At 32.2% G+C, this 144,179-nt stretch overlaps 2 protein-coding genes and 1 long non-coding RNA gene across 6 annotated transcripts; all 3 read left to right on the forward strand.

Moving 5' to 3' along the window:
- The first annotated feature begins 14,760 nt into the window (after positions 1 to 14,760).
- LOC139495749 (neurogenic locus notch homolog protein 1-like) lies at positions 14,761 to 73,517 on the forward strand. 4 transcript variants are annotated; one of them, XR_011657445.1, is made up of 28 exons: positions 14,761 to 15,043; positions 21,738 to 21,854; positions 22,736 to 22,844; positions 24,248 to 24,327; positions 24,886 to 25,017; positions 25,599 to 25,745; positions 26,524 to 26,640; positions 27,571 to 27,687; positions 28,351 to 28,461; positions 29,841 to 29,978; positions 31,348 to 31,464; positions 31,935 to 32,051; positions 33,474 to 33,587; positions 34,428 to 34,541; positions 35,396 to 35,512; positions 37,172 to 37,291; positions 37,518 to 37,634; positions 38,430 to 38,540; positions 39,553 to 39,675; positions 41,566 to 41,688; positions 44,207 to 44,332; positions 45,911 to 46,021; positions 47,529 to 47,648; positions 48,456 to 48,575; positions 50,454 to 50,567; positions 54,197 to 54,286; positions 55,505 to 56,075; positions 73,473 to 73,517. XR_011657445.1 is itself a non-coding variant. In XM_071284119.1 (28 exons), exons 1-27 carry the CDS (start codon positions 14,986 to 14,988, stop codon positions 54,274 to 54,276), a joined length of 3,069 nt encoding a protein of 1,022 aa, XP_071140220.1. In that variant the 5' UTR covers positions 14,901 to 14,985; the 3' UTR covers positions 54,277 to 54,286; positions 55,505 to 56,116. The 4 variants fall into 4 exon arrangements, 3 of the variants coding, with proteins under 3 accessions (XP_071140222.1, XP_071140223.1, XP_071140220.1); XM_071284119.1 differs by lacking the exon at positions 73,473 to 73,517 and adding an exon at positions 16,514 to 16,612 and having other exon boundaries at positions 14,901 to 15,043; positions 55,505 to 56,116; XM_071284121.1 differs by lacking the exon at positions 73,473 to 73,517 and having other exon boundaries at positions 55,505 to 56,116.
- On the forward strand, positions 63,064 to 73,408 carry LOC139495750 (adhesive plaque matrix protein 2-like). The gene is made up of 9 exons (XM_071284123.1): positions 63,064 to 63,199; positions 63,907 to 63,942; positions 67,513 to 67,623; positions 68,603 to 68,713; positions 69,492 to 69,602; positions 70,369 to 70,479; positions 71,011 to 71,125; positions 72,026 to 72,121; positions 73,277 to 73,408. Exons 1-7 carry the CDS (start codon positions 63,136 to 63,138, stop codon positions 71,121 to 71,123), a joined length of 657 nt encoding a protein of 218 aa, XP_071140224.1. The 5' UTR covers positions 63,064 to 63,135; the 3' UTR covers positions 71,124 to 71,125; positions 72,026 to 72,121; positions 73,277 to 73,408.
- Positions 73,518 to 87,655: 14,138 nt separating the features above from the next.
- On the forward strand, positions 87,656 to 88,886 carry LOC139494871 (uncharacterized). Its single transcript, XR_011657186.1, has 3 exons — positions 87,656 to 87,749; positions 88,194 to 88,306; positions 88,790 to 88,886. It is a non-coding gene; the product is annotated as an uncharacterized lncRNA (long non-coding RNA).
- Positions 88,887 to 144,179: the final 55,293 nt, after the last annotated feature.

Genomic DNA, 144,179 nt, shown 5'->3' on the forward strand with positions numbered 1-144,179 from the left:
ATATAGTGAAGAGTAAGGATATTTCTAACTTCTTATATTTCTTCCTTAGAAGTTAGTGTACGAAATCAGACTAATAATAATACAAGAAACAAGTCCTCAAGTTCCCATTATAATGCAGACAGTAAAATATATCTCTAAAAAAATAAAAGAATAAAATATTACTAATAGTTTTTTTCTTATTTATCTCATGGCTGTCTCGTAGACCTCTATCAAACATTGCTTTTTTTCAAAAGTCGATTTTTGTTTTATATTGTCCTTTAAAACATAATTTTGCCGATTACTTTTTTACTCTTATAAATATCGGCTGAACAAATCGGCTATTATTCTCGGATCTTCTAAGAAAAAAAGGCTGCATTGTATCTCATACACTCCATTTTGAAAATATTTGTCTACCGTATTTAATTTCTGAATAGTTTTGGAGTGATTCACTGTATCATGTTTTAAAATTAATTGCTGTTGTTAATATAAGAAAGGTTAAAATGTATCTCTTTTAGGTATATACTCAGACAAGCGGTATTTTACGCAAGTTTTCACACCATATTTGATTACAAATCGATATCCTATACAATACAACGTGACATTATATAGCTAGGGTAAGCGGTAAAGAATCAATTATTCATTAATCGGGTATCGGATCGGATCTGAGATGCCCGTACTATAATTGTGTTTGTATCTACTATCTTATCCTGTACGGGATATTTTCTAAATTCTATGATTCATTGACAATGTTCTCAAAATTCCGCTCAAGCCGATGATAGTGGCCGTCTTAATATATCATCGAGTAGAGAGTTTTGTTGCTACGTATTTAAGGTCTCATTGTGACTTTGAGATAAAGAAAAGCAATACAAGCGATGTTCCTTTGCTTTTTGTGTGTTTCTTTTCTTATTGTTGTTCGTGTACTGATTTTTAGTCATGAATAGATATAAAAAAAGAAGATGTGGTATGATTGCAAATTCAGACAACTCTCCACAAGAGACCAAAATGACAACTATAGGTCACCGTATGGCCTTCAACAATTAGCTATGCCCATACCGCATAGTCAGCTATTAAAGGTCCCGAGATGACAATGTAAAAAAAATCAAACGAGAAAACTAACGGCCTTATTTAGAATATAGTTCATTATATGCTACCAATGATAAATACACCATCTTTTACAATACTTTATATTCAAAACATATATATATTTTTTATAGACAGTTTTTTATATATAGATTAGACCGTTGGTGTTCCCGTTTGAATGGTTTTAAACTAGTAATTTTGGGGCCCTTTATAGCTTGTTGTTCGGTGTGAGCCAAGGCTCCGTGTTGAAGGCCGTACATTATCCTATAATGGTTTACTTTTTTTAATTGTTATTTGGATGGAGAGTTGTCTCATTGGCACTCACACCACATCTCCCTATATCTATATTGTATTAAACGTAGATTATCTTCTTAGTTGTATGCATTTGAAATATTATCATTCAAATTGTGATTTTAGGAAATGAAGTAGTTAACGTGAAATTGTGCATCAATTGTGATTCAAAACCATACACAGGTAACAAATATGTTATATGATAGCTGTCTTCTTTTTTCAAAGTAGAAAACAAAGTACCTTAATACATCCTGTTGGATAGCTACGCGGGTCCGTCTTATTCATGTATATATCATTTTAATAATCTTGCACGTATACTTAAGTCATTAATATGTACATGTATTAATAAATAATAAACTCATCATAGATACCAGAATAAAAATTTGTATTTACGCCAGATTAAACTGCTTTTTTTTTTTTTTTTTAATCTGATATTTAATAACACGTTATAAAAAATGTATCAAAATCAATAACAATCGACAATAACCAATAAATTGCCTTATCCGAATTTGGAACTTACATAATATGGCGGTGTTAAAACATTTGTCGGTGCCAAACTGTTGGGTAATCACTACTTACGAAAGAGCCAAACTCATCAAATCGATACAAAGCACAAAACAAAAAAACAAAAAAACCCAACATACCATAAAGTACAGATTTGAGAGTTCTCACAGTGACCGAAAACTACGACAGCAATTAAACAATCACTGAATTTAGTATAAATACGCCAATAACAATTTTGTTCTTTATAATTGCTTCTTTTATGTTAACTGCGGTTTAAATCTTATTATTTTTTTATCGAAGAACGCAAAACATCGGAGTGGGCATTTAGTCAAATGAGTGTATACTAGAAAGAGAAAAAAAAAGCAAAGTATACTTTGGTATAGAATTTAAAGATATATGATTTTAATGTAAGGCGGTATTAAGATCTGAAATTTTTTGAAGCGTGTCACAGACGAATTAACACCCCTCAATATGATACCCAAAATAATATTCTTCCCCACATAAACTATCTATAGGCGTGGAGCTGCACCTGATTTTTGCTCAGAACCATCCCCCATAATTGAGTTGGATGAAAATTTGACGCATGGGAGCCACATGCCAGCCACTCCTCAGTTCCCGATTTTAACCGAAATATAAAGTAATACCCAAACCCTTTCCATGGTGAATTGAAGAATCTGATGTTAGATTGTTGAGAGCGTCAGGGAAATGTGTATCACAAAGTGCTTCAGTGTAAGGTCAATATTTAACGTATTTGCTCTCAGAGGAATGTGTATCTCAAAGTGCTATAGTGTAAGGTCAATTTTCAACGCATCTGTAACGAAATATGATGACGGCACGTACATTTCAGAGCCGGACGTCGTAAAGGACGGTCGATCCGAACTAGCTTTTTTTCTGATTTTCACCCCGAAATACCCCTTAAACGATCTTGAAATTAACACATATTAAACTACACTGGTCATTACTTCTTTGTGGTAGGAAACAATACTCGTGGATTTTTGTAAAAGAAGAAAACGCGACACCCAACGATGCTGTCAAATATGGTCAGTTTTGATTGATGCAGACACATATTTTTGTTACATGAGTCAGTCTGAGGTATGAAAACTACTGATGTTTGTTCAATTTCCAATATTGCAGTTATTTATATATACTACAGTAAAAAAAATATAACTGAAGTACTGTTCAACTATATAGACTCACATAAAAAAAAAGCAAATATGGTCAGTTTTGGTTGATGCGGTCAAAAGATTTTATTATACAACTCAGTCTGAAGTATGAAAACTACTGATAATTGTTTACGATTCAATACTTTGAATAAAAAGAGGATATACTGGCACTATAAATTCATGCGAACAAATTTTGAGGTCATTGTTATCCAATATTGCTATATTATGTATATATTACAGTCCCTCTTGACCTAAAATTATAACTGAATTACAGTAACTGTACAGCTATATAGATTTGCAGAACGAAAGAGCAAATAAGGTCAGTTTAAATTGATGCAGTCAAAAGATTTTATTACACGACTCAGTCTGAAGTATGAAAACTACTGATATTTGTTTACAATTCAATACTTTGAATAAAAAGAGGACATGCTGGTACTATAAATTCATGCGAACAAAATTTTGAGGTCATTGGTATCCAATATTGCTATACCTTGTATATATTACAGTCCTGACTTGACCTAAAATTATAACTGAATTACTGTACAGCTATATAGATTTGCAGAAAGAAAGAGCAAATAAGGTCAGTTTAGATTGATGCAGTCAAAAGATTTTATTACACGACTCAGTCTGAAGTATGAAAACTAATGATATTTGTTTACGATTCAATACTTTGAATAAAAAGAGGACATGCTGGCACTATAAATTCATGCGTACAAAATTTTGAGGTCATTGGTATCCAATATTGCTATACCTTGTATATATTACAGTCCTGACTTGACCTAAAATTATAACTGAATTACTGTACAGCTATATAGATTTGCAGAACGAAAGAGCAAATAAGGTCAGTTTAGATTGATGCGGTCAAAAGATTTTATTACACGACTATTAAAGTCTGAAGTATGAAAACTACTGATATTTGTTTACGATTCAATACTTTGAATAAAAAGAGGATATGCTGGCGCTATAAATTCATGCGAACAAAATTTTGAGGTCATTGTTATCCAATATTGCTATAACTTGTATATATTACAGTCCCTCTTGACCTAAAATTATAACTGAATTACTGTACAGCTATATAGATTTGCAGAACGAAAGAGCAAATAAGGTCAGTTTAGATTGATGCGGTCAAAAGATTTTATTACACGACTCAGTCTGAAGTATGAAAACTACTGATATTTGTTTTCGATTCAATACTTTGAATAAAAAGAGGACATGCTGGCACTATAAATTCATGCGTACAAAATTTTGAGGTCATTGTTTTCCAATATTGCTATAACTTGTATATATTACAGTCCCTCTTGACCTAAAATTATAACTGAATTACTGTACAGCTATATAGATTTGCAGAACGAAAGAGCAAATAAGGTCAGTTTAGATTGATGCGGTCAAAAGATTTTATTACACGACTCAGTCTGAAGTATGAAAACTACTGATATTTGTTTACGATTCAATACTTTGAATAAAAAGAGGATATGCTGGCGCTATAAATGCATGCGAACAAAATTTTGAGGTCATTGTTTTCCAATGTTGCTATAATATGTATATATTACAGTCCCTCTTGACCTAAAATTATAACTGAATTACTGTACAGCTATATAGATTTGCAGAAAGAAAGAGCAAATAAGGTCAGTTTAGATTGATGCGGTCAAAAGATTTTATTACACGACTCAGTCTGAAGTATGAAAACTACTGATATTTGTTTTCGATTCAATACTTTGAATAAAAAGAGGACATGCTGGCACTATAAATTCATGCGTACAAAATTTTGAGGTCATTGTTTTCCAATATTGCTATAACTTGTATATATTACAGTCCCTCTTGACCTAAAATTATAACTGAATTACTGTACAGCACCCTTTTCATGGAAGATCAATGCATTTGAATGAGGACAATAAATTTTAGTTGGACCCTCCCCCCCCCCCCTTTTTTTTAAACTGCTGGATCCGTCCGTGGTGGTTTGGGCCGGAATAACGTATTACATAAAGGTCAGATAATTTTGTTATGTAAAACGAGTCATCCTGACTCCCCAAATGACAAATGTAAAATAAATGAAATAATAATGCCCCCCCCCCCCCCCCCCCCCAATATTAACGGCTTAATATATGTTCAAAAAATGAAAGAAAAACAAATAATTTATGTAACACATCAACAAAAGAAGATCACTGAATAACAGGCTCCTGACTTGGAACAGGCACATACATGCAGAATATGGCGAGGTTAAACATGTTCTCTTGCCGATTATAAATCTGAAATAAAACCGGCAAAATAGCAAAACTCTATATAATATTAATCGCTATTTTGCCGAAGCCTTTATATTAAAACTTATAAATCAATTCTAGCCGTAGAATTTATAAATCAATTTTAGCCGTAGAATTTATAAATTAATTCTGGCCGTAGAATTTATAAATCAATTCTAGCCGTAGAATTTGAAATCAATTCTAACCGTAGGAATGTTCTAGCTAGAACTGTCTAAAACTGTTCTAGGGTAGAACTGTCAGGATCAGTTCTAGCTAGAACTGTCCAAATCAGTTCTAGGTAGAACTGACCAAATCAGTTCTAGCTAGAACAGTTCTAACCTAGAACTGACAAAAAGGTGTCAGGTTGACAGTTCTACATACTGTTCTAGAACAGTTCTCCTGACAGATTCTGACAGAATTTATGAGAGGTTAGAACTGATCTCCACTGTATCACTAGGACTGGTCTTCACTCTTTCCTATATATATCGTAAAATAACTCGAGTTTGCTTTGAACATTTTTGTTACGTTCCGCTAAGCTTTGATATCTATTTACTATATTTCAACTTCGTTTAAATTTTCGCTACGTTAGTTGTTGAATTCGAGTTTTCAACAAAGGATCAATACGGTTTTTTTTTACATTTCCACTGCGTTTCCGATACGCTTCGTTACGTATACTCTCGTTTCACATCGCTTTCAAAACGTAACGTAGTAAAACGTAGCTCTTGAATCGTGACAGTGTGACTGGGGCTTTTAAAACGGGACCTGCTCCGTATGTTTTGAAAATTCAACAACAAACGTAGCGAAAATTGAAACGAAGTAGAAACCTAGTAAATATGTATAAAAGCTTAGCGGAACGCAACAAAACGTGCTTACTTACGTCCACTTGTATTTTTGTCCATCTGATGAGTTAAGCCTTTTCCAACCGATTTTTATAGTTCGTTCTTATGTTGTACTGTTATACCACTGTCCAAGGTTAGGGGGTCCCTCTAACATGTTTAACCCCGCCACATTATTTATTTATGTGCCTGTCCCAAGTCAGGAGCCTGTAATTCAGTGGTTGTCGTTTGTTTATGTATTACATGTTAGTTTTTCGTTCATTTTTTACATAAATAAGGCCGTTAGTTTTCTCGTTTGAATTGTTTTGCATTGTCTCATCGGGGCCTTTTATAGCTATGCGGTATGGGCTTGCCCATTGTTGAAGGCCGTATGGTGACCTATAGTTGTTAATGTCTGTGTCATTTTGGTCTTTTGCGGACAGTTGTCTCATTGGAAATCATACCGCATCTTCTTTTTTATATTTACTACGTATCGAAACGTGTAAACGCGTAGTGAAAACGTGGGTCTACACGTACTACATGTAATACGTAGCCAAACGTAATAAGAACGTAGCACAAACCTAGTAAACCCTAGTTTTCAAAATAACAAACTCCCCGGTAGTTCCAGCTCCGATCCGCATACAGGTCCGCATACTACTCTACCCAAATTTGATAAAACCTTCCAATTTTCAATACCTCTTTTTGGAACATCAAACAAAGAGCGCGTTCGCCGACTTTATTTATGCCTTCCGTTTAAACAAATGAATTATCTAAATCTTATATTCTGTCTAACAATTCTATTTGTCCTATGCCTAAATGTGCCATTTTTTTTCATTAATTAATACATGTCTGCATACACTTTTGTTTCGATTTCGGTAATTATTTTTTTTATGAATAAGGCCGGTTTTTTATTCTCAATTGAATAGTTTCATATTTCTCATGTGTGGGCCTTTTGAAACCGACTATACAATACGGGCTTTTATCATTGTTGAAAGCCGTACGATTGCTTATAACTTCTAACATCCACTGTCAACATATATTTGTTCCGCCTAACAGAAGTTCCAATGGAAACTTTGTTATAAACAATGTCATTATACATATTCCTGTTGGAACAAATATTCTTTACTACTTTATATTCCGTTAGAAACAGATACTGTAATATTTATTCCTATGCAAATAATATTCCAGAATATTTGTTTTTCCTTTTGGAACTTATATTCCGTGACACCACTTCATTTGAACTTCGTGATTAGTTGTCTCATTTGCTATTTTACCATATATCTCCTATATTTTCAAATATAAGAAATATGTTCAAACATTGAATAAAAACAAAAATTGCAAAAGAAGGTGCGCCAAACTGTCACATGAAAACAAAGATAATAAAACATAATTTTGCTTTCTCTTTGTTTAACGAAATGTTTCTTTGGCACCGTCTTAAATATCACAACTCTTTCGCTATGCCCATGTCTTAATTTAAGTGACCTTTAAAATTTCAATGTTGTATGTGTGCCAATTAGCCAAATTACCTTCCAAGTCATAATTGCCGGGTTTGTAATATTAACATTAACAACACGACGAGTGTCTAATGTAGATCCGAATCTGCTTACCATTTCTGATTACCTGATATCAACCAGTTTATGTTGGGGTTCGTGTTGCTACATGCAAGTCTTTAGTTTTCTATGTTGTGTATTGTGTACTATTATTTGTATATTTGTCTTTTTTGTCTTATATAGCCAAGTCAGTTTATTTTCGATCTATCAGTGTAACCGTCCCTCTGGTATCGTTCTCCCCTCTAAAAAAAAGAGTAAAAGTAAACCAATTAATTTCGAAGTACGGCCTTTGATACGGAGTCTTGGCTCACATCGAACCACAAGATATAAAGGGCCCCTAAAATGACCAGTGTAAAACCATTCGAACGGGAAAACCAACTGTCTAATCTATATAAAAAAAAAGGAAACGAGAAATATTAATGAACCACGTTAACAATAACCCGAATAATTCAGTCGTTATATTCCACTGATCTACGAAGGCTCGTGTGGGAGAAAATCGGACACGGAAAGGGCTTGAATTATTCGAGTTACGTCAACAAACGACAAACACTAAACAACAGGTTCCTGATTAAGGACACGTCAAAACAAATGCATCGGGTTTAAGCGTTTTAACAGGCGCCAAACTTCATTCTAACCTGAAACAACAATAGTGTAAAATAACTATGTTCCTACTAATTTTAATTGTATAGATTATTATAATTATGTACTTTAAATCCACTGTTCCTGGTTATTGGAAGGTTGAGCGCTTTCAACCAAAAGTATTCGCCACAATCTGTATATATATGCCTGTTCCAAGTGCATGTAAGGGTCCTGTTCCTGTTGTTCAGTGGTTGTCGTTGTTTTGATATACATTAGTATTTGTTCATGTCGGGTCATTTCAGAGCAGACTATACTGTATGGTTTTTGACATTGATGAAGGTCGTACGATTGCCTATAATTGCATACATCCACTTCAGCCGGCAATCATACCATATTTTATTTTTATATGAAAAGTAAACTGTAACAAATATGAGTTTGGAAAATATACTGACAGTTATTCTAATGACAAACATGATGTTTCTCGGGACATTTTCCAATTTCATAGTCATGGACTTTCTTTGATCTTAAATGATCGTACGGAGCATTTCGTATTGTTCTCTTGAACGCACAAGCAAGAACATTGCAAGCACCATTTTATCAACTAAGAGAAAGAGGTGCACCTGACCATCCTTGAAGTTCCTGTTGAGTTTTAAGATACAAAAAAAAGCTATTTAACTTAAAATGTGCTAAGAATAAATATAGACAATCTTAAGTTGATTATCGTGGTTTGAGGTACTAAGTCGTTAAAACTACGGAGGGATGTGAGTGCAGCATAAATGTTAATGGCTGTTAATCATTCGAAGATTAATTCTCGATCCAATCTATGGAGATCAGATTATCGTAATATGAACTTAAGCACTAAGATTGTTTCATGATACTGACCCCTTGATTTTTATTATACTATTTTTTTCATCAACAATGACAAATAATTTTAAAAATCGAGTTATTTCCCTTTTGCCACAGAAACAAAATATGCACAGACCTCAAAATAGTTGAAATATGATAATTAACTATATTCAACAAACTATTACCAATGTAATTTCAACTTATCGGGCGGAGCTTATGTTTTAATTTGCATAAGGACAGTCTATCTGAAGATGTGTGTGATAAGGATGATTGCCGTTAAAATTATTATTGAATTCTAATCACATATATATCAGTGTCACCAAACACATATCCTCTTCTTCTTAAGCTTTTTCTTCTATACAAAATAACTGAGTGTATGATATGGGACGAGTAACTGGACACTTCATTGATGAGTTTATCCCAAAACTCCTGTCTATAGATGGACTGGTCTTAAATTAGCGAACTTCTTAGACCCCGCCCAGTCAAGTGAAATAAATCTAGTAATAATTATCAAATCAAAATTATAATTTAACTAGTAAAAGTTGTATGTTATAAGCATTAATTAAAATTGAGAATGAAAATGGGGAATGTGTCAAATAGACAACAACCCAACCAAAGAGCAGAAAACAGGCGAGAAAATCCTGCTACCGGAGGTGTGCATTAGTTTAGAAAAACACCAAATAGAAATACTTTGCAAAGTTAAACCTGGTATGTATGGCTACCACGTTGATTTGTTTTCTATTTTTTGTATGCAGCAAATAGGTAATTGGAATTCCTGTGTTACCGTAGTGACAATGTATTTCTCTAGCACTGTTGTCTAGTCTAAAAATCATTCTTTCCAACTGTAAAAATTATAAATATATATAATTTCGTTCTTATATATAAAAGTAAGAGCATTTTTTTCCGATTGTTATTGAGACAACAGTATAATAAAGACTAAATGACTATTATAATCAAGCCTTCGACGATGAACAAATAAAGCTAAACCGCATACTTGTATTACGACATCCCATTATTGTAAACGATCATTGTTTCGACAATGCGTAAGTAAATTTTATCATAAAAAACGACTCCGTTCTCGAACATATGTGTGGTTGTCCGTTTAGTTTCTGATTATTCTTCTCATACAGGCTGTTTGTCTCAGTGCCTTGTTGTTCATACAAATGATTATTGCAACTGCTCAGTACTAATTTTGTCCCGCTTTTTTTGTCAACTGCTCAGTACTAATTTTGTCCCGCTATTTTTGTCAACTGCTCAGTATTAATTTTGTCCCGCGTTTTTTGTCTCCTGTATTTTTGTTATACTATTTTTTTCGTCGACAATGACAAATGATTTGAAAAATCGAGTTATTTCCCATTTGCCACAGAAAAAAAATATGTAAAGGCCTAATAATAGTTTAAATATGATAATCAACTCAATTCAACAAACTAATCATAAAATTAAAATTGGAATTTTATTAGCAAAAATTGTATTTTATAAGCATTAATTAAAATTGAGAATGAAAATGGGGAATGTGTCAAATAGACAACAACCCAACCAAAGAGCAGAAAACAGGCGAGAAAATCCTGCTACCGGAGGTGTGCATTAGTTTAGAAAAACACCAAATAGAAATACTTTGCAAAGTTAAACCTGGTATTTATGTTTTCTATTTTTTATGCAGCAAATAAATGTAGGTAATTGCAATTCCTGCATGTGTTACCGTAATGACAATGTATTTAAAATGTATCTAGCATTGTAGTTCAGTCTAAAAGTTCATTCCTTCCAACTGTAAAAATTATAAATATAATTTCGTTCTTATATATAAAAGTAAGAGCATTTTTTTTCGATTGTTATTGAGACAACTATTATAATCAAGCCTTCAACAATGAGCAAATAAAGCTAAACCGCATACTTGTAACGATTCTGTCATGTATGTGTTGAGAATATTTTGATAAGAATATGTTTTAAAGTTCCCTGTATAACGTAATTGAAATGTATTTGCGTATGCGGTATGCAAATAGTTGTTACGTCATCATTATTATGTGTATACGGAATTCGAAGTCTATCTACAAGGAAATTGTTCTGCACATCAGTTTTTAGAATTCTATAAATACATGAACGAATGATTTCTGTATACACGAAAATGCGCAAAAATCCACATAATTGAAAAATTGAATACATGACAAACATGTATACACATTTTTTTATTGATCAGGTTGCACAATGGTAGTATAAATAATAATAATATAAAAAAGTAAATAGCAAAAGAAATAAAAAGAAATCAACAAAAATAAATAGAAATAGAAAATAATATTCCCGAGGTCATATGTTGTAGAACAAGGTGTGCTAGTGACCTTAAACGATATATATTGGGTCAGTAAATTCCTTAGGAAATGAGAGCAAGTTACTAGTACACTGTAACTAATTATATATTTTTTACATAATGTATGTATAAATCGTTTAAAAGTTTTCGTTACCGAAAGGGTAAAATTTGTTTTATAGATGTTTTCAATAATATTAAAGTAACATCATCCGCCTGCATTTCACGCTTAAATTCTTGCAAACATTACATTATATATTTCAAAAGACTGAACTTACATCTTAAAGTAGGTGAAAACAAACTAGTACCCACAGACGGATTATGTCAACCAGCCCAATATTAAAAATACCCGTAGCCAGGGGGGTTCGGGGGGTTCGGACGAACCCCCCCCCCCCCCCCCCTTGAAATCAAGTAAGCACTGTTAAAGTCAACGATTTGTTCAAAGTGGGACTGTTAAAGTCGAGTTCATGAGTCCAACGAACCCCCCCCCCCCCCCCCTTGAAAAAAATTCCTGGCGACGGGCCTGTTAAAGAAAAAATCTAACTTTAATTTAAAATGGTGTAGTGACATTATTACACAAGTTCTGTATCTAAGTGTCGATTTATTCTAAAGAGTAGACTCTATAGTTTGATTGATCTAAATGCAATCAGACGTCGGTACACAGTAAATTGCCTAAATTCTATCTTCCTTTCTTATACTTGTGACTGTATCATTCTCCGGAAGTAGACTAGCTTGTCAATACAAACAAAATTGCAACGAAATACCGATCATGAGGCACTAAGATAGTACTTCACTAAATCCTTCGAAACCAATCCATAACATGAAATAGAAAGATCTCTACTTAACCTTACAATTCATCACTCAAGTTATTTAAAAACATGATTTCATCCCGCTTCTTTATATGTCATGCATAAAATACAATCTGTTCTGATAGGGGAGTGTAGCGTATCAGAACATCGGATTTTAGTGAGATTGGCATAACATATTAGGAATTAAATTTAAAAGCATTAATATGATCAAAATGTTGCTGTCTGACTCCACAATAGCTTAATATATCAATTAAACAGTTTCTCTACAATAGATAATTTGTAATATTATATAACTAGACTTAAATTGAGAGAAAATATACAATATAATATATATGAACATACATGGCCATTAAAGACTAACAATTTTGTTACATTGTATGTTGATTTTGACTGTAACCCACATGTGCTATGGAAAATGCAAACTGACGATACAGATTTGTTTTTCGTCTTGAGGAAGGTGCATGAAATATTTAACACTGGACGCAAAAACATCGTCATATAATATTGTTATACACTAGTTATATTCAATGTTTTTTGTATCATGTTGATATGATTCGATAGCAGGATCATACTCGTTTATAGTGCGCAGCAGAAAGTACATAAAATTGAGAATGGAAATGGGAAATGTGTCAAAGCGACAACAACCCGACCATAGAGCAGACAACAGCCAAAGGCCACCAATGGGTCTTCAATGTAGCGAGAAACTCCTCAGCTGGCCCCTAAACAAATATGCATACTAGTTCAGTGCTAATGGACGTCATACTTAACTACGAATTATACACAAGAAACTAAAATTTAAAATCATACCAGACTGACAAAGGCCAGAGGCTCCTGGCTTGGGACATGCGCAAAGTTGCGACGGGATTAAACATGTTTTTTGAGATCTGAACCCTCCCCCTGTACCTCTAGCCAATGTAGAAAAACAAACGCACAATAAAACTCAGTTTAAGAGAAGTCTGAGTCCGATGTCAGAATATGAAACAAAAGAAAATAAACAAAATAATAATAGTACATAAATAACAACAGACTACTAGCAGTTACTGACATGTTTGTTCTGAAGCAAAGGTTTTGCACATTGCAGTGGAATATATGGTTACAATTGCAGTTCCAGTTGGCATTTATTGTAAGCCGTTACAGCAAATCTAAGTGCATGAAGAAGTATGAATCAGATAAGTTATGCACTGTCCTTTGCTTTTTTAAAATATAATTTAAATAAGTAGGCTAAAAAAGAAGAAGATGTGGTATGATTGGCAATCAGACAACTACTCACAAGTGACCAAATGACACAGAAATTAATAACTTTATTTCACTGCACGGCCTTCAATAGTCAACAGAGGTCATACCGCAAAGTCACCTATAGAGTCCCCGAAATGACATGCAAAACAATTCAAACGAGAAAACTTACGCATAACTTATTTACTAGATTTAGTTTGAACATATTTATTTAGAGTGGATTGGGAAACAAGTTTTGCAACTTATATAAATCACTTTCATCTTTGCGGGTGCGAGAGCTGCCTTGTAGCGGCATCAGCCTGTCTGTTGTCGAAATCTACAATTTTCGAAATCTACAAGGGTGTCTTTTAACATGCAAGAGATATGGCTCTCTCTTAACACGGGTCTGCCGTTTATTATCCCCTTACGACGGACTATCATCGTTTCCTCAAGACCATACTCGCAAATGGTGTCAAGGGAAAGCCGATAATTCAGTCCCTGAAATTTTAGTATAGAAACGGGAATCGAACCAGGAACATTTGTTTTAGTAGTCCGATGCACTAACCACTATACTACGGCTATCACCAGATTTTATTAGATAATGAACGGAAACAAATATATAACAGAGCGAGAAAGACATCGTCTTTGGTATACCAATAGATGTGTCAAAAAGTATCTACGTGACTGTGTTACAATCTCAAATCGATTGCATTCGGAAACAATTCATAATTTCAGTATTATAATGCCTTTTATGCATATTAAGTAGAGTATTGCAGGTTCGTTTCAATTCGGAACATTGCACTCATCATTTTTCATAAAATCTTTAGAAAAACGGAGTTTATGACATTGACACAAATGACTTGGACTGACTGACTACCCACAAATATTACAAAATGATTCGTTCATCTTCTACAAAAATAAATATGTTATACGTCATCACATGTATATTCGAAAAGAAAGATTTTGTTCCCGACACAGTTATCGTAAAATGTACATTCTGTATCATTCGATTGTCATCAAATATTAATTTCCCGCCCATTTTTCCATATTGTAAAAGTCTACATATCAATTTAGAAGCAATCAAAGTATAATAAATCTAACACTTCAATGCTAAACTGATCGATGACTGAACTTTTTTCATTTATAAGTTTTATTATGCATATTTGATACCATGAAAAGTGACGTTTGTTTTTCGTCTCATCTCATTTTCAATTAAAGGTGTGTTTCTTTCTTTGCTTCAAAGACCAAATGTTGCAATAATGCACCATTTAAAATTCAGTTAGAGAAAGTTTAATGCATTAAATATCTATAGATACGTACATGAAAACGTCATTTTGTTATAACAATTTGAAAATTGTATGTGTACGTGGGTAACTGAAAAAAAAGTAATTTAAAAGGGGAAAATAACTATCAAATATATAAATAGGTTTTATTCATATCACTTTCCCATTTTCCTTTTTTTAATAATTTGTTTTGGAAGAGGGAAATTGGGGATAGTGTAGAAAGGTTAATAAACTTTTTATCACTTTGTTTTCTTCGCATTATCCCTAAGATACCTTCATTTTGTTTCTATTTTAATGCGACCGAAACATTTTGAATTTCATAAGCTGTCCACAACAGAATGGGATTAAACAAACTGATATTATTATTAACATGGATTGGAGCGGTACAATCATTTTGTAAGTGTTCAATAGTGTAGAATATTTATTTGTGAAAAAACAAGATAAATTATTCAAATAATAGGAATGAATTTATATGTGTAGCGCATGTAAGTATATTAGATCTACTGGTATTTACAAGACATGATCATTTTACTTCAAAAAGGGAGGGGGGTGTATATGTTTTCGCCGTACGCGTATGGTCCGACTGTACTCGTATGGTCGGGGTAATTAACATTCTGTTACAGTTTACTTTTAATACTTCTAAACTGTTCATATGGTATGACCGTTCATTAAAAAGACGCTATCATATACTTGGTAATTTTATTATTATTTATAATAAAAAGATTAGCTAAAGAAAAATTAGAAGTTTCACAAAGTTAATTTGACTTAATTGTCAAAACTATGATAATAGATATAGGAAGATGTGGTGTAAACACATTTTATACCGATGGTCATTACCGATGGTCATTACCGATTTGTTATTACGAGTGAATACACCTTATCGCTAATCCCGGCTGACCCAGCCGCTTGAACTTTTGACGCATACAACAATCACTTTTCCATTGTGGCGTCAGATATTTTGTTTTGTGACGTCAAATTTTTACGGGAACCTGTGTAATATCCAGTATGGCGGACAAATAGCGATAAGGTGTATGGCACTATGAATATGTCGACTTAAATAATTAAATTTCAAAAATTTCTTTATGAACTGTTACACAAGAAGTCACTGGAAAGTAACATAGTTTATTTAAAATGTCTTGTGAATATGATGTATTGCAGTCATTTTTACGATATTTGAGATCTAGAACTTTTTATAAACACCATAGACATCAAAATGACCAAAGACCTCGGTATCACTTTACGCAGCTGCAAAAAGGCTAGCTTTTTACTCGCAAACAAAGGTGTACATGAAAAGGATCGTGCACAACCAAGACTTGCACATGCAAAAAAGCAATGATACCGTGTGGAAGTAAATGTCACCCAAGCCTACATGTAAGAATGTAACTAGAGATGAAAATTAACTATGGTATCAATATTTAATTTTTACGTAGCTTTTGAATTATAAAATAATCATATTGTTATGTTACCATAATTTTTTTTTAGATAAAGTTTTTGTATTATTGAAACGTTTATAATGTAATTTGAAATAAATACCTATATGGTCCAAATACTCATATGGTCCGGCCCGTTAATATTCTAACGAGTATTATATTCACATGGTCCGACCATACGCGTACGGTCGGCCCATACGCGTATACGCATATGGTCATGACCATACGCGTATGGTCCAAATACTCATATGGGCCGGAATAGGTATACATCTTTGAACGGACAATGAGAACATCGGTTACGAGAAACATAATCTCATTTCAAAACTTTAAAAATAAAATCAGCAATTAATTTTACAATACATATTCTAAAGATTCAAAATTGTATTAAAGGTAAGTTGTTTAATAAGAAGACATATAACATGTGCATGTATTACAGCGAACCCGTGGAGTATTTGTGAAAACGCGGGTATATGTGGAGATGCGAGTTGCAGTTACTGTATATGTCCTCATGGTTATACCGGAAACTACTGCGAATGTATGTAGAATTGGTGCAATCCTGCATGGATAATTTCTCCCGCAAAATTTATTCGAAGCATGACATATATTCGTTATTTTTTTTTTTTATGGAAGCACTATATATGTACGTTACTCTTTTGTTATCGAAGCTCACCATGATTACGTTATGAAGCATGACATATGTATGCTGTTTTATCTTATTATTAACTGTTGTTATAGAATAATGATGTTACAATTATATCATTTTCATGGGCGCATGTAAATTGTACATGTACAATATATTCATTTTTGTTTTATGGAATCACAAAATATTTACGTCTTTTTATATGGAAGCACGAAATATTTTCGCGAAATATCATTACGATAATGTGCATTGTTAAATGTATATGGCGAGGGCAATGGGCATAATTTTTTCGACGACTTAACAAATAAATATCGCCGGGATTGTTGCTCTGTAAGTAATTAAATTAAGATGTTTGTAAATGTTGCCAATATTTCAAACTTCACGGAATAATTTCAATGAAAACAAATTTTAGGGTTAAATTATCATAAATGTCCAAACATGATGTGCTATTAAAACACCATCACAATCGAATAATGTCATTTTGAATGTTAGATTGAGTTCAGGTGTTATTTTGATAATAAAAACTATAAAGACATTATAATGCAAGCTTGCAAAGCATTGTATATAAATGACTACAGGCGCATGGTCCATTTGCATTATTTGTCTGATTTATGCATGTGCGTTAGGTTCAGTCAAGTAATTTTTCGCATTTAAGATGTATCTTGAATGGTGTGTATTTATGGGCATTTTGTTTTCTGGTCTGTGCGTTCGTTCGTCTGTCCCGCTTTAGATTTAAGCTTTTGGTCGAGGAAGTTTTTGATGAAGTTGAAATCTAATCAACTTGAAACTTAGTACACATGTTCCCTATGATATGATCTTTTTAATTTTAATTCCGAATTAGAAATTTTACCCCATTTTCACGGTCCACTGAACATATAAAATGATAGTGCGGATAGGGCATCCGTGTACTGGGGACATATTCTTGTTATTGTATCTTTTAATGTTAAATTGACCGTATTTAAAATAAAATATTTACCTCATTTTGTTGATATTACCCTAAGCTTGTGTTAAACCATCATTGCACAGGTGTAGGGGTATTGACAACTGACAGAGACTTCCCAACACACCAGTCGTCGTGTGAATCTTACAGTGCTAGTTGTCAGCTTTTGATTTAAAACAAAATAATTGATTTTATAGTGTGTTCTTCTGTTGTACACCACGTGAAATGTACCAGGAGAGGAGAGGGTGGCTGCCTTTAAATTAAATAAACCGCCACATTCTGAATGAGCCTGTCCCAAGTCAAAAGCCTGTTTTTCGGTGGTTGTCGTTTGTTCCTGTCTAACCTTTGGTTTCATTCATTATTTTGTAAATAAATTAGGCCGTCAGTTTTCTCGTTTGAATTGTGTTGAGGCCTATCATAGGTGCCTATTTCGTATGGGCTTTGTTCGTTGTTAAAAGCCGTAATGCGACCTATAGTTCTTACATTATGTGCAAGTTGGCTTTTTGGTGGAGATTTGTCTCATTATTACATCCTTTTTTATGTACAGTGAAACCTGTTTAAACCGAACCTCTTTGAGACTTAAGATTTTGTTTGGTTTTGATCGATGTTCGGTTTTATCAGGTTCACGACGCATACAATTTGATATGACAGTGCTTAAGAACATGTTTGGTTTATACCGGTTTTCGGTTTATGCAGGATTCGGCTTTGCCAGGTTACACTGCAGTTATATATTTGAGATATGTTAACTACCCATTATTGTGTTACCTTTGCGTCTAAGGATTTCTATGATTCTCGTCAAAATAAGAATTCACGCACATTCCTTTTCAACGCTTCTCAATTTACAATTAAATGTGATCTTCCAAACATACATGTATATGCATTTACCCCCAAATAAAATAATAAGTTATGTATGTATACATGTAATTGCATCTGTTGTACATGTTAAACACATATGAATTTGATTATGTTTTTTTTTGTTTTGTTTTTTGTTTGTTGTTGTTTTTAGTTGTGTGTTTGGTTTTTTTTTGGGGGGGGAGGGGAGGGTCGTTAGAGTATCTAATCAAATGTTTGATTGCTTTGAGTACAGTGGCGAATATTTCATAGTATTGTAATTCCCTGCACAATCGAACACATTTTAATTTTTATGTTACTAGAAAGAAATATGTTATGTAATTTGAAAATTCCAATATAGTAAATAATAGATTGAATGATATTTTTATACATATTTGTATTTTAATATTTCGTCATTCACCCTGAATTTGTTACCTTTGTAAGCGGATGAGCACGCTTTAATCCGCGTTTATGATCAGAGTATCAATATTCCAGAGACACATAATAACTTAAGTAGGGATAATTATGCACAGATTTATGGAATTGGGTTAATCCTCCTTTCTAAAGCATTTAATCGGTCAATAATTTCAGTCCAACTACATGAACGAGTGCATTTGCTTCTAACATAAACGATGCAAACGGCTAAGCGCGCACATGTTTTGATCATTTTTTTCTAACATACGTTTGCAAAGTTAACGTAAACTTTGACAAACTATGCACTCGCTAAAAATGCGTCTACAGTTTGTCGTTCATCGTTTGTTAGTACAAACGCTATATTTGTTTCTAACATCAACCTAATTAAACGATGTATAAGTTTCTACGTTTGTAAAAAAGTGTGTTTACCAACAACATGTGCATGCATTATTGAAAGTTCAAACAGGGTCAGTAAAGACTTATTAAACGATGTATTTGTTTCTACATTTGTAGCGTTTAGAAAACAATGTTCAACAAACGCCACACAACGCTTACAAAATTTTCGTTAGAAATAAATGCACTCTATATACATTTGTAATCATAAAGCAAACAAGTACACTGTTTAAACCGATTCATTTAAGAATTGAATGCTTCTTTTTGTAAATTTATTGGGGTGTAAAAGCATGATTGTAAAAGCGTTGACCGAAGTACATTTTGTATGAAACGCTTTTACAACCCTATAAAGTTTCAAAAAGAAGCATTCAATACTTATAATTACATTTTTTAGCTATGATCACTAAAACACGAATTTTATATATTTTATTATTTAATTCACCTGTGCACTTTATTGTTGGAGCACGTGTTATCATGTCGAATGAAAAGTTGTATTGAGCATTACAACTGCTTACGGAATTTGTGATGTGCAGTTAGCCAATCAGAATAAAATATTATAATGTAATTATTAGGATATGTTGTGATAGTTTCATTAGGATTTTCATTTAATTCTAATGAAATTTTTGCAAATAGTAAAATGTTGATCACAATGTTATACCTTTGACTATCTGACTTGTCAAGCTTTTGAATAATGCTAACAGATATAGTCACGATTATGACACCTTTGACTATCTGACTTGTCAAGCTTTTGAATAATGCTAACAGATATAGTCACGATTATGACAAAGTTTTCTCGGCTGGTGTTCGTAGAAAACACTTGTCAGTATCATTAACTAATAATATTAAACAATCTAGGCGTTATTCTTAATATTATTAATGATACTGACGAATGTTTTCTACGAACACCAGCCTAGAAAACTTTGTCATAATCGTGATTATATCTGTTAGCTATATAATAATTGATTGTATGTAACAATGTGACCGCAAAGACATTTTCTCGTTTGAATTGTCAAACCATATTGTTATTTCGGGACTTTTGTCTTTTATAATTGAATTGACAAGAATATATAAAAAAGAAAGAAGATGTGGTATGATTACCAATGAGACAACTCTCCACAAGAGACCAACATGACACAGAAATTAACAACTATAGGTCACCGTACGCCCTACGACATCGCGGGTCCGTGACTGAATCAAAGAACCTACGCCCCATTTTAAGCCCGTTTTTTTTAAATTCGTATTGTCATTTAGCAAAAACGCGCTAGTTATAAGGTGCACAGTTATTCCTATATATGGTTTCAGAGGAGTTTCGACTCAATAAAATCGGTCTCTCCTTTCAGTAGTATAGATAATGCAGTATGGGTTTTGCTCATTGTTAAAAACAGTACAGGGACATTCCTTTGTCATTTGGTCACTGGTAAATTGCTGTCTCGTTTTGGCAATTATACTACGTTTTCAGATTTTTAAAGGCTATGTTTAAAAAAAGTCGGAAGATACAGCTAAGTCTTAAATTATAGCAATACCAGTGTTTTTTTTTATCTAGTCCGTTTAACAGAAATTAAATAAACATAAATATTTCAGATACTGCATTATAAATAATCAACCCTGATCACTTTCTATAACCTACATGTACATGTAATTCGTCTTTTTCAGAATCTAGAGGACTATTGTTTGTACAACAAAATGAAAATAACGTTAAGTCATTGGTTAAATTTCCAAATGCTTAGACCGTTTTAAACGAATCACAACGTTTTGGTGTACGTTTTTGAAAATATTACCCAGAATTCATTAGATTCGAAATAGGCGAATTGTCCACTGCTATCCTATTTCCTTAATGCTTCCGTTGAGTTCTAAGCATAGCTTATAATCTTAAATTTGTAGTTTTAACACAAACAATGCAACTATTCTTTCACCACTTATTTGATGTAAAGATGACAAAAATATTGATAATTAAATTAATAGTTTGAATTATTGTAATAGAAAAGCAAGGATATAGGGTATCAATCCATGACAATATCACTATTTACATACATGTATGTATTGCAAACTTATTTTCGCGTATACTTATTTCGCGTATAGCCCTTTCTAGTCCATTTCGCGGCGATTTAATTTCGCGATTCTCACATTGACTTGAAGTTGTTTAGTAAGAAATCATCAAATTTTTACCTATTCTCGATTATTTGTATATATATTTGCGATATTTTTCTACTCGCGAAAGTCGCGATAAAAAAAATCGCTCGCAAAAATAAGTTGGTTTACAGTATGTATTGCAGAAACACAAACAACGATTGCTTTGCTATTTGTATTGTTTTGATTGTGTTTTATGTGTCTTTTTTATAGACCAAAACAGAAATTAAAAAACGCAACAAGCAGAGAAAAGGCGATTGCATTAAAATTTGTTGTTTTTTGTTGTGTTTTTATAGTTTTTATTATGTTTTATAGACCGTAATACAGCATGTGATACAAACCCTTGCCAACATGATGGTACGTGTGTAATACAAGGGACAGATGAATTTGTGTGCCACTGTAAAGGGAACTGGCATGGACTAACTTGTGGAGGTAATATCGTTTACAGAGAGACAAAAGATAATAAAGACACATTCAAACTCATGTGTCGAAAATAAACTGACAACACCATCGAAAAATAGATGAACAACAGTTCATATCAGACAACATATGAAACTAAATACTTTGCAAGTAGAATCCCAAAAGCACATCGAGAATTATCTCATGAACCCCAGAAGATAAACAGATTATGCTCCACGTGTGGAGGCAGTATTAGTATAAATTAATCCTTAGCATTAAAATTGAGCATAGCAGTGGGGAATGTGTTAAAAAGACAACAACCCGATTATAGAAAAGACAACAGCAGAAGGCCATCAATAGCATTAACCTATTTGTAGATATCTGCGACTTAGTATTTCACCAAAAAAATCTGTACAATAAAAATACTGGCATTGAACAGATTTCATTAAAATTTCAGTATAATTAACGATCAATTTTCTGTCATAATTTTTTTTATAAAAAGAGCCCTATATCTGTAAACGTAATATTGTTATACTTTTTTTTCATAGATACTTTATTTATCATGTGATTTATTTTATCAGAGTTTCAGTGTCTATATAAAAAAGAAGATGTGGTAAGATTGCCAATGAGACAACTCTCCACAAGAGACCAAAATGACAGAGAAATTAACAACCATAGGTCACCGTACGGCCTTCAACAATGAGCAAAGCCCATACCGCATAGTCAGCTATAAAAGGCCCCGAAATGAAAATGTCAAACAATTCAAACGTGAAAACTAACGGCCTTATTTATTTTATGAAATGAACAAAAAACAAATATGTAACACATAAACTCACGACAACCACTTTATTACAGGCTCCTAGTATATACTTGTTCATAGATACTATATTGATCATATGATTTTTTTCTTACAGAGTTTCAGTGTCCTGTCTACAGTTGTTCTGCTCAACTCCCATTTACCTCGTGTTTTACAGCCCCTTGTGACGTACAGACCTGTCCAAATTACAAAAACGCATTTTGTTGGTAAGATACATTTGTAACAGAATAACATATTTATATGCTTCTTAGTCATGTATATGTTGTGTACAAGATGTAAGTTTGTACACATTATAATTTGTACAGGGTTTGTGTACAAGTTATAAGTTTTTTGACACATACCATCTTGCACCAGGTGACATAGGTTAATCTTCTAAAATGTACAAATTTAATGTCTTAATTTTAAATTTATATACTTCAACCTAACATTTAGTGTTAGTCTCTTTGTCCTTAAACTGGAAATGAGGATACCTGAATAGTTTAAATTTTAATTTTATTTTTCTCCTCATACCATATTCATACCAATAAAAAGTCTTGTTATAGTCTTATAATGTTTTTGTATCAATGTTTGGTAATAGACTGTATGATGAAGTTGTGAAAATATGACTGAAGTCTGCGAAACAAACAGACTGTATGCGTACATCATCCATTTGTATTAAGCAGTTCATAAAACACTGAGAACTTGTACACAACATATATATGATTTTGTGATTATTATCGTTTTAACAAGAAAGTCAAAAGAAAGAACAACAATTGAAAAATAAACAGCAGTGTGAGATTAATTAGGCACAGCATGCTATATCAAAAAAAAGTTGAAAACTCTATTTAAAAAGATGAGGCTCTGGATTACTTGATTCGTTATACTATTAATTGAGGCTCTTTTGCGACTGGTAAAAAAATAATTGTAGTAGTTGTCATGCTCTACGCATAATAAAGAAATCTTGAAACTACTGTTTGAGGGGTATGCATGTTTGCAAGATAAGACAACCTTAATAACATGCCCACACTGTACAATGATAGTCAAATATCTAGCCTTTCTTGCTGGCCGACTTAGTATTCAAGCGCTTGTGTCTATATAATTTATTGTCCATTGTTTCTCGTTTTTTCATGGACGCGAAATAAACTATTAGTTACTTCTTCAAACAAAAAATCGTAGAAAGATAGGAGCACAAATATCATTTTAGATTTAAATCTATAGCCATACTCTCCTTTAACCTGTCTTATCATCGGTGATTCCTTGAAAAGAAGGTTTCATGTTCATATATTAGTAACACGTACAAACAAGAAGATGTGGTATGGTTGCCAATAAGTCATCTATCTACAAGAGACCATATGACACATACATATGCAATCGAATGTTGACGTACGGCCTTCAACAACGAGTAAAACTACCGTATACTACTAGTCAACATGTTCTTTTCATAGTATAAGTCTAAAAATGGCAAGTGAACCTGCACCACCAGTATATTCCTTTTCTCTTAATCGTCTTCAGGTAAGTCAACAGGAAACTGACCTTACCTCTTTGTTGTATCCGTTTATTTATTGTGTACATGTATCTTAGATGTGGCAATATATTCCCAGACAGATTCATTGCTTATATATATTTCTAGTAACAATTATTGTGGTGGATGCAATGCCTTTTTCTATACCAGCGGAAAAGGAATAAAAATACCTTCAGCACAATGTGGATGTAAGTAAAATAAAATTATCATTTATTTCGACTGCAACACTAAAGTAGGAGCAAATGGTAAACGCAACGAGGAGGAGACACTGTGAACTCATTTGATGCACCTGAGTTCCCCCGGTTTCTCTAGGGTTTCGTGTTGCTCACTCTTAAGTTTTCTGTGTAGTGTTTTGTGAACTTTTGTATCTGTTCGTCCTTTTCTTTTTTCTGTTTTGCCATGGCTTTGTAATTTTTTTCTGCGATATATGAGATTTGTAAATTTCCTTTTTGTATTTCTGCCTCTTTACTGAAAAATATGAACCATTTGAAATCACAAACAAATATATAATAAAACCATACTAACTTTATAGCATTTAAACATTTTAAGTAACAAACATATGTTTGATGAAAATAATCTTTGTTGTTTCAATATTATTTATTGTATATTTAGACATCTTATTACTGCTAAATACTGTCTTAATTATAACCTCTGCCCAGATTTTTTGAGACTGCATTTCTTTTTAATAGTATTCGTTATTTCATGTATTTAAAAAATATTTAGTTCGATGTTTTACTATTTTCCAGCAACACAAGTAACACAAGTTTCGACAGATCCATGTAAACCTAATCCGTGTCACAACTATGGACTATGTGTCAAGAAAGATTACACTTTCGAATGTAAATGTCCAGTTGGCTGGATAGGACCAACTTGTCAAGGTATGTAATATCTCGATTTTTCAAAGGTCTCTAATTCATTTCGTGTTCAGAACCTTTTCTTTTTGGTTTCTTTCTTTGGGGGGTTTAGGGGGGTGTTGGTAGGGGCTAGAAACTGCAACCTCCGAAATAAAACAACACTCGTTTGATTAGCACCACACTTATCCAGACAGCTATTTCTAAAATTTACCAGATTCTGAAATAATCGATGCCAAATATTTAGTGCCAGTCAGCTTTAAGCTTGCAGTCACTAGACCGTGTTACACCTAGTGCAGACTTTACTGAACATAAATATAAAAAGAAGATATGTCAAACAAACGAAATTCTTACATTTTGCACGGTTTTTGGAACTTTTTACATTTTTACAATATACATATTATTTATCTGGAATAACGCCCCGTTTTATCAATCATGGACTGCCCGGGAATGCAGTACCATGTATAATTTGTTAATTTCTGAGTCATTTTGGTCTCTTGTGGAGAGTTGTCTCATTGGCAATCATACCACATCTTCTTTTTTTTATATATAATGTATGTATGTATGTATGTATGCATTGTATTATATATTATATATTCTCTTCCCAGGATTACAACCAGAAGAAAAGAATTACTGTTGGCCTAACCCATGTAAAAATGGGGGCGTGTGTTACCAACAGTTTAAAAAAGACAACTTTAAAGAGGACGGTTACAGCTGTGTGTGTATGGGTGGTTACAAAGGCATTAACTGCGATCGTATGTACTTTTTTTTAATAATAGCTATATTGTGGATTCATTATTAATTTAGTATTCGTTGGATATCAATTTTAGTGGATTTCGTGGGTACATGTGAATAACGAATTCAAATTTTCAACGAATAACATATTTTCAATTGGCTGTAAATACATATATATTCAAAACCACGAAATCAAATATCCACGAACATGCAATTTTTAAGCAATCCACGAAAAATGATACCCACGAAAATAACTGAATCCACAGTATTGTATAAGTGTCTTTGCATCCATACATGTATAATATATGGATAAAAACATATGGTGTGAAAAACAAAAAACAACATTTTTTCTTGTAAATACAGTAATTGTTATAATGCATAGACATACAATATACTTTTTCTTTTTTTTTCTTTCAAAAATTGACGTTTCTGATTACGCAAACAACCCAACATGTGTAAAACATGGTGTTAAAAGCAAAGAACCACCGTATATATAAGAAAATAACTAAAACGATCTTAACTGTCCCCAGTGTACCTAAACAGGCTACAGTCATACATGTACAATAATGGCATGCTGTCATTACGATGTCTAGAATCTAACATGGATGAGGGTAACTAATATTATGTTTTTGGAAGGTTTTTTTTCTCCATACCCATAACTTATTGATTTTAAGTAAATTAACTGTATACTGCTGTTATTCTATCAATATCATTGAGCCAAGTGCACTATGTTAAATTATGTTAATTATTTTCTACATATATGTGTCGGATTTCATCTTCAGGTAATTCCTTTTTCAGAATCTAGTAACCCATGTGATCCCAATCCTTGTAACCATGGTGGAGTATGTACTAAAACAGGTGATAGTACTTATACATGTACCTGTACGACTGGATACTGTGGTAAAACATGCAATGGTAGGTTGATTAAATTAGTTGGTGGTAGGACATTCTTTAAATTAATGCTCAAAAGTGTAAATAAGAACCATATTTCGCGTATCAAACATAAAATAAAAGAACTCGCCAAGGAATTTGTTCTTGTCCCGGCTGACAAAGCTGCCAATAATACCATTCTTGTTTGACGCAAATTTTACATTGAGTTTCTACAAATGGAAATCACGAATTCACCTATATTTCAACTGACTAAATTTTTGGAAAACGACATCTGTAACAAACATAAACGTTTAGTTACTTCTTAACTGGCTAATTAGTCTTGTATGAATTTTTATTTAAGTTTCTTGTGTATATTTGGGAGTTTAGTATGACGTACATTCTCACTTAACCAACATACATTTCGTTTAGGGGCAAGCTGAAGCACGTCTCTGGGTGCGGGAGTTTCTCGCTGCATTGAAGACCCATTGGTGGCCTTCTGCTGCTGTCTGCTCTTTGGTCGAGTTGTTGTCTCTTTGACATTTTCCCCATTTCCATTCTCAATTGTATCTGTATGTAATGTTTATTGCTACTAAATACTAGATTATTGTTATTATACAGCATTAACAATGCAATCGTTGAGGTTGCTTTAACAACATATGAACCATATTTATAAATGTTGGAGAGGTGTCAAATTGACAATCATACCACATCTTTGTTTGGTTAACGTACTTGGAGAAATAGTACATGCATAGTACATGCACAATCAAGGCGACAACTTTGAAACATACAATAATAACGAACCCTTTATCGCACAGACTGACACATTCAGAAAATACTTTCTTGCTAGCTCTCTTGTAAATAAAAACGTACAAACAAAATCGAAAACACTTCATAAAGAATCGGAGTCACAAGATTTGGTAGGATGAAAAAGTGTTACGCCATCTTATAAAATGTACATGTATTGATCATTTTCAGATATCGCAAACCCCTGTGACCCTAACCCTTGTAAACATGGTTTTTGTGTAGGATCAACTGATACCGGTGCCTATACATGTATTTGTCCAAAAGGTTATTATGGTCAACTATGCGAATGTAAGTAAAATAATATATCCAGTACTGTATGTTTTAGTTTTCGTTTAATTGTGAGCATCATCTGTACGGCCATTTATCATCTGTAACTATATATTTGTTACATGACGCAACGGTCAGTTAATCATACACTTAAGAAATATGTTAGTAGATGATGCTATTTGTGTTTTCGTCAGGACATATCTAAGCTTTCTGTTTTTTGGTCTGAATATAGCTTAAAGTTTTAACGTCTATTATTTAAACATAAGTAAAGCATGCATTTAAGGAGTAATTCATGGCGTTAGCTGGATCTTTTGATAACATCAATTTTATTCTAATACAAAAAAACTTCTTATACTATAAATATATCAAAATCATCTTTTTTTTCTGATTTGTACTTGTTATGAAATTTGCTTTAACCAAAATAATATTCTATAGAAAACAAATCTTTCGGTTGTCATAGACATACTTTTAATTCCTTAGCTACTAGTATTATATAGTTGAAATAATTAGAACGTTTCCCGTTTGTGGAAAAAGCAATGCACGTTATAAACGGAGTCGATGCCGAAGCATTTTTTTTTCTATTTCAAATGATATCAGATGTCAACTGTTCTTTGAATGCACAACCTATGATCAAAGATATATATCTCTGATGTATTAAATTAGTTGTTCTATAACGTTTTACAGGGAATCCATGCAACCCATATAACCCATGTAAAAATGGCGGGACTTGCCACACTGATGGTACAAACTGGTCCTGTAAATGCCCCAAAAGATACTACGGATCTGAATGCTCAGGTAGTGATCAAAGGATTAGTTGTAAACTTTAGAGTTTAATTTTGTATGTTAAGGAAGTTTGCTGCTCAGTTTCAAAATAAATAGCTTTCCGAAACACTAGTATAATATTATATTGATAGGGGATTAGTTGAGGAATCAAAAAAGCAAAAACAAATATAGGGGTCAATTTGCTTGCTTTCGAGATATTAGCCATTGGAAATTTGGCAGGGATTTGTTATCTCTTGACTTTTCATAGCTTTATGATTGGCCAGTTAAAGTTCTCAAAAACTATTAAAAAATAAATTAGGTTTTATAAGACTTTTACAAATGGCTTATAATTATACATGTACAAGATCTATAAAAAGAAAAATGGGGGTCAAAGGCCAAAACTGTTTTAGGCATTCAAATGGATAAAACCAGAGGATTTCTAAAATCTGACAAAGATTACAAAACATAACAAGCAAACATCCTTAAGATAAGAAGATATTGTACGATTTCCAAAGACAAAGGTCAAATGACGTGAAAACTTGTAATAGAGATGATATTGGAAATTGGAAATATGTTTAAGAGACAACAACCCGACCAAATACATGTAGCAAAAACAGCCCAAGGCCACCCAGGCGTCTTCAATACAGCAAGACAATTCCGCACCAGAATAAGCATTTATATTGATCACTTATTAACAATGTGAGGTACCAGTAAATGAATACGCAAACAAACACAAAATATTTAAAAAGGACTCGTAAATTGAATTAAATGAATACATGTACAAATGTACCTTTATTGTAAGGGGTACATGTACATAAGAAGCTCTAATATCCTAACAACAAGCACATTTGCATGCACTTTGAAGCTTTACTAACATTATAGCGGATAATTAATTTGTGTGTTACCACTTGCTTATGATGAATGTACGATTAAATGACTCGTAAAGTGAATAACATGAAAGAACATAAAAAGCTCCAATATCCTAGCAATAAGCACATTTGAATGAACTTAGGGAGCTACCATTTGATTTGTATGGGGGGGGGGGGGGGGGGGGGGGGGGGCTAGGATGACAAATTTTGTCCTGCATTTTATTTAGCTGTAATCTCTGTCCTGCCTTTTTATTTTTCACTCTGTTTGGTCCTGCTTTTATTTTTTAGTTTATCTTGACTTTTTTTACCTAAATTGTCGTCCTGACTTTTTTTTTTTGGCAATTGTCTCATCCTGCCTTTCTTTTTTACTCAAATCTCCTGTCCTGCCTATTTTTTTTCAAATTTCATCCTAGCCCCCCCCCCCCCCCCCCCTAAAACTCAAATGGTAGCTCCCTTAGAAGTTCTACTAATATAATAACAGACAATTTGTGTGTTACCACTTATTTATGGTTAATGTATTACCCATTCAATTATTGTTTTAAGAGGAAGAGAAGTGTCCAGTAATACAAAGTGGTACTGCCGGTACTTGTGACGAGAAATGTAGTAGTGACGACACGTGTCCTACGGGACAACTGTGCTGTTCTAATGGATGTGGACACCAATGTATGGGAGGAGCTTTAGGTTGGTAAAATAAAATGTTTGTTTTTGCATTTATATTTGACAATGCTTGAAAAAGTTCAATTACAAAAAAACAAAAACGTCAACAGTGGAAGTGTTGTCGGCCATGTTAGTATTTGGAGATTGATCATAGTTACGCTGTCTGTAACTGTGGCAACACCATTTGTGGTAGGCAATGAGAAGCAAAATTTGCAATTGCATACATAGTATTCTATGATAAGCTATTGTAAAAAAAATCAGAGTTTTCCAAAAAGGAATTTATGAAACATACTATACAAAATTGAGGAGATGTGATAGTTTTACTAAAGACAACTATCTACCACAAACCAACGGACAAGAATGAACAATAATATAAATTACACATTTAGCTGCCAGCCTTGTTTGAATTAAACAAAAACTTTATATTTACTAATTAAGGCATCATACTAGACTTATTTTGCGCCAGACACACATTACGCCTAGCAGTGGCGGATCCAGAATCAAAATATATGGAAGGTCTTAGAACAAACAAAAATACGAAATTGCACAGCTTTTAACAACCGAATATTCCAAAAACGATGTATATCTGAAAAGTGTCGAATTGCAGTATATTTTGATTAAAAAAGTTTACGACAATACTTATGTATTGAGAACAAGAATATTTTTTAATGGATAAAATTATACATTCATTTGTATGAAATGAACGTTATCGTCTTCTGTATTTTGACAAGCATAACAAAGGAGTAGGTCCGGTAAGGGCCGATTTTGGCCTCAAATTTCAGGTTCATCTAAAGAAAGATTTTGGACACTTTTTAAACACTAAAGTGTCTATTTCAATTGATTCGATTTGTTTATGCGAAGGATTTTAACTGATTTAGTCATTAAAAACGCTCTGATTCAAGCTTAAATATGAAAATTTCTATCAAATATGCCAAAAAAAGTCACTTTCCAGATAGTTTTTGTCAAAAATGAAAGTGGCCGCATCCGTGTTCATCCTCAACCTTTTTTATGTTTTGTATTATTATTAAATACAACTTACATTTCAATACTATGAATGAACACGAATGCGGCCACTTTCATTTTAGACGAAAACCGTCTAAAAATTAACTAAAATGCTAAAATTTTGAAGATTTCAGTAATTTAGCAAGACTTAATGATGCTAGAACGCGATATTTGTGCATTGTATTGTCAAAAACAGCTCATATTTATGTAGAAGAAGCATTTTACTTTCCAAAATATAGCTGAAAGATTACATTTTCACAATTTTCTAAAACTGCTATATTTTGGGGCCAAAAAGGGCTCTTACTGAACCTACTCCTTTACACATTATTCTAATAATATAATTGTATTTTTATACTAGCTATACCATATTATGTGTTCTGTATTCATATAGCATCACCAGGTTCCTGTGATTACAACCAATGTGCTAACGGTGGAACATGTATTTATTCTAGTGGTACCTACTCGTGTAAATGTCCACAAGGCTATTCGGGAATCCTCTGTGATATATGTATGTATTATATTTATTTTTGGTTTGTATGTATGTGGCTTGCCTAAATATACGTATGCTAATTTGGTCCAAAGATATGGAGTAAATTTACTTTCAATGTAATTAACTTTATGAGTTTTTTCGCAGAGTGACAGCTCGATCAGTTCACTTGATGATCTAGAAATGATATGGCTCGATTCGAAATAGATCAAATGTATTTACTAACTTACAGAACTGGAATGAATCAAAGTTCGACATGTTGTTTAGATAAACCTAGATATAATATATTATGTTGACCTCAGCACATTTTTTGTTAAGCTTTGTCGTGGAGTTGCTGTATTTTTTAGAAAATGTAACACAAAGTCATGATTTATAAAAACCAAATGTTCAATTATTGCTATAAATGATTTATAATTATACACACACGCTCAAACTTTGGCATAAGAACGTATTTTTCTATCGAAAATAAAGTTGTTTTGTTTTGTTTTTAGACAACAACCCATGTGATCCAAATCCATGTAAACATGGCGGGAATTGTTATACATCCGGGCAAGGAACTAGTTATTTCTGTGAATGTGCCTCAAATTACTATGGAAACAACTGTGAAAGTAAGCATTGCATTTTCGAATAATTGTATTTAGAATTAACACAGTTTGTATTGTCAAGCAATCACATCAAAACAACGTTATTGTTAATTGTACTAAACAAGACATGCACCATAATAGATCCTTTTATAATTGAATAAATTAACGGGGACCTCAAAAAAGACACTCACTGACTTGTCTTTTTGAAACAATGTCAAATATAAACAAAAAAAAACATTTTTTAATCATAATACTCGTTCATATCTTCTTAAAACACTTCATGGAACGCAAGTTGCCTCATGAATATTAGCTTTCAATTTCTAAGTAGTAACATTCCAGCAGAACCTGCATATGGTGTATATATCTCACAATTGATACGATATTCCCATGCTTGCATTTCCTATCATGATTTTTTTGATAGAGGGTTGTTGCTCACAAGGAAGCTTTTAAATCAGGAGTTCCAAATGGTGAAGTTGAAATCATCCCTTTGTAACTTTTACGGACGCCATCACGAGTTGGTTGACCGTTATGGAATAACCGTTTCCCAAATGATATCGGATATGTTCCTTATGGCGTAACTACAACCCCCTTCCCTTTCATGAATGTGACCTACCGAATTAGACTGTTTACCGGATTTGTTATCTCATAATCAACACGACGGGTGCCACATGTGAAGCAGGATCTGCTTACCCTTCCGGAGCACCTGAGATAACCCCTAGATTTTGGTGCGGTTCATGTTGCTTAATCTTTAGTTTTCTATGTTGTGTCATGTGTACTGTAAATGTTTGTCTGTTTGTCCTTTTCATTTTTAGCCATGGCGTTGTCAGTTTATTTTCGATTTATGAGTTTGACTGTCCCTCTGGTATTTTTCGTCCCTCTTTTATTGACGGCTCATGAATAATCACGCTGGCTGTTATCGACGGCTAGCTTCACACTAGTAATGAACACTTAATGATTTTTATATGATTCATTTTATAATCAGGTTTCAGAAACCATTTGAAAACAGAGATAATTGCTTACATTTTGAAAGAGAAATATTTTACCCAAAAAATCAATTACCCACATTTGCATAAAGTATAAAAGTATTTAAATTTGAAAATTTAAGTGCATATATATATTATTTTAAAAGATTTAAAATATTCAGCAGACATTCAAATCTCGAACAGTAATTGTCCATTCTAAATTTATTCAGGCAAGACTGATTATGGTTATAGACTAACTGGTACATAAATGAAGGAATGGACATGTTAAACGAATAGATTTTGTCTATGTTTGTTACATTTTAGTGTTATGTCGTTGTTCTCCGTTTATATTTAATGCGTTTCCCTCGGTTTTAGTTTGTTACCCCGATTTTGTTTTTTGTCCATGGATTTATGAGTTTTGAACAGCGGTATACTACTGTTGCCTTTATTGATAGATAATTTTTATGTTTCATTGTACTTTTAGCTTATAATGATCCATGCAGTTCAAATCCTTGCAATAATGATGGAAGCTGTCAGCGTGATGGTATCTATTACAAATGTACATGTAAAACGGGTTACACTGGTCCTAGATGTTCTGGTAAGTTGAAATCAATAGTGACGTTAGGGAGCTACCTTTTTTATGGAGGGACGGGGGCGCTATGGTGAAATATGATAAAAAAAAAAAAAGGCTAGACAGGAGTTTTGAGTTAAAAAAAATCAGGATGACAATTGTGTAAAAAAAAAAAAAAAAAAGGCAAATGAAGTGAACAATAAAAAAGCAGGACAGAGATTACAACAAAAACTCTTTTTTTTTTTAAATAAGTGATTTATCTAAAAATAAATATCTAAGGAAGCTACCTTTGATTTTAAGGGGGCCAGCCAATTCACTCTGAACAGTATAATCTTCACTTGTGTATCACAATGTAGAATCACTTGCCGACAGTCGTTTAAGTCTAGCATGAAACACATAAATTTGTAATCCCCATTGACGTTTAATACTAAACAGAGGTTTGCTAAATATATATCCCATTGACTTGACGACATATTTTACAGCAATGATTATGTGTTCCTAATCATTAATGTCAGGTAAATCTCTGTGTCTTCATTCATTTTGGAAACATTGGTTTTTACATGTTTAATCTATTCGTAATATTTGTCAATTTTAGGAACAAACTCATTTTCCTTTATTCATTATTATTTGTTTCAAAGAAGCATGATTTAACGACATTTTCTATCCTAATCAATTTGAATGTAAAAGGTCAATAATCATTTCCATTTTAATCTTGATACTTTCTTAAGTCTTTGTTAAGTTGATTTGTCTGTAATCCGTGCACGTAAATCCTAACAACCTATTATTTGATACTAGTACATGATCAATCTTAAAGACTTTGGATTTCACAAATATACTTATCTTCATTTTGTGTATTTTCTTTAATAGGAGAGATAAATTCATGCTCTTCTCAACCATGTAAAAACGGTGGTACATGTCATACAAATGGAGCATATTACTACTGTACCTGTAAAGAAGGCTATAATGGAATAACCTGTAACGGTAATATTTGTATTGGATGGACATGTTAAAAAATAATCATAGATGTAAAATTATCGAGGAAAATTCAGATGGACCCTAATAAAGATTCCAATGTGTTTTAGTAGTTTTCCTTAATGACGTTATTTTGTTTTTGAAAATTGGCGTACGGTAGTGTTCAATTTTATCTTAAATCAATTTATGCAATTAAGAATGCCTCCAATATATGCCAAAGAACAAGAACAAGGCTACCACATGTCTCGAAGACTTTAACATATATTATTTGTCAAAAGGACCAAAAGATATAGTAGTGTTAAATTTTATCTCAAATCAATTTATGCAATTAAGAATGCCTCCAATATATGCCAAAGAGCAAGAACAAGGCTACCACATGTCTCGAAGACTTTAACATATATTATTTGTCAAAAGGACCAAAAGATATAGTAGTGTTAAATTTGATCTCAAATCAATTTATGCAATTAAGAATGCCTCCAATATATGCCAAAGAACAAGAAAAGGCTACTACATGTCTCGAAGACTTTAACATATATTATTTGTCAAAAGGACCTAAAGATATAGTAGTGTTAAATTTGATCTCAAATCAATTTATGCAATTAAGAATGCCTCCAATATATGCCAAAGAACAAGAACAAGGCTACCACATGTCTCGAAGACTTTAACATATATTATTTGTCAAAAGGACCAAAAGACAAACAATTGCACACAAAACAGAAACTGTTAAACTAAAGAAAGAGCAACACAAACACCGCCAAATACTATGTCATTTTTTCTAATGCTAGTTATTACATTGGTCTAAGATATATAGAACAATAATAGTAATCTTTAGAGTAAACTTTGTATTTGTATATTATTATCAGATGTTGTCGATTCTTGCTATCCAAATCCATGTAGAAATGGCGGTACCTGTACTCGAAAGCCATTTAATGAGTTTGTATGTCAATGCAGAACTGGATATACTGGACTAGTATGTCAAAGTAAGATGCTGTTTATATACATGTTGTTTTTGTTATATAAAATGTAGCTTCATTATAGTTTTTAGTTGCACGTTTCAAAAGACTATTGCAAAACTGAACAGTATGTTAAGCTATAAGACTCATTGACAGTGGCATCACTTATAACAGTAGTTTCACGATTCGTATGTGTAGTGGAGTAGGAGAAGGGCATCTTAAAAAAATACTTATCAATGTTTTTGTCAACTAGGGTGTTTTGTAGTACATTTTTCAATATATATTATATAAACCGTGAAGTCCCTTTTTATATGGTTGGCCAAACAAGAAGAACTTGTTGAAATCCCTGTTATCTTGGCGTATTAAATTAGTACTAACGAAAATGTTATACGTTAGAACAATATTTTGGAAGCTAGTAGCTTCTACATTTTATGTAATTGTTTTGGTAAATTTCGTTCTTAAGGAATGACTGCAATGATTTATCTGTCTATGAAGAAATAACATCAACCATTCTGAACACTCTGAATAATGCGTTTACTCTGACATGACCCGTAACGGTTTATATAAAAGTCTGAACCAAATGACAACAATCATTCCTTTAAATTTTATTTTTATGCCCCATGTATGGGTATTATTTTTTCTGGTCTGTGTGTCCGTTCGCCCTATTGTTCGTTCGTTCTTCCATGCGTTAATCCGTTCGTCCCGCTTCAGGTTAAATATTTTAGTAAGGGTAGTTTTTGATGAAGTTGAAGTCCAATCAACGTGAAACTTAGTACACATGTTCCATATGACATGATCTTTCTAATTTTCATACCAAAATAGAGATTTTACCCCATTTTCACGATCCACTGAACATAGAAAATGGTAGTGCTGATGGAGCATCCGTGTACTATGTACACATTCTTGTTAATTCCATGTTTTGTTACGAAATAGAAGTTCCAAGTAGAAGAAATATTCTGTAACATTATTTCCAATGGAACAGATATTACAGTATTTGTTCCTTACAGAATAAAGGGTATATAATATTTTTTCCAACAGGAACAATACAATACATTACAAAGTTTTTTATTGTCAATTATGACACCCAATAATTTGAGCAGTACAATTAAGTTCAATTTCATACAAGTGATTACATATTAATTACATTGATTATTTAACAATTAAACAAAGTCAAGTCTTTTTCAACCAAATAAATTCTGCAGAAAAGATATATATATATATATCTAGTTTTACAATATAATATAGATTGACAAACTACCGGTGATTTAACTGTATCTAGAATTAATTTTCTCTCTTTGAATAAAGTACACAATAATAAACATGTATGTTTATTACAAAGTTTCCAATGGAACTTCTGTTAGGTGGAACAATAAACATTGGCAGTTTAAGTACCTAATCTTGAAAAAAAGGTTCGTCCCGGTCACGACAAAATTATATATAGAAGCTGATATACAAAACACTTCCTGCAAATCAGAAGACGTGTTACAGCTTAAAATACATTATTTGTGTATGCAAATTAACATATTGAGTGCTTGATTTATTCATATTTTTTTATTTATCAATTCAGCATAGCTAAATGAATTTGAATTATATATTTCTAAATCATTATGGATTGTACTGATGTAAACTGTACTGTGTCTATATTTGTAATATTAATATTCATTGTAAGTGTAACAATTTATTTAGATACTGAAGTCTCGGATCCTTGCAAGGAAAATCCCTGTCAAAATGAAGGATACTGTGTAGTTGATGGTCACAGCTATTGGTGCAGATGTAAAACTGGTTATACAGGATCCACATGTGAAGGTAATGTAGATATTGGTACATACACAGATAACAAGGGGATATAATTTACTTAATCAATTCTCGATATTTAACATTTATAACAAGTAACTTATTAAATTTGATCTGTATCTCTTTACAAATTGACTGCTCAAGTACACAGCAATCTATCTGAAAATTTCTGTAGATGTGTTACGTACACTTCAAACAAATTATGTTTGATATAACATTGTAACAATTATTTCTTCAGTCCCTCCTACCCCATGCAGAACCCAGCCATGTCAAAACGGAGGAACGTGCGAAACTAGGCAAGACGGTAGCTACAGTTGTCGATGTACGGCAGAATACTTTGGACGGACATGTACTGGTTAGTCTTGATGTAGAGCAGAGTACATTTATTTACATAATCTAAGTTTTAAACGCCCTTAGGCAAAGTTGATAATATATGACATTTTACATGAGATGTTTTAACACAATTGATCTTATTGTTATAAATGAACCATTTCCGGTAAATATAAAGCTCCATGAGCTAGCTATCGAGTTAATAAAAGTTGTCTTTGAATCGTTAACAGATTCCTAACATTTACATTTGTATCGTAGCAAAAAAGACAAGGTTCTTATCACATTAACATGGGGATTTGCATTATCGTACAGTTTTCACTCTAATTTTTTTTAGAATTTAAAAAGAAACGTTTACGTTCTGTGTATTTACATATTTTCTGGAATGCATTTTTTCTGATTGAGAAAAAAGCTGTAGATATTGATTTCATGTTTTTTTTCAAAAATGCATATATATGCCATAAGTCAAATTTGCATTCGTTTGTTAGTGTACCAACAACATCAATGAAAATTTGTACACAACGATTAATAATTGTATCCAAAGTTGACATTAGCAAAATAATGGTTTAAAAAAACATTGTTCATTAGAAATACGTGAATTAAAATGGATGAATGATACATATCAGGAAGATGGGATTTTAGGTGAATGAAAAATCAACACAACAACACCAATGCGCTAAGAAAAAAAGTTCTGTTTTATATTTAATTTCATATATTAATCTGCAACTTTCAATGGATCTTGTTCTCAGATATTTGAATCAATTGCATAAAGTTTAATTTAGTAGTAAAATAATTATAAAGTATATTTTTTCTGTAATTGTAGAACGAAATCCATGTTTTTCAAGTCCATGTAAAAATAGTGGACATTGTGCGATTCGCGGAAGCGACCCCTTCTGTGAATGTATTCCGCAGTGGACAGGACAATTTTGTGAAAGTAAGTCATTGTAAAAACCGAATACGTGGATTAATATCAATGAATGTCCAACAATTGCATAGTTTTTCTACTGGTTTATTTCCCGTTTTCATTTGAAATCAAAATCTAATTGAAATTGTGAAGATCTGTCCCTAAAAAAAAGTAATAGTAGTCACAAAAAAATAAAAAGTGTTATAACACAAAATATTCAAATATTCTCTCAATTTAGAAAGAACATTTAAGATGTTTGATAAATGTTGATATAGAGTGTGTATTTTTTTTTAATTACAAGAGTCTGAAGAACCTCTGGTATTTTTTTCAATTCAACTAATGTTATGTCCCTTTATTATTAAGGTATTTTAAGGATGTTTCTTGCAAACTGATTAATCCATATTATATTAGGGGACATTGACGTACATTATTTATTATATTTTAAAATTGATGTCAAATTGATCATTCACTATTAAATAAAAGGCAGACCATTTATTCCTAAGGACCTTTCAATAGCATTAGTTAAAAATAAACTCGCATCGTCATGGCAAAAATAGAGAAATACCATATGTCCTTAACAAATGCACTTGATCATTTCCAAGGGAATATACAAAAACTGTTTATATGCATTTATTTCTTATACAATATACATACTTTTAATCTCCATTTGCACAAAAATAAACGGCGGATTTAATCGGTCATTGAAAAAGTAAATGTATGAAATGGTTTTTGAAACATTATTTCCAGGGAGCGTTGTTGTTTCACAAAACGTTTTGTATGCATTTGTGATATCCATAAAACATTTGTTAAAGTCTTTCCTTAAATTCATCCATCAGCTCAGTGATACCTGCATACGAATATGAAAGCAAGTCGTTTAGATATGAGGATATCAACGCTGTTTGCTGGACATTGTAAACAAGTTTCTGTTAGTAGTCTCATCAATGACGTTCACATAAAAAATGTAAAAGGTAAAATAACCTACAAAAAGTCTTAGACAAATCAAAAAATGAACATCTTAAATAGAATTAAACATCCTTTTCAGCTCCGAACACGACACCTAACAGTTGTGATACTAATCCATGTCAAAATGAAGGAAAATGCAGCTTAACTGCAGGTGGATATTTGTGCACATGTCCTCCGACACATACGGGCAACCAGTGTCAATGTAAGTATACTATTTTTGAAGATTTGTTTACTTTTTTTGTACAATTAGAACTAATCATCAGCTATTTACTTGCACGAAAAGCACGAAAGGTGTCAAATGTAAAGCAGAAACTGCTAACCCTTCCTGGATATCAGGGATGGTATTCTTTTTTATTTGACTTTGTTACTCAGTTGGTGTCTCGTCTTTCTAGTTATTGCCTTTTGCCATTGAGTTTTTGGTTTGTCGTAGACCTCATAAGTGTAGAATGACACATTTGAATATATTTTTTATCATAGAAAGTGTACATTGAACAAAATATATTTTATTTACTTAAATAAATGTCGGTTTCTCACTCCCGTCAAAATTAATGTTTTCTGGATGAAATCATTGAGTATATAACTTTCAATAATTGCACCAATAGTTTTTTGTTAGTAAAAAAGACATAACAGGTGGGGAAATACTGATTTAGAAGTAATTTTCAAGGTCACTTTTATTTAACATGGATGTTTAAAGAAAAATCTTTCTGCATTAGGGCCAAAAGCTCCTTATCATATTTGTGGAACGGACGGTTAACTGATGTATGATATAGTGTTCGGGTAATGAAATGGATACACATTGATTATAAATCCGATAAATTAAATGTAAATAATAAAATGATGAACAAGAATAGAATAGAAAATAAATTGTTGAACAGCAATCCCCAAATAAAATTAAATACTTCACGGGACGAAATATATGATATCAATACACATTTTGTGCATCAATTAATCTTGAACAAAGATATTATTGAATAAACACTCTTACATTAGAGACATTACAATATAAAAGATTACTATATAGAATCGGATATGATCTAGTATCAAATTTGGCATTCGGTATCTTATTCAGTTTCTGAATTTAGTGCAAGTGTTTAAAAGTATGGTCCCTCTCTGCATTATTAAACATTTTATACTTTTTGTCGTCGTGAAAATATGATTAAATGAAATGTCTTAAAACACTTTACTTTACAGAAAAAAGTTAGAGGAGGATTTACAACGTTTTATTAAAATCAAAAAAAGATTAAGGTCATAATTGACAGTTAGACAGTTTTTTTTCAAACACCAAATGACTTTAATTTTATGTCAATTTATAAACGGATACTAATTAATAGAAAAAAGTAAAACGATTTAAACCAGAAAAAACAACGGCTCATTATTGTACAAAACAAATTTGACGGCAATCAATGACAACAACTTAATACGTTTCTCTTGACTTGGTATTTCCACACTGGCAAGATCATTTGGATATAATTTAAGTTAGATTTGTATTATTCAATATCAAATCTTTTAAATTAATGAAAGTACCTCCTGAATGCACATCTGTGAATCTTTGTTTGAACTTGGAGTAACGGTTAATTTTGTTTTGTCAGCACTTTAACTAATTTATTAGGTCATAAACTTTGAAGTATTTCACTCTGGAGTACCACTTCAGATTTAGAGACATTTAGACATTTATTGTCGAAACGCTCATATGATGCGCCATACATTTAGCTCTGCCATTGTATTAATACATTATAAAAGTATCTTTAATGCAATGGTTGAAATTGCAAGATAAAAACATATATATCTGTGAGTGAGGCTACAATGATGATATATATATATCCCTTTGTATAAATAAGTGCATATAAATAGCAACACATGACATAAAAATATAGAAGGGTGTGTCTGTAAATAATGTTATTGTGGTTTACAGTACATGTGTTTACTTAATTTACAAATGCATCTCAAATGTAATCAAAAACGTCGTTTGTCGTACACGAGTTTCTTTTTGAAATATCATGTGCGACGTTTAAATAAAATGTGAAAAGGCTAATTAATATACAAGACGTCTTAAACAAATCAAAAATTAACTTGTTAAATACCTTCTTTACAGTTCCGGTGTCGCCACCTAATGCTTGTAATCCTAACCCTTGCCAAAATCAAGGAGCATGCAGCATAACTACAGTTGGATATGTGTGCACATGTCCTCCTACACATACAGGCAACCAGTGTCAAAGTAAGTCTTTTATTCTTGACCTTGTGACTCTGTACGATTAAAACTTACATTTATCACCAGATACGTACTTGCACGAACAAAAAGACAGATGTTAAATGCAGTGCAGAAAATGTCTACTCTTCTTTGACACCAGGACATATCCATAATTGTTAGTGGGGATTGTGTTGGTTCGTTGTAGTCATCTGTCCATTATTTATAGTATTGACTATGCTGTTGTAGAAGTTTTGAATGTTTTTAGTTTTTTATGCCCCAACTACGATAGTAGAGGGGCATTATGTTTTTTTATCTGTGCGTCGGTTCGTCTGTTTGTCGTACCGTTTGTTCGTCCGTCTGTCCGTCCGTCCGTTCGTCCGTTTGTCTGTCCCGCTTGAGGTTTAAAATTTTGGTCAAGGTAGTTTTTGATGAAGCTGAAGTCCAATCAACTTTAAACTTAGTACACATGTTCCAACATTGCGATAAGACGTGTCATGGTACTTGTCTATCCCAAATTCATGTATTTGGATTTGATGTTAAATTTGTTATTCTCGTGGAATTTTGTCTGATGCTTGGTCCGTTTCTGTGTGTGTTACATTGTAGTGTTGTGTCGTTGTTCTCTTATATTTAATGCGTTTCCCTCAGTTTTAGTTTGTTACCCCGATTTTGTTTTTGTCCATTGATTTATGAGTTTGAACAGCAGTGTACTACTGTTGCCTTTATTTATGATATAATCTTTCTAATTTTAAAGTCAAATTAGTCTTCTGACCCAAATGTCAGGGTCCACTGAACATAGAAAATGAAAGTGAGAGTTTCAGGTTAAAGTTTTTGGTCAAGGTAGTTTTTGATGAAGTTTAAGTCCAATCAACTTGAAACTTAGTACACATGTTCCCTATGGTATCATCTTTCTAATTTTAATGCCAAATTTGATTTTTTTTACCGATTTTCATGATCCATTGAACACGGAAAATGATAGTTCCAGTGGGGCATCCATTTACTTTTGACACATTCTTGTTTTTGGTATTTGATAAATAAAACAAATCTGTATGTTTTTCAATCTGTTCAAATTAAAGTTTTCTGGATTACATCTTTTACAGTAACTGTGGATTTATTTATTTTCGTTGGTACCAATTTCTGTAGATTGAGGAAATTTTGCATTTTCTATATTTGATTAAGTCAATGTCTACATAAAGTACTATAGAAAATGTGTATAATGCGTTGGACATTGGAACTCGTGGTTCCTGGGTCATCACAAAACCATAAAAAGTGGTATCCATTGAATAATAATGAATCCTCAGTAGTTGCCTGGAATAGTTACAGCAGCTCATTCAGCAATAGAAAATACATACAAGGGATAAAAAGATACTGATTTGAGAATTTCAAATCACATTTATTTAAAAAGATGTCCAGTTATCCTCCTTTAATTGGAAATGGAAGTTACATGGATTTAAAGTATGGTGTAAGGGAAAGAGATATGGGAATACATTGAGTAGTACATAACCAATAATGGTAATATCAAACACGAATGTAATTAAAAATTATATACAAAAAATGGAAAAAAACATCGGTTTACCATGTTAACAGCAATTACACAAACAACATTTACTTCATCAGACGACATTGATAATTTCCCTACTGATAATGTGAATCATTCAATGGTATAGCAAGACACTTTACAGACAATGTTGAATAATGAATTATAAAGATCAATCAAAATCTAAATATGAATAACATGTGAAAGCTATTATACAGCAACGGAATGGTGCTACATGTGGAACAGGATTAGCTTACTCTTCTGGAACACCTGATATCACGTCCAAAATTTGGTGGCATTCGTGTTGTTTAGTCTTTATAGTTTTGTTTAATTTTATTTGACTGTTTGTCTTTTTCTTATTTTTAGCAATGACGTTGTTAGTTTATTTTTGATCTTTGAGTTGCAATGTTCCTCTGGTATCTTTAGCCCCTCTTTTGCCTCTGTTATCTTAGCTTGTGACATCCGCATACAATATCATTTTGTTGAATGTTAACTTACCCTAAATATGACATAGTTATCAGAACACAACATAAGAACATATTGTCAAAGTCATAAAAAAACTTGACCATACAGATCAACACCAGAGACAACAAAAAACTACACCAAAAGACTGTAGACACACAAACTGATCTAATAGTGTCTGTGTTTAAAAGACAAAAAAAATAAATCATATTAACACTACACTGTACGATAATAACACGGCCAAATACAAACTAACTGCAAAATATAAGAAAAAAACATTAGATTTGTCAGACACTGGTTTGTGTATTACAAGTCAGACAAATGGTCTGAAATATGTTGGAGAAACACATTTCTGTGTGTTTTAGTAAAATTCCCTTTGCTATAGATGATAATTGTGAACATATTTGTAAATCAATTTATAAATACTTCGAATGAATAACATAGATGTGTTTGGATTGCCATTAAACATGGTCACACAAAAGACATAGCAGAACAATTACGTCACTTACTATAATCAAAACCAATTAAACATTTTTTTTTATATTTTAGTTCCCGTTAGCATAGTTAGTCCATGTGTTCCAAATAGGTGTATGAATGGGGCGAGGTGTGAACATACAGGAGGTACGACTTTTCGTTGTACCTGTACAGCTGGTTGGATTGGCCAACTATGTGATAGTAAGTATTTTTTAGTATTTCAGTAATTATTGCATAGACTATATCAAGTGACTGTCTGACTTAATATAAGGCAGTGTTGAAAAAATAACAAACACAATCTCTTTCAAAAATGAAATTAAAATTTTCATTAAGTTAAAAAGTGTGTAATAATGTACGAATATAACATTCCTTTCCGCTTCCTCTATTTGGTATTTCAAGTTATATAATTAAGTTGAAATACACTAGCAATTTACAATTAAGGGGACTTCCGTAACTTGCTATAAATCTAACCAAAAGTTATATACAGATTAGGCGAATTACCAGACTCACTGAAACAAAAGACCTACCATTTGTAACTCAGGATTGAAAAAATGAACATTATAATCTAATTACCAATCAGCTACTGCATGATTGCATACCTCTACATAATAATCGTTTTCTTAATGAATAACATGACGGTTGTCATATAAATGTGGAACAGGATTTGCAGTCGCTTTTCGATTATCTGAGTTCACCCTCGTTTTTTAGTGGGGTCCTTGCTGTTCAGTCTTTTGTTTACTATGTTTTGTGTAGTATGAATTGTTTCTTTCTTTTATTTAGTTATTTTTTTTACATGGAGTTCTCAGTTATTTTTAACTTATGAATTTTAATGTTCTTTTGGTATCTTCCGTCTTTCTTTCCTGGACAAAACAAATATTTGCATGACTTATTTTAATATTTCACATGAAATGAAGGTGGCAATGATTTCAACCTAGTACTTTATAATGCTATTTTTACTGATATTTGAAAATACGAAATGAAAAAGTTTTAAAGTAGAATTTCAAAGATCGCTTATATCAAACATAACCTGAAAATTTCTATAAAAGTGTTACGTGCTGATACATGTATAATTCAGTGCTAAATTCCTAATTACGTCAGTCCCTCTCAATCTTTACAGTGTACATCCACATCAAGACGTAGGAACGTGCAAAACATAAACCATGTGGTAGCTACAGTTGTCGATTAATGAGTTGGAATGTCCTTTTTTAATTCTGACCCTTTTCGAGTTATCATTACACTTTACATCTATTCATTTCACACAGTTTGTCCTTTTTGTCGAAATCTAATAGCACTTCTGAAACTAGTTTATCAGACACTTTGACTGGCTGTATTTCGATTGGTGGATTTTACTTTTAATCAATTTATGGTATTTAAACATTGGTGAGATGTTGTTGGTGTATTGAATATTTAAGTATTTTTTGGATTACATGAAAAGCAAATCAGATATCGCGTTAGTTAAGATCTTTTTGAAACGTAGTTAAGTTTCAAAGTGTCATTTTTCTTGAGTCTTTGCAGATCACTTATTTACATTTTATCCCCATTTGAAATTTTTAAACTGTTAGTAAAGAGACTAAATGACAATCATACCACATTTCCTACTAAAATCTAACGTCTTTTTGTGCAGTCTATGTTCCTTCTAATATTGAATGTAAAGAAGAAAAAATGAGTGAATGTATGGGTTCTTTTTTGTTAGCATATTTATGTACACTTTAAAGAAAAGGGGAAAAAGTTAGTAAATCATCAAATCTGCTGTTAATAGAAAAAGATATATACTTTTAGGACGAAATAGATGTTTTTCGAATCCATGTGCAAATGGTGGACAATGTACCAATACTGCAACGGGATTTGTGTGTGCTTGTACTGGCCAGTGGACTGGACCTACATGCTTACGTAAGCTGTCACATTAAATAAATGTGTGTTTTTCAGTTTGTCATGCAGAACTTTTATATAACATTTTTTTGATTCAATTGAAAAGTCTTTTGTAGACGAAACGCGCGTTTGGTGCAAATACTAAAGTTCAATCTGGTACATATGATGAATTTATATTGACACTAAGATACACGATTGTATTTTATATTACATTTCTTCAATAGTTGTGTTTATGCTCGTCTCTCTAAAGAAATTATCAATGTTCGTAAAGAAAATTATGAAATACTTAAACTAATCATACCAATTGTCTTTTTTAAATGTTATAATATTATATGTATTTGTGTTTCGTTTGTTCTGTCTCGCTATGTATTATCTTATGTTTGTAATTATATTTCTTTTTTAAATACCTGTATTTTTCTGAGGTTATGACTAAAATCTTGAAATTTTTTAAAATCTATACCACTCTACTTTTTACTTACTTTTTAAAACTAAGAGAATATTTAAACGTCGACAATTATTGCTTATTGTAATGAAATTAAATCATACTGGCTGCTCAAAGCGAAATATTATTTCACTATTTTACTTACGATAATGAATGAATACAAGAAATCATATTTCAATACGTGTATATATCTCGTAGTCAGTGCTCTTTTAATGTTTTTATGGCCCCGCAACGAAGTTATCGGTGCCATATAGTTTTACCCTTGTCCGTAATCCCGTCATTTCATAATTCTGTCATTCCGTCATTCCGCAACAAACCATTGTACAGAGTTTTTTTTTCTAAACGCCGTTTTGGTATGTGAGTTACTCATGATGAGTTACAGATCAAATTTTAGTTTTGTTCTGCTCGGCTAATTTTTGCTGTAATTTCGGGCTTTGGACTTTGATAAATTTTTGAAAATCACAGTTTAACAGACCTTTTTTTAAATGCTTTCAGATATTCGGCTGATTTATGGTATGTGAGCCAACCATGATGAGTTACATGTCAAGTTTATGTTTTGTTCCCCTGCTAATTTTTTCCAGAATTAAGGGATTACAACTTTGAAAATAGTTGAATATCACAGTTATAAGGACTTTTTTTATGATTTTTGATATGTGAGACTACCATCATGTTTGTGTCCACATGTAATATTGAAATTTTCTACTTTTTGAGAAGGGGCCATTCTTGTCTTTTTGACACATCTAGTTTTACTTCCCTTCACAATTAAAAATAAAAAGTAAAAAAAATTTTCATGACTTGTCATGACTTGTCACAGACATTTCCTTATATAGAAAATAGGAATTAAATCAGTGTTGATCTCTTTTTGATAAAATGATTTTTCAATCAGTTGTAAACATGACATTATGTAAAAGCTATAGTCTGATAATCTAAGGTATATATCATATAATGGCTTTAATCATACGTTATCGTAGCATCTCTCTTAACAGCAACACATTTTGGAATTTAATCAAAATGTCTACCATGATCATGCACGATAATGTAGTAATTAAATCTGTATTAAATGATCATACAATATTCTCCTTACAGTTGCATCAACTGATATTTGTACAGCAGATTATTGTTTGAATGGTGGGCACTGTAATATCCAAGATGATTTCACACGCAGATGTAGTTGTATAACAGGGTGGACCGGCATCAGATGTCAAAGTGAGTCACTTGTTTTGATTGGAAAAAGGAAGTAACACACGCCCACTAAACGAAATGAAAAAAACAACCAAATTAATAACAACACAGTATCAAACAAAATACAAAATAAATTAATTTTCACTTGATTCACTGATTGGTGATTGATTTACGAAACATCAACACTTCAAGGCTAGAGCTATTTTAAATATAACAAAAAAAAAAATTCTTGACAACATTCTAATAAACAAAATAAGGTAAACTTAGGGATAATTAATTTTGAGTACTATATCAGAAAAAAACAGTACATACATTTATTTTTTATATCTTCAGATTGGAAGTGAGTTTTGTTATGCATTGATTTTTGTCGGTCTTCACTCCCAATTACTCAATAAGAAAAAAATGCCTGTACCACGTCATAAATATGACAACTGTTATCCATTAGTTTGATGTTTTTGAGCTTTTTATTTTGCCATTTGACAACGGTCATTCCGTTTTGTATTTTCTGCCGCGTTCTTTTTTTTTTTAATAATTTTACTGTTGATGCAATACTGTCAGACCATTCCAAAACTTATCTTAAATAGTTCTCTCCTCAAGTATTCTCAATTTTTCAAAAGTTTAAAATATAAAATAAATCTCAATGCACTCAATCATTTGCTTCTAGATGAGGTAATCTAATAATAAACTCAACTGCTCTTATCTTTAGGGGGAATACTGACGAACTAAGGTAATAATTTGTTAAATTTTAATAACATAATACAAATCATACAAATTGAATGAAGATGTTTCATATCTTGTTTTTACGACTCTTTTTTTGTTGTTGCTGTTTAGCGATAACGGCAGACAACCCGTGTATTAACAACCCATGTGGACCTGGAGGTACTTGCAGACAGGAATCCTCCGGACTTAGTTGTACCTGTCCTAGTGGAAGAACTGGGGATAGATGTCAACGTAAGTATACCTCTTCTTCTTTTCTGTACCTTCCTCCTGCTAATGAGGAGCACATCCAAACGGATTTAGTTGTACCTGTCCTAGTGGTAGAACTTGGGATAGATGTCAACGTAAGTATACAAAACTGGTTTGTAATAACACGAGCAACACGACGGGTGCCACATTTGGATCAGGATCTGCTTACCCTTCCTGAGCACCTGAGATCACTCCCAGTATTTGGTGGTTTTAATTTAAAAAACAGTAAAGTTGTTATCTTTCGCCCCTCTTTTGTGTTTCATAACTTACTTATGTTGTTTAGTCTTTAGTTTTCTTTGTTGTGTCTTTTTACTATTATTTGTCTGTTTATCTTTTTTAATATTTTTTAGCCATGGAATTATCAGTTTATTTTCGATTTAAGAGTTTGACTGTTCCTCTGATATCTTTCGCCCCTCTTTTTTGTTTCATTCTGCAATTGATTTGTTTAATAAACAAATACTGGCGTACATATTACACAAAGTGATTTTTCTTTCATTTAAAAATTTACCCTTGCCTTTTGTTCCTTTTTCTATGCTCCTTTTATAATTAGATATAGGAAGATGTCACTGTGGTGTGAGTGCCAATGAAACAACTCTCCATCCAAATAACAATTTATAAAAGTAAACCATTATAGGACAATGTACGGCCTTCAACACGAAGCCTTATCTCAAAACCGAACAAATAGCTATAAAGGGCCCCAAAATTGTTAGTGTAGAACCATTTAAACGGGAAAACCAACGGTCTAATTATACATGTATGCATTTACATAATATTTGTTATTGATATACACACATAGTGATAAGTGAAAAGGAAACCCATGGTAAATTCCCGGATATATATTTTGCAGTCGATTTGAAATAATTTATTAATGGACTTCAGCTTTAATAATAATATTATAAGGTTGACAATGAGACAAATCGACACCCGAGCAAAATTTACTTTGATCATTGTATCCTTTCCTTAGTGAAATTCAAAAAACATGCAAATAATTGGAGAAGTTGTAAATGAAATCTATTTTATTTTTACGCTAACTTTTTCGGTAAAATTTTATAAATAGCTGCTTTATAATGGGCTTATGGTTATAACTTGATTGACTAACATTTACCGTGTCTACGTTATACCGTTTAAATATACAGCGTCTACAGAAATATATGAAAGATATATTTTGATTGTTATGACGATACTCAAATTTGTATAATCTGGTTTTTTTTAACTTCATAACTGAATGTTTTTATAAAACTCTTACGGAAGTCACTTTGAATTATTAAATTTATTTTTGTTTGTGGTAAGTGGTTTGATATTGCTAAAATTCGTCACCTAAGTAATCACATGCTCGAATTTCAAGACTTTCATCACTGAAATGAAAATACGTATATTATCTTACTACAATGTGCTATTATAGAACGAAAGAAAACACCCACAACCTCAGGCTGTGCAAAAAGGGCTAGACAAAAATGTGTTCATTGTCCATCTCAATTTTTTTTAAATTCGGACCTGAACAGAAAGTGTATAAACTCAGAAATGACGATTATTATACAATATAAAAACAGATATATAAAATTTGTAAGTAAGACAATTGTGGCATAATAAACAATCAGATATCTTTTGCATCTTTAATATATATCTATCTCAAGTCAGCCATTATGAGTTTCATTGTCCATTGTTCGAATCGCAAATAGACCTAGGCCAGTGCTACAAATTCTCTATTACCTCTGTACCATATTGTCAACAATTATCAAATTAAAAACTAAAACACTTATTTAGATGCAACAGGTTCAAAGTAGTTACATAAACATCAATACATATTTACATGTAGGACCAGCTATTTATAACGGTTGTGTTAATATTGAATTACTTTTTAAGATGTAGCAAGTCTCTGTAACCCAGGTCCTTGTCAAAACGGAGCCATATGTACTGTTTTTGTCTCAACTGAGTTATGTCGCTGTCAAACTGGTTGGAAGGGAACACATTGTGAACGTAAGTATAAATATATAGATCATACATTGTTTAATCAGAATTTAACGTAAAACACTTTCTACAATTGTTTATTTAGAGCACAGGAAATAAACTGTGTATGTTAATGTCTGATAGTCGGACCAAATCTCCAAATGTTTAAAACAAATACTTATCTTATTACAAATAGAATGTAGGTGTATACTTTTACTTCTTATTATTCATGTTGTTGTTATTATAATTGAAATTTGTATAACTAATCCTGTTTAATATTCTCATTATAAATATATCCTGTAACTACTATTCTTATTCTTATATTTATAAGGTATTTCCACTTTCCGTTGAAAACCTTTAGATTTTGTTCTGAATATTTGTTTTCCTTCTGCATATTTGTTTTTCTTGCACAGTTCATTATTTGTCATGATGTCGCTTTGATATTTGGTATATGATATCGAACAGTTTATGCGCTTTTGAAACTGACCCTATTTAGCCGAACAATTTTCTTGTAAGAGTTATCTCCCCAAACACTGTTTTTTTTTGTGTCGATTACTTCTTGGCAACCGTAAATGATTGAAACAAATTTATTTTACTAAATTTTTCGCTATACCTTAAGTATGTTGAGTTTGGTTTTCACCAAAGCGTTCCGGAGACTCCATGTATTTATAACTGGAAAAACATAAGTTATAAAGACCTAGGGTCTTTTGATTTTAGGTCCTAGGTCCAAAAAGAAGGAAAATTATGTCCAGGACAAAGGTCAAGGTCATCTACGTAATTTTGATTTTTCGCCTATTTTCACATTTTGTTTTAAATTATATAAATTATCGACAGATTGTTTTTTTTCTAAATTGTTAGTTGCGACATTTTGTAACACAAACATTTTGGTTGAAAGAATATGCTATCATTGAATTGGAGTTTTCTACGCTCTGATATTTAAAATAACACTTATGGTGATATAACTCAGACGTAGACTTTTTTTTTATTTGAGGTCCTTGGTTTATGACCTTGAAATTGAGATCAATGTCATTAGTTAATTTGACGTTCTAGATTTTGACCTTTGATTTTATTTCATGTTGATACATGATAAAGCCATGGGATTTTTTGCAAAAGTTGCAAGCCGTTTGACCTTGGAAAAGCCAACCGTAAGTGACCTTGTGAAAACCGGAAGAAGCTACTTGTTGTACTTGTGCAATGTACAAGTATTCAGAACCATATATTTTTGGAATCAGGTGTCAAGTAAACTATCGAATAATACTGGAAGAAACATTTTTCAAATCACAAACAACTATTATCTCCCTTATTTAAAAAAGAATGTCTAGAAATAATATATAATACAATCATAAGGAATCATTTGACGCTGGAAATACCATTTTAAACGGAATTTTGATAAGTTTGTATCAAAATAGATCGTTCGGGTAGAAAGACCATCAATTGTTCTCTGAACAAATGTGTTTTGCAAGATGTTGCTGATATGTTTGGTATAAGATAATTCGCAACATTTATGTTACAATTCGGCTGGTGGACTATATGTTCGAGGTTTTCAACATATCAGAAGTCAGTACTTAGGTATCGATGCGATTTACAACAAACATTTCTAAAATTTCCTATTATAAGTTTTAAACTTAAAGAGACTGAGGTTTGAACTTAGAGGTAAAGTTGACCTTACATGGATTTGGCTATTTTGAGGTACATCTCTTCAAATGTTTCGGTTCTTAGACATCGTTGTCTTTCAAATATATACGGCCTTGATCCTTCATGATACAGATGTTTCCATTAAAGCGCTTAAAACGCATTACATTCATAACGTGTTCTTCTCATCTGAATACTTTTGAAGATTTGTACGAATTAAATTGCCGACCAATGTTTTTCTTGTGATTGCATTTTATCCTTTTCCAATTTCGACTTTTGCTTGTTTTATCTCTTCTGACATTTTTAAAGATATATACTAAAGAACTAGTGCAAACGGTTCTTGTCTTTATGATAAAGGTATGATTTGTTTGCTATAAAACAATAAAATGACAACTTATAGGATTTTTTTTACTTGAAATATTTAATCTAAGGCTAATTGATAAACCTTGGTACATATAAAAACCAAAGTGTCCTTTTGTAAAATGTTGGGTGACATCTGACCATGATAAAATTAAGATGGAAATGGGGAATGTGTGAAAGAGACAACAATCCGACCATAGAACAGACAACAGCAAAAGGTCACCAATAGGTCTTCAATGCAGCGAGAAACTCCCGCACCTGGAGGCGTCCTTCAGCTGGCCCATAAAAATCTATCTATACTAGTACAGTGATAAGGGACGCCATACGAAAATCCGAATTATACACAAGACTAACAAAGGCCAGAGGCTCCTGACTTAGAACAGGCACATAAAATGCGAAGGGGTTAAACATGTTTTTTGAGATCCCAACCCTCCCACTATACCGCTAGCCAATATAGAAAAGTAAATGCATAACAATACGAACAGTAACATTCAGTTCAGAAGAAGTCCGAGTCCGATATCAGAAGAGGTAACAAAAGTTACATACACGAGCGAATCGTACAAGTTGGGATATATAAACACCGTAAGATGGTGACAAGGGAACGTCACCATCTAAAAATGTATAATTAACGATAGGAAATGAAAAATCATCTCTTTTTTCTTAAATTTTTGTATTAAGCTTTCTGTTAATGATATAGATATCAAGATCGAGGAAAGGGCAGTGGTCATTGTTAGTATTAGCTTTATTTTAAGTCCGTTCAACAGGATACATTTCTTTATTATACATACTGAAGTCGTATTTATTGAGAGCCAATATATCATTCAAATATCTAAAAGTATTATTAAATTGTTGTACCAGATGTTGTTTCGATGGGTCTTTGCCGATTTCAGTCATAAATTGTAACTCATAGCAATACAAAAGCAGGTGCACAATAAGTGGTCACAGTTAGTCCCCATTGGTTTTTCGATAATCTTGCAGAAGGACAATTGGAAGTGACAGTTAGAAAATGTTATTGCAAATGCTGTATTTGCAATAGTTTTATTGGAAGATGCACCTTTTAAAAATTTAAATTGAGAATAGAAATAGGTAATGTGTCACAGAGACAACAACCCAACTAAAAGTACAGAAAACAGCCGAACGATGAAACCATATATATAATATTAAAACTTAAACCTATCATTTAACACCAGAAGTGACATAATATAAACTCCATGTAGCTAAGTATCTTTTTTATAACAGGCATAACTTATATGTAAACCAGATATGTTTCGACTAAGTGTACCAATACCAATCTTTCTAGACCAGAGGTTTCATTTTTTTAACCGGTAGTTTGCAATTGTATAGTATTACCTTATTTTACGCAAAAGTATATGGACAGTGTATAAACTAGTTCAGCGTGAAAAGAAAACCAACTTACAAAACCAATAGTAACATTTACGTATCAAGAAGTAGCAAAGTATCTCCCTTGTTTCAAACAAATCGAAATTTATGTATGAAGAAACCTATGATTGGACCTCAATGTTTACTTTGTCAAAACTTAAAGCAGCTTCTAAACACTTTTTTGATGTGGTAATTTAATCAATTTTGATTATTTTGATTATTATTATTATTAGTAGTAGTATAAGTAGTATTAAGATTATTATCATAAACATATTTTTAACACGTAGGTGTCGATCCATGCTCACCAAGCCCGTGTACTCAATCATGCAATGATGTTAATGGTCGAGCAGATTGTGTAGATAAATAGAAACATACAGGTGAGTCACCAATTCGATAAAAAGCTACGTTATATAAAATCAAAATACTGATTTTTCGTCTCAACATCGTGTACATATGAAAAAGTAATATCACAACATTAACGAACTCCGAAGATAATTCAAAACGGTTTACTATGAAACTGCAAAACCGAAAGCCTGAACACATCAAACGAATGAATAACAACTATCATATTCCTGACTTGATACAGGCATTGTCGTTCGTAAAATTGTAATGGTGAGAATGATAAGTATATGTTCTATGTTTCACAAATGTAGTTTTCTATAAAAACATTTTGAATAATAATCTTCTACATTCTTAGCCGGTTTATTTTGGGGTTCGTGTTGTTCTGACTTTTTTTAAGTTGTGTTGTGAAAATTGGTGTTTGTCTTTTGGTTTTGGTTATACTTTTGTCATGTCATTGTCAGTTGAAATAAGAAGATGTGGTATGGGTGTCAATGAGACAACTAACAATTCTAGACATGATATGCCAAAACAATTATCTCTGAAAGTACGGCCTTCAACATAGAGCATTAGCTAAGTTTTTTGTTGACTTATGAGTCAGAATAAGCGTTATATTTCGCCTCCCTTTAACTGCAATCCAGACCTCGTATGATCAAGTGGAAACAAATGTGGTTATATATTAGAATTGAATCATTCGAATTATGAAAGATGGCTGCTTTACAAATCAAAACATAAACATGTCAAAAGTAAAATAACAAAAAGTCCGAGAAAAATTCAAAACGGAAGGTCCTTAATCAAATAGCAAAATCAAGAGCTCACATGAACAAACGGATAACAACTGTTATATTTCTGACTTGGTAGTATCATTTTTTAAGAAGAAAACGGAGGATTAAACCTTGTCTTATAGCTAGTCAGAATAAGTTTTTATTTGAATGACATAGGGGATCATAATAATGTTTGCCCTCGTGTAGTCTGTTTGGTTAAATTTTACATTATTTCAATAAGGTCAGTAGAGAGCAAGGAAAGGAAAGTGTTTTCTTGTTTCTGAAGTCATTGGCCAATCAGAGATCTTCTATCTTATCGTGCAATTATGTAAGAAACACATTCATATATGTAAGCAGGCAAATATATTCCTGTAAAAAGTGAATTCACAGAATAAACACATTGTATCCAATATTCAATTTATTAATATTGCTACTGTTGTTTTGTTTTCTAAAATTGTTTTATGTTAAACACAATAAATTCTCTTTTTTCAGATCAGACCTTGTTAGGCTTTCGACGAAGATATTAACCAGCTAAACTGTGACAAACTTTTTTTCTAATTTATTAGCATATATGATGTACTTTTAATTATCAATGTATCTACAATTACTTATGAACTTTATATTCTTATGCTTTAGACATAATTTTTGCTCTCCGTGTTTGATAATATAGATGTTCGCTACTCGGTTTCAAAATAACAAGCTATCTAAAATACTGTTATAAATTGATAGTATTTAAAAAAATAAATAAATCAAGTAAAAAAAATTCAAGGTCTGTGTGCTTGTTTTCGAGATATAATCCAGTGAAAATGATTCTCTTTAGATTTTTCTTACATTTGACATAAGCACCTGTTTCATTTCAAAAACTAAGAAAAACATAACTATGATGTCATAACATTTTCAAATATGGCTGTAACAACTATATGTAATATTACTATCAAGAGAAAAGAAGAAGTTAGTGGGTAATTTGTTTTTTAATTACACTACATGCATAATATCAGAGAATTCAGACTATTTGGCATTATTCGAAAACAAGAGTAGCGAACATTCGTAAGTATATCAAGTTGTTATACCTGCTCTACTTTCAATAAAATAATAACCAATGCAGATTCTTGCTGTTCATTTACTATCATTTTGCCACTAAATTGAATTCAAGGTTGACAATGATAAAATATATGCATCAATATGGAAAAGCTGAAAAACAAATCTATTAGAAACAAAAAGATTACCTCTACCAGATTTCAACAAAATGATACACACTCTTGTGCAGCGCTCTTCGATATTTCTCTTTGTTACCCACACCGTCAAATGTATCTCTCCTCGTAAGGGTTTTAACTATCTACATAATCAATAGCGTCTACATCATATATCTTCTACAGTCACATTCGGTTTAAAATAAACCATTATATTGTATAGGTGCAGCCATTTTATAAAGATCATGGTATTCAGAACTTAGAGTATGGCTAATACTGATTGGTCGATGTGTGCACCTGTTTATTTTTTATCATTAAAGACTGCATTATACCAAAGGTCAAATAAATTATTTTCATGATCCCTAACAGAACTGTCTTTTCAACGCTAGGATGAGACTCGTGTTTAAAGAAGACTGGAGGGGACAATAAATTCACCAAAAATTTAAACATTTGGATTTTCATAACAACCTTTATTTACTACACTATAAGTTATTACTGTATGATAAATCAACCTAAACAATAAGTTCTTTTTGTTTATATCATTGCAAAAGCTCCAAATTATCTCCCTTTGGTGCAAAAATTGGTTGCATAATTTCATTCAAATAAACAATTGTCAACTATAAGCGATTTCTGTAATTTAGTCCTTTTTTATTTCGATATTACATCTACATGTATGTCTCCTATTAGTTCAACAGAAATCAAGTACCTTAACAAATATGTTTGCTGCTTTCGAAGGCAGATTGTGAGCTTAAATGAACGGTGATTCCTTTTGTAGCTAACCTGGCCCGAAGGGTCAAGTGAGATTTTCCCATCACTTTGCGTCCGTCGTCCGTCGTCGTTAACTTTCACAAAAATCTTCTCCTCTGAAACTACTGGGCCAAATTAAACCAAACTTTAATCTAGTTTAAAAAATGTGTCCGGTGACCCGGCCAACCAACCAAGATGGCCGCCATGGTTAAAAATAGAACATAGGGGTAAATTGCAGTTTTTGGCTTATGACCCTAAATTGGTAATTTTAAGGAAATTTTACTGTTTTTGGTTATTATCTTGAATATTATTATAGATAAAGATAAACTGTAAACAGCAATAATGTTCAGCAAAGTAAGATTTACAAATAAGTCAACATGACCGAAATGGTCAGTTGACCCCTTTAGGAGTGATTGCCCTTTGTAGTAAATTTTTAACCATTTTTCGTAAATCTTAGTTATCTTTTACAAAAATATTCTCCTCTGAAACTACTAGGCCAAATTAATCCAAACTTGGCCACAATCATCATAGGGATATCTAGTTTAAAAAAATGTGTGGTGGTACCCTACCAACCAACCAAGATGGCAGCCATGGCTAAAAATAGAACATTGAGGTAAAATGTAGATTTTGGTTATAACTCTAAAACCAAAGCATTTAGAGCGAATCTGACAGGAATAAATTGTTCATCAGGTCAAGATCTATCTGCCCTGATATTTTCAGACAAATCGGACAACCTGTTGTTGTGTTGATGCCCCTGAATTAGTAATTTTAAGGAATGTTTGCAGTTTTTGCTTATTATCTTGAATATTATTAGAGATAGAGATAAACTGTAAACAGCAATAATGTTCAGCAAAGTACGATCTACAAATAAGTCGATATGTCCAAAATTGTCAGTTAACCAATTAAGGAGTTATTGCCCTTTATAGTCAATTTTTAACCATTTTTTTTAAATTTTAGTATTCTTTTAAAAAATCTTCTCCTCTGAAACAACTGGGCCAAATTTACCCAAACTTGGCCACAATCATCATTTGGATATCTAGTTTTAAAAATGTGTGGCGTGACCCTGCCAACCAATCAAGATGGCCGCCATGGCTAAAAATAGTACATAGGGGCGAAATGTAGATTTTGGCTTATATCTCTGAAACCAAAGCATTTAGAGCAAATCAAACAGGGATAAATTGTTCATCAGGTCAAGATCTATCTGCCCTGAAATTTTCAGACAAAACAGACAACCTGTTGTTGGGTTGCTGCCCAGAATTAGTAATTTTAAGGAAATTTTGCAGTTTTTGATTATTATCTTGAATATTATAATAGATAAAGATAAACACTGTAAACAGCAATAATGTTCAGTAAGTAAGATCTACAAATAAGTCAACATGACCAAAATTGTCAGTTTACCCCTTAAGAAGTTATTGCCCTTTATAGTAATGTTTTAACAATTTTCATAAATTTTTGTAAACTTTTGTAAATTTTTAGAATATATTTTCCACTGTAATTACTGGGCCAAGTTCATTATAGATATAGATAATTGTAGCAACAAGAATGTACAGTAAAGTAAGATCCACAAACACATCACGATCACCAAAACACAATTTCGTCATGAATTTATCTGTGTCCATTGTTTAATATGCACCAAGGTGAGCGACACTGGCTCTTGAGAGCCTCTAGTTTATTTCTACAAACGTTTTGAGTCATGGCAAAACACGTACGTCATATAAATAAAAGCTAATTCCATGCAAAAGATAATTTCATTACTTGTTCACTTCAAATTCGAATAATATCTTATTAAAGTAGCACACTACAAAGATTTATAACTCCAATTCCCTAGTTTTAAAATGCTGCAACTTTCTTTATGATGCTTGAACATTTATAAAAGTTGAATTAATGGATAGCTATATGTTACAGATTACTCTTTCAAATAAATGCAATTTTAGTATTGAAAAATTATGTAATCATTTATAATGTTATAATTCTATTGAAATTAACAACTTCATGGATACCCCAAGAGTGTTGATTTTATTATATGTAGTTTTTAGAGCCATTATCTACAAAAGAGTGTCTGAGATTTCGGATATGTATAGAATGTATAGATCTCATTTTACACCTAATCAAACATTTTCTACTACTTTTATGTGGTAAGAATGTTTACACTAATTAAAGATTTATGAGATCAAGAAATACGATAGCGATAATTTGAGACACCTCTTTATAGCTCCTGCTGTTGTGATTAAGATTGCGTTAACTTTCCTGTATTGTTATATAGATGATAGAGCTTAATTCATTCAAGTGAACTGAATAATATTTGGCCATTAATTCCATAATAATTGATTACATAATGATTGCATAACAAACATATTGCATTCATTTGAAAAATTATTCTTGTATCTATCTATATATACCTCTTTATAAATTTATATGCATTATGATCAAGTAGTTAGCAAACAGATGTCACAATCGTAAGCTACGACAGTTTGAATATTGACTAATTTAATCATTAAAAGTACATGTATTAAGATAAAAATATAAAAATATTTCCAATTCAGTGCATTAATATATCTCCAAAGTTTGATTTAAATTTTTAAATCATCCATCCATTAACATTTTCTTCATGCATTCTTTTCTCTTCCTGCTTTTACTGATAACAAAGAAATTTAAAAAAAAATAATGAAAAACCCCACATCAAACGAACGAACGATCAGCTAAAACAAATCATATCAATCAAAATTGTACACAAAATGTAAACTTTATCATGTTCATTACAAACTTGAACAATATAACGATTTATCGTGGCAAAGAAAATAATATATTTGTGAAATCTTTCTGTAACTCAGAATACATATATATATACTAGACATGCAATTAGAAGGTGGCATGGGATTGTTATATACACATTTGAAAAGGAAAGAACCAATCACCCTTCTGTCGCACTTTTGTGATGATTGCTTTCCTCATAGTTCGTACTGATTGACTTTCTCATCAATGACGAAAAATGAAATACAAGAGTACATACTGACCAAGTTATTATATCAAACAAATGTCACAAACGTACATCTAGACAGTTTCAATACTGACTAATTAAATCATTAAGTACAAAATATAAATATACAAATATTTTCAATTCAAAGCACTAATATGTGTTCAAAGTTTGTTTTAAGTTTTAAAATCATCCAACCATTATCCATTTTTTGTTCATGCATTGTTTTCTGTACCCTCTTTTACTGATAGCAAAGGAATTGAAAAAAACATGATGAAAAACAAAACAAAACAAAAAAACAACAAACGAACGACCGAGCAACACATTAGCATTAGTAGTAAACATTACACCCAGAATATTAGCAATAGATTATCCGCTTTTCCACCAAAACATACAAAACCCAACCAATGTGGAAAAAGGTTACATTTTTACCAACACAACATATAGGACTCGGAGATGCGATGAGGACGCTGAAGTGAGATGGTCACTCTGAAGTGCGATGGTCACGCTGAAGTGCGATGAGGACGCTGAAGTGAGATGGTCACGCTAAAGTGCGATGATCACACTGAAGTGTGATGTTTTACACCGAAGTGCGATGGTCCGTACGCTGAAGTTCAATGGTCTGTGTGACGCATGATCACTAGTTTAACCTCCTTTCTACAGACGTTTACTTATCTTTATAAGTAGATTTTTAATATTTAAAAAAACATTTACATTCATTATTGTCTATTGTTGTCCTTTATTCAGTTATATTCTAAATGAGAGATCGTACTCTTCGATTTCCTACATGTGGACATAATTCTGGATTATCATGTTATCTAGGCATATACGTTGTACCTCTTATGAATCCCTCGTTTATAACATTTTAATGAAGAGAGTTCGTCTGCAGACCCAAATATATTGAAAGAATGTTACGCACCATCGTACGATAAACAGAACCTTTTGTAGATTACCTCAATCCACCAAAAAATACTGTTCGTTTCGCGTAGTTTTTAAAGTTATAAGACCATTATCATATCTGTTACTGCTAGCAATCCTTTTTTATTTAGTTTTTCATTGTCATTTCGCTAATATAATTAGTTTCTTTTGTAACCTATTCTACCATCGAACTGTAACTTTTCTTCAGCTGACCTTGACTGCGTGTATTAATGTCTTTTCGTTTAATCTACGTTGACTACATGTATAGGGTTACGTGGTTGATTTCTTACTCATCATGTTTAAACCCGCCGCAATTTTGCGCCTGTCCCAAGACAGGAGCATCTGGCTTTTTTGTGGTCGTGTGTGTTTTTAAAGTTTAGTTCATTTTTATGTTAAGGAGTTTAGTATGACGTTCAATTTCATTGAACTAGTACACATTTTAGTTTAAGGACCAGCTGAAGACCGCCTTCAGGTGTGTTTTTTTTTTCTCGCAGTTTTGAAGGCCATTTGGTGGACTGCGGTTGTTTTTTGTTACTCTTTGATTGAGATGTTGTCTCTTTGACACACTCCCCATGTCAGTCTCTATATAACATTGATCTATACATCGATAAGAAAAACTTAGCAAATGAGGTTTGTGTAGACCATCGCACTTCAGCTTAGCTATCATCGCACTTCGGCGTGATCAAAAACGCACTTCAGCGTCAAACCATCGGACCTCAGCGTAAAAGAGGGACGAAAGATACCAGAGGGACAGTCAAACTCATAAATCGAAAATAAACTGACAACGCCATGACTAAAAATGAAAAAGACAATTAGACAAATAATAGTACACATGACACAACATAGAAAACTAAAGAATAAGCAACATGAACCCCACCAAAAACTAGGGGTGATCTCAGGTGCTCCGGAAGGATAAGCAGATCCTGCTCCACATGTGGCACCCGTCGTTCTGCTTATGTGATAACAAATCCAGTAAATAGTCTAATTTAGTAGGTCACATTCATGAAAGGGAAGGGGGTTGTAGTTACGAAGTAAGGAACATATCCGATATCATTTGTGAAACGGTTATTAAAAACGGTCAACCAACTCGTGATGGCGTCCGTAAAATTTACGAAGGGATGATTTCAACCTCACCATTTGGAACCATTTGGAACGCTTGGTTTAATAGCTTCTTTGTGAGCAGCAACCCTCTATCAAGAAAATCATCACTTACCCTTCCGGAGCTCTCAGATTAACCCCAAATTTTTTGATTGGGTTCGTATTGCTCAGTGTCTAGTTTTATATGGTGTTCCTAGTGTATTTGTCTATTTGTCGTTTTAATTTTTAGCCATGGCGTTGTCAGTTATTTTTTCGATTTAGGAATTCCTCATGTATTTTTTGCCCCTCTTTTATCTCATTGACAATACTACCAAATTTTATTTTATATTGATTATCGTTTGATGTTATAGAAAATCACAACGGAAAAGGAAAATTTGGTGTAAAACCGATCATGTAATAGACATTAACCAGATTGAAATAGACAACAGCATATGATAACATGGAAGCGGAACAAACTATGAAAATAAACTGAAACACAAAGTAGTCTTTAGAAAACAAAAGTATCTGCAAATTCAATTTGAGGTGTTATTGACGGTAGTGAACTATTGTTTCAGACTGGATACCTCATTCAATATGTAAGTTTAAAACAAAAAAATATTAATAAGTATTTTCCTTCATAACATTTGGTTTTTACCAGATATTAAAATGATTTATAAGGTAAAGGTTATCATTTTTTAGATTGAAAACTTGGTTTTTGAAGTTTTGTTTATAGAACGTCGATTTGGAAATTTTTTGGAGAGATGAATAGTTATGATGAAGGTTTATAATAAAAATAAAAAACAAACCGACTACAATTCCTTCTTTTGTATGATGACTCAAATATATTGATCTTATGTTTCCAGTGCCATTTAAGATCTTATTATAATTTGGTTTCTTGCTTATATTTTCAGTTACGTGTTAAACTATCACATAACTTTTATATATGTCGACTTTTGAAATGCAAACATGTCTAGCATTGTTTACGATAGAAAGAGTGCTGTTTCACTTGAATAAAGATTCAACACATTTCTAAAATAGTTAATTTCGATTTCGAATGTCTATTTATATGCATAACATGTAATTGTATGATTGGTTGTATGTTTGTGATGTGATTGTTTAAAAAAAGGCCTAAATCAATGCGTCATGTATAAATGACTATATAAACTGCTGTTATTAGAAAATAAACGTTTCAAATTTAATCAGTAAAAGCGACAATAATGAAGTCATTGATTCTCACCATGACAGCTCTTTTGGGAATGTTCTTTGTTCCAGCCATTGAAAGTAAGTTTTTGATGTTTAAATTTATATCAGAGCTACACCATGTGGAATACTTTATCTAAATTAAGGTGGTACCCAACACTTTAACTAAAATTAATTTGGCTCGTTTAATTTTCATAAAATTTTGACAAAGCATTTACTTTGACCCTTTTACAAAACTATAAAAATTTCAAAAAATTTGAACCAACCGTTTTATCAGAAAAAATACACTGGTTATATAGCAATTTGACAAACACCAATTTTGATCATTGAGAAGCTTAATAGTCCTTTTGCAACACAATGTAATTAAAACGTTTAGCTGACTTTACAGAGTTATCTCCCTGTAGTGTTGGGTACCACCTTAAACTCAACGTATCAAACTTTTTTTCTTCAATTTTTATTGCTGGTCACAACGAAGGAAAAGACTATTATTTGATTTTGTGCGTGGATCAATAAACAAACGTGGGCAGTGGTTTAAGAAGTAACTACTGTAATAACTAGCCAGTCAACACCCATCGTGTAGAACGCATTATGCGGGGTGTCTGCTATGATTGACACGGCGTGGAGGTTTCGAAGCGGAGAAAAACGGTATAAGTTATTTCAAGTATCGAAACTTCTTTTTTGAGAACTGTTAGTGCCAAATAATGTATTGCACGGAAGATGATATCATATGATATGCTTAAAAATAAGCATTCATTACTTCACATTGATTAACATAAAAATACTTTTAGTGAAAAGAAAAAGATGTCGCCAAAGACCAACTGTTGGTAAGTAATCACTATGTCTACTTTTTGTTTATCCAATATTGTCAATATATCAAAACTAGAAACTGTCATACAAATCTGAGAGTTATGATTAGCTAGCTACAAAATAATGTTTAACTCAGCAGCTTGTCAAAAAATTTCGGGACTTGAGATGTTGTTCGGTTTTGGCAGGTATTCGGTTTCATCCGGTTAACCATGAATAAAATGTGATATTATTGGTCTTCGGAACAAGTTTGTATTAGACAGGTTTCCGGTTTATTCAGGGTTCGGTTTAATCAGGTTTCACTGTAGTTGCTATGTTTCCGTTCCATTGTTTGAATAAGTCGAGTATAAATTGATAGAAGTTTTTAACGACCAGGCTTTAAGTCGAGTGTTTGATTGGGGATCTATATTGTGATTTTTGATAATACGTTTTTAATGTGTAATATGCTGATGACTTCATATAACATAGTTCACCTATATATATATTTAAATTTAGAACACTTGTTAAGTTATACAAACAAGATTATGATATATTTCCTTCAAATATAATTTTCCAAAACTTTGACTTTTTGAGACTTTAAAATAAACCCCAGGAAAACCTAGAAATATTGTTTTTTAATTCGGTCTCAAAATAGTCACTGTAAAGGTTAATTAATAAGTCTAATAAAATTACACTGATCGCAAAACTAATCCAAATCATAATCAATGATATGGTTATTCAAAAATACGTTTTCAACTTTTCATTTGGCAGGAATTACAATTTTATTTTGGCATATCTTGCAAGACTTCGATTCACTAATTTCAGATTTACATTGTCCACAGCATAAAATGTTCCCAATTTAAGGAATACAAAACACGCTTTATGTTGTTTTGTTGTTGTTAATTGAGAAACCATGTCGTAATTGCTTGGTCAGTGAACGATTCCGTGGGGGGGGGGGGGGGGGCGAACAGATCGTACACTTCGTAATAAATATAGCATTGTTTTAAAGTATATAATCATCATTTTTTTCCCTTGCTACACTATTTCATCCTCTGTATATCATAACTGAATAGTGAATAAGTGGACATTTCAATCTAATGCATCGTAAATTATGTATATATAATAATATATAGGTACAAACCGTTCGTGTACATTAACGCCAACATTTGTCATTTTAAAATGAAAATAAATGTTGCAAAATAATGCTCTAGAACTTTTAACGATAATTGGTTTGAATAATGTAACTAAAATTTTTTTAAGACACTTTATAAAAATCATTTTTTCATGAGATTTGAAATTTGTAATTTTCATGAGATTACATTTTTTGATTTCACGAGGATATTAAGAAAAATGATAATAAGTTTGTGTAAAAGATAATTTAAGGTAGCACAATACAAAGATGTTATACCTCCAATTCCCCAGTTTTAAATTGCTGTAACTTTCTTTATTATGCTTGAAATTTATAAAAGTGGTATTTATGGATAGCTAACAGATTACTCTTAGTATTATACAACAATTATGTAATCAATTATCATATTAAGTGTGTCTAAAAACATTTACAAGAAATTGCCACTTTCAATTGAAATTAGCTATTTCATGAAACTCCCGAGAAATCTTATTTTATTATATATTGTTCCTTAAGCCATTATCTACAAAACGGTGTCTCAGAGTTTGGATAGAATGTATAGATCAAGCTTTACACATAATCAAATATTATCTACTTTTATGTGGTAAGGATGTTGATACTAATTAGAGATTTATGAGAGAATGGAATACGATATCGATAATTTTAGACACCCTTGTGTAGGTACTGATGGTTGATTAAGATTTTGTTAAAACTTCTTGTGTAGTTATAGGTATGAAAGAGCTAAATTCATTCAAATAAACTGATCAAGATGTTGCCATTAATTGCATAATAATTGATTACATAATGCTATAATTAACTGTTGATCATTATGTCATCAATTATTATGCAACTAATGGCAACATCTTGGTCAGTTCATTTGAATGAATTTAGCTCTTTCATACCTATAAGTACACAAGAAACTTGATTGCATAACAAAAATTAAGCATTCATTTAAAAGATCTTTTATCTATCTAAATATACCACTTTTATTAATTTATATGAAAAAAGTAACCAGCAATTTAAAGGTTGGAGAATGGAAGTACAAAAATTTTGTATTGTGCTACCTTAATTGATCAACAGTTAATTATAGCATTAGCATTAATTTTGCTTGTTTTAGAAAAAGAAATCATATTTCAATCTTATTCTAAAAACCTAATATTAGAATCGCTGACCTTTAGCATTTTTCAAGTTGACTTTTGATATCAAAAATGAAAAATAATCTAACGTGGAGGATTTTTCATTTTGATTTTTAATATAGAAAAATGAAAAATCCTCTAACGTGGAGCATTTTTCAATTTCACTTTTTATCTTGAAAATGAAACTGCTCAATAGAGAAAAACAAAACAAGTGATGAATTGCCATTTAACTTCGCTATTGTTCTTTTAAGAACGAGCAGGTTTTTGTCTGTGTGTAGTTTGGTTAAGTATAATGCCATATCTTTGTCTTTTTTGGGATTTTAAAGAAGTTTATGCCACTTTTTATATTAGATATGGTGATGGTAAACTAGAGTGAGTGTGTGTGCTTGTGTGTGTTTTATTTTTGATTTGATATGATTTCTTTTTCTAAAACAAGCAAAATTAATGCTAATGCTATAATTAACTGTTGATCAATTAAGGTAACACAATACAAAATTTTTGTACTTCCATTCTCCAACCTTTAAATTGCTGGTTACTTTTTTCATATAAATTAATAAAAGTGGTATATTTAGATAGATAAAAGATCTTTTAAATGAATGCTTAATTTTTGTTATGTAATCAAGTTTCTTGTGTACTTATAGGTATGAAAGAGCTAAATTCATTCAAATGAACTGACCAAGATGTTGCCATTAGTTGCATAATAATTGATTACATACTGATCAATAGTTAATTATAGCATTATGTAATCAATTATTATGCAACTAATGGCAACATCTTTATCAGTTCATTTGAATGAATTTAGCTCTTTCATACCTATAACTACACAAGAAGTTTTAACAAAATCTTAATCAACCATCAGTAGCTACACAAGGGTGTCTAAAATTATCGATATCGTATTCCATTCTCTCATAAATCTCTAATTAGTATCAACATCCTTACCACATAAAAGTAGATAATATTTGATTATGTGTAAAACTTGATCTATACATTCTGTCCAAACTCTGAGACACCGTTTTGTAGATAATGGCTTAAGGAACAACATATAATAAAATAAGATTTCTCGGGAGTTTCATGAAATAGCTAATTTCAATTGAAAATGGCAATTTCTTGTAAAATTTTGTAGACACACTTAATATTATAATTGATTACATAATTGTTGTATAATACTAAGAGTAATCTGTTAGCTATCCATAAGTACCACTTTTATAAATTTTAAGCATAATAAAGAAAGTTACAGCAATTTAAAACTGGGGAATTGGAGGTATAACATCTTTATATTGTGCTACTTTAAGTTATCTTTTGTTGTTGTTATTTTGTGTTAGTTAAAAAAAAAGGATAAAAACTTTTAGGACAAGATGCATGTTCTGAAAATCCATGTGAGAATAGTGGAGTATGTACCAATACTGCAACGGGATTTTCGTGTGCTTGTACTGACCTGTGGACTGGACCTACATGCTCAAGTAAGCAGTTTTATAACCTAAATTTGTACTAAACAGATTGTTATACTAAACATTTGCATAGTTCCAATTGGACAGAAGACCACATATAATATTACAACAAACTGCAAATACTGTGTTCATTAAAAGTATGTATGCGGTCTTTGCCATATATCACCTTATTTATAGGTATTTATAGAACCAATGTGTGAATGGGAAGTAAAAATCAGAAGATGTGGTTTGTGTGCCAATGAAACAACTCTCCAACATGTCCAACGGAGTCCCAATGTGTAAAAGTATAAATAGCTAGTACCGCTATAAAATTCGTTTACTTGAACAAATTGGTACGTTACACTAATAACATCAATGTTTATAAAAGAAAACAACACAAATGCTGAATTGTAATTAAACTTCACTATTTTTCGTTTAAGAACGATATGGATTTCGTCTGTGTGTAGTTTGGTTAAGCATCATGCGACCTTATTTTTTTTTTAATGAAAAACAACAATTAATCTGATTGAAATTAAAGTATATTTGTCTTGTTTGTATTTGACTGAAGTTTATGGGATTTTTCTCGTGGGATTTTGTCTGATGCTTGGTCCGTTTCTGTGTGTGTTAGTTACATTGTAGTGTAGTGTCGTTGTTCTCCTCTTATATTTATGCGTTTCCGTCAGTTTTAGTTTGTTACCCCGATTTTGTTTTTTGTCCATGGATTTATGAGTTTGAACAGCGGTATACTACTGTTGCCTTTATTTATGCTACTTTTCATATTAAATATAGGGAAGGAAAGATAGTGAATGTGTGTGTGTTTTATTTTTGTTTGTTAAAGTGTGTATTTGGTGGGTGGTTGTTTGTTGGTGTGCGTGTGTGTTTAAATGCGTTTGTGTGCATTTTATAGAATTTAAAAGAGAGAGAGAGAGAGGTGATAAGGTGAGCTTTAACAAAAAAATGATTTTTTTTTTTGTGTTAGTTAAAATATAAGGATAAGAATTAAAACTTTTAGGACAAGATGCATGTTCTGGAAATCCTTGTGAGAATAGTGGAGTATGTACCAATACTGCAACGGGATTTTACTGTGCTTGTACTGACCTGTGGACTGGACCTACATGCTCAAGTAAGCAGTTTTATTTTCTAAATTTGTACTATACAGATTGTCATGCTCATCATTTGCTTAGTTCCAATAAGACAAAAGACCACATATATTATTACACCAAACTGCAAATGCTGTGTTCATTAAAAGTATTTGTGCAGTCTTTGCCATATATCACCTTACTTATAGATATTTTTAGAAACAATGTATGGATGCGAAGTACAAATCAGAAGATGTGGTATGTGTGCCAATGAGACAACTCTCCATCGGAGTCCCAATGTGTACAAAGTATAAATAGCTAATACCACTATAAAATTCGTTTACTTGAACAAACTGGTACGTTACACTAATTACATCAATGGTTATAAAAAAAAACGACGAAAATGATGAATTTTGATTTAACTTCGCTATTTTTTGTTTAAAAACGATATGGATTTCGTCTGTGTGCAGTTTGGAAAAGCATCAATCCCCTTATTTTTTAAAAAAAAATTGATGAAAAAACACAATAAAGCTGATTGTCTTGTTTGTGATTTTAATTAAGTTGATGATACTTTTTATACTAAATATAGGGAAGTAAAGATAAAGTGAGTGTGTGTGTGGTTTTTGTTTGTTTGTTTGTTTGTTTGTTTGTTTGTTAAAGTGTGTATTTGGTGGGTGGTTGTTTGTTGGTATGCGTGTGTGTTTATGTGTGTTTCTGTGCATGTTTGAAAGAGAGAGAGAGATGGTGATAAGGAGAGACGCATCATCAAAATAATATGTTGTTCTTTTGTGTTAGTTAAAATAAAAGAATTAAAACTTTTAGGACAAGATGCATGTTCTGGTAATCCATGTGAGAATAGTGGAGTATGTACCAATACTGCAACGGGATTTTCATGTGCTTGTACTGACCAGTGGACTGGACCTACATGCTCAAGTAAGCAGTTTTATTTTCTAAATTTGTACTTACCTTATCATTCGTATAGTTCCAATAAGACAAAAGACCACATATGATATTACACCAAACTGTAAATGCTGTGTTCATTTTAAGTATTTGTGCAGTCTTTGCCATATATCACTTTACGTATAGATATATATATATAAACAATGTGTGAATGGGAAGTAGAAATCAGAAGATGTGGTTTGTGTGCCAATGAGACAACTCTCCATCGGAGTCCTAAGGTGTACACAGTATAAAATGCTGATACCGCTATAAAATTCGTTTACTGGAACAAACTGGTACGTTACACTAATAACATCAATGTTTATAAAAGAAAACAACACAACTGCTGAATTGTTATTCAACTTCGCTATTTTTCGTTTAAGAACGATATGGATTTCGTCTGTGTGCAGTTTGGTAAAGCATCATGCACCTTATTTTTTTATGAAAAAAACAATAAATCTGATTGAAAAAAATAGAGTATATTTGTCTTGTTTGTGATTTTAATTAAGTTGATGCTACTTTTTATATTAAATATAGGGAACGAAAGATAAAGTGAGTGTGTGTGTGGTTTTTTGTTTGTTTGTTTGTTAAAGTGTGTATTTGGTGGGTGGTTGTTGGTTGGTGTGCGTGTGTGTTTATGTGTGTTAGTGTGCATGTTTGAGAGAGAGAGAGAGAGAGAGATGGTGACAAGGAGAGACGCATCATAAAAAATTATGTTGTTCTGTTGTGTTAGTTAAAATAAAAGAATTAAAACTTTCAGGACAAGATGCATGTTCTGGTAATCCATGTGAGAATAGTGGAGTATGTACCAATACTGCAACGGGATTTTCGTGTGCTTGTACTGGCCAGTGGACTGGACCTACATGCTCAAGTAAGCAGTTTTGTTTTCTCAATTAGTACTAAACAGATTGGTATACTAAACATTTGCATAGTTTCATTAAGACAAAAGACCACATATGATATTAAATTAGAATGCAAATGCTGCGTTCATCAACATTATGTTTGCGGTCTTTGCCATATTTCACCTTACTTATCATGCTTATAGGTATTTTTGTTATTTTACTTTTGCTTGAAAAAAACTTCATACCAATGTATTGTTTGCTATAAAAAGAACTGATAACGTCAAAATTGATGAACTAGTAAATGTTGAAAAGTGTTCGTACGTTGTTCGAGATGCACAAAGACCTAAATCATGCAACGTACTTTAATTATTTTTAAGTACTGAAAACCTCTTAAATTTGTCAGCAATTATTGAATTAAAAGATAATGGCAAAAAAAAAACAAATTCATTTGCAAAAACTGTTAATAAGATACATAAACATCAAGATCTATTTATTTATCATGTTTGTTGCTATTTATAACTGTTGTGTTTTAAAATAATAAATTCTTCAAATTATTTCAGATGTAGCAAGTTTTTGTAACCCAAGTCCTTGTAGGAATGGAGGCACATGTTTTGTTTTTTTTCAACACGGAGACATGTCGCTGTCACAGCGGTTGGAAGGGCCCCCATTGTGAAAGTAAGTACGAATACATCAATCATACATTGTTCAATTTGAATGTGAGCTACCAAATGTTACTCTTGAAAAAAAATTTTATTTAGAATAAAAGAAATATTATTGTATGTTGAAGTTCGATAATCGGACCAAATAATCAGTTAAATCTCTAAACTTTTCAATTTGTTGAAATCTTATTTATTAGAGTAAATATTTGTATCCTTTCATTTCTTACTATTGTTCCCAAACACTACAATGATAACATATAGGAGTTATTTCCCTTGAAATTGATTAATCTGAGGTTTATAGAGAAACCTTGGTCCATATTAAAACCAACATGTCCTTTTGTAAAATGTTGGTTGACATCTGACCATGATTACCTTTCAGATATACAACCGGAAGTGACATTGAGTAAATCTTCCAGCAGATGCCGTATTTGTACTACATTCATGGAAATGCACCTTTAAAAATAAAATTGAGAATAGAAAAAGGGAATGTGTCAAAGAGATAAAAACCCAACAATAAAGACAGAGAACAGCCGAACGGGGCACATTAGATATTAAAACATAAACCTATCATTGAAGCCCGATAATGACATAAGATAAACTGGATGTATCTAATTATCTCCCTTATTACATGCATAACGTATGTGGAAACCAGATATGTTTGGAATCATTGTACAAACACAAATCCTTTTAAACCAACCGGTAATTGACAATTATCTCCCTTAATTTAGGCAAAATAATTTGGTTAACCAACATACTAGACTTATAGTGACATTTACGGAAGTATCTCCCTTGTTTCACAAATAATCAAAAAAAAGTATATTATTATTATTATTATTATTATTTTCATTATTATTAGTAGTAGTAGTAGTCTTATCATTATTATTATTATAACTAACCAAATTTCTTTTACACGTAGATGTTGATCCATGCGCACCAAACCCGTGTTTACAAAATCAAATCTGCTATGATGTTAATGGTCGCCCAGAGTGTAGAAATTAATAGAAACATATAGGTGAGTCACCAATTCGATAAAAAGCTACGTTATATATATTTAAAATGCAGATTTTCGTCTCCACATCGTTTAATAACAAAAAAGTAATAACACGAATATACCGAACTCCCCGGAAAATTCAAAACGGAAAGTCACTTATCAAACTGCAAAACCGAAAGCCCAAACACATCAAACGAATGGATAACAACTGTCAAATTCCTGACTTGATATAGGCGTTTTCTTTTGTACAATTATAATGGTAAGAATGATGAGAATATGTTCTTATTTTACAAATGTAATTTTTTATAAAAATATTTTGAATAATGATCTTCTACATTCTTATCCAGTTTATTTTGGGGTTCGTGTTGTTCTTATTTTTTTTTTAAGTTGTGTTGTATGTATTGGTGGGTTTGTCTTTTTGTTTTGTTCATACATTTTGTCATGTCGTTGTAAATAGAAATAAAACGATGTGGTATGAGTGTCAACGAGACAACTAACAATCCTAGTCATGATATGCCAAAACAATTATCGCTGAAAGTACGGCCTTTAACATAGAGCATTATCTAAGTTTATTTTCGACTGATGAGTCAGAATTACCGTTACATTTCGCCTCCCTTTAGCTGCAATCCAGACCTCGTATGATCAATTGGATAAAACTATGGTTATCTATTAAAATTGAATCATTCGAATTATGAAAGATAGCTGCTTTACAAATCAAAACATAAACATGTCAAAAGTAAAATAACAAAAAGTCCGAGAAAAATTCAAAACGGATGGTTCGTATTCAAATTTCAAAATCAAAAGCTCAAACACATGAAACGAACGGATAACAACTGTCATATTTCTGACTTGGTAGAAAGACATAGGAGATTATAATAAGGTATGACCTCGTGTAGTTGAATTTTACATCATTTCAATAATATCAGTAAAGGTTGCTTTGAAAAGAAAATTCTTGTTTCTGACGTCATTCACCAACCAGAGATATTCTATTTGATCGGGCACTACTGTTATTCTCTGTAAGAAACGCATTCGGAAACGTACGCAAGTATACGCATGTATAAATTGAATGCATGTATTAAACGCATTGTTATCCATTATTCAATTTATTTGTATTGCTTATTTTGGTTTGTTTAAAAAAAATTGTTTATGTTAAATGTTATCAATTCTCTTTTTCAGATTAAACGTTTTGAAGCGTTCTACGATGAGATTTAGCAGTTAAACTGTCAAGAACTATATAGGCATATATTATGTACTTTTAACTCTTCACCTTTCTACAATTCCCTTATACTTTATATTCTTGTGCTTTATATATATTAACACAAATGACTTTAATTTGCTTTCCTTATTTGACATGTTATCAAATGATATCAAGTTATTACACTTTTTCTACTTCCAATAAAATTCCAACTAATGCACAGACTTGGTGTTGAGTCAGTTTTATTTTGCCAATGATTTTGATTAAAATTGCCAATGTTAAAATGTATTCATCAATACAGAAAAGCTTAAAGCAAATGTAATACAAACAGGAAGATTCATCGATACCAAATTTTACTTAAATCATACACACTTTTGTACATCTCTCTTCAATGCATTATAATTAATTATTAATTATAAATAATTGAACAGTTATTGATTGTAATCACCCAAGATACAATTATTCTAATAAAGCTGACAATGGTTATAGGGAATATGTCAAAACGACAACCCGACCAAATAGCATTTAAATAAGTTCTTTGACTGATTAAAATGTCAGAGGTCTTCGGTTTTCGTGTTGATTAGCCTTTGGCTTTTTATGATGTGTATTGTATAATGTTATTTGTCTATTTTGACTTTTTTCATGTTTTGCTATGGCTTTGTCCGTTTATGTTTGACTTACATGTACGAGCTTCAATGTCCCTTGGTATCGTGTGTCTCCTCTATAAAACTAATCATAACAGTAAGTACGATCAGATATTCTTTTTGAAATAAGTCAACAATTGAACATATATACACATGGAAAAAAGTATTGCAACACCTTGATTTTTTAAAAATTGAAAAATCAGTCTCTTATTTTGGATGGAATATGATAAAATATTTGTAAAATAATATCGAAACGTAGTTAATGATAACATTGGCTTTAAAACGAACAAAAAATGTATGAAAAAAAAGGTTTTATCGAACCAAAATTTTTATAACAAAATGAAGTGTTTTTTGTACAAAAAAATGCATTTTACAAGTTTTACTGTAGTCGAACTTTACAATGTCAGACATTTCAAAATTAATCTTTAGATGATTGTTCACATCATGGTTGGTCGATATACGCCAAATAATGAGTACTTTGTGCGCAGCTTCCATTCAAACGGATAACCGCATCTTAATGTCTTCTGATTCCTGCCATAAGTCGACTCATTTGTTGCTAAGCTAGCAGCAACCATTCTTGACACAAGGTATTGTTTATTTCATGACCTGTTTGAACTGGGGTGTCCTTTCGTGCACTTTACGCCCATCAGTGTCCCATATATGCTCAATATGGTTCAAATTCGGGCTACGAAAGGGCCAAGGAAGATAAACCGAATTCCATTGGAACAATGGATCTTCCTCCACAACGTTAATTTCCAACTTTGGCGAGCTCTGCACAATATTGGATACGGGCATCTGTGTGTCTGTTCGTAGGCAAAGGTCCCCGAAATGGTATTATCGCACGATAACCAGTAGCGATGAGCCGATCTTGAACAGTTCTTGCTTAAAGGCTCCTGTATGGTCATTATTCACTTTTTAGGATTGTATTTTTTGCAATGGGTTTCCTTCTGACCAATCTTCATTATGCTTAATTTTCCCTAGCAGATGTTATAGGGGATCTTCTTGACCTCGGAAGGTCTTTAACATCGTTTCTTGCCTGGATTTTATTCTCAAAACGACTTATAGTGGAATGGAGATGACCAACAATACGTGCAATTATCACAGCGGCATACCTGCTTCCTCATGCTGGATATCTGCCATCTTGCTGCAGTTATGAGTTGTGGATGACCAATTACAAGGTGTAAATAACATAAATTTATAAACTTGGTTATTTTAAGTGTTGAAAACAATGAGGATTAAAACATCTGTTTTAGTGTTTACGAGTACAGTATAGCTGCCTGTGCAGATAAGAACTGATAGAGTCGATATTTATTGATTAAACTCAGGTGATATTTAAACAATGTTTAACTAGTTCTATTTCAAAAAATCATTTAATAAAAAAATAAAAAGTAGTTTCTGAGACAGTTTTAAGCAATTACCATTTATTGCTTTTGAGACACGGCGGGACATGCGAACCCCCCCCCCCCCCCCCCCCCCCCCCCAAACCCTGTTTTTTTTTTACAAATATCACTAAAATAAAATGTTGAATCAAACCAAAAAGTATACAGATCTTTAGATTAATATAACAAAGAAGTGTGTACAGTTTCCAGCAATAATCATAAATTGTTTTTGAGATACGGCGCGACATGTAAAAAAAACCTCCCCTTTTTTACAAAATACTCAATAACTAATAAATAAAATTTTGAGTCATCATTAAAAAATTACAGATCTTTAGATTAATATAAAAAAGAAGTGTGTAAAGTTTTAAGCAATAATCATGAATCGTTTTTGAGATACGGCACGACATGTAAAAAAAATCCTCCCCCTTTTTTACAAAATACTCAATAACTCAAAAATAAAATTTTGAATCATCACCAAAAAGTATACAGATCTTTAGATTAATATAACAAAGAAGTGTGTAAAGCTTTAAACAATAATCATAAATTGTTTTTGAGATACGGCGCGACATGTAAAAAACCCTCCCCATTTTTTACAAAATACTCAATAACTCAAAAATGAAATTTTGAATCATCACCAAAAAGTATACAGATATTAAGATTAATATAAATAAGAAGTGTGTAAAGTTTTAAGCAATAATCAAGAATGGTTTTTGAGATACGGTGCGACATGTGAAAAAAAACACACCCCTGTTTTAGTTACAAAGTGCCGTAACTCAAAAAGTTTAAATCTTTTTTTTCACCAAAAAGTATACTGATCATTTGACCATCATAAAAAAACAACTATATTAAGTTTCATGAAATTTAGATAAGTCGTTCTCATGTTACGGTGCGCCATGTTTACGCCGGACAGACAGACGGATGGACGGACGGACGGACGGACGGACACTGGACATTTGTATACCATAATACGTGCCGTCAAAATTTTGACGGGCGTATAAAAACGATTGGTATAATAGTTATAATGTATATACACGTACCACAGGGCATTTTCTCAGTTTTAGTTTGTAACCCAGATTTTATTTTCTGAATCGATTTATGAATTTCGATGTTGCCTTTATTTATCTGACACAAATAGTCAACAGTAGAATTTCAGGTACGAACCGGTCCATAACGTAAAGAAGATAAATCATCTTTTTGTTTTCTGCATTGGAAATTATCACATCGTTCCTTTATATTGGAACATATTTCAAAATGATAAACCAATACACGTAAAATTATCAAACAAGTCATGATAAAATGGACCTACTTTGAGGACCTATATAACAATTGCATACAAGTATATATCATACTTTAAATCTGACAGCAACATATATTCTTATTGAGTGTTAACTTTTATGTTCATTGAAATCTCAATAATTCCGATGTTTAATCGAATGTGACACTATTTTTGTTATTATTCATAGTATAACTAATCGCCGTATTTGAATATCAAAAATAAGACAACGCGTGACCGAACGACGCATTGTCTTATTTTTGATATTCAAATACGGCGATTAGTTATTCTTTTTATTACATTGGCAAATGGCTTTTTTTTATGAAATTAATGTAGAAAATGTAAGGAACTTTATCTTTTTCCTACGCATTGACAATTTGTTTTTATCCGACGTTATCGACGTTTTGACAACGCCTATTATTATACCTTACGTATATTTCAAACAATTCTATTGGGTGAAACGTAATCACGTGACATGGAATAATTCAGTTAATTTTCATTCAATTGAAGGAAGGACGAATAACCCTAAAGAATTTACACCAGCGGTGAATAACCTTTTGAGTTTGTTTATTTGTACTTGAGTTACCTCCCATAAAAATGACGTCACAAACGTAAATAAACAAAATGGCAACGTTCACGTTACACTGGAAGCCCATCGAGAGACGAGGAAATACGGCATTGGACATAGATAGAGCTGAGAGTGGCAGCAGCCGATGATGTCTCTTATAAACGGTCCTTTTCAGGGTCATCAATATTTTACAAAAAGATTCTACTTTTGTTGTATATTCGAGAAAATCGAACACAAATGTATTTTCAAACGTCAGTCTGTGTTCGAAATGCACTTCCACTGTTAGTTCGGTATATTAAAACAATTGTGGCCCCTTAGAATCGATGAATATCCAAAATTGTCAACCCTCAAAAGTTATTTCACTTCGGGCTGCGCCCTCAATGAAATAACCTTCTCGTGTTGACAATTTTGGATATTCACCTCTTCAACGGGCCATAATTGTATATTGTTATATGACGTCAGAGAGTGAACTAACCACGTTTATTTCACATGTGAAATTATCGGTTTTTATCTAACTGGGAAATCAATGTAATTCATTGCAACCAATGTAATTTTTTTTTTATCAATCATTCAACACTAGTCCTAAAATATTGTTTATGTAACTTGGAGTATATTAAAAATAATTTATCAGTCGGCGATTTTCAAGTAAGAATTAAAAGCGTGTACGATCATATTCATTAAATAGATAGCGATGGCGTGATCGTTATGGCGTAGCCGACACTGTCGAAAACTGGATGATGTTGATCGTTTTACTGCACTGTTGCACTTTGGGCGGTATCAACAATAGTTTTCCTGATATCTACCAAAAAAAAGGACATTGATTTGAATTGTTTTACTTTGTCATATCGGGGCCTTTTATAGCTGACTTTGCGGTATGGGCTTTGCTCATTTTTGAAGGCCGTACGGTGACCTATAGTTGTTAATGTATGTGTCATTTTTGTCTCTTGAGGACAGTTGTCTCATCATAGCCAGAAATTAGTAGTGGTTTTGCTAATTAATATTCATAATATGTAAATGAGAATTGTACCACGTGATAGTACTTTGAACTGGACTGGCTTGATAGGCTTGATATCATTAAAATCTTTAAAACACGGATATTATAAGTTGCCCGTCACAGAGTCCTTATTTACAATCACTTTGATATTTCCGTAAAGTTGTCAGGCGGTCAAAATCAAAACAATGAACGCGAATTTAGTGAATTTTTCGTGCCTTCGTGAGTTTATTCTTCTTGAAATAGTGACATTTTAATTTTACGTGGGAACCTAGAGTTCAACGAATACACATACAAGGTTTGGACTTGCTTATTCTTTGGAAATTCAAGTCTCATATTTCACCCCGGCAACCTGTTTTTGTAATGACCTTGTAAGCCAATTTTCAACACGAAGTTTGCAAATTTGACGTTTCAGCCATTTTAGCCTGTATTTTACACTGCAATGTTAAAGGCCTCTCGCTTCGATTTTTAAAATAGCTCAGGAACCTGTATTTTTGCAACAACAGTCATTATGTTTCGTTTAAATGGTGTATATTGTTGTGTATATTCATTTTCTGCCCCGGCAACCTGTCTATCACTTAAATTAAAATTAAAACAGACATTTTTTCAAAATTCCCTATCATTTTAATGTAATTTCCGTGACCCGTATCCGATTTCTTTAGTATAATACTCAAATAAGCAAAGTGGCGTTGATTTCTGGATATGTTGGCAATCATACCACATCTTCTTTTTTATATACACAAAGAAAGAAATTATTTTTTTACCGAAGAGTTATTCCTTATATCGTCTTGATATCACACATTTTTGTTCGTTTCATGCAAATATTTTATAAACCGCTATATATGCAGGTTATTATCCCCTGGCCGCTGTAAATGACAGGTGCATACAGTGGTACCCTTGACCGTCCGTGGGTCTAACAATCTTTCCATCTGTTCATCTTTCTTGATTTTTTTTTTGTCTGTTCATCCTTTGTTGGTTTGTCTAAAGCTAAAGCGGGATCATTCGTTTCCTCATGTACACATTCTGCTTTTATTTTCAAAAAAAATACGATAAGCAAAGAAAATATTGATATCGAATGGGTGAATTGTGAAGAATCCTGTTTCACATTTGAATAGAAAGGACATATGTGTATTGCACCTTGAGATATTGTTTTATTTTCCGGTCGGAATGAATAATCATTTCCTGGTAGGTTGTGTGGTATGTTCTGTGCATGTTGATTTGCCTTTTTTAGGACAATTCAACAACCCTTTACGATATCGATAACTTAGTTGCCTTTCAGTTGTCAGGCTGAGATGTTGCCCCTTTCGAGCAATAACTAGTTTCGAAAAAGCGATGCATAGCGATCCTACATTCCGTAGTCGGCGTCGTGTTCGTCGTCGTCGTCGGCGACGGTGTCCACAAGTATTCACCCTTTGGTTAAAGTTTTTTTCGAAATTTTAATAACTTTCATAAGCTGTCCTGGATTTCAACCAAACTTGGACAGAAGCTTGTTTATAACACTGTGCGGGACAAATTTGCCATTCCGGTATCGGCAAATCTGACTTTGTCGGTTTACAAGATATCAAAAAAAAATTTGCCCAGTGATAGATTATTGAAAAATTAAAAAAATGCCATATGTCCCAACTTGTCACTGTTGTCACTCTTGTCACTGCAGCTGATTAAAAGTACATTTCCCATGGGAAATTTGATAATTCCCATGGGAATATTAGAATTTCCCATGGGAATATTAGAATTTCCCATGGGAACATTGAAAGTTCCCATGGGAAAAATTACTTTTCCCATGGGAAGTTTAGAGTTCCCATAGGAACTTTAAAGTTCCCATGGAAAAAGATGAATACAAAAAGTTCCCATGGGAATTAATTCTTCCCATGGGAACAAATTTTCTTCCCATGGGAACAATTTTTCTTCCCATGGGAACAATTTTTCTTCCCATGGGAACAATATTTCTTCCCATGGGAACAAATTTTCTTCCCATGGGAACAAATCTTCTTCCCATGGGAACAATTTTTCTTCCCATGGGAACAATTTTTCTTCACATAGGAACAATTTTTCTTCCCATGGGAACATATTATATTACAATACGAACATAATTTTCCATTTGAATTTTTTTCTTCAGAAAAATTACAATTTGTTGCAAATATTGGACATATGAGAATAAAAGAGAATATACTTCTGCCTTAGCTGGATGGAAAGCTGTAGGGCATAACAACTTAATAAAAGTCTCAGAAAAGCAGATTTGTCTCTGCAATTCCGCTGAGTGCAAAAGTTGTTCACCTTAATTTTGGAGTGAAGTCCAAATGAAGTTGATAACTTGGTTGGTATTGGTTCTCTGATATTTGTCCTAAAAGATTTGGCTCTAGCACCACTGTTGAAAAATTTCCCTAAAGGAAAAAGATTTCCTTCAAGACATCAAATTTCCTCTAAGGCAATTTCTGAACATCAAATTTCCCTTAAAGGAAATGTTTTCCCTTAATTTTACTTGTTAAACATTTCTTCACTATACCATGTATACAAACAGTATGAATATAATTATTACAAGACTGTATAGTTGATGCAAATGATATTCAAAACTTTCATAAATGTTTGACTGAACATTTTAATGACATTGAAAATTGATAAATTCTGACTGTTTAGATCTAGGTATTGTTCATACTTTTTATAAAAATTTAACTTTGATTTATAATTATTTTTTGTAGCAAATGATTCTGTTTTCTTTGTAATTGTTTCAATGCAATACATTAATAAGCAACCAATTTGAATGTCATACCATTTGTGGTGTTCTAAAGAATTTGTTTATATATTTGCAGATCAAATAATAAAATAAACACTTTTCGTGTTATTTTAAATTCAAATTTTCTTCTGTTTCAGCATGTGTACAGTTATTCAATCCACTACGTAAGAATTCATTGAATACATTATTCCATTCACTTAATATTTTCCTTCAATTCTAAGGGAGCTACCATTTGATTTTTATGGGGGGGCTAGGATGAAATTTGAAAAAAATAGGCAGGACAGGAGTTTTGAGTAAAAAAAAAAGGCAGGATGAGACACTTGCAAAAAAAAAGTCAGGACGACAATTTAGGTAAAAAAAAGTCTGGATAAACTAAAAAAAAAAAGGCAGGACCGAACAGAGTGAAAAATAAAAAGGCAGGACAGAGATTACAGCTAAAAAAAAATGCAGGACAAAATTTTTCATCCTAGTCCCCCCATAAAAATCAAATGGTAGCTCCCTAAGAGAAAACATTTTTGCAAATTGTTCTTCAATGATCTTCCGTATATTTGATATGAGGCAGCGATGTAAATGAGTGGATAAAACTGGTGTTCCTTTTTTCAACAACAAAATAGTATTTGTTCTGCATTCTCTTTTCTTTCGATTAATATATATAATATGTTGTTGCTTTTATGCAATAGTGTTTTTGTGCATCTATGATGGAACTCCAATTTGTTTATCGGCATTATCATGTGATAATGATGAAATTTCCTGTTTCTTTTTTGCAGGAAAGCACACATTCCAGTTCAAATTAATCCAATTATTCACTTTGTAAATAAATTTCAACTTTAAGTTTCCTCTTCAGTAATAACCTATTGATCATGAAAACCAAGATGTCTGATCACCTATAAATACACAAAATAAACAAATAAAATGTTATAAATGGAGAGAGAAACAGCAATACATGTTTTTCATATGTATCTTTCTTTATTAAAATACATTAAGTAAACTTGAACCTCGCGAAAAATTATTAGCTGTGATGTAGACTAGAAAGTATAAAACACAAAATAAAGTAGTTGATTTACATTAGTCCAGTCTGTGTTTGCAGGAAATTTACATCATTGGTTGCCATATTCCTATTGTGCCTGTCCAAAGTTCAGAGCCTGTAGTTTTTGTAAGTTTAGTCTGACACTAAAATTTAGTGGTTGTTGTTGTTGTTGTTGTTTCATACCGGTCATATTTATTTTTTGTAATTTATTTTGTAATAATATAGGCAATAATAGTTTGGATTGTTTCAATTTTTCATCTTTGGGTCTTTTATAGCTGCCTACTTTGACTATAGGGTATGGATTTTCTCATTATTGAAGGTCGTCACAGGCCTACAATTGCTTTCTTAAAGCCATGATAGTTTCATATTTAATATACCACATCTTTTAATTTTTATAGTTATCATGATTATCATCTTTCAAGTTCAACAACTTTAAAAAAAATAAAAGTGGCCTTACCATTTAGGTTTAGTTTGCTTCTGCAAATTTTAAATTGCCTATCATTTCTGCTGTTTATAATTTCTCTGTATCTTCTATAGTTCTTGTCCTATACATAAAAAAGTAAAAGTTATTATTGAATGGCATCTTGCATCAATACTTTTTTTTGCTGTTTAATGTACATGATGTATATTAATGTGTGTTTAATAAGAAGAGTGCACACGCTGAAATGTCTCGCCTTCTTTTACTAATCATTGATAATATGTTGATAGTCCTAAGTATAAAGCTTTATCACAACTGTGACATAAACTTAACATTAACCAAGATAAATAAATAAAGACTAATGAACCATGAGAATGAGGTCAATGTCAGATGAACCATGCCAGGCAGACATATACAGGTAACAAGGCTTCAATACAACAATTATAGTTGACCTATAACTTATAGTTTAAGAAAAATAGACCAAATCACAAAAACACTGATCAGTGAACCGTGAAAATGAGATCAAGGTCAAATAAAACCTGGGCCACTGACATATAGATCATAAAATATTTCTATACACCAAATACAGTTGACCTATGGCTTATAGTATTAGATAAAGACCAAAACTCAAAAACTTAACTTTGGCCACTGAACCATGAAAATGAGGTCAAGGTCAGATGACATCATCCCACTAGACATGTACACCTTACAATCATTTCATACAACAAATATAGTAGACCTATTGCATAAAGTATGAGAAAACCAGACCAAAACACAAAAACTTAACTATAACCACTGAACCATGAAAATTGTAATAAATAGCATAGACACCTCTTAGTTTTGAGAACAACATGCATTAATTGTGCAAGTATAATCATTGATAAATCATGCACAAGATTGACTTTTTTAAAAAAGCCTATATATTGAAATTTTCGGAAAATATTGCATGCATTTATTAATATGACCAATTTTAAGAAATGCACAAAGATGTGAGATGATTTATATAATTGTAATTTCAGGAATTTACAGTAAAGGCTTTTATCCCCACTGCATTTTGCACTTTTCCCAAGTCAGGAGCCAGAAGTTATGGCCTTTGTGACCTTTGTATGATTTTTATTTTAGTTTCTTTTTTTTATATTGAAGATTTTAATACGACGTCCATTATCACTCAACTAGTATACATTTTTGTTTAATGGCAAGCTAAAGCATGCCTCACAGGCAGGGATCCAGGAGGGTCTGAGGGTTGGACATGTTGGAACCCCCCTTTCTTCATTGTTCTTTATTGGACGATCAATGCATTTGAATTTTAGAATTAACACCATTCGAACGTATATATATTTCAAAATTAAGATGCTGCAATGTAAAATCCAAGTAGAGCTGGGAAGATGGTATAAGTCATTCCAAAAGAAGAAAGGACATGCAATCTGTGTTTAACTGCAATTGGCAATGAATTCCATTATTTATTTGAATGCAATTCTTTAATAGTTAAAAAATATCAGAAATCAGCATATTCCAGAGTACTATGTGAAATTTCAGAGTTAAGCAAAAATGAAAGGACTAACTGCCATTGACACATATTAACTTAATACTTAGAAATGTGTCTATAGATATTCATTTCAAAGTTAACTAAAATATTATAATGTTAAAATATTATAATATAAAGTAATTTTCCATTTTTAATTGTATGTGATTGTATTTTGTAATTTACCTCTTGTTTCACATCTCAATGTGACGGAGTGGTTTTGAAATAAAGCATATTGTATTGTATTGTATTGAATTGGGGACATGTAGTTGGACCCTCCCCCCCCCCATTTGTCTTTGGTTAGGAACCCCTCCTTTATATGGCTGGATCCACCCCAGCCTCGGGTTGTGGGATTTTCTCATTGCATTGAAGACCCATTGGTGCCCTAAAAATTTGGCTGTTATCTGCTCTTTGGTCTTTTGATACATTCCCCATTTCATTTAGATTTTATATTCAGTTCTATTATAAATGTTAGACTTCTTGTTGATTTGGTTTCACATTTCGGCTTCGTCAGAGGAAATCGTCCCAGAAATAAAATAGCCTTGCAAGACGTCATAATTATTTGGACTAGATTTTCACCACCATCAACATTGTAAAGCTTGTCGCACTGTGGAAGAAATGAGTTTGGCGCGTTTACTAGTCCTATAACATATGAATTCGCATTCTTATTCAATTTTTAACGTTATACTGATATTTTCATTTTTTATTTTTTTTGAAAGTCCTATAACATATGACCTCGGGGGCATTATTCACTATTTCTATTTGCTGTTCTGATATTTTCTTTTTACTATCAATGTGCCACCCAAAAAAATAAAAAATGAAAATATCAGTATAAAAACGTTAAAATTGAATAAGAATGCGAAGTCATATGTAATAGGACTGGCACATTGATAGTAAAAAGAAAATATCAGAACAGCAAATAGAAATAGTGAATAATGCCCCCGAGGTCATATGTTATAGGACTACTCTTTGGCCAGATTGTTATGTCTTTGACATATTCTCCATTTTCATTTTGAATTTTACCGTATGCTGTTTTGATTATTCTGTTATCTATTTTACTTTGAACTGTTCGAAAGATTGAAGATTTCTTTCCCAGAAAAAAATACTTAAGTTGTATTTGGCAAACCGTTTCTGACCTTTTTTTTGTCCAGAATTCTCGACAACTTCCTACTTTTCTGGCCTTTTAACTTGTCTGATTCGGCGGAAGTTACTTGAAATCCTCTTGGTGACGAAACGCCAATAATTGGGTTTGAATGAGTTTATTTCATTTGAACAACTAGAATGCCTGTTCTGGTAAGTAGTTCAATTTCAACTCAAATCTCCCCGAAACAGAAAAAAGTTATGTTTAGCAAAACAGAAAAAAGGTTACACTGTATCATGTCGTTAAAGTGCAAAATCGTGTAAGTTCAATAAGTAACGAGCAACAGCTTATTTGCATAAGTTTAAATTCTAGTAAATTTCTTTTATGTATATGATACATGAGGATTTAAGTCTAATCTGGGATTTCACGTAATTCCTTAAATTAAGGATCACACGTAAGTTACTAGTATTGTTATATATACATGTAATACCTAGATATAGATAGGTATTTCGTGTACTATCTGGTATTTTTACTTTAATAGTTCAATAATTGAGCATAACCTTGTCATGATTTTGTGTTATTTTACAAAATTGGACAATATTGAAAATAAAACGGTCATAAAATATTTCTTAAAACAATTTGTTATACTGATTTTACGCATGCATTTAACTGGTGCTAAATATTATAGCTGTCTTGAATTGATTAATTGTTATTTCACGCCACTTTCACCATTATCGTGGCGGTCAGTTTTTATTGGCAGAGGAAGCCAGAGTGCCGGTAGAGAACAACCGACCTTCAGCAGGAATACTGATTAAGATCCGTGGAAAGCACACGCCCGTCGCGCAGTGTTCGAGTTCGCAACTACACGTACAATGGCAGACCAATGCTACAGTAGTTTGAACACATAGACCACTGGGCCAACATTCTCAGGGTGTCTGACAGTAGGGGGTGTACCTTCATTTCTATATTATTTTCAATTTTAAGGCCATTTTTCTCTTTTCCTAATACTGCTTGTCCGTACATGTAATTCTCAATTCTTTATACACCTCGTAATTCTCAATTCTTAAAATGTTACTCTCTATTCTCAATCACATTCTAATAAATTAGAAGAAATAGAACCTTTTGATACTTAATCGCATGAAATAACTAATTTAACTTCAACAATTAAAACCGAAAAAACTGCCTATCATTAAGCCGGATGATGTTGGTGTTTTATAGGACCTATGTAGTGTTCAGGAGGCTGTTGATCAGTGGTTTATAAGTGTTTCTCGTATCTCGATATTAGGTTTGGGTTTTCCTGTTTGAATTGTTTACACTTGTTGTTATTGTGTTGTTTTGGTGACAGTAATTAACTGTCGAGAAAAGACGCTGTGATCCATGCAACATTTACTATACGTATTATAATGGCCCTTAGGGAGCTACCATTTGATTTTTATGGGGGAGGGGGTGGGGGGGCTAGGATGAATTTGAAAAAAATAGGCAGGACAGGAGTTTTGAGTAAAAAAAAAAGGCAGGATGAGACAGCTTGCAAAAAAAAAAAAGTCAGGATGACAATTTATGTAAAAAAAGTCAGGATAAACTTAAAAAAAAAAAAAAGAAGCAGGACCGAATAGAGTGAAAAATAAAAAGGCAGGACAGAGATTACATCTAAAAAAAAAATGCAGGACAAAATGTTTCATCCTAGCCCCCCCCCCCCCCCCCCCCCCCCCCCCCACCATAAAATTCAAATGGTAGCTCCCTTACTAATTGGGAACATTATACATTGTACGGCGAGACACAACACATCACAAGCTCAACGAACCGATTGGAGATTGTCCATGATTAACAAAATGTGTATTAAAACAGGATGTAAATCTAGCTCACTGAAGTGTTTTTTAATAAGGCAAACGTGTTGTGCAACTTATGGAGTTATCTGTCATGCCGGAACACTAGTCGAATAATTAAACCTCAGTATGCTTTTTCTACATAAAAAAGGGAAATATTTGTGATATTTAATTCCATAGACTATTTGATTAGTTTCAAGGATTATTACACCCGTCAATAGCTTTATCAACTTCGCTAGCCAATAGCTATGATCCACTTCCCTGCTAAGTGGATCGTAACCCTTGGCAAGCAAATATGTAGTTTTTTAAGCATACATCTTTTTTCTTTGATTATTGTTCATTGATTATTCGTGCGGTGTTCACTTTTACGCATACAACGTAGAAACATAAAACTACGAAATATCGATGCGGTAAAATCTGAATGGGTCTGTTGTCATAATTTCTAATTAATATATTACTTTTCTGGTGCATTGAAAAAACAAAAACAAAATGTACGCGACATATTTATGGAACTACAACGCTACAACTACATTGTATGGGTCTATATCGTCGTCATCATATTCTGTAATTATTGTTATCTACCGTAAACACGTTAAAAATAATAAAGGGAAAATAAATAATTCCCATTTTGGCCCAGTTTTGATATTAACTTTTTACATGAAGAATATCTACATTATTTTGTACAATAGGGTATACAATATAGTTACTTCAATTTGTATAAAACAGATTTTCTCCACATTATTTGGTACGTTTACTTCTATAACAGTCTTATCTAAAGATAATGAATGGTTTAATTAAGCGTGCTCAAATAATGAGACACAATTTAACTTTAAAGATGTTTCTCTGAAAATACAGTATATTTCCTTTTCTCGTTAGACTTGAGTAAACAAATATATAATATTTATTTATCTTTTGTAGAAGAAATTAGGTAATATCTTCAAAAAAAACAAAGAATTGAAAGAAGACATAAACAAACGGAAGTTGGCATCCGTGACAGGTATGAATTGCAATTTTTTGTACTCTTAAGTGACATTTTATTTCCTTAATTATGACGAAAGAAGATTTGGTGTACAAAAATGTATATATCAAGTATAAATGAATATTCAATATGTCTATGCATGGTTGAGTAATTCTATCTCTGAAAAAGATATATGTTTCACATGTCATTGCATGGTTTATGTCTCTATATCTTTTATCAAATTATACATGCATGTTCAATATGCCTATAATTGTTTAAGTCATGTTATTTCTGAGGAAATTACATGTTCACTATAACTATGGTTTAAGTCGTTCATCTGTGAGGAAATTTTATGTTCAATATGTATATATATATATGGCTTATTAAAGTCATACTTCATGTATCTCTGAGAATTTTTTTTAAGAAGTTTCTTCCCTTGCAATTTCAAACTGGAAACATGTACTATAAATAATTTCTTTGCAGATTTTTGTGCCAGTAATATCTCTGTAGATCTTAATCCATCCCCAAGAAAAAAACTATGTACAGAAAATAAAACAGACAAACATGATGGGAAAAGGAAAGGTCAAATGAATGAGGTATATTTGAAGTTTTTGTGTTGACTCGGTCTTGCTTAATGTACAAACAAATCCCTATATACTGGATATCACTTAAAATAATCAGCACCTACTGTCATGTTTTCTAAAGATTAAATGCATATATCACAACGTTTATTTCTGTTCTAATCATATGTTAACATGTTGCTATACTCTGTAAAATTTAAAGATTACAATGAATTACTTCTTGTTTAGTCTATTAAACTATATATTTGGTTGATAAATATCAGTTCTCTCATTATGCCGTTATGCTTTTTTATAATCTCACGCTGACTGTGCAGAATATTGGATACCCAAAACTTTTTCTTATAATTAATACGTTTTATGTTATAAAAAATACTTGGTTCATATATTTTATAGACATTTTGGGGTTTATTTTATGAAGGAAAAAAACCAAGTAATACCTTTTACATAAAAGTCAGTTGCCTGGCAATTAACTATGTTCATTTTGTATTGTTTTATTAGGAAAACGCGGAGTACAAGAACGGAGAAAAGGTTTTATGCTTTTGGAAGCAGGACCAGAAGTGGTATGAAGCTGATATCATAGAAAAAAGGAGTAAAGATGGGTGTTGTCTTCAATACAACCAACTTTTAGCTCTAGACAACAAACAATACATCACCAACAGTATCAATTTACCTTTGATCGATATTTTAAGTAAAAAAAAATATTTAGAAATTAGAATACAAACGGTATTCGTTTAAGTTGAAAATTATATAAACACTTTTTTCACCTGCATAGCCGTTAAAGTCCAATACCGTAGATTATAGAATGAAATTCTTCCCTCAATTTTCTTTGATTCAGTAACGTTATCAATTAAAATAATCTAAATAACTTATATAATAATATCATAATTCTAATGTATATTTTTTTTACAGGATACTTTGTTAAATTTGTACTTGATGGAGTAGAGAGAGTTCTCAAGCAAAAGGACATAAAAAAGAAGAAGACTGGAAAAAGATGATACTTTTGCTGTCAAAATCCATATAAAATGTTAATAAAAAAAATGTGTATACATTTATTAACGTTTGTTATATGTTTGTATTCCCCTGTTTCGAATGGAGGAGAACATAAGTTTCATTTATTTCAGAAACTTCTCTCAATTAATTTTAAAAATGTGATATCAAGCCGCATTTCATCAATTTATACACTGTCATGCACTTAAAAAAAACAATGCTCCTCAACTTTTCTTACTTCTGGTTAATTCTTAATAATAATGGTTCTGTAGGAATTTTTTGTTGCATTCCTCCCGGAAATCACACATCAAGGTCTTCGAAATTTTTAATGGTGTTTTATGTGAGCCTTATATACATCCATCACTTATCAACTTCCTGTTAACCAAATGCATAAAGCTGCCCTTTTTTTTTAGAAGTACTTCAAAGTTCAACTGGTTAAGTTTTAAGACTCGTTAGTGTATTCCATTCTCATCTATGGATCGAAGAAAACAATTAGTAGCTCAACTTCATTAACGCTCAGATGATGTAGTATGATTGTAAATGAGACCAATCTCGCTACAAAAGACCGATTGACACAGAAATTAACAATTATAGGCCACCATACGGTCTTCAAGAATGAACTAGGTGACACAAAATTTCAAGGAGTATCAATACTCTCAAGGTAGAAACCTTTTTAAATGAGTATCGATACTTTCAAGATAGAAACCTGTTTAAATGAGTATCGATACTCTCAAAGTAGAAACCTTTTTAAATGAGTATCGATACTCTCAAGATAGAAACCTGTTTAAATGAGTATCGATACTCTCAAAGTAGAAACCTGTTTAAATAAGTATCGATACTCTCAAGATAGAAAACCATTAATAAGAGTATCGATACTCTTCAGGTAGAAAACTGTTTAAAAAGGTATAAAAACACTCAAGGTAAAAAAAAAAAGCTGCGTAAAGAGTATCAATACATCCATGGAAGAAAACTGTTTAAAAAATTATTGGTACTCTCAACGTTGAAAACTGTCGATACTCTCAAAGTAGAAAACCGTTTTTAAGAGTATCGATACTCTAAACATGTTCAACACACTTAATGTAACCTGTTTAAAGGAATATTGATTCTCTTGAGGTAGAAAACAGTTTCAAAGAGTATCGATACTCCGTCAAAAATAAACTTATTTAAAGTGTAGATGTTAAAAAAATGCTTCTAAAATACTGCTTCTCATGGACCATAAAACTTTTTTACCGGAATTTTCTAAGGCTGGAGGTAGACAATGCTTAATTGAGTATCGCTACTCTTGAAAATATATTTGCAAAATTGTTTTATACTCTTTAGCAAAAAGAGCTATAACCTAAGAGTGGCGATACTCTATGGTATTATACTTGTGACGTATAGTACTAGACAGTACTCTGGAAGTCAAGACATACAGGAACCGCATATGACAAAGAGCGTCAATACTCTTTAGATAAGACACTTATAAAGAGGAGATGTAAATTAAAGTAATCGTATTTGAGTATCACAACTCTCGTACATATAAAATGATAACTTGATAATTTTGTTTGCATTGATGATAATTTTTGTATTTAATTTTCCTGTTGGACCGTGAAATCAATACGCATTTCTAAATGAAAAAAATCTAATACACAATGTTTCAGCACTCATTGAGTTGGAAATATCAAAACTTGACCAAAACGGGAATTATTTATTTTCCCTTTTTTATTATTAACGTGTTCGTAGTAGGTTTTAGTAAGTGAATACCTGTCAACTGTCACTATTTGCGGGGGATTTCACTCATGGAGGCTCCTTATTGGAATTTTGAAAGAGCAATTTTGTCCACAATTTAAACAAAACAATTAATTTTACAATGACTTTAGGCTTATAAAAGTATGAAGAAGCCAAAAAAAACAACATTAAAATGAATTTGTTGGACCCTTTGAAGGTGTTTTTTTGGACTATGCCAACCATCTTGCACGAAAAAAAAAAACATGGGCATTTTGAAAAGTTGGCAGGTATGTAAGTGGTAAATACATGCAATAGAATTCCTGCTTTTAATTACAGCAAATAGTGCATACATGTATATCGCATGGTGAAGGGAAATACTTTTGTTAGAAACGGGTTTATACAGGAAAAACATAAAAAATCAAAATTGATTAGCATACTTGTTAGACTTTTATTATAAAATCTCTAAATAGCACAGATTTCGAATAATTAAGTGCAGGTATTTATGGCTATTTAATATCAGGGGATAATTGTAAATTTCATCCTTGTCTGGTAAATTTCATCCTTGTCTGGTAAATTACATGTAATAACAGTATTTATAGACGTAATGACATGTAATCCCGAAAATAATTAACATAGCACGTTACTTCTACTATCGGTAATCCCTAATTTCGCTAAATCATATATATACAAATAAGCTCAAGATTGAGGTCATATTAAACGAGTTTCCGGTAAAAAATAATCAAAGATTTTAGGTACGAGACAAAAAACAAAAAAACTAAAATATGATTTTTATGGCCCTGCAACATAGTTGTCGGAGCCATATAGTTATACCCTTGTCCGTAATTCCGAAATTCCATAATTCCGTAATTCCGTCATGTCGGTGACATATAGTTTTACCCTTGTCCGTAATTCCGTAATTCCGTAATTCCGAAATTCCGTAATTCCGAAATTCCGTAATTCCGTCATTCCGCAAAAAACATTATATGGAGTTGTTTTCTAAACGCCTTCAAATATTGGAATAATTTTTTATATATGAGTTAACCATGATCAGTTACAGATCAAGTTTAAGTTTCGTTCCGCCCCGCTAATTTTTGCCGAAATTACGGGATTTGGACTTTGATAAATTGTTGAAATTCACAGTTGTGCGGACTTTTTTCTAAACTCTTTCAGATATTGGGATGATTTTTGGTATGAGAGTTAATCAAGATGAGTTACAGATCAAGTTTAAGTTTTATTTTCCACTCGGCTAATTTTTTCCGAAAAATTACGTGCTATGGACTACGATAAATTATTGAAAATCACAGTTATACATGTACATGTACAGACTATTTTTCTAAACGCTTTCAGATATTGGGCCGTTTTTTGGTATGTGAGTCACTCATGATGAATTACAGATCAAGTTTAAGTTTCGTTCACCTCCGCTAATTTTTGCCAAAATTATAGCTTTACAACTTTGAAAATTGTTGAAAATCGCAGTTATGCGGACTTTTGTTCTATACGCATCCAGATTTTGAGCTGATTTTTTATATGTAGGACTACCATTATGTTTGTTTCCACATGTGTTATTGAAATTGCAGATATTTTAACTTTTTGAGACGGGGCCATTTGTGTCGCTTTGACACTTCTAGTTTTTTGTTGAATTATTAAGGAAAGTGAATGTCCACATGTGTTATTGAAATTGCAGATTTGTCAACTTTTTGAGACGGGGCCATTTGTGTCTAGTTTTTTGTTGAATTATTAAGGACAGTGAAATACTCAAACTAAACTTGCTACTTCAAGCGAATTACTATTTCACTTTCATTAATTTGCTTGAAGTAGCTAGTTTAGTTCGATCTTGACGATATTATCTAACAAACATCGATGATAAATTATTCCGTATTCAATTAACCATCCATTTTACCCCCTTTTAAGTGCAGATGATTCAAGTATAACCTAAGCGTGATCAGCTATTAAGTGATAGTTTTTACTAATCAAATCAGTATATAATTGGAATGCTAGGGTGAACCCCCTTCTCAACTTGATTCAGATGTTTGTTTGGATTAATGGGTAATCCAAGCCGTGCAGATTAAATGATATTCATGTTTACCGATTTGGTTGGTCCAATACATAACAAAATTAAAAATTAAATAAAATAAACCGTTTGGTTGTTTCTGTGAAATTTATTCACAATTTGATCTAAGTTGTCCGAGTGAACTTATAAAACGACATAAACGATTCAGAAGTTTCTATATTATTTGATTGCTGTCTTATTGGGATTTGTATCTCACACAATTTTGGTTTCGTGTAATGTACTTTTGAATCGGTGTTAGACAAATTTGGAAATGGTTGTTGAGTATAGATCAATTGCTCTCCTTTCCCTAATGAATATGATTTGTTGAAGAGACATGTACTAAAATTCACATTGCAAAGTTAACAACAACAACAAAAACTGTTTTCCAATCTTCCGCTCCACCAAAATTTGTTTACATACATAATAATTATACATATTCATTCTGAAGACGTGTCCTATGATACATGTAACGAAATCAGATCGCACTCCAAACACCTAGTTTAAAAATGTGTGTGTTTTAACACTTACTTTATTACACACACATGCATCATCAAAATCGATTTAAAACTGTCTTCAACTGTCGTATAAATTCCACTGAAAACAAAAGTAATCCGAATCATGTTTTAGCTCTTTTGGAAATTTTATGAGATTACAAAAAAATGTTTTATTTAAATTGCGTAATTGCCACGTCAGATTAAAACAGAGGGACGAATAAGGCGTACGCCCCTTTGTTTTGATAATACATAATTGGGGGAGATAACTGTATGTTAAGCACTGACGGCATCAATTTTGGATTTGGTGGCCGCAAATTAAGTTTTCCGGCGACGTTATTACGTATCCAGTAAACGGGTATTTGCGACCATCAAATCACCAATTGATGCCGTCGGAGCTTAAAATACGATGGATCAAAACTGCGTATACAATTTATAAACTAGATACCCTAAGGCACATTTAGTTTAAATTTGAAGGTATTTGGCCCTGTAGTTTCTGAGGAGAAGATTTTTAAAATAGTTAACGACGACAGACGACGACGTCAGACGACGGACGACGACGGACGCTAAGGTATGGCTTAAGCTCAGATAATGCCTTTCGGGCCCCAATTAGCTAAAAGGTGATTTACAGCTGTTTGAAAGAGGACCAAAAGTGACCATTTTTTTGTTTATCCCCGTCACCGTTTGAGTGTTGAAATAAATGGTATGACCGGTTATCAGGTAAATTTTAAAACAAAACTGTATAATGTATTTACTGTATGTTGTTTTGTCTGTGTTATTTCTTGCGCGTAGTAGTATGCATGATCCCTGACACAACTTAGGGACGACATCAAAAGTTCAATGAAGGATAAAAAACTTAATTCAAATAGTTTTTTCACTGACCCCCCTACCCCCTATTAACTTAATTTGGGAAAAATTGATTGACCCATATGGATATATGTAAAAATCAATGTCGGATAACCAAATCTTGCAGCAGTTCAACCCCCCACCCCCAAACTATTTGAATTAAGTTTTTTTTTATCTTACATTGATCTTTTGATGTCGTCCCTTTTAAGTACATGCACAATAAGAAATACAAAAGCAATAGAACGGCGTTTGTCTCTTCAGGTTTGAGATGGCCAATATCACCTAGTGTGCAGCGTATCACCATATCTTAAAAAAATATACGGACAAGAATCTTCTTATCTTTATATTTATTGTTAACATCTGTATCGTTTGGTCTCTGGTTGGAAGTTGTCTCATCTGTAAGAAAACAAATCTTGTTATTTTGACGTTATATCAAATTGAGAATGGAAATGGGGAATGTGGCAAAGAGACAACAACCCGACCATAGAAAAAAACAACAGCAGAAGGTCACCAACAGATCTTCAATGTAGCGAGAAATTCCCGAACCCGGAGGCGTAACACGTATAAATACAATGTATCATACAAGTTGAATCAGATGACATTTTTAATTATAGACATAACTATTGTTCTTCCTTGTGCTCGTTTGATAAATATTATACGAGACTTTTGATTCTAATTCACCTGATGCTTATTCATCTGTCAGATTAAGGAAAGTTGATTCTATATTTTTTCTTTCTTTTGAAGAAAAATTATCACTTTGATGTTTATTTCTGTATATCTTTATCTTTGTGATAGCGATTTTGCTATCAAAGTTATATATTCGAATTTCACTTTTGAACAATCTGATCAAGATTGCTAATAATACTTCTCAAAACAAGAATATCATTGTTCTATAATACATGTAGGTGTGTTTGTGTTTGTCGGTTTAATTTCTTGCGTTTAATTGTTATTCAAGGTTGGTATCTGATGCTAAGTTGTCTTACATTTAAATAATTGTAAGTTAACTCTATCCAAACTTACACAAAAGCAGAGAAAACAGCGCCAGTTTCGGTGAAAATAATGTAATTTCCCCATTCCAAATTTAAGATGGTCGATAGCACCAAGGTTCATCGTATTGCCATAGTTTCTCAACACTAAGAAAAAGAATTGAAAAAATTATAAGCGTCTGTATATATATCTTACAAGTCAGACGGACGAACTTCTATTGGTCCTCGCATTTATTGCTAGTCTTGAGATATACATATTTCAATTGGCATACAGTAAACGTATATGCAAAAACACAATTCGTTTTTTATATGTTGCAGGTTTTTTTTATTTTGATTTTTATTTGGAAAACATTTCATTGATATAGATTGAACATGCATCAAATATGTGCATGTTAGTAAGATATTTAATTAATTCATTCATCTCAAATGTTAAAATCACTATCTGGAGAAAAGATGGTTTCCTATTTAGTAATCGAAAAAGGAAAGCAAGTATATATTGCTGACAAAACTAATGACACATTTGTATGTATGTAGTATCCTTAGTGAAAACTGACTGAAGCTGAGCTTGTTAAAGCCAGGCCGTCAAAACATTTGATCCTTTTTTTGTTATATCTATAAATACGACGATGTGGTAGATTTTGAAGCAGAGCAAACTGTGCACCTTATAATCAGCATAGCTCTATCAAATGACAAAAAAAATCTCAAAATCCAGGCTAAAGTAAGACGCATGTACTGTTCCTCGGTATGTTTTAGAACATTGTAATACGTGAGTGTGTTACGTCAATAATCAAACAACCTTATATGAATGTCTTATTATACGCCCGTTTACGGTATGTATTACGGTATACCGTTGTCAATCCGTCCGTCTGTCTGTCCGACAAACTATTCTTACATCAGTAGCACTGATCGAAACACTGAAGTCTTTATTCTAAAAATGTACGCACGGTCAACGCTATTACAATCCTATGAAGTTACAAAGAGAAGTATTCAATACTTTTAATTACATTTTTTTACTATGATCATGAAAACAAGAATTTTATAATTGTTGTATTCAATTCACCTGTGCACTTTATTGTGGGACCACGTGTTACCATGAATGAACAGTTTTATTGAGTAATGCAATTGCTTAAGGAATAAGACGTGATGTGCAGTTAGCCAATCAGAATAAAGTTTTATAATGAAACATATAAATATTTGATAATGATACACTATGTTATACTATTGTGTGATACTGTAAATAACTCTACTCATCAATGTGAGAGGGTTAGCGCTATAAAACCAGGTTTAATCCACCATTTTCTACATTTGAAAATGTCTGTACCAAGTCAGGAATATATGACAGTTCTTGTCCATTCGTTTTTGATGCGTTTTGTTATTTTATTTTGCCATGTGATTATGGACTTTCCGAATTGATTTTCCTCTAAGTTCAGTATTTTTGTGATTTTACTTTTTACTCCTGAGTAAGACAAATTGAATACGTACTTGATAATTGTTAAATATGTGATAAGTTATAGATACAAAATGTATGTCATAGCTTTGGGATATTTTGTCCGTGTATCGTATTACAAATTATGTACCATACGAGACACATAATTGACATTCATAGAAGTGACGTACACCCACAACATTTGTTTTAATGACTTAATAAATGCATACGCTTTTCAGTTTGCTGTGCGCATTGACGATGAAGGTTTTTCCTGACGGCTTAATATCACTTGCACGGTTGGCTTGTGCGCATTAGTAATTTTAGTCAAAATTATATATAAGATTTCGGACAGAGTCGGTTATTGGAAGATAAACTATTTTACGTAAGAACAAAACCATCACGATGGAAAGCAACGTTTTAAATCAATAAAAAAAAAAACACACACACACACATATTACGAACTATTTAACCCTATTAAAGCTACATGTTATTTCTTGACGGGTGCCACTTAGGAATTGGTAACTATATGGAGAACATGCACATAAGCTCTTGTTTTGCGAGGTTTGTTTTTCAAAATAGTTATTGAATATTGTGACCGCATTTGTTTTTTTTTTTCATTTGTCAACAATGGAATTTTTATTCTTTTCAATTTATGTTTTGTTCTCTATTGACCGTTACCTCTCTTTTGAAAATGAGGTTTTTGATTAATTAACTCTTCTTTCATTTGTAATTTGTTTCTAAAAATGACAATGAGGCAAATATACGCCATTTTTAAAAGGAGGTGGAGTTTCCAAATCCAGCCGTACATGTATATCCCCATACAAATGCCTTGATCCTTTCCCGCAAAAAAGGAGGTTCTAACCCCGATCCCATCCCCTCCCCCGATCCTACACTGATGAGGCAATTAATCATGATAAATATATGTTTTAAAATACGTAACTGTATTGTGCAAAACAGTACTGATTTAACATGCAACAATTTAAATTAAAAATGCATGGTTAATTAACATGCATAATCGGTATTGCGTAAGATAGAAATTTTGATGACCTTTTTTTTTTATCGTGCATTGTGGTAGCTTTATTGCACTTGTTTTAATATATACTAGATCATATCAACATTTGCCATATGGTTAATAGAGATATCGTGTTTGAAACCTACGGGTCGACTCATATGATAGATTTAATCTTTTCAATTGAAATAACAGCGAACTATTCCTTAGGCTTTGATTGTACACATCCGCATAATATTTATTGTAAATTGGTCACCTTTTGCGATCAATTTATTCATTTTCCAAGTTAGCATTTATTAGTTAAAACTTTGTCGTTGATGTAACACGGAAACTTTATCTACTAATATCAAAATTTAATAACAGTGAGTACAGTCATGAATACATTTTTGTTGTGTATAAAGGTGGGAGGGGTCCCAACTTAATATGTATGTCCCCATTTAAAAGCATTGATCGCCAATAAAAAAGGGGGAGTGCCAACCCCCGGACCTGACCTCACCTGTGATTCACCACTTTAACATGAATAAATATGTACGAATACGTTCTAAAATATCATCATTTAAAATTGGGTTATGTGGTTTTGCTTACTATAGTTTCTTTTGTTACCTATTTTGACAGCGGACTCGGACTTTGTTAGACTGGGTTCGACTTTGCATATTGTTGCGTGTTTGTTGATTGCTTATAAGGTACAGGTAAAGGGGAGGGTTGAGCTCCTACAAAGTATGTTTAAATCCAACGCAATTTTGCGCCTGTCCCAAGTCAGAAGCCTCTAGCCTTGACGTCATAAAATTTTTGAGTCAGTTTTTTGTACTCATTATCCAAAATCCAACATGTTTCGAGCATGATTTTTGTGCTCCGAGCACTGAGCAAAGTTTTATGACTTCAACCCGTGGTCTTTGTTAAGCTTCTATGTTTTCTTTTACGGGATACGGGATTTACTCGCTTTGTTGAAGACCCATTGGTGGTATTGAGTTGTTTTCTGTCCTATGGTCGGTGGCCGCAGCGCTTTTATAAATATTTCTTCTTTGCATTACGAACGGTCAATGTCAAATAGTTGAAAGTCAAATTTGTATAAAATGTAGATGGTGAAGACTTAACTGTGTAAAGAGTTTGTATTATTTTAATTACATTTAATATTTATCAGCGCAAAAACTTCACATGTTTCATTTACAATTGGATAAAACGCCTATATATAACTCTCATTTATCCTGCTATGCATGTACAGCAAGCTATGTTATTTGGTATGAAACCATAAAATTGAGAATGGAAATGGGGAATGTGCCAAAGAGACAACAACCCGACCATAGAAAAAAACAACAGCAGAAGGTCACCAACAGGTCTTCAATGTAGCGAGAAATTCCCGCACTCGGAGGCGTCCTTCAGCTGGCCCCTAAACAAATATATACTAGTTCAGTGATAATGAACGCCATGATCTGTACTAATTTCCAAATTGTACAGTACAATAGGCAAAGGGAAATAAGTTAAATGTGTGAAATAATTAACATATCAAATAACTAATTGGCAAAAACACCATGATTAAGGAAAAATGTATAAGAAAGAAACCAAGCTGCTACTAGTATTTTTTCAATTTAGACAGTCACAATTGTCAAATCAGCGGTCGTCGTATACACTTACTCGCAACACACACTTAATATAAGGGAGCGACAATTTGATTTTTAGCGAGAGGGGTCAAGGATGAACAAATTTGTTCTTCATCTTTTTTAAGTTGTAATCTCTGTCCTGCCTTTTTCTCTCACTCTACTCGGTTGTCTCTCTCTATTTTGTTTTAATTTATCCTGACTTTTATTTACATAACTTATCATTATACCTGTTTTTTTGGCATAGTTGTTCATCCTACTTATTTTACTTTAAACTCATGTCCTGCCTAAAGTATATAGTTTTTTTTTACATAAAAATTTACGTAGTAATACATGTAATACATGTAACTTGAATCAGAATAAAACAGTCAACACGAAAAAGTCATTTACCTGCAACACAATTTTTATGTACACATGTTTAAACAAACTAATCTTTTTTTTTTTTACATAAATAAGGCCGTTAGTTTTCTCGTTTGAATTGTTTTACATTGTCTTATCGGGGCCATTTATAGCTGACTATGCGGTATGGGCTTTGCTCATTGTTGAAGACCGTACGATGACCTATAGTTGTTAATGTCTGTGTCATTTTGGTCTTTTGTGGATAGTTGTCTCATTTGCAATCATACCACATCTTCTTTTTTATAATTAATCTATATGAATTATAAAAATCAACCTTATACAAATGAATACCAATATAACTGATTACCTATTTCGGATTTTAAAAATCTGAACGGTTGTATAACGTATACTAAACTGTTTGAAAATTGAGTTGTTATAAGAACAAATCAAAACAAACTTACATTTCGTTCTTGAATGTCACTAAAACAATCTACATGTAAACCTGAGTTTTTGACGTGCACTTTCATACAGTCGATTTATATCGGACGGAAGTCATATGGTAGATAGAAAGAAACATGGTTACGGATGCATGCTGCTCTGTTTCAATATACTTAGCTTATTTAACTGTTATAGGACTGTTATACATTGATCTTATATGATAAACGGCACTACATGAACTAGTCAAGTAGAAATAATATAAGATCCATGTACTTGTTTTTGAGGTTTTGTCCCTTAAAAATTTGTCGGGACATGATTATCTCTAGATTTTTCTTCTATTGAATATAAGCACCTTTTAATGTCCCTGCAACTAAAAATTGAAGGGCTTATTGTTTTACAATGTACCCCTGTCCGTCCTTCTGTCAGTCCGTCCGTTCGTCCGTCCGTTCATCTCATTATTAGTATATAGTCGGAAATCTGATGTTCAGTTGTTGTCGTTTGTTGATGTGGTTCATAATTGTTTCTTGTTTTTTTTAATATATTAGACCGTTGGTTTTTCTATTTGAATGAATTTACATTAGTAATTGGTGGTGCTCTTCATAGCTTGCTGTTCGGTGTGAGCAAAGGCCCCGCGTTGAACACCGTACTTTAATATTTAAAGGGTGTGTCTAGTTTTCTATGATGATTTATGAAAAAATTGGCAATCTTTGTATTTATGTGTATTAGAAACAAATAATACTGACTTCTGATATATATTGTAGACAGATGAAACAATGGTTAAATCAATGTTGATCATGCTGTTATTGGTGACAGTGACATGCGCATCCGCATTTCCGGATAAGAGAGCGGCAGTGTGTACAGGGTCCAGCGGAACTATCTATTTCGAGAATTTCTGTGGTTGTATTGGAAAGACCCGATGTTGCTGCAAACAATCTGGAAAAATGGAATGCCATAGTCATCCAAACTGTTATCATAACGCATAAATCTTTAATGTTTTATCTGAATTTGAATAATATGAATTATTTTGTTTTAAAGATGATAACGAGCAAACTAAAGAAGTAACAAATAATGCCAATACAAAATTATAAAAATAACACATAACACATAACAATCATCGCTACCATCACAACCGCCAACAAAAACAACAACAACAACAAAAAAGCCAAAGTATAACATACAAACAGATCAAAACAACACAAAAGAGGTAAATAAAAAAAACTGTCAAATTGTTAAAGCAGAACAAATAAAATGGAGAATGGAAATAGGGAATGTGTCAAAAAGACAACAACCCGACCAAAGAGCAGACAACAGTCGAAGGCCACCAATGGGTCTTTAAAGCATCAAGAACCTCCCGCACAGGAGGTGAGTTTCTCAGCTGGCCCCTAAAAATTGTATACTAGTTCTGTGATAATGGACGTCATACTAAACTCCAAATATACACAAGAAAATAAAATCATACAAGACTAACAAAGGCGATATGCTCCTGGCTTGGGACAGGCGCAAAAAAAGCGGCAGGGTTTAACATGTGTTTTGAGATACACTGTTTGTCATGAAAAGAAAGACATGTCATTCATACATATAATGCAGCTCATCTAACTATTCATACATATACTATCAAACAACAACTTACAGGATCTGCTTACCCTTCCGGAGCACCTGAGATCACCCCTAGTTTTTGGTGGGGTTCGTGTTGTTTATTCTTTAGTTTTCTATGTTATGTCGTGTGTACTATTGTTTTTCTGTTTGTCTTTTTCATTTTTAGCCATGGCGTTGTCAGTTTGTTTTAGATTTACGAGTTTGACTGTCCCTTTGGTATCTTTCGTCCCGCTTCTTTTACAGCAATTCAGTGATGTAAAAATAGCATTATTTGGTCTAGAGGACGAGACTAACGGATATACATGAAAAGTCGCATCCATTTTGCCTATTTAGATCATATGTGGTAAATGTGAAAGACATAGATAAAAAAGGTAAAGGTACTCTACGTTTTTGCTTTAAAAAGGCAACCAGAGGATTCTTTAAAAATGTAGAGTTTTTTAATGTAGGCCTACAGATGGTGTGCTACTCTCAGATCACTAGGCGTTTCAATTTAAAGCCGATGTGGCTTGATTCAGTGGCGGATATCGAGAGGGGGGTCCGGGGGTTGGAACCCCCCTTTTTTTGGCCGATCAATGCATTTGAATGGGAGCATATAGTTTGAACCCCCCCCCCCCCCCCCCTTTTTTTAAAATGGCTGGATCCGCCACTGTAATTAATATATATATATATATACATTCGGAGCTGCCAGACTAATTGTACTACCGAATGTAATAATTAGATCAATTTTCACTATAAAACGGTATTTTTTTCCCACATGTACATTCTAGTGGTGGTCACTATTGTCATTGCCCAGTACTGCATGATTACATCAATTGTCACTTATTGTTGTTTGAAATAAATAATAACACTACTAGGAAACAACAATTATTTAAGGAATGACTGTAATATTTGTTCTGTCTATAAAGAAATAACATAAAAAAGGTTGATATTAAAAAGATAAAAGACATCTCATTTTATATCTGAACTTATATCTCAGGCTAATGAAAATCTAAATATTGACCAATTATGGAATAAATATAAAGAAGGTAGTAATAAAATAATAGATGATAATGTGCCAAGAAAAATAACTAATTTAAATCTAAGTACACCAACCCTTGGGCAAATAGGGATATAGACCATTTATGTAAAAAAAAAAAACCGTAAAGCTTACAACAAAGCTAAAAAAAACTGGTAAACAAGAAAATAAAGATAAATATAAAAAGTTAAAAGCTACGGCTCAAAGAGAAATAAGGAGAGCCCAGAGCACGTACATGCAAGAAATAATTAGCATCTGGAGTGTCACCATTAAGAGGAAAGGATGGTTTATTATATAGTGAGCCGAATACACAAGCTCGCTTCTCAGTTTCAAAGTAATTAACTCTTCGAAACACTAGTTTATATTAATAAGAAATTAATAAAGGAATCCAAAAAGCATAAAACAAATATAGGTCACCGTGCTTGTTTTCGAGATATGAGCCATTGCAATTTTGGCGGGAAAATATTCTCTCTTGACTTTTCATAGCTTTATCACTGACAAGTTAAAGTTCTCTAAAACTGTTAAAAAGTATAAATTAAAATTTTATAAGACTTTTACAGATGGCGTATCACTATACCTGTTAAAGAATTTCAAAAACAAAAATGGGGTTCACCTTGCAAAATTTTTCAATGCATTTAAATGGATAAAACCAGAGGATTCCGAAAATCTGACAAAAAATCAAAAACATGACAAGCCAGCTTCCTTCACTGCAATATGTTGCAAAATTCTAGAACACATTTTAACAAGCAACATACAAAAAAATCTTACAATTAATAACATATTAAATGATATTCAACATGGGTTTAGAAATAAAAGGTCTTGTGAGACCCAACTTATCATCAGCATACACGATCTTGCAAAATCATTGGGATATGGTAACCAAATAGATGTCATACTTTTAGATTTTTCCAAAGCTTTCGATAAAGTCCCCAATCAAAGATTAGCCCAGAAATTAGAATTTTATGGTATTAGAAATCAAAATTTAAAGTGGATAAATGACTTTTTAGCTGACAGGCAACAGCAAGTACTATCAAATGGTGTTAAATCTTCAAAATTCGCTTTTGGCTCTGGTGTTCCTCAGGGAACAGTTTTAGGCCCAACATTATTTTTACTCTTTATTAATGACCTTCTCGAACATGTAACTTGCAATGCAAGACTTTTTGCAGATGACTGTTTATTGTATAGAAATGTAAATAATAGTTCTGATGCACAATTACTTCAAAAAGATTTATCTAGTTTAGTAAAATGGGAAGAGGACTGGCAAATGAATTTTAATCCTGAGAAGTGTTATGTAATTCTTATTTCTAAAAAAAGTAAACCTTCCGCTTTTGATTATATATTGCACAATCATGTTTTAGAAGCAGTAAAAGACAGTAAATATTTAGGCGTAACTATAAGCCATGATCTTGATGGGGGAACACATATAAACAATATTACCTGTAAGGCAAATAAAACCTTAGGTTTTCTTCGTAGGAACTTGAAAAACTGCACACGTAAGGTTAAAATCTTACGTACACATCACTTGTCCGTCAAGTCGTCGAATACTCTTCCCCTGTCTGGGATCCGTACAAAAAACAACACATCACTCAGGTTGAGCAGGTACAGCATAAGGCAGCCAGGTTTGTCTTCAATGATTATAAAGACAGATCACCTGGAGCAGTTTCAAATTTAATTAAATCTTTAGAATGGAAAAATTTAGAAATAAGAAGGAAAAAAGCTAGATTAACTATGCTGTATAAAATAAATTGGGGGTTAGTTGAAGTTCCTAAGGACAATTTAACAATATCTGATAGACGTACTAGGGGGAAACATAAATTTAGGCAAATATCAACAAATAAAGATTTCTATAAATTTTCTTTCTATCCTCGCACTGTTTCGGACTGGAATACACTACCTGAAGCAATAGGTATGTGTGACACCCTGGAATTATTCAAAAGTGGCATATCCACTCTAACATTTTAAGGATCCACGGCAACTTATTAATCTACAAAGCCACTGTACATAAGGCAGCAACCATTTGATTTTCTGGGGGGGAGGGGGGGTGGGGGGCTATGGTTTTTTTTTCTGGACAATTTTTTTTTCCGCCTGTGTCGAAAAACAATCTATTTTTTTTCGCGACAAGTCGAAAACAATTTTTTTCTTTCAATTTTAGCATTACATATAGTGGCAGCTGAGGGTGAAACAAACATTTTTTTTTCTCAGAATCAAAAACAAATTATTTTTTTTCCAAAAACTGGAAACAAACTTTTTTTTCCAAAAAAAAACATAGCCCCACCCCCACCCCCCCCCCCCCCGAAAATCAAATGGTTGCTGCCTAATGTATATATGTTATTGTTAACTATTTTTCTTTGTCATATTATTTTTAAATTAAGTCCATATGTACATAGCACACAAGTTCCGGGAAGTTTTACACTCCTACCTAGGAGTCTACTCCCGTATTCGGAAGAAGAAGGGATACCGCAGCTGGCCAATATCAGTCTTATGTATGTGCATGCATTTTTCAAAGTCTTTTAATTTTGATCCAGTTGGTAATCAAACAGATGTATTGTGCACAACACTTTTAATATTTTACATTTTGTTGTTGATGGATCTATTGTCACCAGACTATTTCAATGTTTGTGGAGCACAATGCTATTGATAATAATAATTGTTTTGAAGCGCAGATGGACGATGTGTACGAAATACGTATTCTATTTGTAACGGTATCACATTCCTTGTGTAATGTCTGTCCTATTGTCCACCATATTATACTAACAATACGATTATGCAATTATACCTATTGGCAGCAACGTTGACGTCACTTATCAAAAGGCAAAATCAAAAGTTCAAACACATAAAATGCATGGAAACAACTGTCATATTCCTGAATTGGTACAAATACAATGTATAGTCCTTTTTTCCTTTAATTTGTGTTAGGTATGCTGGCTTTATCATTTCTGTTTATAAATTTGCTCATTTCCAGAAGTCGGGCTATTTCGAAGAATAACCTGGTTATGTATCAACAAAATTTCAAAGGGATATCTAAACTCATAAGCACAACTTGTCACCATCTTACGGTGTTTATATATCTCAGCTTGTACGATTCGCTCGTGTATGTAACAATGTTTTAGATTTTAACGAGAGAAATTTATGTATTACTGAAAAATTATTACACCAGGGTTTTCGATATCACAAACTAGTCAAAACATTTACACAATTTTATCATCGGTATAAGGATATCATTTCTAAATATAGCTCAACATGCAGACTTCTTATTATAGAATAGAATTATTAAGAAGGGATATAGTTACGATACTGTTGTCAGGTCATTAAAGATTGCATATTTTGGCGTTAATATTGATTCACTTATAGGGTCTTTGCATCGGAACTGAACACATTTATTCAAAAACCAGTTGTTGGCATGACACGGGTTATGTTCTTCTCATATATGTTATGTTGGTATGATACTAAACCCCTAATGGGAAGGATTGTGCCTGATGTTCATATGATGAAATCATAATCTTTCAGGCAGTTTAATTGAAGTCTGGAGCTAGCATGTCAGTTAACTGATAGTAGTCTGTTATTTATGTATTATTGTCATTTTGTTTATTTTCTGTGGTTACATCTTCTGACATCAGACTCGTACTTCTCTTGAACTGATTTTTAATGTGCGTATTGTTATGCGTTTACTTTTCTACATTGGATAGAGGTATAGGTGGAGGGTTGAGATTTTCCAAAAATGTTTAACCCCGCCGCATTTTTGCGCCTGTCCCAAGTCAGGAGCCTATGGCCTTTGTTAGTCTTGTATTATTTTAATTTTAGTTTCTCGTGTACAATTTGGAAATAAGTATGACGTTCATTATCACTGATCTAGTGTATATTTGTTTAGGGGCCAGCGGAAGGACGCCTCCGGGTGCGGGAATTTCTCGCTACACTGAAGACCTGTTGGTGACCTCCTGTTGTTGTTGTTTTTTTTTGTTTTTTTTTGTTTTTTTTCATGGTCGGGTCTTTGTCTCTTTGGCACATTCCCCATTTCCATTCTCAATTTTATCATATATCGAAGATAAATAACTTACAGGGGACCTGAGCACCCCGGTTTTTGATGCGGTTTGTGTTGATTTGTATTTAGTTTTCTGTGTTTTGTGTAGACTGTTGTTTGTTTGATGTTGTTTTTTGTCGTTGCAAGGTAATTTCTTTTTATCATATGGACTTGATGCCACAGATCACAAAAATAGAAAACATGCAGAAGAATTCGCACAACAAACACAGGTAGACACAAATCAAAATGGAAAAATTCAGACTTATCATCATACACTCAACCAAACATTTGGTGTGATCCCCTGCGTGCGCAGAGTGTGACACCCTTCCGATTGCTCATATCGCGGATTTTGATGGTGGTATCAATACTTTGATATCCTTAATTTAATCGTTCAATACTTTTAGACTATTAAGACGAGAGTCAATTTCAGAGATCTTTCATCAACGCGCTTTTAAGATTTCCGTGCTGTGAGATTTTTTAAAGCTAATTTAAAAAATATTACAATAACAAAGTTGATTATAAATAAGATACGTTTAATTTACCCACCGTACAACATGAACAATAATTCACCATTTCATTTTTCATTTTACATTAATTTCGTACTATCATTATTCTCAAATGCTATGCAAACGTTCATCAACGTATACTTCCAATTCCGTTTTAGACTTATTGTTAAGTTGTCGAAGTCGTCGATACGGTGTTTGGTAGCTTTACGTTACTAGACATACTAGAAATTGTTAAAGGCGTTGGTGGTTGAGTTGTATTTGAAGGTGTCGTTTTATTCGATTGAAAACATTTGCACACAAATTGACAGCGTATCTCTTTGATTCTGAAAATATATATGAAAGGGTCTAACAAAGGATTGAGCAAGAGCAAGTTATTGGTTGCTCGATTAATATCTCCATTGATATTATCATTGACATTGATGTAGAGACCATATAAAGTTCTGGGTAAAATTGAACAAGCTGTCACAACGATGATACAGCTTAGGGTAATCAGGTTATACCGCATTCGTAACGATGCTTTTTTTCTTTGTTGAATTTGTTGTTGAGTTAAACTCTCAGTTTCATTTACCAAATATCGATTCTTTCTGATTCTCCAAATCACAACGATGTAACAGCATGCAATCAATAAAACAAAAACTGCATTCGGGCCATCTATAAAAAGAAGAAAGCTTTTCTCTGTGTTGTATTGTGGTCCGCATGGCATTAGTACAAAGTCGTCTAGTAACTCCAAAACACAACGTGATAAGTCGTAAACGTGTATAACTACAAATCCTACTCCCATAGCAATATTGCTTGTCAAAATATTCAAAACTCGTTTTGGTGTTGTAAATGTAGCATTCAACCGATGTAAGCACATGCACAATGTCATCAATAGGGAACATTGAATAGCGGCAGGCAATAAATGAGCGAAGACTAAACAATGGTTTTGATGAAAACCATCAAGACCTATGTCATGCGTATTCATAATAACGGTTAACCAAACATACTCAATCATCAAACATGCATCAGTAATGATCAGAAGAAAAGCCATTTGAAAAAATCTGTTCTTTGCTAATTTTCTTGTTTTTGCTAACATTACTGCTGCCATAACATGAACTCCAAATAATGTTATACATAGTGCTATAATAAAGAATCCTTTCATTGTGAATAGCAAGATTAAAAGGACAACTTAGATGAATTGTCTAATGTGTAATCTACATTCTCGTTTGTAAAATAAGTAGACAATCTTGCTCGTTAATTGTAATATAAACAGCCAATCATAACGGAGATAACTGTTCACGTAGACTTCAAATTAGAAATATAATGATTGTAATTTTCATGTTGCGCTAGTTAACTTTAATGTAATGTGACCAGGTGGAATAAGGCTCAGATAAATTGAATGCAGAACGTTCATATATTTTAAATAAATACAAGATAGAAGGCAACGACAGATCTGAAGTAAACAGATAATGACAAATAAATACATTTTTTACATATAAATGCATATGAATATATCATTTGTAGCAACTAATGTATATTATGTTTAATTACACAATTGCAAATAAATAATAATGCAAAATACAGTAAAAAAAAACTCTGAATGTAAACAATTTGTTAATCAATGCTAATGAAAACTGTTCACTAAAGTAAGTTGACCATACTACTATATAAAATAATATACGACATTAAAAGTTCATTACAGGTAAATAAGAAAATATAAAGTTTGAAATGCAATTAGCAAACTAAATAAAATTTTAAAGTCAAAAACATTTAACCATAAACTAATTAAAAAACAACCCTTAAATGTAAATACCTTATAATACTGGCTACGGCTCTTAATACTGTTTCTGGTGTTTCTTATTCTCGCGCTGACAATATAATTAAAAAGTACAATATATCTAGTCAATAGGTGAACTGTTTAACTAGATAAAAGCAAATAAAACAACTATTAAGTAAGGTAGTTTGTCCAATAGCCAGTGGTGAGTAAATATCAAATAGCCCAAATAGAGTATTTTGAATTCATTGAACCATATAATACAAAATATGTTCAATATAGTAAGATCATTATAGTATAGGGTAAAATAGATATAAACTAAGTACAAAGTTTGGAATAATATCAAATAGATAATATGTATATAAATGAACTTGTCCACATACTCCCCAGCTAAGTATTAATCGTCTCGATAATGCAAATGTCTATATCCACATACTCTCTTTACTATCATAATAGATAACACACAAAAATAGTACACAAAAATTAGAGACAAAAATAAGACACACAAAAATAAATCATAATTATGTACAACAAATGTCCTGAATGAATTTACTTAAAAAAAATAGAATTTGGAAGTCTATTTGGATTTGTATGTTTCCCGGCAGTTATTTTAGTTGTTCGTCTTGGCAAAAACATATCATCTGAACTGTCTGATTCACTGCTGTTATCATCCACAGATTGTTGTATATTACATTTAATGACATCACGACGATTCAAAGTCCTTGAAACCCCAGCGCCATCAGTAGGTTCTACAGTGACGGTGTTTTCTGACAAACGTACTACACGATAAACAGTTGAGCTCCAAGTGTCTTGTATCTTATTTCCTCCATGTATCCCACGGTTTCTAATATAAACTTTGTCATCGACACAAATTTCAGGATTGAAAGGTTTCTCATCATGTTTAGTCTTGCGGTATTCAGCACGATCTTTTGTCTGCTCCTCACCTTTTTCGTAAGCATATCGTAAACGATTCTGATGCGCAATAATCCATTTATTTAACGATTGATCAGTTTCATCAGTCTGATTTGTTCCAAGTAAAAAGTCAAGTGGCAATTTAGGACTACGACCAAACAATAAATGATAAGGACTTTAACCTGTTGTTCAGTTCTGTGACACATTGTACGAAAAGACAAGTTCTGGTAAATACTTTGGCTTTGAAGTTACAAAAGGAAACTTCGCCAATATCTTTCAAATAAAATTAAAAAAACTCTCCATCAAATATTATTCTGTAACTTGCATGCGGCCAAATTCAATTCGGTTGAAATCATGGTAAAATTTCCGGATACGAACGTATTCCGGCTTCAAATGCACAGGTAAGTTAGAGTTATCTCGCTTATAATGTCCTTTAATGACATTTCTCCAAAATTTACATTGGTTAAAAGAAAGAGTAGATCAGCAGGTTTAAAAATTTCAAAAAATCTAAGTTATCATTAAGTGCAGCAATTATCATGTTTAACCCATGAACAAAGCTTATATCCATTACCTTCGTTAACTGTCTCAGATATAATCTAGCTTTTCTTTTGGTGTAAATAAGGCAAGTGATTAGCTATTTCAGATGAATCAGCATTAGGTCAAATTATGTTATATATAAGTACCGAGTGACGTCAATTGATACTACATAAAACTAGTCTTAACAATAGAAATATTAACTTCAAAGACAAATAATAGAATAAAATGAGAAACAACGTCAGTACCTGGAATCTATTCTTCATGATCATTGTGTATTTATTGTGAAGTTTTTAAGGAATATTCATTATTTTTTATTCAACAAGTTCTTGGTATCTTCCTATAAACTTATTTAGAAGAAAGACAAGACGCTATTTTACGTAACCTTGGTTCATCAACTTTCTACTCATACACTAGTTACGGTTTAGAAAGTCTGAGTAGCAAATGCAACCTCTTGAATACCGGTTGCGTTGGGATAGGTATCCTATATGCAGGTGAAGTGTGTATGTTTCTTATAAGGTGAAGGAAATTGATAACGTCAACGTTAAAGTCTTCTTCTTTGTAATAGATGCTGGTACGGAGATGACTGTGTATGTCAAATTCGAGGTAAAAGTCTACAAATGAGAAATATGAGTCTGGTGTTTTTTTCAATATTTAGTTCTGGAGTTTATATTATATGACCCAAACCAGAAAATGTGTGATTCTTAATGTAAAAATCATCATCAATATATCTGAACGTAAAAATAAATGATAAAAGAGCGGCGATAGATACCAGATGGAAGTTCAAACTTATAGATCTAAAATAAACTGACAACGCCATGGCTAAAAAAAGAAAAGACAAACAGACAAATAATAGTGCACAAGACACTACACAGAAAACTAAATACTTAGCAACACAAACCCCACCAAAAACTGGGGTGAAAAAGAGACATATTCTTTTGAAATTAAGATTTGGTGTTGTGTCTTAATTTTAATAGTCAATAATTCAAAACGTTTTAGCACGGTCCGTTAGTATCATATTCAGAGATGGAAATATTGTTACAACAGTCTCTGTCTTTTGAACTCCAAGCACCGTTTTGAAATGACGTTTGGTTTCTGTTTTGTTGAAGCATGTTTTAGTTGTGAACACTTAATAGAAATTAAATTGTCTTTTATCAAAAAAATGAATGAACGCATTAAATAAGGGCAGTTTGTCATATCTAGAATTTCTAATTTTTTTGTTTAATAGTTAGAAAGTGAGTTTCAATATTTCATATTTTTATGTCCGGGTCTTTTAAAGCCAACCGGACGTAATGGTGTTTCTATTTGTTAAAGACCGTGCGTTTGCTTATAATCGTTTTATCAACTTTAAATGTTGGTAGATGGCTATCTTATTGACAATTATACCACATCTCTCAATTTTTTATTAAGAAGATTTATTATATGTACTTATCTAAAGATGAGTTTTCTGTCTGTCACCAAAGAATGATATGGTTCAGAACTACCAAATATTATTTAAAGCAGCAACATATGTCTCGGAAATGAAATTTGTTTATTTTTTTATACCGTACAATAATAATAAGTAAATGCATCCGTTTATTCCGTACAGATGTATCTAATCAACTTGTCCTTTTAAACCCTTCAGAAAACATACCAAAGAATAATGTTAATTTCGTAAGTGGATATTTATCAATTTCATGACGTCGTCCATGTTGTTGTTGGTTGTTTTAAGTTGTTGTGGATGCTTGCATAGTTCCCGAAGTCGTCCATACTGATTTGGATTGTTCTAAGTTTTTGTGGACGCTTGTATAGTTCCCGAAGTCGTCCATGCTGATTTTGATTGTTCTAAGTTTTTGTGGATGCTTGTATAGTTCCCAAAGTCGTCCATGCTGATTTTGATTGTTCTAAGTTTTTGTGGATGCTTGTATAGTTCCGGAAGCCGTCCATGTTGATTTTGATTGTTTTAAGTTTTTGTTGATGCTTGTATAGTTCCCGAAGCCGTCAATGCTGATTTGGATTGTTCTAAGATTTTTGTGGATACTTGCAATTGTATAGTTCCCGAAGCCGTCCATACTGTTTCTAAGTTTGAGGAACAGCAGGTGTCGAAGCAGTTGCTGGTTGAGTCGTTGTTATGGTAGTAGGCATGGTTTTGTTTGACCGGAAACATCTTCTAGCAAACTGACTACGTATTTCCTTGATTCTGAAAATATAAATGAATGGGTCCACCAAAGGATTGATCAAAAGCAAATTGTTGGTAGCTCTAACGATTTCAGGATTAATATTATCACTAACATTAATGTAGAGACCATAGACAGTTCTGGGTAAAATTGAGCAAGCGGTCACAACGATGATACAGCCTAAGGTAATCATGTTAGACCGCATTCGTAGCGATGCTTTTCTTTGCTGCCTAATTTGTTCCTCACTCACGGTCGCGATTTCCGTAACCAAATATTGTTTTTTTCTTATTCTCCAAATCACAACGATGTAACAGCATGCAATCAACGATACGAAAATGGCGTTCGGAACATCTACAAACAGGAGAAAGCTTTTTTGTGTGTTATATAGTGGATCGCATGGTAAGGGTACACGTGTTCTCAGTAGTTCTAACACACAACGGAATAAGACGTACACGTGTACAAATAGAAATCCTAGTCCTATAGCAATGTTGCTTGTCAAAGCACTTAAAACTCTTTTTGGTGTTGTAAAGGTAGCATTTAGACGATGGAGACACATGCAACTTGTCATCAATAGGGAACATAGGATTGCAGCAGGAGAGAGATGTACCATGACTATACAATGGTATTGGTGCGGACCATCAATGCTGAGTTCATTAATATTCATTGTAATGACCATCCAAACATACTCAATCATCAAACAGGCATCAGTAATGATCAGATAAAAAGCCAATCGAAAAAATTTGTTCTTCGCTAATTTTGCTGTTTTTGCTAAAGTCACTGCTGCCAAAACATGAATTCCAAATAATATTACACATAATGCTACAATAAATACCCACTTCATCTTGAAAAGGTAAATTAATGAAATAGCATAGATCAGGTTTCAATCTTATAAAACCCAGGTAATTATTGATCATAATCTAAAAGGCCAATCATATCGGAGATAAAATTTGACGTAAGCATTAAATAAAGTATATCGTATTTTCATCTTCACTTAACAATGCTTAAGTAAGTCTCTATTTATCTAATTAGGTGAGTATGGTTCACAAGACTGATCTCTACTAATTCGCTAATACTAAGTATCAAAGTTATTTATTTCAATAGTGACGGTACTTCAAATTATTTTTATACACAATGTACATAATGTGAATAGGAAATGTTGAAATATGTGCGTACAAGAAGTGACTAAAATTTTGCTATTAGAGATAAAGTATTGAATTCAGTCATTAATGTTAGATGTACTTTACATCATCAGCTCTCTAAGAATGTTTTGAATTGTGCATAATTTCGACAAATCTCTTTCAGTGAGAGGTTTTGCTAGCTATGGGGTCAGGTTCAGTTGATCATTGTCTACATAAAAAAAATGCCTGTATCAAGTATAACAGTTGTTATCCATTCGTTTGCTATTTTTGAGCTTTTGATTTTGGTATTTGATTACGGACTTTCTGTTTTGAATTTTCCTCAGAGTTTAGTATTTTTGTGATTTTTTATTTTTATACATTATTAGATGGATATATACTTGGTTCTATTCAAGTATTTAACAAAGTCAAATAGAAGGAAACATAAAATGATTATGTTAACATATACAGACAATTTATACAAATGGAAACTCAAAATACGATGAAGATAATTAAGGATACAGGAAATAGATTTTTATGAAAATTAAAATTAAAATATAGAAATGTATGCATAATCCAGAAACATTATTTTAACTAACAGAGCAATACAAGTAATATGATAAGCTTCCGGGTTTCTTTGTTGAACTTGATTATTGTCTATCTAAACGGAAATTGGAGCACACACTTTATAATCTTTATATCCTTTTTATTCTTTATATTTCTTTGTTTTTGTCAAGATTTATAAAATCTTCTATTTCTGAACATTCATAGTGAAGGCAGCCAGCGAAACAGAATTGAGAACTGAATTTTTAACATTTATTTCTTGTTTTGTTATGAAAGTCTTTGATCGTGCGTGAGTGCCTATTTTAGGATACATAAATGTACTTTATATTGCACTGGTACACACTTTGTGGATGAAGTACCAATTACGTAACATATGAATACAAGAGTATGCATGATACAGAAAACAAACATTGTAAAAGCGTTTTCTGTCCAATTTCCTCGTCCAACCCATCGTCAACAGACACGTTCACAGTATAAAAGCTGATAGCAGATTGCATTAATAGTCAGTCAAGTAAAAACTGACACGACAAATATTGTCTTTATTAGTTGAATGCTCCATTCACACCTTCATGATGAATGTTCGAATTTTGACATGATATATTGCAAAAGTACTAGGAATTGTATTTGTACACAGTTCGTAGTATTGTCATGTACGTTTGAGCTTTTAAGACTACCGTAATAAAATCACAAGAAGACTTTTCAAAGAGAAAACTTTTGAGTATAAAAAGATTCACAGTATATACATACACTCACAACGAATAACTCAGGACCATTTAGTGGTGTTTATGACTTATACACTATATATGGTTAAAACCGATAATATAAACAGGTATATAAAAGGATAAAGTGTTTTTGAATTGTGTTCGTGTTCATTATAGGTTAATTTCAATATGAGTATTTAGGCGAAATTTTGGTAATGATGTTACACATTTTACCTGTGAATGCCTGTGTCATATTTTTCTGGAAAGACATTTGTACAGCATGGATCCTGTATTGAGGTAATAGCGCTGGTTTGATAATTTTTGTTGTCCGACCTTTAAGAACGTCATTATCGATGTTGTGTAACATAAATTAAGTAACATGTGTTCAAAGGGGTATTACTAGAACTTAACTTTGAAAATACAGATTTTTAAACCGGAATCGTACCGAAATTTAGTCATTGTTGATATCACAAAAAATGGTGAAGCACGGGAAAGCATTGTGAGACGACACCGAAAAGGCTATCACAAGTTTAATTGAATTGGTCATCGAGCACGCAGTGTTGAGAATAGCTAAAGAATAGCTAAATCCACAATTTCGAGGCTTTTGACGCGTTGGCGGATGTGTGGTTATACGAAAAATGTGCCTCGAAGCGAAACGGGCAGAAAACACTATGTCACGGATCGTGAAAACGTCTCGCAGTTCAACCCTAAAGGATATCACAAAGGACTTAACACTCGTACACCTGCAAAAGTATCCAGACGAAAATTGCATAAATTAGGTAACACCAGACGACCCTTCTCCATGGTCAGTGCAATGAGAGCACCATATAATAGGAGGAAACCATACAAATATAGTTAAAAAGGTCCTTGATAATAGATACACAAATTGACTGGGTTTGAGTATTATAGTAAGTTTATTGTCCCTCTATTCCACGAGTATCCTGTCAATATCATACCAAAAGAGACAACATACAATAAATGTTGGGACTAAATCAACTATCGTCACATAAAAAGCAGAAACACAACCATTCTGCTTTACGTTTGATATTCTGAATGCTAAGGCTACTTCCCGCACTGCCGTCAACATTAGAAACAATAGGTAAAACGTGAAGTCATTACCCTTGCGTCAAAATAGTGTATTCTTTATTTATTTATTTTAATCGTTTAATGAAAGCAGGGAAGGAAATTCTTTTTTTCTGCACAGAATATCTTATAATTGTACAAATATTGATAATGTGACAGTACAATAACCTGAACATGTTTATTAAACATTTACACATAAACCGTTAATATTATTTCTTTTTATTTTTATAAATCAGTTTTCATTGGTAAAATAAAGGCAACAGTAGTATACCGCTGTTCAAAACTCATAAATCCATGGACAAAAAACAAAATCTGGGTAACAAACCAAAACCGAGCGAAACGCATTAAATATAAGAGGAGAACAACGACACAACATCGAAACGCAACACACACAGAAACAGACCAATCATCAGACAAAACACCACGAGAATAACAAATGTAACATGAAAACCAAATACATGAATTTGGGATAGACAAGTACCGTGCCACGTCTTATCTCAATATCTCAAAAATAAGAGAAAACACAAACGACTCAACGTTAAAATGCAACACAAAGAGAAACGAACAATATATAACAATGACCATCTTCCTGACTTGGTACAGGACACTTTTAAAGGGGAATAAAAGTGGTGGGTTGAACCTGGTTTTAAGGCATGCCAAACCTCGCACTTTAATGGCAAAGTTAAATATAACATTGAAATGACAACATAATATTACAGGACTACAATACAAATAAATAGGAGAACATATTAGACACAGAAAAACATGATTAATAGATAACAAAAAGCATCAGGTTTAAAATTCAATACGCCAAAAACGCGCCTTGCCCACACAAGACTCACCAGTGACGCCCAGATATAAAAGATCGAAAGTGAAAAAAGTACAAAGTTGTACAGCACTGAAGATCAAAAGTTGAAAAGGTTTCGCAAAATACGGCATTGTTTTTATGCCCGGGATAAGAACATTCTTATTATATAGAACAATTCATGCTATTGCAAACAGTAAATTTTATCAAATGAATATGAAAGAGATATACACAAAGAAACTAAAGTATTAACTAATTACAGAAAACTAAACCTGAATACATAACGCCTATATATAAAAGATCGAACGTGAAAAAGGTACAAAGTTGTACAGCACTGAAGATTAAAAGTTGAAAAGGTTTTGACAAATACGGCATTGTTTTTATGCACGGGATAAGAACATCCTTATTATATAGAATACTTAATGCTATTGCAAACAGTAAATGTTAACAAATGAATATGAAAGAGATATACATAATGAAACTGAAATATTAACTAATTACAGAAAACTAAACCCAAGTTTATCACAAAATAGACACACATCCGAATCAGTCCAAGCGTCAACGTAATTAAAAAAATTGTGACGTCACATACGATGGCGAAAAGGCAGAAACGTTATGCCACATTTGAATTTATGAAATTTAGAAACAGCATGACGTCACATATGAAAAACTATCATTCAAAAATGAGATAGAATTAGGATTGATTTAGAACTAAATACTGATAATTCATTTAAACAAAATGCATATTGCAATACTTATTAATAGCAATTAACTGTAATATATATATGTCCAGTTTGTTATGAATCCAACTTCAAACGTAAATAATCGTACAAAATTTAATATAATTAATAAAGAGGAGGTGGTTAATTTTTCTATACGTCATACCTAAATATATAATAAGAAGACGTCAACACATTTGACAAAATCTGATGAGAATTACAAATATAACATTAAACATGTAAACTAAATACATGAATTTGGGATAAACAAGTACAGAAACACGTCTTATAGTAATGCGAATTCACATTCAGCAAAACGGTCACAATCGGGAATAAGTCACGTTTGGTAATTAAAAGATTAGACGACATAATGACAACCCACAATCTACCATGTGGTAAAAATGTCCTTAGCTAGTTTGGTTAAAGAGACATTATATGGATCAACCAATTCGTGATGGTGTCCATAAAATTTACGGAGTGTCAATTTTAATCTGTCCTCCTCATAACTTTGTTGGAGCAGTTTCTGCGTAAGGAGCACACTCCTGTATATGAAGTCCGTATAGTGTGAACAAGCACGTGAATAACGTATCAATTGTGATATGTAAACACCATACGAAGGGGCAGAGGGTATGTTACTGCTGAGAAATGGGAAATTGATAATTGGGAAATAAAAAACACGGACATAGCGACATTCGTGATCTTTTTATTCCTAAACTCATTTTCCTAGAAGAATTTGTATGATCCAATTAGTGTGTAATTTTTGGTTTGACGTGTAGATTTGATTTCACACCTGCTGTTTCGCTGTAATTTCTTTAGCTTATGAATTAGTGTATAATTGATATTCATTTTTAGGTAGAACCATGATAATGATAATAACTAATTTGTTTCCGTAAATCGTATATACCTCCTATTTACAAAATGCATTACATTTACAATAATTATGGCGTAAAGTACATGTATGTCCATGTTCACCTTTATATGTATATTTCGTTCTTATCACGTATCAAGTGTTATCAAGCAACAAGAAATACTGCCATTAGAACATGTCTAATTGTGATTTATAAATTGGATGTAATATTATTTTTTTGTAATATGATTAGAAATAAAGGGATAAGTGAAAAAGCTTTGGTGATTATGATCACTGTATCACATGAAAGTCTCATTCACATATACTATATAACCTGTGTAATCCAACAGACTGGTGGACCAGAAAAAAATGTTGGATTAAGCAGTGTATCCGAATACTCATTTTTTTCTGCAAGAATAGACATATTTTGGGATCGTGTCCATGTGTCTGTTAAAGCAGGTTGTTGGAATACTCAGGTGTCGGATTATGCAGGTTACGCTGTATTAACAAAAGGAATGATATAAATAATGTATATTTAAATTCGCCAAAACCCCTAAAAAAGTTGTATTAAGTACAATTCCATTTCATTTAGAATATATCTAATCTTTCAATTTAAAATTGTCATGTTTTATTATATGACTCTTTACAGTAGGGAGGACAAAAAATAGCCAGGAACAATGATTCTAATACAATATTAAGGACACAATCTGAGTGTCGGTATGAGAAAAAAAGCATATTGTACATGTTCTTGATACCACATATTAGTTGTATTGATTTCAGCCGACAAGGACAATTGTTGTTAATAAACCAAAAACTCAGCATTTATGATTCATTTATACAGAATTTAACTGATAAATAGTATCATGCGTATCATTGAAGTAGTGCACCTAAACAACGAACTAAACTAACTTTAAAACAGATAACAATTTTAAAAAACCGAAAAAAAAAAATGAAAAAGAACTATTTCACAAAACACTGCATAGCAAACTTAAGATGAGTAACATGAATCCCACCAGCCACAGGAAGATAGCAGGTGCCCCGGAGGGTTTACAAAATCTTGCTCAACAAGTGGCTCCAGTTTCAAATTGTAGTTTTTTTAATTGATTGTCTCCGTTCAATTGAACACATATCTCTGTAATAGATAGTTAAGGAGTGTTATAATGAACACAAATACAGTAAGGGTCCTTTTACAAATAAGTTTGAGCCATCTTAGCGAAACTAAATACAGTAACTAGAATATAACTTATATCACTTTTATTTTCCAACCATTTATTTGCTTTTGCATTCCTAAAGCTAAGTATTGGCATCGGTAATCGAGTGGTCTAAGTAGTTACTATTGTAATCGAGTGGTCTAAGTAGTTACTATTGTAATCGAGTGGTCTAAGTAGTTACTATTGTAATCGAGTGGTCTAAGTAGTTACTATTGTAATCGAGTGGTCTAAGTAGTTACTATTGTAATCGAGTGGTCTAAGTAGTTACTATTGTAATCGAGTGGTCTAAGTAGTTACTATTGTAATCGAGTGGTCTAAGTAGTTACTATTGTTATCGAGTGGTCTAAGTAGTTACTATTGTAATCGAGTGGTCTAAGTAGTTACTATTGTAATTACTAGCCTGTCACTACTAAGGTTGTAAGATCGATCAATGCTCGTGCGGGTGCAATCGACTCCAATCTTAATTGACTAGGATCGTCAGTTTTACTTTCGACGGTCGGTAGTTTTCTCCAGGCACTCCGGCTTCCTCCACCAATACAAGCTGGCCCCCATGAAAAAGCCCTTAAAGTGGCTTTAAAACACTAAAATATCAAAAATCCAAATTCTAAAGCTGAGTTAGGGGACCAAGTTGTACTTACAGACTAAAGACAAATTGAATACAGTAAATCAGGATTATCCAGCCTGAGGTAATAATACAGAAAAGTATTTTAGACTATAATTCAAATCTGTCAGCCTTATGAAGGTAGCAATTACTTGATTACTATGTTTTCTGCTCTTTGGTTGGACTGTTGTCTCGTTGACACATTCACCATTTCTACTCTCAATGTCATTGTGCAGTTGGATTGATGATGATTTATGAACAAGAAGCTCATTTTTGTTTTATTAATGGATTTTTTTTAGTTGATATACACTTATTTCTCTAAAGTGGCAATTGAATTAAATATCGGATGAAATGAGCATCAACAACATAAAGTGACATTCTATACATTGTTTGACAATTTGATTTAGGGTTTGTCACAAGGAAATGGTGTTTGATGGATTTCCAAAAGACACTGTCATTTATTCGCCAAGGAATATATATTACAAATATTTCTAAATGAGGAGTTTCCTTTAATATCTGACAAAGACACACTAGTGTTTGCGTAATTGTTCGGTTATTGGTTTGTTTTTCCCCTGAACGAGCTTGTTTAAAAATCAAATGAGTGTATTAATAGAGCAGCTGTATACAAGAGACTGGATATACCAAAATGATATCTTAATGGAACACAGTCGATGCATCGTAAACAAACAAAAAAAAAAAACAAAAAAAACAATGGCAGACAGAATAAAAACACATCATAGTAAACTAAATATTTAAAACACGAATCCGACCAAAGACCTTTGTGATTTCATATGCTCCACATCTGACGTCCATCTTTTATTCTTTTTTTTTTTTTTTTTTTTTTTTAAAGTTTCCAGACAATATATCAATTAGACAACACACCTGGTCGGACTGGGAATTAATTCCTCTAACATTTCTTATCTAACCGTAAGACTTAACCAAAGTTATTAAGAATCGGTCATGCATATTCTCTTAGAAATTAACCGAATATGAAACTAATTTCCAAGTCAAAGGATAAATAAGACTGTTTCCCGTAAATACACAGTAAGCATAGTAAGATGCAATTTTGTTTGATCATTTAATTTCAAAACATATTTTACAATATACTTACAAGTATTTTTCCACTGGCTTGTTTCGTGTGTTTCTAAGATGTGTATGCAAATCGTACAACAGCTTAAACGAAACATGTCGCATATTCAGTTTAATGTTTCAATCAAATTAAAAGATACTAAACAGTTTGCCTTATTGTAAAATGAGAAATAACATGTTTTAATGTAAAGGAGCACTGCTTAGGTTTGTATTTAGCTTTGTTCTGTGTCCACATGTGTATTCCTTTAAGGACTGTCGAAGTACTCTGTGCCTTTATTATAGATTGTTCTAGATTTTATTATTGTGATATTGTTAAGTCAATGATCATTTCTATATATAATAGTATTTTTTTACTTAATTACTTCATGGGAAATTAATTTTGATTTGAAGTATATGTAGATATAATTAGAGTTATCATTCTTTTTACGTATGTTATGTGTTACTTCATGAGATATTAATTGTGATTTGATGTATGTAGATATAATTAGAGTATCGTTCTTATAACGTTTGTTATGTGTTATTTGAGATTATTGATAAGATTATAAAACTTATTATTTTTATATAATTTAAGCCCCGGTCACAACAGATCGTAACATTTTTTTGCGTGGAAGATCTTTTAGGTAGTAGTCGTGGCACTGCCGTGCAAAATGTCAAAAAAATATTTCGAGTGGTCACATCAGCCACGACATATTCACGATGATTCCACGATGGGTAAACAAAAAAGTGTAATTATACTGTCGTGGGTTAGTCGCAAGTCGTTCGTGCGACAGTCGTACGACAATCGTGAGTTGATTGGGGCTATGATTTTAGGTTTTCATGTCCTGGGATGGGTGTGTTACTTTTCAAAAGACTTGGGTTGACCGTCTATTTTACAATTTGAGTGTTAATTAAAGGACCGAGCAGACGTTAACAAAACATTCAAAGTTTTATAAAAACTGGTTTTATCTAATGTTCTGCCTTTTCAGTATTAATCAACAACGCTATAAAGAAATTAAGAATCACGTAACTGGATAGGTAGTTAGTTGTCTTTTGACATTTCTTATGATTTTGGATCATTTCCTTATACTCATTACTTCTCTGGACTCATTTGAAGCTTGAAAAATTGAATACTATATATAGTAGTATAGAAAATATATAATTATTGTTTTACTGTCAAACCAATTTACGTCCATGAAGTCCATACTCATTTATTTTTCCTCAAAAACAAGAAATAACGACGACAATAGGCTGTTACTCCCCCCATTGCAGGTTGGAACCATACGAACCTTCTCCCTAAAATAACTCACGTCAGGCGAACCTAATAGAGGCATGATGGTTTTAGATGTTTTATTTTTGCGTGAACCCTGAGAGGGTTCACGCTTATATATTTGCGAGTTTTGGATGTGTCTATGACCACTCAATATATCTCGACCGGAAGTCGGAATACAATTGTCGGAATGTCTCGAAAGTTTTCGATCATTTTACACGTCAGGTAGTTATCTACGTCTTTGATACGGTCCCTTTATGGCTATAGGCTACCAAGTGACATTGTATATTTTAACAATCAAAGTGCATTTGGAATATAAAACAATAAAGACTAAGTTGCTGTCAAAAAAACGTTTAAATATTAGAACCTATTTGTCTTTTTACGAAACATATGTTTTTTTAATAATGTGAATGTTTATCAAACATCAAGTACAATGATAACGCAATTATAAAATGCATGCTACTTGTTGTGTGTGTGTATTGTTAATAATTCATGCTACTTGTTGTGTGTGTATTGTTAATAATTCATGCTACTTGTTGTGTGTATATTGTTAATAATTCATGCTACTTGTTGTGTGTGTATTGTTAATAATTCATGCTACTTGTTGTGTGTGTATTGTTAATAATTCATGCTACTTGTTATGTGTGTATTGTTAATAATTCATGCTACCTGTTGTGTGTGTATTGTTAATAATTCATGCTACTTGTTGTGTGTGTATTGTTAATAAACCTGGGAATAGTTAATTGACATGCAGTGATCCAGAAGAAACTGATTATTTTTGAACGTTTAACATTTTAGATTTAGAATTTCAATCACATCATTGGAAAATAAGGTCGGATACACAGTGGTCGTAGAACAGAAAGATAATCAAACATAGGGATTTTTCTGTATTTTTTTTTTTATCTAATTTCATTAATATACATTGTGTATTAGTATTTTATTAATGAAATTAGATAAACAAATGTACTGAGACTGTTCATTGTTAAGGTTGAACGATACTCTAATTATATCTACATACATCAAATCACAATTAATATCTCATGAAGTAACACATAACATACGTAAAAAGAATGATAACTCTAATTATATCTACATATACTTCAAATCAAAATTAATTTCCCATGAAGTAATTAAGTAAACAAATACTATTATATATAGAAATGATCATTGACTTAACAATATCACAATAATAAAATCTAGAACAAACTATAATAAAGGCACAGAGTACTTCGACAGTCCTTAAAGGAATACACATGTGGACACAGAACAAAGCTAAATACAAACCTAAGCAGTGCTCCTTTACATTAAAACATATTATTTCTCATTTTACAATAAGGCAAACTGTTTAGTATCTTTTAATTTGATTGAAACATTAAACTAAATATGCGACATGTTTCGTTTAAGCTGTTGTACGATTTGCATACACATCTTAGAAACACACGAAACAAGCCAGTGGAAAAATACTTGTAAGTATATTGTAAAATATGTTTTGAAATTAAATGATCAAACATTTATGCCTTCACTCCCTCTTAAAAATTTTTTTGGAGTATCATTCGAAATTTGTAATCTCTTATGGTCCATCTAAACCGAGTTTGATCCTTCACATTTAAGGAGCACATACATTTTTCCCTAGAAAATAATCATAACTAACGATTAAGTTTCTAAAAACAAAATTGCATCTTACTATGCTTACTGTGTATTTACGGGAAACAGTCTTATTTATCCTTTGTCTTGGAAATTAGTTTCATATTCGAAGAATATAAGATGGACGTCAGATGTTGAGCATATGAAATCACAAAGGTCTTTGGTCGGATTCGTGTTTTAAATATTTAGTTTACTATGGTGTGTTTTTATTCTGTCTGCCATTGTTTTTTTGTTTTTTTGTGTTTTTGTTTACGATGCATTGACTGTGTTCTATTAAGATATCATTTTGGTATATCCAGTCTCTTGTATACAGCTGCTCTATTAATACACTCATTTGTTTTTATACAAGCTCGTTCAGGGGAAAAACGAACCAATAACCGAACAATTACGCAAACACTAGTGTGTCTTTGTCAGATATTAAAGGAAACTCCTCATTTAGAAATATTTGTAATATATATTCCTTGGCGAATAAATGACAGTGTCTTTTGGAAATCCATCAAACACCATTTCCTTGTGACAAACCCTAAATCAAATTGTCAAACAATGTATAGAATGTCACTTTATGTTGTTGATGCTCATTTCATCCGATATTTAATTCAATTGGCACTTAAGAGAAATAAGTGTATATCAACTAAAAAAAACCCATTAATAAAACAAAAATGAGCTTCTTGTTCATAAATCATCATCAATCCAACTGCACAATGACATTGAGAGTAGAAATGGTGAATGTGTCAACGAGACAACAGTCCAACCAAAGAGCAGAACACATAGTAATCAAGTAATTGCTACCTTCATAAGGCTGACAGATTTGAATTATAGTCTAAAATACTTTTCTGTATTATTACCTCAGGCTGGATAATCCTGATTTAGTGTATTCAATTAGTCTTTAGTCTGTTGGTACAACTTGGTCCCCTAACTCAGCTTTAGAATTTGGATTTTTGATATTTTAGTGTTTTAAAGCCACTTTAAAGCACCGCTTTTGGGCTTTTTCATGGGGGCCAGCTTGTATTGGTGGAGGAAGCCGGAGTGCCTGGAGAAAACTACAGAACGTCGAAAGAAAAACTGACGATCCTAGTCAATTAAGATTGGAGTCGATTGCACCCTCACGAGCATTGATCGATCTTACAACCTTAGTAGTGACAGGCTAGTAATTACAATAGTAACTACTTAGACCACTCGATTACAATAGTAACTACTTAGACCACCTGATTACCGATGCTCAAACTTAGCCTAAGGAATGCAATAGCAAATAAATGGTTGGAAAATAAAAGTGATATAAATTCTATTCTAGTTACTGTATTTAGTTTCGCTAAGATGGCTCAAACTTATTTGTAACAGGACCCTTACTGTATTTCTGTTCATTATAACACTCCTTAACTATCCATTAAAGATATATTTGTTCAATTGAACGGAGACAATCAATTAAAAAAACTACAATTTGAAACTGGAGCCACTTGTTGAGTAGGACTTTGTAAACCCTCCGGGGCATCTGCTATCTTCCTGTTGCTGGTGGGATTCATGTTACTCATCTTAAGTTTGCTATGCAGTGTTTTGTGAAATAGTTCTTTTTCATTTTTTTTTTCGTTTTTTTTTTAAATTGTTATCTGTTTTAAAGTTAGTTTAGTTCGTTGTTTAGGTGCAATACTTCAATGATACGCATGATACTATTTATCAGTTAAATTCTGTATAAATGAATCATAAATGCAGAGTTTTTGGTTTATTAACAACCATTGTCCTTGTCGGCTGAAATCAACATCAACTAATATGTGGTACCAATATGCTTTTTTTCTATCATACCGACACCCAGATTATGTCCTGTTTTATTAGAATCATTGTTCCTGGCTATTTTTTTTCCTTCCTACTGTAAAGAGTCATATAATAAAACATGACAATTTTAAATTGAAAGATTAGATATATTCTAAATGAAATGGAATTGTACTTAATACAACTTTTTTAGGGGTTTTGGCGAATATAAATAGACATTATTTTATATCATTCATTTTGTTAATATAGCGTAACCTGCATAATCCGACACATGAGTATTCCAACAACCTGCTTTAACAGACACATTGACACGGTCCCAAAATATGTCTATCCTTGCAGAAAAAATGAGTATTCGGATACCCTGCTTAATCCAACATTTTTTTCTGGTCCACCAGTCTGTCGGATTACACAGGTTATATAGTATATGTGAATGAGACTTTCATGTGATACAGTGATCATAATCACCAAAGCTTTTTCACTTATCCCTTTATTTCTGATCATATTACAAAAATAATAGTACATCCAATTTATAAATCACAATCATACATGTTCTAATGGCAGTATTTCCTGTTGCTTGATAACACTTGATACGTGATAAGAAAGAAATATACTTATAAAGGTGAACATGGACATACATGTACTTTACGCCATAATTATTGTAAACATAATGCATTTCGTAAATAGGAGGTATATACGATTTGCGGAAACAAATTAGTTATTATCATTATCATGGTCCTACCTAAAAATGAATATCAATTATACACTAATTCATAAGCTAAAGAAATTACAGCGAGACAGCAGGTGTGAAATCAAATCTACACGTCAAACCAAAAATTACACACTAATTGGATCATACAAATTCTTCTAGGAAAATGAGTTTAGGAATAATGAGATCAAGAATGTCGCTATGTCCGTGTTTTACCAATGAAAACTGATTTAAAAAATAAAATGAAATAATATTAACGGTTTATGTGTAAATGTTTAATAAACATGTTCAGGTTATTGTACTGTCACATTATCAATATTTGTACAATTATAAGATATTTCTGTGCAGAAAAAAGAATTTCCTTTTCTGCTTTCATTAAACGATTAAAATAAATAAATAAAGGATACACTATTTTGACGCAAGAGTAATGACTTCGCGTTTTACCTATTGTATCTAATGTTAACGGCAGTGCGGGAAGTAGCCTTAGCATTCAGAATATCAAACGTAAAGCAGAATGGTTGTGTTTCTGCTTTTTATGTGACGATAGTTGATTTAGTCCCAACATTTATTGTCTGGTGTCTCTTTCGGTATGATAAAACATATATTGACAGGATACTCGTGGAATAGAGGGCAATATGTTCATAGGGGACAATAAACTTACTATAATACTCAAACCCAATCAAATTGTGTATCTATTATCAAGGGCCTTTTAAACTATATTTGTATGGTTTCCTCCTATTATATAGTGCTCTCATTGCACTGACCATGAAGAAGGGTCGTCTGGTGTTACCTAATTTATGCAATTTTCGTCTGGATACTTTTGCAGGTGTACGAGTGTTAAGTCCTTTGTGATATCCTTTAGGGTTGAACTGCGAGACGTTTTCACGATCCTTGGCATAGTGTTTGCTGCCCGTTTCGCTTCGAGGCACATTTTTCGTATAACCACGCATCCGCCAACGCGTCAAAAGCCTCGAAATTGTGGATTTAGCTATTCTTTAGCTTTTCTCAACACTGCGTGCTCGATGACCAATTCAATTAAACTTATGATAGCCCTTTCGGTGTCGTCTCACAATGCTGTCCCGTGCTTCACCATTTTTTGTGATATCAACAATGACTAAATTTCGCTACGATTCCGGTTTAAAAATCTGTATTTACAAAGTTAAGTTCGAGTAATACCCCTTTGAACACATGCTATTTAATTTATGTTACACGACATCGATAATGACGTTCTTAAAAGTAGGACAACAATACAGGATCCATGCTGTACAAATGTCTTTCCAGAAAAAAATGACACAGGCATTCGCAGGTAAAATGTGTAACAGCATTACCAAAATTTCGCCTAAATACTCATATTGAAATTAACCTATAATGAACACGAACACAATTCAAAAACACTTTATCCTTTTATATACCTGTTTATATTATCGGTTTCAACCATATATAGTGTATAAGTCATAAACACCACTAAATGGTCCTGAGTTATTCGTTGTGAGTGTATGTATATATTGTGAACCTTTTTATACTCAAAAGTTTTCTCTTTGAAAAGTCTTCTTGTGATTTTATTAAGGTAGTCTAAAAAGCTCATACGTACATGACAATACCACGAACTGTGCACAAATACAATTTCTAGTACTTTTGCAATATATCATGTCAAAATTAGAACATTCATCATGAAGGTGTGAATGGAGCATTCAACTAATAAAGACAATATTTGTGTCAGTTTTTACTTGACTGACTATAAATGCAATCTGCTATCAGCTTTTATACTGTGAACGTGTCTGTTGACGATGGGTTGGACGAGCAAATTGGACAGAAAACGCTTTTACAATGTTTTTTTTTCTGTATCATGCATACTCTTGTATTTATATGTTACGTAATTGGTACTTCATCCACAAAGTGTGTACCAGTGCAATATAAAGTACATTTATGTATCCTAAAAAAGGCACTCACGCACGATCAAAGACTTTCATAACAAAACAATAAATAAATGTTAAAAATTCAGTTCTCAATTCTGTTTCGCTGGCTGCCTTCACTACTTATTTGAAGGTTAAGAAATAGAAGATTTTATAAATCTTGACAAAAACAAAGAAATAAAAAGAATAAAAAGGATATAAAGATTATAAAGTGTGTGCTCAAATTTCCGTTTAGATAGACAATAATCAAGTTCAACAAAGAAACCTGGAAGCTTATCATATTACTTGTATTGCTCTGTTAGTTAAAATATTGCTTCTGGATTATGCATACATTTTTATATTTTAATTTTAATTTTCATAAAAATCTATTTCCTGTATCCTTAATTATCTTCATCGTATTTTAAGTTTCCATTTGTATAAATTGTCTGTATATGTTAACATAATCATTTTATGTTTCCTTCTATTTGACTTTGTTAAATACTTGAATAGAACCAAGTATATATCCATCTAATAATGTATAAAAATAAAAAATCACAAAAATACTGAACTCTGAGGAAAATTCAAAACAGAAAGTCCGTAATCAAATACCAAAATCAAAAGCTCAAAAAAAGCAACCGAATAGATAACAACTTTCATACTTGCATTTTTTATGTAGACAATGCTCGACTAAACCTGGCCCCATAGCTAGCTAAACCTCTCACTGAAAGAGATTTGTCGAAATGATGCACAATTCAAAACATTCTTAGAGAGCTGACGATGTAAAGTACATCTAACATTAATGACTGAATTCAATACTTTATCTCTAATATCAAACTTTTAGTCACTTCTTGTACGCACACATTTCCTATTCACATTATGTACATTGTGTATAAAAATAATTTGGAGTACCGTCACTGTTGAAATAAATAACTTTGATACTTAGTATTAGCGAATTAGTAGGGATCCGTGAACAATACTCACCTAATTAAATAAATAGAGACTTATTTAAGTAAAGATGAAAATACGATATACTTTATTTAATGCTTACGTCAAATCTTATCTCCGATATGATTGGCCTTTTAAATTATGATCAATAATTACCTGGGTTTTATAAGATTGAAACCAGATCTATGCTATTTCATTAATTTACCTTTTCAAGATGAAGTGGGTATTTATTGTAGCATTATGTGTAATATTATTTGGAATTCATGTTTTGGCAGCAGTGACTTTAGCGAAAACAGCAAAATTAGCGAAGAACAAATTTTTTCGATTGGCTTTTTATCTGATCATTACTGATGCCTGTTTGATGATTGAGTATGTTTGGATGGTCATTACAATGAACATTAATGAACTCAGCATCGATGGTCCGCACCAATATCACTGTATAGTCATGGTACATCTCTCTCCTGCTGCAATCCTATGTTCCCTATTGATGACATTTTACATGTGTCTCCATCGTCTAAATGCTACCTTTACAATACCAAAAAGAGTTTTAAGTGCTTTGACAAGCAGCATTGCTATAGGACTAGGATTTTTATTTGTACACGTTTACGTCTTATTCCGTTGTGTGTTAGAACTACTGAGCACACGTGTACCCTTACCATGCGATCCACTATATAACACACAAAAAAGCTTTCTCCTGTTTGTAGATGTTCCAAACGCCATTTTCGTTTCGTTGATTGCATGCTGTTACATCGTTGTGATTTGGAGAATAAGGAAAAAACAATATTTGGTTATGGAAATCGCGACATTGAGTGAGGAACAAATTAAGCAGCAAAGAAAAGCATCGCTACGAATGCGGTATAACATGATTACCCTAGGCTGTATCATCGTTGTGACTGCTTGCTCAATTTTACCCAGAACTGTCTATGGTCTCTACATTAATGTTAGTGATAATATTAATCCTGAAATCGTTAGAGCTACCAACAATTTGCTTTTGATGAATCCTTTGGTGGATCCATTCATTTATATTTTCAGAATCAAGGAAATACGTAGTCAGTTTGCTAGAAGATGTTTCCGGTCAAACAAAACCATGCCTACTACAATTACAACGACTCAACCAGCAACTGCTTCGACATCAGCTGTTCCTCAAACTTAGAAACAGTATGGACGGCTTCGGGAACTATACAATTGCAAGTATCCACAAAAATCTTAGAACAATCCAAATCAGCATTGACGGCTTCGGGAACTATACAAGCATCCACAAAAACTTAGAACAATCAAAATCAGCATGGACGACTTTGGGAACTATACAAGCATCCACAAAAACTTAGAACAATCAAAATCAGCATGGACGACTTCGGGAACTATACAAGCGTCCACCAAAACTTAGAACAATCCAAATCAGCATGGAAGACTGCGGGAACTATGCAAGCATCCACAAAAACTTAAAACAACCAACAACAACATGGACGACGTCCTGAAATTGATTAATATCCACTTACGAAATTAACATTATTCTTTGGTATGTTTTCTGAAGGGTTTCAAAGGACAAGTTGATTGGATACATCTGTACGGAATAAACGTACAATGCATGTACTTATTATTATTGTACGGTATAAAAAATAAAAAAAATTCATTTCCGAGACATGTGTTGCTGCTTTAAATAATATTTGGTAGTTCTGAACCATATCATTCTTTGGTGACAGACAGAAAAGTCATCTTTAGATAAGTACATATAATAAATCTTCTTAATACAAAAATGAGAGATGTGGTAAAATTGTCAATGAGATAGCCATCTAAAAAGGTCGAAACAAATTGGAATATGAAGTGAACTAATTTATTAAGTTTTTTTTAAATGTATTGCTATCGCATTTTTATTAGGGCACATTTCAAAATCATTATCAGTCAGGGGCGTTAATTAAACAAGTAACTTTTTTTTAGTTACTTATATAGGTAGTTTTTGTTTTTCAAAAATATAAAATTACTCAATAGAGTTATTTCTCATTTCAATAGAAGCAGGGACTAAATGTAGTTTTCATGAATTTTTACATCATTTTATATCATAGATTTAAGAATTTGTAAGTTTTAAGAGGAGAATAGACATAAACGGTTACCTTAAAATTAATGACAAAAATGTTACTTGAATAAGTTATTTTATACATCTTTGAAAAAATTAGTAATAACACTTATATAAGGAACATATGTAATTGTTTTTGGTTACAAATTATATATAACTTCAAGTCTTAAATAATTCATAAGTTTCTATCTATTTATATCGGTCTACCTTCAAGATTTTGAAGGAAAACGATATTTTAATAGTCCCAAGAGACCAACCTTTGACCAAGAAGCGTCGATATCAAAGATAAGTGCGTCAGAAAAGCAATTAGTGTTTTAGAAGGATTATATTTTAAGACAGACTAGATATCATAAACATACTATGTATACACAAGCCAGAGTCTGAGCTTGATTTGCTATGTGATATAAAAGCTAAACTGACGAAAAAAGGTCATTTATTCAAAATCATAAAATGCAAAAAATACATTTTGCAAATAAAACATTTGACATAAAAGTTCATATTTAATATGAAATAATAATACATAATTAATACGAAATTATATCAACTTCTTTCATGTCAATTGAATAAATGACAAAGAATAGCAAAGGTGGGGAGAAAAATCTGCCCCATAAATAAACATATGTACATATCTACTTCAAAAGATAACACGAAGGGCGGTATGTGGGTGGGAATTTTGAACAAATTGTCTGATAAGAATCACAAGTTAACACATCAAATGCTGATGATAAAAGGAAGCGACGACAATACACTCACACGTGAATTCGTACTGACCCGCAAGATCATTGACCAATAAGAAAGATGCATTGGTCATAAGTGAAATTTCTCTGCACGTGAAAACATGTTATCTAATTTCAACAATTTATCGTTTAATTAAGTAGGACACTCTGACCCTTTGACCAGACTAGATACATCATACATTTACAGTATTAATAGCTCACTCTTTTATTTAGTTAAGTCGGTTAGTAATAACCAATTAAATCAGAATTATCTTCTCTGCCGTCTTAAATTATTTTATTCCGCTTAATTTCCAATTAGCAAATAAATTGCTAAAACTAGTAAAATTTGTATAATTGGTCACCTATAAAAATAATATTTAGAAAAGTTACTTATATAATTAATTTTTAAAATAGCCTCGTTTTCAACATAACTTAAATAGGTAATTTAAAAAGTTACTTGTTTAAGTAATGCCCCTGACTGATTATGTTAGCAATCAATGTTTCTATGAAAATTGTACGAATAATTTATTATATGTATATTAACAAATATAGTTGCGTATTTGATTATTATTATCGTTAGATATATAAAACAGATCGCATTATACCTCTTATTTCTGATTAAGTTGCCTTTAATTTGCTGTCCTTTCGTTTGATGTGTTTGAACTTTTTATTTTGCCATATGATAAGGAACTTCCCGTTTTGAATTTTCCTGGAAGTTTGGTATTTCTTTTTTTATCTTACTTGTTTTTAAAAGAGAAGGAGCTACAGAAGCATGCAATAGCACATATTTGTCTAAAAAGGAATATGAATACTAAATTATTTGAACTATTTGAAGAATTTGATGAAAATGTCTATGTTTTGGTTGATTTTATTCCTTAACTCTTCAATAATTCAACCTGCTGTTTTTACCTATTATTTTTAGACAGAAGTTAACCGACCAAAGGTCTACAAATATTTGAATTTTTCTTTTTTAATTCAAATTAATGTTTTATCACATAAGACTTATATATTTGTGATTGGTAATCTTATTAAATATCAGACCGTGCTGTGTTTTGGAAACTCTTTGAGTTCAAGCTAGGAAAAAGTAAATTACAAAAATGTCCGTAATCAAATTGCAAAATCAGCAGCTCGACTTTTATAAATGGTAGTTCTGATAATGAGGAAAAAGAGAGACAAACGTGAAATGTACCAATAGGATATTCAAACTCACCAATAGAAGACAAGATACTACTCGGGAGGGGGACATGATATACCTTGTTTCATTTGGGGTCGAATTTTTCGTTTTTCATGTCGTGTTTTTGTAGAATGTGGTGTTTTAGCTTTTTTTTTTAATTACTTCTTATACATTTTATTACTGTATTCATGTTTTTTAAAATACCCTTGATATTCTTTTTTACACAAATCAAGCGAATTGAACACAGATTAGTGCGTGTACTTTTTAATAGTCCAAACTGAGTGCTTCCACATGGTTCTATGTGAAAGCATCCGACAAGTTCAAATGGATATGATTTATAGATGTTCATGGAAAGAGAGACACTGAACTTTACCTGTTAGATTTATTGTTATAACCTCTCTCATGATGTATTTAGTCAGGATTCTACTTCGTCAAAATTATCTGCCCATTTTTACAATCGTAGAAATGGAAGCCATTATACATGTAGGGATGACGCACTGCCAATTTTGCTCTTGAAAACCGATAATTTTATCCACATATCACCATTACGATCCGTGTATGTCAGTTGTATTTTAAAAGACAAATGTATCTACTAGCTAATGAGCACCAGTTAATGATCTTGTCGGCATTGATTCAACTATATACTATTGTATGATCGATTGTCAGGTAGAATTTTCGAAAATCCTTAAACATTTAAAAAAATTCTAATACATATTTCGAGGAAGGGCAGACTGAAATTTTTCAGTGGTTGAAGATTATAAACCCTAGTTATCACACACAACAAATTATATTTTTTCAAAGATATGCATTTCATCATCCAACTTAAAAGACTGTCGTCAAGTACTTTTAGTGAAAACATAGCTATTCGAACACACCTACTGTGTTTTTGTGATTCATAAGATAGGTATTTCACTTGACCTATATATTTCATCTTTTCGTACTGTGATTTTTTATGTTATAAAGTCAACTTGTAGCTTTGATATATAAAAATGATAGAATCTGAAGCAAGATGGTATATCAAATACTCTTGTTTTGAACGTTTTAAAGACAAAATATACACACCAAACATGCCCTTACATAAAAAGAAATGCACTCGATTTTATATTTTCGATACAATTGTTACCCATTTTTTGTAATTTTATCTTGAGTCACATAATGGAAGGGCAAACAAGGGGAAACTTACTACTAGATTGATATGTTCTCCGTCCGTGGCAAACAAAAATAAAAATCGGAGGATATGCACTTTCTACATCCAACTTGGTAATACCCATGTCGTCGACTTGATATCTAATTGTTCTGCATTACTATGAAACAGATAATTTGAAAACTTATGCAAATGGTGTTTTTAAAATAAAACACTTCGTGATTGAGAAGAAAATTGTCATTCTATTTGTTTCTATTAACTTCTAATTGTTTTGTTACTATAGTAAATATTACAATAAGCATTTATCGCCTTCTCTAACAAAGAGCTTCGATTTTTCAATCACGAAAAATTGTTAAGACTTACTATGGAATAATGCATTACATTGGATCAATATTAGAACATTATTATTCGGGAAACAAAATAATTTTCTTATTCAAACAAATGTAATATTTGTTATTCTGTAATGAATATATTTTCTTTTTTATTCTTTTACAGTCAAGATCTTCCTGTTTGTTTCCTTAATACGTCTTATGAGTTTTCATGTAAAAAAAATGTAAACACGATGCCATCCTAAACCAAGATCAAGCGTTAAGCATACCATCTTATGGTGTTTATATATCTCAACTTGTACGATTCGCTCGTGTATGTAACAAAGTATTAGATTTTAGCGAGAGAAATTTATGTATTACTGAAACATTATTACACCAGGGTTTTCGATATCACCAACTAGTCAAAACAGTTAATAAATTTTATCATCGGTATAAGGAAATAATTCGTAAATATAACTCAACATGTAGACATCTTAAAAGTTTAGGTATTTCACATCCAATATTTTATGGTAATATTCTTTACACAGCACAAACATGTCAGTATTCTCCTCAAAAGCTTACAAAACCGTTAAACAGACTTATTAAGAAGGGATATAGTAGCGATGCTGTTTTCAGGTCATTAAAGATTGCATATTTTGGCTTTAATATTGATTGACTTATTTGGTCTTTGCATCGGAACTAAACACATTTATTTATAAAACAGTTGTTGTCATGACACGGGTTATGTTCTTCTCATATATTTTATGATAGTATGATACTAAACCCCTAACGGGAGGGATTGTACCTGATATTCATATGATGAAGACATAATCTTTCAATCAGTTTAATTTAGGTCTGGAGCTGGCATGTCAGTTAACTGCTAGTAGTTATTTATGTATTATTGTCATTTTTTTTTAATTATTTTGTTACATCTTCTGACATCGGACTCGGACTTCTCTTGAATTGAATTTTCTTGTGAGTATTGTTATGCGTTTCCTTTTCTACATTGACTAGAGGTATAGGGGGAGGGTTGAGATCTTATAAACATGTGTAACCCCGCCGCAATTTTGTGCCTGTCCCAAGTCAGGACCCTCTAGCCTTTGTCAGTCTTGTATGATTTTTAATTTTAGTTTCTTGTGTATAATTCGGAGTTTAGTATGACGTCCATTTTCACTGTACGAGTATACATATTTTTCAACGGGGCAGCTGAAGGACGCATACGGGTGCGGGAGTTTCTCGCTACATTCAAGACCCATTGGTGGCCTTCGGCTTTTGTCTGCTCTATGGTCGAGTTGTTGTCGCTTTGACATATTCTCCATTTCCTTTCTCCATTTAATAATATAAATCTAAATCTCTATTTGATAAAGAACAAGGTATGATAAGGGGCGTGTTAGCCCCCTTCCGGAATAAGTTTATATATAGATCATTGATAACTTTTGTATCGAAATTAAACAAAACAATGATTTTGTTTGTGTTCTGTTAAAAGGAAGGTTGCTGCGCATAAAGTAGCCAAATCATCACTTATGCATTGCTTTTCCATTACAACTAGAATTACTCAAAATAGAACTGTTGTTTAACAATGATTTCGAGTTGCAAATGAATAGTCATTTTAATTTTAGTTCAGTAAATGCTTAGCGACAACCTAGCAACAAAAAATAGTTTGCTTAGCAACGTTTCAAAATTTTGTAAGTTCTGCCATATGAGGTGTAAATTTAGCATTTTTTTTTAATTTTAAGACATCTGCACCAACGTAGCCCACTATGCCATTTTCTTAATTCAAAGATACACAACAGTAGAGTTGATGGTTGAACATTTTAGGATGGTCTACATTGGCGCTGATGTAAAAAAAAAATGACGCCTCTAAACATGATTGAATTGTAGATTTTGTACCTTTTCAACTTTCATGGCCTTTTCAAAGTCGTAGTTTTTTTTAATACTATAGCACATAAATACAATAACGGAATCGAGCCACGGTAATTAGATACCACCCAAAATACATGTTGACTAAACAGTAAAAAAATAAAAGTACCAGAAAGAGTTATAAATCAAACACTATAAGAGTTTATTAGCTACTATCATGACTGTATTATATTATTAACAGATCGACTACTATTGTGATCAATGAAGTGAACGAATAACACATAATGTTTTGTACGTTTTTCAGAGGTAATCTGTTTGCTTTATAAAAAAGTAAGAATATGAGCTTTTTTGGGTTGATAATAGATTCTTGAAAAAAAAAACAATAGATTGTGGTCCGATAGATAAGTTAAATTTATTGAACCTACCGTATCAAAAATATAATATTACAGTTATATCCTACATGTTTACCCAATCATCTTTCTCAATCATCTTTGAAAAAACATATCAGCATATAAACTTTCTATATCAAAAATGTATTAACAAAAATGATTTTGCAGTTATTTCATACAAATTAACCAAATCATATTGTTTTTTGAATCCTCTCAAGGAAACAAATCAAAGTATTATGTCAATTTTCTTTAAGGTATAGTTGTATATTTCCCGACGTCGTCCATGCTTGTTTTTGTTGTTCTAAGTTTTTAGAAATTCCAGCAGATGTTCAGGCAGTTGCTGGTTGAGTCGTAGGTGTGGTTCTGTTTGATTTTAAACATCTACTCACAAATTGACGACGGACCTCTTTGATTCTGACAATGTATATTAATGGGTCTACCAAAGGATTCAGCAGAAGCAAATTATTCGTAGCTCTGACGATTTCTCCATTAATTGCATGAGTTAAATTAACGTAGAGACCATAGAGAGTTCTTGGTAAAATTGAACAAGCGGTCACAACGATGATACAGGTAAGGGTTATCATGTTATACCTCATCTGTAATGCAGATTTTCTTCGCTGCTGAATTTGTAGCTGACTTAGGTTCCCAGTTTCAGATCCCAATTGTAGAGTCATTCTCATTCGCCTGATAACAACAATATAACAGCATGCAATCAAGATAACTAAAATTGCATTCGGCACATCTACAAACAGGAGAAAGTTTTTCTGTGTGTTATATAGTGGTTCACATGGCATTGGTACATTGTTGTCTATTAGCTCCAACCCACAACGCAATAAAACGTAGACGTGTACAACTGTAACTCCTATTCCTATAGAAATATTGCTTGTTAAAACTTTGAGAATTTTTTTCGGTGTTGTAAATGTTGCATTCAGCCGATGTAGGCACATGTAAAAATTCATTAACAGGGAGCATAGGATTGCAGCAGGACCGAGATGTATCATGACTAGACAATGGTATTGATGTCCACCATCTATACTCAACTCATTCGTATTCATTATAATGACCATCCAAATATATTCAATCATCAAATAGGCATGTGAAATGATTAGAAAGAGAGCCAACCAATAAAATCTATTTTTCGTTAGTAATCTTGTTTTTACTAAAGTCACTGCTGCCAAAACATGAACTCCGAATAAAGTAATACATAACGCTAGAATAAAAACCCACTTCATTCTATAAAGTAGGTTGATTATAACAACTAATATTAGTGTTATATTTTAAAACAAATGAAAGTTCGCTTCATCAGATACTAAAAGCCAATTATATTGAAGAAACTCATAGTCGTTAACATAAAATACTTGGTATCGAGTTCAAGTCATTTGTATTGGTCGATGTCTGTGTGTCTTTTGTAATGAGTTTAATGATGGCAACTCTGCTTTCATTGTTCTCATATCATTTTCAGTAAGAAGTATATATTAATGCATGTCATTACTTGTACGCCAATTAGTGTTCGATTGCCAATAAAGTAAGAAACATAGAGTCATATATCTATGTATTAATTAAGATTCATTCTGCACCTGTCTGCTGATGTTAAATAAAGTATTGAATTGACAATATATTTATATCATGCTTACATATTGTCGTACTTTACCAAAGCTTTACGATGTAAACGAATAATAATCCTATTAGAATAAAAAAAAAAGATTCAAGTTATATGATATGTTTTTGTTTGTTATTTACCTGTCATAATTAAAAGCTATTCATTTTCTTGTAGATTAATATTATAAAGCCTTTAAATAGTAGTTGGGTATGGTTTCAGAGTTTTTGTTATCTCATTTTGCATTTTTTTTAAACTATATTCTAAGTTTTATTTAGACTGCTTATTTTAATGTGTGTGTATATACGTTATTAAAGTTCATAAGAATATTTAAAATTGAAATAAATTGATAAAAATAGTTTCTCAATTTCTATCTAAAATATAAAAAAAACGGATTATGAAAACGAACTTTATCGATTCCTCATATCAGAATTTTGCATAATTTCACACTAATATTTTAAAAGTATAAGTACACTACAGACAACTGTATTTGAGTGTGATACAAGTGAGAGGTTTAGCTGCTATAAAACCCGGTTTAATCCAACTTATCTATATAATAAAATGCCTGTTATCAATTCGTTTGATTTGATTGAACTTTTGATTTTGCTTTCTGAGGATAGAGTTTCCGTTTAGAATTGTTCTCAAAGATCGGTATTTTGGTTATTTTACTTTTTCGGTTCATTTTTCGAATCCACATTGGTGTTGGTGGATCATTGTTTGAAAAAAATTGATTGTTTGTGAATAAATTATCCCACACTAGATGGTAATGAAACCCAAAATCATTCGTTTCTATTTATCTGAATTTTCAGAGAAATATACTTCTAAATAATGTTCACCAAGATCACAAAAAGATCAATACCTAAACATATAAAAAAAGAAAGAAATATTAGCTCAAGTCAGTAATACGACAGTATTTTTGCATTCGTTTGAAAAAAGTAAAATCACAAAAACACTTAACTTAGAGGAAAATCAATTCGGAAAGTCCATAATCACATGGCAAAATCAAATAACAAAACGCATAAAAAACGAATGGATAAGAACTGTCATATTCCTGACTTGGTACAGGCATTTTCAAATGTAGAAAATGGTGGATTAAACCTGGTTTTATAGCGCTAACCCTCTCACTTTGATGACAGTGTCATCAAATTCCGTTATATTTAGAAAAAAAATATTAAATTCCGTTAAATGTTTGAGCCTTCATTTTGTGATTTGTCAAATGACTTTCCGTTTTTGAATATTTCTTTGAGTTCGATTGTTTGGTACATTTATTCAGACAAACTTTATCGACAATTAAAAAATAAATGGTTACTCTTTTTCATCGTAATAAAATCTTTCATAATAACAAATATTCAAATGATAAATGTTAATGCTTTTGTAAAATTTATTTTTCTTGCTAATTTAAAAGTTGGCAATAACATGAATAACCGGTGTTACATACGTCCATTATGTGTAGAGATGTAATACCACCAAATCATGGTACGTCACATCCGGTTGCATACGAAAGTAGGCCTAAAAAATATTCCCTTGAATTTGACAGTTGTATAAAATTAACCCTGCATTTCAATGCACTTACATTTTTCTGAGTCGTAAATATATATGTTGGGTGTCTGAAAGCGTCATTCTTTTTTTATTTGATGGTCTTATAAAATATTTTGGAACGTTAAGGTTACATAGTTACCAAAGCAGGTAACCAGTAAATAACAGTGTAAAAATTGGGTTGTTTACTTCCGGCGGTGGTTACTTTCTTATATGCAATGAAATGTAGTGTGACATTTTCACTGTATCACTGGAAAGGATTGAACTTTACACATGCAAAGTATTTCTTTGGTTGAAATAAAGGTAAATACTGTACAATTTTTTTAAAAGTGCCAATTTAACAAAGACTAATAGGGAAAAATCAATGGTGGTATTACACCTAGATTAGAATTAGTACTTGTGTGTCATTGTATTAAAAATCTCTCGAAAGAAGAGAATAAAAAAATATTATACAATTAACTTATTTTTTATAATCCTGGTTCAAAATCCTAGCGGATAGTCTTAAGTGGAAATGTATCTGAATCTTAATTTTCATATAATAAACCTAATCTAAATGATCTGATTGGAAATACTATACTGATTATACGTCTATCTATATCAATTGAATGTACAAACAGATGGTCAATTTCATGAAGGTTTTTAGCTTTCATTTATGTTTGTTTAAATATACAAGTTAATATACCAAATGTTTACAATATCATTTTGTATTGTTTAGTAAGTAAACGTCAGATGGGATTGTGTTTTTCTTTTAGATTTAAAAAAAACATTTTTTGTAAAGAGCAGATACGAGTGAAAGGTTCAAATGCTCTTCAACTATGTATGGTTTTTTTTTGTCTTTTTAACTTGTTTTGATTTGTTTAATTCGCCATGTGTTGCATAGTGCCAAGTCAGGAATATAATACAAAATACATGTGTCTGGTTTTTTTTTTAAATTCCACAAACCAACGTACTGTAACCAAAATGAAAGTTACACAACTGGTTATAATTCGACCAAGGTAATGCATTAAATGCAATGAATGAAACTGATTAAACCTTTATATTATATAGATAGGAACACGGTTTAAATCAAAATCAATTATGACAAAGTTGGCTGATCGTAGTTGTAAAGCTAGTTTACCGCTGCTAAATTGTATAGTTTCGGTTTCAAACACTATTGTCACGAACTAACTATCAGGAAGTCTAGAGCATGTAGTTTGCAGTACCTTACATCTTGCGTTTCTGTTTCTAAATAGGTGATATTAAGAATGTCAAAAAAGAAAACAACTGCTAAATGCTATCAACGTTTATGCACGAAAGTACCTTATTTTTGAAAACGCGTATAAGGCCAAATGGTCAAATTAGTTCAACTACTGCATCACTGCTTGTTCACATATAAGGTGTGAGTGTGAGTCCAAAAAAAAAAATCTTACTTGACTGAAATTGTCAAGTTTTCTTACGAACATCGGTGGTATTTAGAGAACAGGCTTGCCTCTGAAATCAATAAAAACATGAAGCAACAGACTAGTCGACATTTTTGAAATTGTGTTACTTACTTGATACTTGTTTTGTTCAAAAGTATATATATAATGAATATTCTATTTAGGTTTCTGTCAATTGTGTTTCGTAAGGGGAATAAATCTATGACTTGAAGAAAGATCTGTTAAAATGAAACAACGATAACGCAAGACGTATTCTGATCTTTCATGTTAAGACTTATTAACTACTGTAATTCAGTATTTTTCCGAGAAATTCACTCGGCTTCAGTTGACATATGTTCAATCTCATTTCATAATGCTTAGCTATCCCAAAAAACAAAAAAACAAGAAACGTCTGCAAAATACTGCTATAATGGTCCATAAACGAGAAAATATCAGACTTACGACGTATAATTTAAAATAGAATTAAAATTGTTTTATACAACTCAGCCTTTCCAGATGATGTAAAAGAGGAAACCGGACCGTTAGAATTGAGGGTTGTTCGGTACGAAAAATCTAAATGCTACTGCTGGTGGACGTTTCGTCCCCGAGGATATCCACAGCCCAGTAGTCAGCACTCCGGGGTTGACATGAATATCTATCATATGTTTTTTTTTTTTTATAATTTCCTGTTATCAAACTTAAATTATTAGAAAACTAAGGATTTTCTTATCCCAGGAATAAATAACCTTATCCGTATTTGGCACAACTTTCTGTAATTTTTGGTCTTCTATGTTCTTCAACTTTGTAATTGTTTGGCTATTTAACTATTTCGATTTGAGCGTCACTGATGAGTTTTGTGTAGACGAAACGCGCGTCTGGCGTATTAAATTTTATCCTTGTACCTTTGATAATATTTACACCACTGGGTCGATGTAACTGCTGGTGGACGTTTCGTCCCCAAAGGTAACATCCGCCCAGTAGTAAGCACTCCGGTGTTGACATGAATATCTTTTATAAGGTCATTTTTTTACATTTCCTGTTAAAAACTTCAATTTTTTAGGAAACTAAGAATTTTCTTATCCTAGGAGTATATAACCTTAGCCGTATTTGGCACACCTTTTTGGAATTTTGGGTCCTCTTCAACTTTGTCACTGATGAGTCTTATGTAGACGAAACGCACGTCTGGTGTATTAAATTATAATCCTGGTACCTTTGATAACTATCTACTAAACATAATAATTTTCGCCATTGTTTTAATTGCTTATATCTGAAAAACAAACGCAGACTATTTATTTTCTGTAATTTTTAAGAGCCGTTATTCATAAAGCATTACATTATAACAGATTATTACACAATGTTGATTGCTCTATACTTTTTTTTTAAATTTTAACCTTTTATGTCAGTTTGTTTTGTTCACCTGTTTTTGTCAATATAATGGGATTTTATGAAACTTTCATTCAAATGAGAGGTTAAAATAAGGGTGTTAGTTTTCTCTTTCGAATTGTTTTACATTTTCATTACGGGACCTTTTATAGCTGACTATGCGGTATGAGCTTTGCCTATTGTTGAAGGCCGTACGCTTGGAAGAAGACTATATAAGTTTGATTAACTTGTGTATCATCCCTTTTGCACATTTAAGCAAATAAATAATGTTTAAACTAACTAATTTAAGACCGAACAGTGATTTAAAGTTGCTAATTTTTGTGTCATTTTGGCTTCCTTGAGGACCTGTCTCATTGGCAATCATACCACATCTTATTTGTATATTTAGTTAGATATAAAACCAGGTTAATTCCACCTTTGCTAAATATTAAGTAAATTGCATATACCAGGTCAGGAATATGACATTCTTTTCTAATCGTTCCTTGTGTAAAGGCATTTGATTTTTCCATTCGATTATGATCTTTCCTTTTGAATTTTCCTTGAAATTCAGTACTTTTAAACATTCAGATGCACACATCTAGTGGTTTTGAGAAAGGATTGCCTTACATATCGAACAGATTACGATATCTTCAGAAACAATTGATGTTGTAGTTATCATATCTGTGTATTTGACAATTACAAAAGGAGGTGGAGAAAAGTCTATCACCATATATCTAATTCATCAAAATTAATTTATGGCAGTTAGGGTCAGTTTATAATTTCATATTACGACATGCTAGATGATTTAAATTTTCAACTTGTTAATTATAAATTCTCGTAGGCAATATTCAAGCAGTGCTTGTTTATGAAAAATGTAAATCTATACATTAAGATAGCACATGCCTTTTTTCTATCATATTTTCCCTGGTAGATGGTTGGTGCTAACATTAACAGTTATCATTAAAGATAAACATTTAAAACGGTAAGTGTGAAGTTAACCTTCGAAAGGTCAACGATGCCTTTAACACGACTGGT

This window comes from Mytilus edulis, chromosome 11 (assembly GCF_963676685.1).
Source record: "Mytilus edulis chromosome 11, xbMytEdul2.2, whole genome shotgun sequence".
Taxonomy (NCBI): domain Eukaryota; kingdom Metazoa; phylum Mollusca; class Bivalvia; order Mytilida; family Mytilidae; genus Mytilus; species Mytilus edulis.

Coding starts and splice junctions, on each gene's coding strand:
- LOC139495749 (XM_071284119.1), top strand. CDS start 14,986: ATGGGATTAAACAAACTGATATTATTATTAACATGGATTGGAGCGGTA. Junction 31,465..31,934: donor GGGAATCCTCTGTGATATAT/GTATGTATTATA, acceptor TTTTGTTTTTAG/ACAACAACCCATGTGATCCA. Junction 47,649..48,455: donor GACCGGCATCAGATGTCAAA/GTGAGTCACTTG, acceptor GTTGCTGTTTAG/CGATAACGGCAGACAACCCG.
- LOC139495750 (XM_071284123.1), top strand. CDS start 63,136: ATGAAGTCATTGATTCTCACCATGACAGCTCTTTTGGGAATGTTCTTT. Junction 68,714..69,491: donor GACTGGACCTACATGCTCAA/GTAAGCAGTTTT, acceptor TAAAACTTTTAG/GACAAGATGCATGTTCTGGT. Junction 70,480..71,010: donor GACTGGACCTACATGCTCAA/GTAAGCAGTTTT, acceptor AAATTATTTCAG/ATGTAGCAAGTTTTTGTAAC.